This window comes from Vigna umbellata, chromosome 10, assembly GCF_029865625.1.
Source record: "Vigna umbellata cultivar VRB3 chromosome 10, Vumbellata_1.0, whole genome shotgun sequence".
NCBI classification, from domain to species: Eukaryota; Viridiplantae; Streptophyta; class Magnoliopsida; order Fabales; family Fabaceae; genus Vigna; species Vigna umbellata.
Genome location: NC_142174.1, coordinates 10270838 through 10409609, shown reverse-complemented (window position 1 = coordinate 10409609; position 138772 = coordinate 10270838). Strand labels below are relative to the sequence as shown.

At 33.7% G+C, this 138772-nt stretch overlaps 19 protein-coding genes, 2 non-coding genes and 4 pseudogenes across 37 annotated transcripts in view; 13 read left to right on the top strand and 12 right to left on the bottom strand.

Annotated features, from left to right (window-relative positions):
• LOC124843307 (esterase/lipase/thioesterase family protein) overlaps positions 1-11173 on the bottom strand; it is a 12789-nt gene extending 1616 nt beyond the window's left edge. Inside the window, exons 1-13 of the mRNA XM_047320020.2 lie at positions 11032-11173; positions 10741-10923; positions 10544-10628; positions 10377-10447; positions 9135-9249; positions 8979-9058; positions 7896-7980; positions 7726-7806; positions 6510-6604; positions 6304-6354; positions 5814-5894; positions 4622-4694; positions 4450-4527 (exon numbers count right to left, since the gene is read on the bottom strand). Of these exons, the coding sequence (XP_047175976.2) occupies positions 4450-4527; positions 4622-4694; positions 5814-5894; positions 6304-6354; positions 6510-6604; positions 7726-7806; positions 7896-7980; positions 8979-9058; positions 9135-9249; positions 10377-10447; positions 10544-10628; positions 10741-10859 (1014 nt within the window). The 5' untranslated portion in view covers positions 10860-10923; positions 11032-11173. The remainder of the gene's footprint in view (positions 1-4449; positions 4528-4621; positions 4695-5813; positions 5895-6303; positions 6355-6509; positions 6605-7725; positions 7807-7895; positions 7981-8978; positions 9059-9134; positions 9250-10376; positions 10448-10543; positions 10629-10740; positions 10924-11031) is intronic.
• A 2484-nt stretch (positions 11174-13657) lies between these two features.
• Positions 13658-22832, top strand: LOC124843277 (uncharacterized). Of its 2 annotated transcripts, none has more exons than XM_047319992.2 (8): positions 13658-14007; positions 14420-14754; positions 14919-14999; positions 17226-17411; positions 17504-17605; positions 17710-17781; positions 18799-18915; positions 21316-22832. In XM_047319992.2, exons 1-8 carry the CDS (start codon positions 13806-13808, stop codon positions 22588-22590), a joined length of 2370 nt encoding a protein of 789 aa, XP_047175948.1. In that variant the 5' UTR covers positions 13658-13805; the 3' UTR covers positions 22591-22832. The 2 variants fall into 2 exon arrangements, with proteins under 2 accessions (XP_047175948.1, XP_047175939.1); XM_047319983.2 differs by having other exon boundaries at positions 17710-17784.
• A 906-nt stretch (positions 22833-23738) lies between these two features.
• LOC124843293 (LYR family of Fe/S cluster biogenesis protein) lies at positions 23739-24616 on the bottom strand. The gene is made up of 2 exons (XM_047320002.2): positions 24398-24616; positions 23739-24187 (listed from the first exon to the last, which is right to left on the bottom strand). Exon 2 carries the CDS (start codon positions 24139-24141, stop codon positions 23830-23832), a length of 312 nt encoding a protein of 103 aa, XP_047175958.2. The 5' UTR covers positions 24142-24187; positions 24398-24616; the 3' UTR covers positions 23739-23829.
• A 747-nt stretch (positions 24617-25363) lies between these two features.
• Positions 25364-30485, bottom strand: EMB1270 (Pentatricopeptide repeat (PPR) superfamily protein). Its single transcript, XM_047319966.2, has 4 exons — positions 26760-30485; positions 26432-26632; positions 26267-26357; positions 25364-26081 (listed from the first exon to the last, which is right to left on the bottom strand). Exons 1-4 carry the CDS (start codon positions 30332-30334, stop codon positions 25494-25496), a joined length of 4455 nt encoding a protein of 1484 aa, XP_047175922.2. The 5' UTR covers positions 30335-30485; the 3' UTR covers positions 25364-25493.
• A 196-nt stretch (positions 30486-30681) lies between these two features.
• Positions 30682-33427, top strand: LOC124843251 (Tetratricopeptide repeat (TPR)-like superfamily protein). Its single transcript, XM_047319956.2, has one exon. It carries the CDS (start codon positions 30887-30889, stop codon positions 33188-33190), a length of 2304 nt encoding a protein of 767 aa, XP_047175912.1. The 5' UTR covers positions 30682-30886; the 3' UTR covers positions 33191-33427.
• A 629-nt stretch (positions 33428-34056) lies between these two features.
• Positions 34057-36524, bottom strand: LOC124843243 (PLAC8 family protein). Of its 5 annotated transcripts, none has more exons than XM_047319944.2 (4): positions 36404-36524; positions 35800-35987; positions 34720-34946; positions 34057-34491 (listed from the first exon to the last, which is right to left on the bottom strand). In XM_047319944.2, the coding sequence occupies exons 2-4, from the start codon at positions 35978-35980 to the stop codon at positions 34321-34323; spliced, it is 579 nt and encodes a 192-aa protein (XP_047175900.1). In that variant the 5' UTR covers positions 35981-35987; positions 36404-36524; the 3' UTR covers positions 34057-34320. The 5 variants fall into 5 exon arrangements, with proteins under 5 accessions (XP_047175900.1, XP_087956205.1, XP_087956208.1 ...); XM_088100079.1 differs by lacking the exon at positions 36404-36524 and adding an exon at positions 36253-36395; XM_088100082.1 differs by lacking the exon at positions 36404-36524 and adding an exon at positions 35052-35152 and having other exon boundaries at positions 35800-35940.
• Positions 36525-36946: 422 nt separating this feature from the next.
• On the top strand, positions 36947-39087 carry LOC124843233 (zinc finger matrin-type protein). Its single transcript, XM_047319932.2, has 5 exons — positions 36947-37441; positions 37519-37598; positions 38065-38140; positions 38497-38622; positions 38716-39087. Exons 1-5 carry the CDS (start codon positions 37124-37126, stop codon positions 38863-38865), a joined length of 750 nt encoding a protein of 249 aa, XP_047175888.1. The 5' UTR covers positions 36947-37123; the 3' UTR covers positions 38866-39087.
• Positions 39088-42419: 3332 nt separating this feature from the next.
• On the bottom strand, positions 42420-46289 carry LOC124843219 (late embryogenesis abundant protein At5g17165). 2 transcript variants are annotated; one of them, XM_047319913.2, is made up of 2 exons: positions 46091-46289; positions 42420-43020 (listed from the first exon to the last, which is right to left on the bottom strand). In XM_047319913.2, the coding sequence occupies exons 1-2, from the start codon at positions 46189-46191 to the stop codon at positions 42720-42722; spliced, it is 402 nt and encodes a 133-aa protein (XP_047175869.1). In that variant the 5' UTR covers positions 46192-46289; the 3' UTR covers positions 42420-42719. The 2 variants fall into 2 exon arrangements, with proteins under 2 accessions (XP_047175869.1, XP_047175876.1); XM_047319920.2 differs by having other exon boundaries at positions 42420-43017; positions 46091-46287.
• A 7553-nt stretch (positions 46290-53842) lies between these two features.
• On the top strand, positions 53843-55117 carry LOC124843064 (aspartic proteinase CDR1 pseudogene; annotated as a pseudogene).
• A 3716-nt stretch (positions 55118-58833) lies between these two features.
• Positions 58834-60298, top strand: LOC124843031 (aspartic proteinase CDR1 pseudogene; annotated as a pseudogene).
• A 1839-nt stretch (positions 60299-62137) lies between these two features.
• Positions 62138-64181, top strand: LOC124843055 (aspartic proteinase CDR1 pseudogene; annotated as a pseudogene).
• A 132-nt stretch (positions 64182-64313) lies between these two features.
• Positions 64314-67895, bottom strand: LOC124843216 (beta-1,3-n-acetylglucosaminyltransferase radical fringe protein, putative (DUF604)). 2 transcript variants are annotated; one of them, XM_088101111.1, is made up of 5 exons: positions 67758-67895; positions 67445-67595; positions 65408-66498; positions 64675-65226; positions 64314-64581 (listed from the first exon to the last, which is right to left on the bottom strand). In XM_088101111.1, the coding sequence occupies exons 3-5, from the start codon at positions 66389-66391 to the stop codon at positions 64480-64482; spliced, it is 1638 nt and encodes a 545-aa protein (XP_087957237.1). In that variant the 5' UTR covers positions 66392-66498; positions 67445-67595; positions 67758-67895; the 3' UTR covers positions 64314-64479. The 2 variants fall into 2 exon arrangements, with proteins under 2 accessions (XP_087957237.1, XP_047175857.1); XM_047319901.2 differs by lacking the exon at positions 67758-67895 and having other exon boundaries at positions 67445-67744.
• Positions 67896-69477: 1582 nt separating this feature from the next.
• On the bottom strand, positions 69478-71961 carry ENH1 (rubredoxin family protein). The gene is made up of 6 exons (XM_047319885.2): positions 71720-71961; positions 71264-71476; positions 71007-71173; positions 70615-70699; positions 70441-70509; positions 69478-69961 (listed from the first exon to the last, which is right to left on the bottom strand). Exons 1-6 carry the CDS (start codon positions 71840-71842, stop codon positions 69791-69793), a joined length of 828 nt encoding a protein of 275 aa, XP_047175841.1. The 5' UTR covers positions 71843-71961; the 3' UTR covers positions 69478-69790.
• A 385-nt stretch (positions 71962-72346) lies between these two features.
• LOC124843199 (protein RDM16) lies at positions 72347-77545 on the top strand. The gene is made up of 7 exons (XM_047319866.2): positions 72347-72525; positions 73520-74216; positions 74685-74966; positions 75113-75550; positions 75645-75839; positions 75938-76098; positions 76521-77545. The coding sequence occupies exons 2-7, from the start codon at positions 73584-73586 to the stop codon at positions 77401-77403; spliced, it is 2592 nt and encodes an 863-aa protein (XP_047175822.2). The 5' UTR covers positions 72347-72525; positions 73520-73583; the 3' UTR covers positions 77404-77545.
• Positions 77546-78060: 515 nt separating this feature from the next.
• On the top strand, positions 78061-79195 carry LOC124843189 (HVA22-like protein e). Its single transcript, XM_047319855.2, has 4 exons — positions 78061-78248; positions 78334-78360; positions 78426-78548; positions 78627-79195. Exons 1-4 carry the CDS (start codon positions 78202-78204, stop codon positions 78871-78873), a joined length of 444 nt encoding a protein of 147 aa, XP_047175811.1. The 5' UTR covers positions 78061-78201; the 3' UTR covers positions 78874-79195.
• A 1610-nt stretch (positions 79196-80805) lies between these two features.
• On the bottom strand, positions 80806-83538 carry LOC124843181 (cell division cycle 20.1, cofactor of APC complex-like). The gene is made up of 5 exons (XM_047319844.2): positions 83217-83538; positions 82666-82941; positions 82199-82468; positions 81543-82124; positions 80806-81449 (listed from the first exon to the last, which is right to left on the bottom strand). Exons 1-5 carry the CDS (start codon positions 83313-83315, stop codon positions 81306-81308), a joined length of 1371 nt encoding a protein of 456 aa, XP_047175800.1. The 5' UTR covers positions 83316-83538; the 3' UTR covers positions 80806-81305.
• Positions 83539-86209: 2671 nt separating this feature from the next.
• Positions 86210-89689, top strand: LOC124843171 (uncharacterized protein At1g51745-like). Its single transcript, XM_047319832.2, has 4 exons — positions 86210-86624; positions 86972-87165; positions 87529-87816; positions 88209-89689. The coding sequence occupies exons 1-4, from the start codon at positions 86443-86445 to the stop codon at positions 89426-89428; spliced, it is 1884 nt and encodes a 627-aa protein (XP_047175788.1). The 5' UTR covers positions 86210-86442; the 3' UTR covers positions 89429-89689.
• Positions 89690-91366: 1677 nt separating this feature from the next.
• LOC124843148 (P-loop containing nucleoside triphosphate hydrolases superfamily protein) lies at positions 91367-96690 on the top strand. 8 transcript variants are annotated; one of them, XR_015782604.1, is made up of 5 exons: positions 91367-91554; positions 91961-95374; positions 95790-95898; positions 96085-96167; positions 96313-96690. XR_015782604.1 is itself a non-coding variant. In XM_088100405.1 (3 exons), exon 2 carries the CDS (start codon positions 91970-91972, stop codon positions 95369-95371), a length of 3402 nt encoding a protein of 1133 aa, XP_087956531.1. In that variant the 5' UTR covers positions 91367-91554; positions 91961-91969; the 3' UTR covers positions 95372-95374; positions 96085-96690. The 8 variants fall into 8 exon arrangements, 1 of the variants encoding a protein (XP_087956531.1); XR_015782606.1 differs by having other exon boundaries at positions 96085-96206; XR_015782608.1 differs by lacking the exon at positions 95790-95898.
• Positions 96691-98213: 1523 nt separating this feature from the next.
• LOC148191872 (uncharacterized) lies at positions 98214-100151 on the top strand (annotated as a pseudogene).
• Positions 100152-101145: 994 nt separating this feature from the next.
• LOC124843022 (ribonuclease MRP protein subunit POP4) lies at positions 101146-108738 on the top strand. The gene is made up of 10 exons (XM_088100922.1): positions 101146-101305; positions 104850-105054; positions 105321-105356; positions 105509-105579; positions 105900-106165; positions 106380-106448; positions 106596-106654; positions 107528-107629; positions 108035-108158; positions 108290-108738. Exons 1-9 carry the CDS (start codon positions 101297-101299, stop codon positions 108130-108132), a joined length of 915 nt encoding a protein of 304 aa, XP_087957048.1. The 5' UTR covers positions 101146-101296; the 3' UTR covers positions 108133-108158; positions 108290-108738.
• Positions 108739-109002: 264 nt separating this feature from the next.
• On the bottom strand, positions 109003-120229 carry LOC124843011 (uncharacterized). 2 transcript variants are annotated; one of them, XM_088100919.1, is made up of 18 exons: positions 119802-120229; positions 118656-118714; positions 118443-118574; positions 117541-117681; positions 116994-117050; positions 116465-116559; positions 116023-116155; positions 115599-115772; positions 114837-115027; positions 114599-114665; positions 112312-112445; positions 111779-111845; positions 111614-111676; positions 111288-111529; positions 111078-111204; positions 110730-110822; positions 109721-109906; positions 109003-109510 (listed from the first exon to the last, which is right to left on the bottom strand). In XM_088100919.1, the coding sequence occupies exons 1-18, from the start codon at positions 120121-120123 to the stop codon at positions 109223-109225; spliced, it is 2571 nt and encodes an 856-aa protein (XP_087957045.1). In that variant the 5' UTR covers positions 120124-120229; the 3' UTR covers positions 109003-109222. The 2 variants fall into 2 exon arrangements, with proteins under 2 accessions (XP_087957045.1, XP_087957047.1); XM_088100921.1 differs by having other exon boundaries at positions 118443-118578; positions 119802-119883.
• Positions 120230-124077: 3848 nt separating this feature from the next.
• Positions 124078-126854, top strand: LOC148191871 (hypothetical protein At1g04090-like). Of its 2 annotated transcripts, none has more exons than XM_088099923.1 (2): positions 124078-124536; positions 124976-126854. In XM_088099923.1, the coding sequence occupies exons 1-2, from the start codon at positions 124323-124325 to the stop codon at positions 126556-126558; spliced, it is 1797 nt and encodes a 598-aa protein (XP_087956049.1). In that variant the 5' UTR covers positions 124078-124322; the 3' UTR covers positions 126559-126854. The 2 variants fall into 2 exon arrangements, with proteins under 2 accessions (XP_087956049.1, XP_087956048.1); XM_088099922.1 differs by having other exon boundaries at positions 124970-126854.
• A 90-nt stretch (positions 126855-126944) lies between these two features.
• TRNAT-AGU (transfer RNA threonine (anticodon AGU)) lies at positions 126945-127018 on the bottom strand. Its single transcript has one exon. It is a non-coding gene; the product is annotated as a tRNA-Thr (tRNA).
• A 102-nt stretch (positions 127019-127120) lies between these two features.
• Positions 127121-127194, bottom strand: TRNAT-AGU (transfer RNA threonine (anticodon AGU)). Its single transcript has one exon. It is a non-coding gene; the product is annotated as a tRNA-Thr (tRNA).
• Positions 127195-133037: 5843 nt separating this feature from the next.
• LOC148191868 (uncharacterized) lies at positions 133038-137531 on the bottom strand. The gene is made up of 7 exons (XM_088100462.1): positions 137258-137531; positions 137070-137160; positions 135237-135352; positions 135001-135060; positions 134851-134916; positions 133391-133587; positions 133038-133305 (listed from the first exon to the last, which is right to left on the bottom strand). The coding sequence occupies exons 1-6, from the start codon at positions 137312-137314 to the stop codon at positions 133396-133398; spliced, it is 582 nt and encodes a 193-aa protein (XP_087956588.1). The 5' UTR covers positions 137315-137531; the 3' UTR covers positions 133038-133305; positions 133391-133395.
• Positions 137532-138772: the final 1241 nt, after the last annotated feature.

Genomic DNA, 138772 nt, shown 5'->3' with positions numbered 1-138772 from the left:
GTACTTATGTAAAATGGATCAGATGAGGTTTCTTGAGGTAATCCTGCTGAATCTAGTTGTGGAGCTACTGAGGGAAACTGGTCAGTGACTGCTAGGATTTACTCAGCATATTATCCATAAGATGGCTCTTTTAGCTGAACTTGGGTATTTTAGGAGGAATCATGTGCACAACAAAATCATGAGTGTTAGGAACCCATGTATAGACTGAAAAGAACACAAAAATAGGAGAGCACTCTCTCCTCCAAGGGTTTCCCCTTCCCAAAAAGCTAAAACTCAATCTCCATAATTATCCAAAAGTTCCACTATTGTCAATGGTATCCGCTTCTCTTTTCTCCTCCCAATTGATTGAATTTTCTCCTCCATCTAAGGGTTTATTTGCTTTCTTGATGTCTTGGAGACTCTTGTTCTCAACATCCATACCCATCTTTACCACTTTCTTTCCTTTCATGATGTCTTGAAAAAACTCCTCACTCCTTCCCTTTCTTGCTCTGTAAACAGATTTCTCACTTCCTTTTGAGCCCCTTTCGTGATTCTTGGATTTCCGCATCATTTCTTTTATTTCTTGGATATCTTTTCTTATCTCTTAAATATTTCTTCTCCATTTGCTATCACCTTATTCTGTTCGTTGCCCCACCTCTCCAAAGTATTAACTCTTCCTTACATGCTTCCACCACTTTTTGATCCAGCAGGTCGGACAAAGTTGTTAGGAACCCAGAATTGAAAAGAGAAAGAAGAGTAATATTCTTTATTGTATAAACTGAAAAGAACACAAAAATAGGAGACCACTCTCTCCTCCAAAGGTTTCCCTTCACAAAGAGCTAAAGCTCAATCTACAAAATCATCCGAAAGTGTCCTACCATACCTGGACTCCTCACTCACCCTAACAACCTAACTCACAACTACTTCTTAATATGTTTCCTCCTATCATACACATTATAACCTATCATCGAGTGACTAACAAGTTGCTATTTCTTTGATCATTCAGTTGTCCTTGAGCCACCCTAAGACTGAATACTCATAAGAATCATACATCGAAGAAACAAAGATTGGGAGTTGAGGTTCATCCATACCCTCTAACAATGCATTCATTGCACATATCAATGGATATATCTTTGCTTTAGATTTCTGAAATTTCAATGGCCTATGTGCCCAATCTGACTCTTGTATCGACTTAGTTTTTAATTAATTTTCCCTCCAATATACCCCACCAGCCCACCTACCCGAATGAGTGCATGATTGAGTAAAAAGAAAATTAGCAAGAACACAACATATCTACAAGCATGACAAGACAAGTTTCTCTTGCTCAATAAAATAATATTTCTTTATTTTGTATTCTCTGGGACTTGTAATATGTAAGATTTAATACTTGTATTTTAAGGTACAATTAGTAAGAACAGGTTTAGATGGGCCTTTTCAAACCTAGTTAGTGATCATAATCAAGGCCAAAGAAGGTGTTAGATGTTAAGTTGTGTGTTTATGTTAATTGGGCTTAGCCCATTCTGTATTTAGGGTTTAACCCTTATCTTACATTATAAATAAACTACCCTATGTGTATGCTAAACACATAAGGGAGATTTCTCCTAATCTTCTTTATTATTTCACATGGTATCAGAGCTATGGTTAGAGCCTATCCTAGCATTATTGGTTGTTTGTTGGGCATATTGTTCCACCCATTATCGGGCCGCTATTGGACCACCTATTAATGTCTAATCTCACGCTCGAGATGTATATACCTCGGCGTGAGGGGGGTGTGTTGGAAGTCCTACATCGACTAGAGATAAGGCCAAATTAAAGTATATAAGTGGGTGCAGACCTCACCTTACAAGCCGGTTTCTTCTGTGTCACTTCCTAAATATGTGGGTGATGCCTTAACTCATCCTGGCTGGCGTCAAGCTATGCTGGATGAATTAAGTGCTTTACAGAAAAGTGGAACTTGGGAGCTTGTCCAATTACCATCTGGAAAGTCTGTTGTTGGTTGCAGGTGGGTGTATGCTGTCAAGGTTGGCCCTGATGGCACAATTGATCGTCTGAAAGCTCGACTGGTTGCCAAAGGCTACACACAGATTTTTGGTTTGGATTATGGTGATACTTTTTCTCCAGTGGCAAAAATGACCTCTGTTCGCCTATTCATTGCCATGGCCGCTCTTCGACAATGGCCTCTTTACCAACTTGATGTCAAAAATGCTTTCCTAAATGGTGATTTGCATGAAGAAATTTATATGGAGCAACCGCCTGGCTTTGTTGCTCAGGGGGAGTCATCTGGATTGGTATGTCGTCTTCGCAAATCCTTATATGGCCTAAAACAATCTCCTCGGACTTGGTTTGGTAAATTCAGTTGTGTTGTTCAACAATTTGGTATGTCTCGCAGTGAAGCGGATCATTCAGTGTTCTATCGTCACTCAAGTGCTGGATGTATTTACTTAATAGTGTATGTCGATGATATTGTTCTCACAGGAAGTGACTATCTCGGCATCTCTCAGATGAAACAACACCTTTGTCATCATTTTCAAACCAAAGATCTTGGCAAACTCAGGTACTTTTTGGGTATTGAAGTAGCACAATCCAATGATGGTATTGTCATATCTCAGAGGAAGTATGCATTAGACATCTTGGAGGAAACAGGGTTAATGAACTGTAAATCTGTTGAGACACCTATGGATCCTAACATCAAACTCCTACCAAATCAGGGGGAGCCTTTCTCAGATCCTGAACGGTACAGAAGATTAGTTGGTAAACTAAACTATCTTACTGTTACTCGTCCTGACATTTCCTTCGCAGTTAGTGTGGTGAGTCAATTTCTAAACTCCCCATGTGAAGACCATTGGGATGCAGTTGTTCGCATACTGAAGTATATTAAAAGATCACCTGGAAAAGGTTTGCTATATGGCCCTAACAACGATACAAAAATCGTTTGCTATTCAGATGCTGATTGGGCTGGTTCCCCTTCTGATAGGAGGTCTACTTCTGGATATTGTGTCTCTATTAGTGGCAACCTGATATCTTGGAAAAGTAAGAAGCAAAGTGTTGTGGCAAGGTCCAGCGCAGAAGCAGAATATAGAGCTATGGCATCTGCTACTTGCGAGCTTGTGTGGCTTAAACAATTACTTAGTGAATTGAAATTTGGAGATGTCACTCGCATGACACTTATATGTGATAATCAAGCTGCTCTCCATATTAGCTCTAACCCTGTCTTCCATGAGAGAACCAAGCACATTGAAGTTGATTGTCATTTTATTAGAGAAAAAATCATATCCGGAGATATCAAGACTGAGTTCGTTAACTCGAGCAACCAGTTGGCAGACATATTCACCAAGTCCTTACGAGGACCAAGAATTGACTATCTTTGTAACAAGCTTGGAACATATGATTTATATGCTCCAGCTTGAGGGGGAGTGTTAGATGTTAAGTTGTGTGTTTATGTTAATTGGGCTTAGCCCATTCTGTATTTAGGGTTTAACCCTTATCTTACATTATAAATAAACTACCCTATGTGTATGCTAAACACATAAGGGAGATTTCTCCTAATCTTCTCTATTATTTCACAGAAGGCTCAACAAAAGCATGTTCCAAAGAGGTATGGCAAACAATGGAAGAGCCTCTCTATTTCCGGCCAACTCCCAAGATTGCCTTTGATTTTATTTTCAAAATTTTAATTTCAAAGCTCCCTCCCATTTTCTATTTGAATTTCGACCTGGGTTAAGCTTTCGCCTAGAAGCTACTTTTTTCATTTCATTAGACGACAATTAGGATGAGAATTTAGAATGGTATTAGGAAATAAATAGCCCCTTACTCCTATTGTAATCACTTTAGAATTTGAGAATTTGAGCTATGAGAACACTTGTGAGAGATTACTTACTTAGGATCTTATTGGATTCCTAGGAGACAAGTGGCGGTTCTTTCTTGGTCTTATCATAAAAATGAAGTTCTCTCCATCTTCAAGTGACACTCTTCTTCCATCTCTACAAGTCTCTCCATCCTTTTTTGTTTCTTTGCTTGCTGTCTTGTTTCAATTCTAGCTCATGTTCTTGTCTACTTCTGCAGTTCTTCTTCCTATTTCAATTCAGTTCTCGTGTTATGTTGTTTGTTTAAATCTGAATTAGATGTATCTTGTTTTTTTAAAATTCCTCTTGCTGTTAGGATCCTTGATTCACACCATCTAGTGCCATATAAATGCACTTAAGAAATTAATGATGACATTCAACTCAATCACTTGTTATTTCCAATTGCTTCATATGTTCATTGGTACCCAAATACATGATCTTTACCGTACCCCCAGCCTCTTGGGACCAAAAACCTCTACTTTCAACCAAGTTGAGGTTGACGCTCCCAACTGAAGTAGTCGTAATAAAAATAAAAGCATTCTTATTATAACGGAAAAACCCTCTCATAAATGTGACAGTAGTATCAGTACGATCAGGACAGTTGTAAAGAAATCACCAAGAGAAATACCTCAACTCCATTAGGGCCTATTCGGTTCCGAGAAATGAAGTTGACAATCAGAGTTGCAAATTCATCAGGTACATCTTCCTAAAAATATTGAGCCACAAGTTATTAAATTACAAATTGTAGGAGAAAACCAGAAACGACATAATGAATGCAGAAGGACACGGCAAGTACAAACCTGAATAGCGTGCCCTGTATGCCTTACAACTACCATTTGAAACTTCCCTTGCATCTGACCAATTGTAAGAGACCTGTCATAGGAATAATTCCGAGAAACTATCAGAACTCCACTTCAACAATTCTGTTTTCTCACAACTGAGAAAGAATACGAGAAACAGAATTACACAGTACGCAATGTTATTTGTTCGCGTAAAAAGTTCACATTAGTATCCCAAACATATATTATCACCCTCGTATTAAAATCATATAAATCCTTCTTATACATCTAAAATAAATATGTTGCAATCTACATAGTGGTGCATAAAAAGATGGCCTAAATTTAATTTCAAAAAACATAGATCATATTTACTCGTTGCCGTGAAGTTTAATACGAATCAGGATTGCGCCTATAAATGCCACCATTACATACTGTAACAACGTAACAAAAGAAAAAGGAACAATCATAGTGTGGGACACATTTTTCGATGGTACTAGTGAATGAAAAATAAAAGAGTCTTAAAAAATATTTAGACAACTAAAATTTACCTTATTATGAATTTCAGTTATATCTATTAATGAACCAACAACAGCAAAGTTTTACCCCACAAAGTGAGGTCAGCTACACAAGACACACAACTTCGTTCCACTCAGTTGAAGACCAAATCTATGGAGATTATTCACCGTGAGATCCCTCTTAACAACTCACCAGTGTTGTTCTTAGTTCCCCTCTCTCCCTTTTCTTAGAACAAAAAAACCATGAAATCTCCTCTCCTCACAATTGTTTTCAGTGACCATTGAACATGTTCATATCACAATAAGCAATTATAATGTTATATTTTCCCAATCAGTTTCCCACCAATATCTTCTCATATGGTAACCTTTCTTTGGAGACCACATATCCAACTTAACATTCTCATTCTTGCTACTCCCACATTTTCCCCCATTGTCTCTTAAATGTTCAACGTTCACTAACCTATAGTATAGTTAGAGATGTATAGCTATGACTGAAAGTGACTTAAAAATTGAGCTAATCTCAGATCATAACCTGCCATGCTACTTGGAACATGTAGTAGTAACACATAAAGTTGGAATAAGATTTGCATTCTATTTTTAGCATTGAAATTGGCTAGCTATAAAAGATGTTTTCACTGAAAACCAACAAATAAAGTTTATGGTATCACAAAAAGTTAAAATAATTCAAAAAGAGTAACCTGTCCAATCTATCTGTTCCTGCTAATAACAACAACTTTGGAACTGGACTTGACAAAAATTTATCGGAGAGTCCTTCATACCTGTAAGAAAAAATATTAACTGCTTAAAGGGATAGTAAGATACCACAAGAGTTACTTTCAATTTGATGAAAACTTAGCCTAGTTGGATTTGTTTAGAATCAAGCAATCATGCTCTGCATTCCAAGGAAGTATATCATCTAAAATTCTTCAAGCAAAAAATATGAAAAAAAATTGTGGAAGAAAGGAGTTAACGGTGATTGTTTTAACACATTCCTCTTTGCATAAAGACTCAACGAAAATCCAAACAACAATATATGAAGCAATTACCCAACAACAATCAAAAGTGAAGCCCCACACAATCCACCTCTTGCTTAGAAGTTAGAGAAGATAGAAAGTAATTGGTTTCATTCATATATACAATTTGCAACTGCTGTGAACATCTGGCATGAAAGTTAAGATAAAAACATACCAGCCTTTCCAATATTGTTCAGTCTTTTCCAGCTCAGTTCGGTAAAGATAACTGCGATATCACATCAGTGTCATACTAATCAAGCATAAAACTAAACAAAAGGACACGTGACCAGATGTTTAGAATGCATGGAACTCATAAACAACATTATATTTTGAATTATTCTATCAAAGTAATGGAAAGTTAAGAGAAGCATTACTACTCACCATTTCTTTGACTCGTTATATTTTAATGTGGAAGGGATGGATACACGAGCAGAATCAATATTTCTTAGAGACCCCGCCCTCACACTCCATTCAATCTGAACAGAAGCAATTTCAGCTCACATCAAAATTCACCAGAATAAATGAAGCAACAGTGAGCCTTCACTTAAACCTAGAGCTTATGCACGTTTGATAACACAGCCATATGGTATGACATGCAACAAATGCCTCCACATGAAAATCTCAATTGATGTTTTTGCACTTATAGCATGCCATTGGACGGTGAATGGCAGAGGCAAATCAATTAAATTAAAGTTTTAAATACAATTTTGATCCCTCTATTTTGTTCAAGTTGCAATTTAAGTCCTCCCATTTTTAAATAGATATTTAGTCCCCCTCCTTTTAAAAAATTAGACCAATCTTCAATTTTGTCTACATTTATTTTTTGTATTTCTTAATTTTAGTTAATTAAATATTTTTTCGGATCTTAAATGAATATGTTTAGGTCTAGGATTCAATCGGACCATAATAAAAGAAATCAAACGCAAACAAAATTCTGGATTGAACCAAAATTCTGGATTTCCTAAAATAGGACCAAATCTCAATTTTAAGATGGAAAACGGGAGAGGCTGAAAGTGTAGATTAAACAAAATATGGGGGCCAAAATTATATATAAGCTCAAAACAGAAATAAACCACTTGGTATGTACAAATATAATAATGTATGTTCGTAAATTTAAGCTATGGCTTATAACAGCCGAAAGGTACTCATTCTATGTTTGTATACATTTTCTTTCTCATTCAAGACCTCCCTCGATTAAATACTTTTGGTGTTCTTGGTTCTTGGATCCACACACCTTGTGCACTAACTAGGAACTTATCGTGCCATGAAGCTAGTAAATTAGTGCCTCAGTTTAGAGGTTGATAATTTGCACCAGTGCCTCTTATTCAAAAACAATGATTACGTTATAACTTTGTTAGCTATTTCAACGAAAAAATTCAGTTTAAAATAACAATTTCAAGTGCATTTCTAACCAGAACTCAATATTCAAGAGGATTATCATAAATTAGGATTGGGATGACATTCAAAAAAAAATTTAAAGACTGCTTTAATAATGACAATGAAAAGAAAGTAAAAAAGATCAAAATCAGAAACAGTAGACATAATAGAAAACACAACTTGAAACACAAATGAAAGAAGGTATAGAGACAGGGCTCACAGCTTTTTCAATGCTTGAAAAATGTTGCATCCTGTTTGATAGAATTTTCTGCATATGCATGAGTGAGGCCATGGCTGTTCCCTGAAATTGTTTAGACAATCAACATCTTTGTTCCAATGACGAAAAAAGTCATAACGAAATTTATGCGGCAATTAACCACAGAAAACAACCTCTACAACATCCACGACAACCAACCCAGCCAAGGTGGACAATGATCTTCTTGCAGCAACATGCACAGCAATTGATCCTCCCATGCTTCAATAGTGAAACAAATTTTGATCAATGACCGATAATAATAATAATAATAATATAAAACAAAGTTAAATGTAATTTATACAAGTGGAAAACTGGTCATGCTCAGTACACCAAATATATTCATAGGAATAAAATTCAGAGAAGAAAATAAGTGAAAAATAAAGGCAAGTGGTGCAGATACAGACAAAAACATAAAAAGAAACACAAATATCTGCAAAAGTAAATGCAAATGTCAAATTAAAGTGGTAATACAAAACAGTTATACAGAATATCCTTGTAGTCATGCCACATTACAGTCTTATAGCAAATGCATAATGCTTATGAGTTATGAAGCACAATACACAGTGATTGAAGTATGATAAATCTAGTCAGATGTAGTAAAGCTGTGGTGAAGAGGCAGGTAGCACATATCAGGGAAAAATGTTTTGACCATTGAGACTAATGGATTTCATGTATCAAACAAAGTACATAAGGTTCTTCTTTTATCAACTTAGTAGCATATGACTTGGTTTATTGAGAGCTTAAAAAATTACTTCAGATTGAAGTTATAGCTGTTTCATAATCCTATAATTTTTTAAGCATCAAACTTGCTTTTAAGTTGATGTTTCTTTTATAGAGTGTCCTTGGGTGTTTGGAGTTGAAATGAAGAAACAAAAGGAGAAGTGGAAACCAAAGTGCCCTTAAAAGACTCTGAACTTATAGAAGGAAAAAATACTTCAAACTAATAAAAGCTTAACAAGAGTTATATGATATTATCATCTAATGAAGGCAGTGAAAGAAGGGTAATCACGGTTGAATTATATAGATATATTTAAATATATTTTCTGGCACATTTAAGCTGGAAAAGAATCCAATATTACTTCCAGAGACTAAAGTGCTTAACCAAGATAAAAGTGTCAAAAAGTATAACATTATTAATTGATCTTTGACAATTGATTTCAGGTATGAAAGCCCCTATAACAAGAATCCAAGAAAATTAATTTAAGAAACAAAATCACCTGTGACCAACAAGAATCATTGCTGGAGGAGAGTTGCCATATAATTCCTTTATAATAGCAAATACATCATTGCACATAGTCTGCACAAGAAGATGATTACCTCTACAAGTACATGAGTTATAAGATATCCAATTTAGTTCATTTACTACTTTTTACCTCAACAGATAAGTCAAGATCATTTTCTGTTGATGATTTCCCATGACCTCTCAAGTCCATAGCTACTACCCTAGCTTTCTCCTTAATTTTACTTGCTGAGACAGCAAATGAAAGCCTGTGGAAATATAATGTGAAGACTTTCATCAGGTTGTATATTATGAATAATTTGAAAAAAAATGTTGATAAATGACATGTTTCTGAATTGTCATGTTCTAACATCTAGAACATTATTTCAAAATCCCTCTAATGATTTGACCAATAACTTTCTTCAGTCTCCCTCTACCTGCAACAATTTGACTATATTCTACTTGATTCACCCTTCTTACTTGTGCTCCGATGAGTCTTCTCTAAACATGCCCAAACCATCTAAGACAAGACATTACCTTCTCTACCATGGAGTTTATCCCTACTTTTTTCTCTAATGTTTGTATTAATAGCTCTATCCGGTATTGTGTGCTCCTTCATTCATAGGAACATTCTCAATTGTAAAACATTAAGCTTACTTTCTTGTTGCCTGTTTACCACCCAACACACAATCTTATAGCTGGCATGCAGGCCTTCTAACTGTGCAGTAAAATTTTACTCTAAGACTTTGTGCATAAAAAAGAGAAACACTTCTGAATATGAAAATAATTTATGTGCACACACTTGCATTTACATTCCTTCACTCTGTTTAGAGTCTGCTTATTCATATAAATAAATTACACCAATTAAACTATCAATGCCATAAATAAAAATCCTAACAGAATAATCAAAATTAAATTGATTGGTAATCAAAATTAATCTGATTGATTAATGCATTACACCAACTAACTATCAATGCCATAAATAAAAATCCTAACAGAATAATCAAAATTAATCTGATTGATTAATGCATTATACCAATTAACTATCAATGCCATAAATAAAAATCCTAACAGAACAATCAAAATTAAATTGATTGGTAATCAAAATTAATCTGATTGATAATCAGAATTAATCCACGTAGCTTCCTTATTTATCTTCCTATAACACATTGTGCGAGACTTAGACAATGTATTCTTCCAAAAACATTTAATTTTCCTACAAGATCAAGAAATTTAAAATATTAACCAAAAGTTAGCACACAGCACTACCAACTGTCTCAAGAGGAAATTTAGAGGTAGGCGACAGTAAATTCAACAATACTTCGTGGACCATTAATAATAACTATAAATTAAGAGAAGAAACAATGAATAAGACACACATTAGCACCAATCGTACCCGGAATAACCACCACCGTGTAAACAGAATACAACGGGTCCCTCTGTTCCTGCCGAGTAAACATGAAACACCTGAACAAATGGGGGAAAATGACAGAAGAAAATTCATATTATCGGGATTACAGAAAGCGGTCACAGAAAGAGCATGATTTAGATTCCCAGACTAACATCGTTCGATTCGGGAATGGCAACATCCTCTTCTTTATCAAAATACTGGGACCAATCTAGAGGCGCGTATTTTTCTGAAGAGCTCCTACAATAAACAATGGTTAAAACGATGGTGAACACCGCCGTTTACATGCAGATGCGGATAACGATCTGCTGATAAGTGAAGAGGTGAAAAGAAGAAGATCGCAGAAGCTTACTTAGTCGGTGGGCGATGAGGAACGGAAGAGAAAGCAGAATCGGGTTGAGTTTGCTGTTGTGAAGGCTCCTCCGTCGCATTTTCTGGAAGCGAAGCCATGTGAGAAGAAGAAGATTCCATAACTCTCCGTCTTCCTATGTCGATCTCCAATGTTCAATCACACTTTTGCAGAATCAGACCAGAACTGAATTATAAATAAAAATTTAAATCTGAAATCAATAAACATTTTCATAAAAAAAAATCTAAAGAACAAGAAAACAAAACACATTAACGAGGATTGGTCGGAGAATACACTCGATGAGCAAGAAAGCGACACAGTTTTTTTCGAACCGCAGTACACTTCTTGTATGAAATATGATGCTTCAGTTCTTGGATGATGACGCCTTGTGATAAAACTCTTGCATCGTATTAAAGAAAATGAATACAACTCAACCATCTATAATGAGTTCTAACACAATTCCAAACACTCTTTTAAACCTGCTTAATTTTGATTATGGGTAATAAAATATTAAATTTTAATTAAAAAACCTAAAATTGAAAATACGTCGGTCTGAAATTAAAAATACCAATACCGTGTTTTTGTCTTTGGAGCATTACAGGGAAGTATAATAATATTATTAAAATTATACTTTTATTTTTAAATATAAAATAGTTCAGGAAAAATTACATAAAAAAGTAAATATATTAGGTTTTTTTAGGTGTAGAAAAATTATTTGGTGTACATGTATTGTCTATGACTATATATTGAGTTTTTCTTTTTCTTGTACAGGTTTTTATTTTTAGTTTTACCTTTAAATACTTTAATTTAAAATTCATTATATTTATAAATTAAAATAATTATTTTATCGTTTTATTTTTAAAATCATTATTTAAATTTAATTATTTTTTTATTAAATAAATTATCTATAATTAGAAAGGAGGACACACGTATGTTTCCACTAATTTTTTCTAATAAAAATACATCTGATTATATATGCCTAGTGATTTTACGCATTAAGGTCACTTTATCGTAAATTTTTTTAGAGTCAGATTTTCTCATTTCAGAGATTTAATTCATGAGTTTACGTAGTAAGTAGGATTAAACTAAAAAAAATGGTTGCAGTTGAAATCAAGACTGAACATTTGACAAAAACACATGGGTGAGGAAAAATGCATAATTTATAGGTTTATGTTTTTAAAACATAACGAAAAAAACATGGATGAGGAAAATATACATAATTTATGGGTTTATGTTTTTACCCAATTCTATTCTCTCAAAATTAAAAATTCTCAAAACGGATTATTTTTTAATTTTAAAATATACATATTGAATTAAGTTTTTGTGTTCTTTTTTTATATTTTATTGTTGTTTATAATAATCTTTTAGAGATTTCATATATACTATAAATAAAAAAAATTTATATAATATAAAAAGGTATAAATCTTATTTTATAAATTATTTAGATTTAAAAAACAATCCTTAAGTATTAGTAGTTAAGTACTAAGACCGTGGGTTAGACTTTATCTTAACCATATTTTTCTGTTAAGTCTATCCTGTCATTTATTATCTAATCATTATACTTATTAATATTTAATTTTATACTTAAAATGTCGGTTTAAGTGAGGTTTTGAGATCTTAAATTGATTATAAATGTGAATTTATAGTGTATAAAAGAATACAAATGTCGATTTACAAATTGATAGTGTGATATTACTTAAAATCAAAATTTTTTAACATCATTACTTTGTATTTATATTTAATATACGCATTAATATGATATTTGATTTTTAAAATTAATGTTTAAAAATAATATTTTATATGTATATACTGTCACGTGTTATGCGTATTACATGTATATTAATATATGATTTATTTCTCATGATCATTTTAGTGATTTGAAATTTAATTATAGTCTTCATATTAGACAATAGTAAATTAAAAAAAAAAACTACAATTTTGTATGATATTTTTAATATAAAGCGAGCGTCTAATTTATCTTCGTAAAATTTACTAATAAAGTGAATTTGAATTGAATTATAGTTCATCGATGAAGTTATGATAAATGTATGGAAAGTAACCATGTTTTGAGTAAGTTGGTGGAAATTAAAACTTAGTTCATCATGTGCATACAAAAACAAAATGATTTAATATAGCATATTTTGATAATTTCATTAAAAAAAATTACAACTATATTACTAGTTTCTATAAACTAACACTTTTATAACTAATTTTGGTTGAAGGTGATTCAGTTTTTATGATACCAACTTGCATGATTAATGGATAATTATGATAATATTTGTGTTGTGGATGAATATTTTTTTGTTGAAAAAATTTATGGTGATGTATTAATATAATATAATGTCATTTCCTTATGGATTTTTGATATGATGTTGGATGTTGGATGTGTACCTCTGATAATGTGAAGTTAGTGAACTTCAAGATATAGTGTTGGGCACCATCTTAAGACCACCAAATGATCACTACAAATTTTACATTTCAAATTATATACTACAAAATATAATTTCTATCATGTATTACATTTTTTTATTTTAAATTATCTGTTTTGGAATACAAATTTTGATTCAAACTATACATTACAAAACATAAAAAAATTAAAATTTTGTATTATGTAATCCAAAAGCTGTTCGAATTGTATAATCTAAAATTCACACATAAATGAGAAACTCACAAAAAAAAAAAAATCAATGCATAAACACAACCACCAGCAATCACCTCCCACAAACCACCACCACAAACTTCAAAACACTTATTCTCTAAATTTATTTTCAGAAGGATAATATTAGTATTTTGAAGAGCACGGGGTGCAGGAAGAATTTGCCATCAGGAAGAAAGAGCCCATTAACAGTAGTAAAAGCCCAACGGCCCGCGAGAGACAGGTAGGTACCAGTTGTACTAAAAGCCTAGGGTGTGACTGGCATGGGTGCGTAGGTCGTAACCCTAAAATCAGAACCAGCGAGTGGCAGTGACACAATAAATATCCATTCGTCTCGAACCACCTCATTTCCCTCCACCCCTTTCTCTCCTTCACCACACACTCCTGCTCGCACGTTTATCTTTCACAGCTCATGGCGGAGGAAGAAGTTGCGGCACCTGCTGGCAGCCCCGTTCCCTCTGATCACAAGCGGAAACTCGAAGATCTGCAGCCCGAAACCACCGAATCTAATGCCAATTCAAACTCCAATGTCGACGGCGAAACGGCCGATACGGCAGTTCCCGCAGAGACCGAGAACAAGCGTCCTCGCCTCGACGACCAGCGGGACGTCCCCGGTACTGTAATCGTCAATTTGCTTTCCAATTCAATTAATTCAATTATTCGGGTCCTGCAATGGCCGTAATAGTTTTTTCCATTCATTATAATATTGTTAGTAAAATAATCCTTGAGGATGATATTAGGTCTGAAAGAGAAAGAAAGAGGAGAAATGATTTATATTTAATGATACTGTGATAAATGCTAGCGCCACAGCCGTTGAATTGCATTATCGGCTTAATTTACTGGGTATCATGGAATTACGTGGGTTACACTCTCTTCAGTGAATCTCACCCGCATTTTGTGATTCTGAATACATTCCAGCGTGTAATAGGGCGTGGTTTAGAAAGAGTGTGTTTCTAGCATTCCTTATTGTTCTTTTCTTGCGAGGACCTATTTGTGTAAATCTTACTCCGGTTTTGGTGTCAACAGCTAATACAAATGGGCATCAAGATGAGCAAGAGGCTGATCAAGAGAAAGAAACCGAAGAAAGATCGGCTTTGGAGGATGTCACTCCTGAGCCTGATCAAACTACTACCAAAGATCCTACTGAGGCAATTGTTGTTGAACAAAAATCTGGTGAGAATAGCGAGCTAGATGATGCCAGAGAACCTCCTGTTGAGAACGCTGGACATGAAAGTGCCGAGGAGCCTTCTAAAGAAACTCAACAAGCGTCTAAGGACGCAACTGAACCAGATACTTCTGGAGACAAGCAGCTCAGTACTGTTGAAACCGCTTTGCATAGTGTGGAAGTTCCGTATGATAAGGTGTTGATTATGTATCCGAGATTTTGATGTTATATTAAGTTTGTTCGTGAAAAATATTTTATTTTGGATTCTTGTATAATTGAACACCATAGTTGTTCTTATCTATTTGTATTTTGCTTTAAAATATTATTTATCTTCTATGAATTTCTTGTACCTGATTTCAGCAAGATGCTTCTTTTGAACATAAGCAATCCGCATCCGAGGCTGAGATAACAACGCGGAGAATTGAGGTTCCTAACAACAAGGTATTTCGATTCTCTTGGATGCATGTTATGGGGCTCAATTATATTACATGTTTGTATCAGTGTTGGATTTCGTGGGTTTGTAGTTTTGAAGCACACAATGCAATTGAAAAATTTCCTCTCTGTCATGGTTTGTAGTTTTGCTTATTCTTTGTATATTGCAATTAACAATTCTGTTGCGTATGTGTTTGCATCTTGTATGGGATCTATTGTGTTGTTAGAATTGGGACTCAGTTTGAAAATATTAGTCAAAAATATACATCTGTGTTTGTGCACTAACATTGATTTTTGTTGGAGTTGAAGTGGTCATGTTTGTGTTTGTCTGAGTCTGTTTTTACTCACGAATTGCCAATGACAACGGACATGATTGGTTTGCGACTACAGAGGAAACGGGGGAATCATAGGGTGGATTGAGTTGAGCTGGTTTAAAGGTTGAGTTAGGTCTAATCCATATCTGTGATTTTATCAGGCCTCAACTCTATCTATCATTTTTTGGCTATTGTCGATGCCTATTTGACAAAATTTCATACTTCAGTTTTTGTGTTTTGGGAATGCGGAATGTCTTATTATCCCACAAGTCATGTCGTTTAAAAATAATGCTAGAAGACTCCTTATAAGATTTTTGCAATCCTCCCCACCCAAGCTAACTTTTGGAGTTAATTGAGGCCAATCCATTTGTAATACACATTATATTATGAAAAACTCACTTGCTTAGTTTATTTATATGACTTTTAACATTTTAATGCTCACAATATTGGATGTTTTGGTTTTAGTTCCTATTTAATTTTTTGTTTATTTTTCCTCTTTTTTATTTTTCTTTCTTTGCTTTTAGTTCCTGCCTTTAGCTTTATTCGTAAATTTAGTGGTGATGACATCACATGGCATGTCAACAAAATAGCCGACTCAGCAATGGTAACATTATCAAAAAGAGTCTTGTTTACATATAATATCATCAAGGACTAAAATGTGGTACATTTATAGGGACTAAAATAAAAAAAAAAGTACGTTATTTAATATATTTTTAGGAACTAAATTTAAATAATAAAATATTTACTGGGACTTAATATAGAAATATGGTATTTATAAGGACTAAATCAAAACTAATTTATTTACAAGGGAGTTATATAATAAGGGACATATTTACTAATTCTTTCGTCATATTCAACAACCATAATGTTTATTAACATATGCAATTCACATTAGTAAACTAAATATAATAATTCTTCCACTTAAAAGTGGATAAATTTTTTTATTGTATTGCTGCTTCTTCCTGGTTTTTTATTTTGGGATGACGATCTATGCATCCATGCCAGTCACACCCTTTGCCTTACTACTACAAGTATCTACCTCTGCATCATGGGTACGGGCTTCTGCTATTGTCAATGTGGTCTAAGAGAATGCAACTAGTCATTATACATTAGTCATCATGGGACCAGTCATTACTGAAATTTTACGGTAGTTGTTATGATTTGTTATTTTCATTCCTGAAGATCAGAAACCCTAAATATCTTAGCTTGAAAAAAATGATCATGAAGATCCCACATACCTCTGAAGCTTGATCGATCCAGAGAATGGATTGCAGAATAGAATCATCAATGGGTCTATGAATCCAATCGAGTACAATATTGTTGCATCACTCCCATGCTGTATCTGTTGGTGACGGAGGAAGAATGCTGCCGTCTACAAACTTCAATTTATTTTTGGAGAGGAGAGCACGCTGCAAGGCTAATGCCTGTGAGGGTGACTGTTGGCATGAAGAATCAAAGAATTTGAGGGATTGGTGAGGTAATCACCATAAATTGAGCCCTGGTTAGCCCTGGTGATATAAGAAGGGATAAAAATAATTCGTATCAGTGGTTTGGCCACCAGAGTTTCTTAAGGATCTTTGATACCATCTCAGAATGAATATCTTGTTGATTTCATCATTCTCCCTCAATACAGTAAAGGCCATGGACATTTATACAACGATGAAGGAATCATCTGTACATAACAAACTTGACACGAGTTATACTATGCATAAAACTATACAGGAATGAAATATAGCAACTTGTACTGAACCAATCAAGAGTGATTATTCTTTTTAAATTTGTACATTTTGCTTTTAGGTACCAATAATGAAGTTAATTGCATGCATATTTGTTACATTTTCTCTTGAAGCTGTCTTATTTTCTAATTAATTGAACATCTGTCTTGGATTTGTTTTTTAATGATTTATTTTTTTATGCACAGGTTGGTGTACTTATTGGGAAGGCTGGGGATACTATACGATACCTACAGTATAATTCAGGTGCAAAGATTCAGATCACGAGGGATGCTGATGCTGATCCCCACTGTGCTTCAAGGTCTGTGGAATTGATAGGAAGTTTGGAAAGTATTGAGAAGGCAGAAAAACTAATGAATGCCGTGATTGCAGAGGTTTGATATCATATCCGTTCTTCATCTTGCTCTTGTTTGTCTACTTTTTTCTTGTCTTTATGCTTATGCTTGTTTCATTTCATATTTGGCAGGCTGATGCTGGGGGATCTCCTTCTCTTGTAGCACGGGGCCTCTCCCCTGCTCAAGCTACTGTTGGATCTGAACAAATTCAGATACAAGTTCCAAATGAAAAGGTGATAGACTTACACTATCTCTAAATTCGTTTTATTAGAAAAAATCATTATTCGTGCTTTTTATTATTGTATGTAACCTTGAGTGATGTGTTTCTTTTATACAGGTTGGATTAATCATTGGGAGAGGTGGAGAAACAATTAAAAGCCTGCAGACCAAATCCGGGGCACGGATCCAGGTAGTTGTTATCGTTAACCTCGAACCTTTTTGTATTAAATCTGTGTAGTCAAGATTGAACCTAAATTGGAATTAAACTGCTAATAATGAGCTGTATATCAATGCTTAAAAATTTAACTGTAATGACAATAATTTGATTTTGAAATGCATGGCATAGCATAATATAATGGAGTGCTTCCTGATTTGTCATGTTTATTGAAATCATTCTGATTTTAGAGATACATCTTGTAAATTGATGAATAGATCTATGAAAAGTGAATTGTTGCATATTTTATTTTAAAGAAACCAGTGGTGACCAACCCATTGTCGAACCAATGTGTAAGAGCTCTCGAGTTAAGCGAAAGTGCTCCTTACCACACATGTAATAATTTTAAATTTAATTATGCAGTGCTAGTGTATTTCTGAGTTATATGAAAGTTTTGTACTTGACTTAAATTTTAGTTTTTCCTGCCAAGATCGTTGCCTGAACATTCATCTTTAATATAAAGGAATGTGTTGCCTAAATGTCATGTGTATTAAGTTTATTTTAGGCTTGGAGACGTAAAAATATTCTATTGAACGATGTTTGTTGTTACTGACTTGTGTGTTTAGCTGAACACTTAATTTGAGTGTTAATTATAAATGTCTTTGATCTTGAAATAATACTTTCTTATTCTTATCTTTTAGTCTTCATGTATATGTATAATGAATTATTTAACTTGAAATTGAAATCTTTGGTATATTGATCACCCTGCTGTCCTAGCTGTTTCTGGGTGTGGCTGTTCTGTACTTATGGGATTGATAACTGCAGGATAAGCAGTTCTGCCATGCTGATTAATTGTGATTTCTGTCGAGTTTGACACCATTTGAGACTCATACACTTTTTCGAGATTTAGTTTCTTAGAATCGGTTCATTTTATAATTATTTGTTACTATTGTCGCCTCCAACAAGAGTGTTTTGCAATTTTATAATCTCTTCATTCTCCTTTTTTGAATTTAGCTTGTGAATTTTGATTAAATTCATTTTTTCATGTTTTAGTTGATACCTCAACATCTTCCAGAAGGGGATGATTCTAAAGAAAGAACTGTTCAAGTTACTGGTGATAAGAGGCAAATTGAAATTGCACAAGAATTGATAAAAGAAGTCATGAATCAGGTTTGTTTGACTATACATGGCTTATGCTGCAGAAGTTTACAATTTTAATATTCGGAAATTATTGGTGCTTGTTTATCTTAGTATAGTTTTTACGTTAGTGATCATTATTCTGCATTGGTGTTGATTTATTGACAAATTTTATATATGGTGATTTTATGTTAATATCCATGTGTTGAATTTGGCTGAACAAATTGCAGTAATTTTTAAAGAATTGTGTGGGTGGTATGGTTATTGTGTAATCTGCGTCCATAACCATGTTTGTGCCAACTTCTATTTATTCTTTTTTTTGAATTGGAAAGTTTATATATATTTTGCTTTTTTGTTATTGGGGGGTAATGCCACCAAATATTGCTTGTTAATTTTGGATGGACTAATGTTGAATTTCCCATTGTGATCACGAGTTTTATAGTTTTATTTATTGCTTCATTAGAATTTTTATGCAGAATGAAACTAATAAATACTAAATGTGATTAGTTGTATATAGCTAACCTTTGTAAATCGGAATCTAGACATTTTCCATGTAGTGTGCATGTATAGAATACAGATCTAGACAAAATCCTCATATATCTGTGCTTGTTTTATTTGGGTTTGATTGCTACCCTACAATTGTATTGTGAAAGCAATAGAAATCTTGATTGTGTTCAAGGAAGTATCCCATGTATTCAATGCCTGTATGAACCATTTATGGAAGTATTGTATCTATTGCTGCCATAGAAGTGAGATTGATCACCTGAAACCGTGTTCGTGAGTTTGGAAAATGATCAATTATCCATGCCAAGGTCAATTAAATCTTCTTAGAAGATCGTATATGTAAACCAAGATGTCAGTTGCAATGATTTATTTTTCTTGAAGGTGCCAATTTCGAATTGGTTGGCTTTAAAAATGCAGATTTGGCTATTGTCTTTTCCCTGGGGTCAGCATTGCTTTCTTGATGTAGCGTAGACAACATATTCACTTTCATCCACTGAAGAGAGGTGGCTGGCATTAAAACCTCAGATTGCAGGATGTTTAATGGTTGGTAAGATTGCTTCAAGACTTAAAAATCATGATTCAGTAAGAATATGTTGTGCTGGCCTTGGTGCTCAAATAGAGCTGCTGTATGATTTGCATGAGACCTTTTGGAAGGAAAGTCATACCTGGTGAAGTAATGGAGTCTGATGATTTTAACTATGTTGGGGCTGTGTTTCTTTATCTAGTTCTATACTCAAATATTTAATAAGCAATTCATGTCATATGGTGTGTATTGAGGTTGGGGGTGTTAACGTAAATCATATGACCTGGTGTCAATCCCAGTATATCGTGTTCATTAACATGCTGTCTATCATATATTGAACCTAATGATAGTGTGGTTTAAAGTACTAGCATAGCATTTTGTTAGATGAGTGTTACATTGGTGTTGTGAGTACAGAAGAGCAAGGAAACCTAGTTGATCAATGTTTGTTGATGAAAGCATGGATTTGAATATTGAAAACTGTGCTTTTTGTGAATCTTCATAACATAGTGGAAGTCTATTGTGTTCGGTCCTCAGCATACAAACATGCATTTTCATTGCCTTTTGCCTGTAAATTATCTTAACCTTTCATCACCGATTAGTGTTTATGGGCAACATTGACATATTCAATATATTTATTGGTCCCTTTAATAACAACGTAGTATTTATTGTTTTTATATTTCACCGTAATCTTTTAAGCATTTTTATACGTTTGTTAAGAGATGTTAAACTTCAACGTGCCATCTATGATTGGCTAGTCGTTGAATTGATAGATTGAATTTAACTCAGAGCATTATGAGTTTTTCTTTGTCAATGTCCGTCTCCTTCCTTTTCCCTACCTTGTTTGCTGAGGTGAGTTTTTTTAATACCCGTGATAGCATTTGTTGTGACTTTATTTGTATATTGTATAGTTGATTACCTACTGTAGTCAAGAATATGATGATTGACATATTACGTATATACATTATATTTACATCTGCTGCATACTATGGTTAATTCCCATCCAGATTTGGTCATTTATTTAGCACATGATTATATGACATGCTATGGATATTACATTATATTTATAACCTGCTACGTACTATTCTGTTGGTTCCCATGCAGTTTCAGTTATATCCCTGTCAAATTCTGATGACTTGGTCTGCGTACCATTTATATAATTATGCAATAATGTAGATGTAACTCCATCAACTTTATGACCAAATCATTTTGAATTTTCTTACTATAACTTTTTTTGGTTGGGTGGGTAGCACATCCATTATCATTTAATTTGACTACTCATGAATTTTAAATGATTTCTCAAAATATGGGTGTTGAAAGCTGCTTTTGGTTTAACTCTGCGTACGATATTGTTCTGATTAAGAGAATTTTCGTGTTTACTTACTTCATGTCGTGTTTTGGTTGAATAGCCCATCAGGCCATCATCTGGTGGCTTCGGCCAGCAGGCCTATCGCCCACCACGTGGATCTGGTGGCCCACCCCAATGGGGTCAGAGGGGTTCTCATTTTGGCCACCCCTCAGCATATGATTACCAGCATCGTGGGCCATATCCTTCTCATAATCAACCGTATGCCCCTTCATATGGAAATTATCCTCAACATATGGCTCCAAGAAGCGGCTACGGCTCTGGTTGGGAACAAAGGCCTCACCACAGCTTTCAAGCTCCACCCCCACACAATGGTGGTTATGAGTATTATGGAGGACAAGGGGGTCATTTATCTGATGCTCCACCATCCACACAGCTTCCCAGTTCAGCCCCACCACATGGTACTGGTCCTTCCCCTCTACCGTCCATGGGCCCAGCCCCGACTCAGGTGAATTACAACTATGGACAGCCACAAGGTCAGGATTATGGTCATCAAGCTGCTTATTCACAGGCAGGACTTCCTCAACAAGGTTATGGACAGGGATACGAGGAGTCGAAGTATGAAAATCGTGCTCCTAATCAACATCCGTATGCAGGACATGTAAACTCTCAAACTACCTACCCTCAGACTGGTGCTCAGCCGAATTACCCTGCACCTCAGCAGTATGGCAAGCCTCCGCTATATGGCATGCCATCACAAGGACAGCCACAACAACCATATGGTCATCCTAGAGCTACTCAACCAGGCGAAATGCCGTATCAGGGTTCTGCTCCTGCCCAGTCATATGGCACGAATGTGCCTACACAACAGCCATACCCATATGCTGTATCCGGGCCATCACAAACAGCATATCCTGGATATGGGTCTGCACCAGCTGCAGATGGCTACAGTCATCCGCAACCTGCATCCGGTGCACCTTATACCCAGCCACAACCCAGTTATGGTCAGCCAGCTGCCCAACCTGCTGCCAGTTATGCACAGGTTGGTCCCACTGGTTATGCATCATACCCATCTTCACAGCCTGGTTACCCTGACCAACAGGCTGCCAACAATGCAGTTTATGGCTACCAAGCACCCCAAGACGCTGGTTATAGCAGTGGTGCTGCACCAGCGTATAGTACAGCCCAACCAAGTGGGCAACCAGGTTATGGTCAACCCACTCAAACTCAAACTGGTTATGAACAATCCAACACACAATCGGCAGGTTATGGGGCTGTACCAGCAACTGCTCCGGCTGCGTATGGCAAGACATTGTCACCACAGCCTGCTGCTTATCCCCAATATGACTCCACCCAGGTTTATGGTGCTCCCCGATGATGTTTTCTATTAACAACCAAATTCTAGTATTAGCATGTTCTAATTTTATGGCTCCTGTTGGTGTATCCTGCTCTCGAATTGCCTGTAATATGTACTGTTTTACATTATGAACGTGGAACATGAAAATGTAATTTTAATAGGCCCGAGTGCTCTGATGTTACAAATTCTTGAAAATCCATGTTGCCTACGGCTGTTGTTTCTTCCAAGAATTTATAAGAAAATTAATCGAGATTGTTGCATCACTCGTGTTTGTGTTTTTGCTGAATACATTTAACGCGCGGCAGACTCCGTAGTACTTCAGTGCTTCCCGCCGAATATTCGCCTGTTAATTTCATGACTCCTGTGCCGACATGGTTTTGAATTTCATAAATTAGCGTGCGTTATTAGTTAAATTAAGCATAATTTTTGGTTAAAAGGGGTTGAAGAATTCATTAACTTGCACCATCTCCTTTACCCTTAGTAATATGCTACCATTAATAACATCATAACATGTTAGACGAGATGTTGATCGCGTCAAATATCTAAGTAGATTAGGTTCGGTACTAGACATTTATTTGTAGAATTATTTTGAAATTACAATCTTTAACAAAGTTGATTCAAAATAAAATGTGCGTGTAGTGTCATGTCATTTTCCGTTTAGAAAATTAATTTGGATACATAATGCTATTTTAAAACTAGTAATCAAAATTGAGTTTTGGACATGAAATCAATAATTAACACGGACTACTTTTTTAATCTTTTTTTAGTTCTTATTTTTTATATTTTGATTGAGTTGATCGTACGCGTAGGGGATGAACAAGACAAAGTGATTTCTATTATTGACGACCAACAAAATTTAAAACTTATGTTTGAATGAATAAAAAAACTTATAAATGTAGCTTCAATGAAACTTAAGTCTAAAACATGAAATAATGTTTTCAACACAATTTAATTATTTTCTACAGAAAAATAACAGTTCACCAATCTTAGACTCCGGCTGTTGACACAACTTAATTATTTTAACACGTACTATTAAAATAAGTATACTTTGCATTATTTGATTGAAATTTTGAATTTCTTGAATGTTCATGATATGAACCTGTCTACTCGAGCAATGAAAAAACAGTTTGGCAGGCTTAGCAATCAAGCATTTGTTAATGAACGATAGATGAGAAAAATGATCCAAGCATAAATGAATTCGTTGGGTTCCTTGTAGGCAATTATAGACCTCTAAATGTAATGGTAAAAACACAATAATTTTTAACCCTTATTACTTGAATGGCCATTGGAATCAGTTTGGGAGAAATGAAGTTGCAATGAAGATAAGCCAGTGATACCAGGGTTCCTCAGTTGTTCAAGCTGTTTGTTGCCACGGCGAAGCAAGTACTCAATGTAAAGAAAGTTTTTCCGATCTACACTCTTTGCATTACGCCGAAACTCTTGCGATACAATTGATTCTATCTTGCGCCGCTCTTCCTCCGATTTGGAACGTGCTGCACGCAGAAACCCTCTGAAAAGACTAAGCACTTGTTTCTGCATCCCAGAAAGCCTTTGCACTTTGGAGCTTCCCATCGCATCTTGTTTTCTCAAAAAATATACAAGTTTTCTGGGCTAGATTCTGCACATGAAGAACAACGATGCTGGTGAGTTCGTTCGTTCCTTCACACTTTATTACATCAGATTAGAACGTTATGGAAACGATAAGCAATATGAAAATCTCAATCCTTTGGAATATCAGAATCAGCAACCTAAAAACCCTACTAAGGATTCAAATCCATGTTGGGCATTTTATCAAATAGTTCGTAAGCAAATATCCGAAACCAATTACCTCAAACTCGAGCAGGAAAAACAATTATCCGAAACAAATTTGTTCAGATCGAAATTTAAGCGGTGCAATCAAACCCATCTGTCGTCGATGTTCTGTCTTGGAAAGAGGAAGTTTGGTAAGGTTGTTCTGATCTAACTATTATTCGAAGTTCAGAATCCATTAGGATGATTAGAGTGCAACTGAAACCTAAAAACCTACTTCACGTTCTCTAAGACATTATTTTCAATATTCACTTTATTTTTTGTTGATAAAATTTATTTAAAACTATCAAGATTTAAAAGCTTATTAATAAAAATAAATTTTATCATTATTTTTTAATTCCAATAAATTTCAGCTTACTATTAGAGAGTATATTTTCACACACTTTATTGATAAACTCCTTTCTTCTTTTAATGAAAGAAAAATATTATTTTACATGCATAAATTTTTTAATTTACACCATCTTTCTTATTTTCTATTTTTATTTTTTTTAAAAATATAAAAATTTACATTTTTATAAACATTTTACCTAAGAATTTGAAAAGCTTCGACCACACTATTGTGAGAATCTTTTAAATCAACCTAAACCAATAACTTGTCTTTTTTTATCATTTTGATTTGTCTATATTTATTTCTCAACCAACATCAAGCATAACTCACCGAATTTTGAATTTACTTCTTTTATATATATACATATTATTTTTTTCCCATTTCTGTGAATTTAGAATTCTTATAAAAATATAAATTACCGTTTTATTCATTGTAAAATATTTTCTATTTTAATTTTAAAAAAAATTGAATTCATTATCCTTCGTTTCTTCATATGTAGTAAATTTATTTAGAGATGTCATATCTTTACATCCATTCAATAAAGAATCTACATAAAGTAAAATAAAATTCGTCTTCTTTCAAGAATTAAAAATATATTTAAGTCTTTTCTTCTTCTTATTATTATTATTATTATTTATTAGGATATAAGGCTGAGAATGATAAGAATTGAGTCTGGAAATAACACTTAACTTTTTTTTTTTTTTGTGAACAGTTCATGTTTGTGTAAGGCAGAGTGTTGTTATCTGTACAACGTAAGCTTGCAAAATGCAGAGTTTGTGGCATTACATTATGACAGTCGTTCGGTACCAATTGGTTTGAAAGTCCTCTGTTTCCCAATTGCATTTGGAATGGATGCTTCCCGAAAATATTTCCTTCTTTTAAGGCTTCTGATCTTCATGATCCTCTTCAGCCGTCTGGGGTCAACAATTTTCTTTCTTTTTTCCAATTTCTCTTTCCTTCCTTCAGTATAAGCTTCAATGGTCTTACTTCTCTGATCATCAGGTAACAAAGCCAGTTTTGAAAATTTCTTCGGACTCACTATTTCCAGTTTCTCAGTAATTTCCTTGAATGCTGGAACAAGGCCTCGTCTTATCAAGCATCCTTCAATAAGCCGCGTTGAATTTGACTTTGGGAGATTTGGGGCATCTTTTAACTCCAGATCCAAGCAAAATGGTGACTCTTTTAACCACATTCTGAGGGAGTGAGCCTTTGCTACAAGGACACCTTGTCGTGTTTTGCAAGGAAGGAATGGCGATCCCATTTCCCAAAGGTATGCCTTCATTGTGCTATCAAGGGATACCATGTTATACTCTGCTGTTCCTGTTATAAGTACTACTGATTTTGGTGACTCTGGATAGCCCTGCAAGGACGCATCCTGCATTGAAACCAACATTCCAATGTTAAGGTCAAACAGAGAAGCTAGAGAGATGAAGCGAAGCTGAAAGCTTAGAATTTGGTAAGTAAGAATTATCAGCATGAAGATAATATGTAGTCTTGAACCTTAGAAGTGAACGACCATAAGCAATTTTGAAAGCAATGAAAAGGGGAAAGAGAAGTCACCTGCATGTGGTCAAGCCATAACGTAAGACCAACCAGAGCTGAACCAGCAGATAGTTTTCTAAAATCAGCTCCCCAATCCTTATCAGCAACTCTGCAATTGATTGATACAAGCAATAAGGAACAGCAGCTAAGAATTATGCAGAAGTACCTATAATAAATACCTACCTAAAAATATCATGGCGGTAAATGCTTCTCTTGATGGCCAATTGGAAAATCCAAGATGCAGTGGCTCGTAGTTCAAATGCCCACAAGAGATCCAGCAATGCATTGACAAGGTTAAAGGCTGCATTATCTTCCACAGGTTCTAGTCTCTCCAGACACTGGTCAACTTCTGAAACTAGTGACTCTGATCTTTCTTTAAGAAGCCTATAGAACAATTAGTATATATTATTAACTGGACAAATATAAAAGTAATCTGTGCTTGCTTGATGACAATAAAAACTGATCTTTAGCTTAAAAGGATAGAATAATAATTTAATGAACTAATCATTACCTGATTGGTAGATCAAATCCAGAACCTTGGAGTGCATTTAAAAGAATAATGGCTTCATCTGCTCCCTCAGACAAGCTTGCAGCTCTGATAAAGCATGTCCATATTCGATGATCTGGTTCTATGCCTGCATCTTTCATCTCTGTGAGTTTTTCAATTCCAGCACTTAAATTCCCTTTTTTGAGATATGCATCAACAACAGAACTATAAGGTAGAGTATCCAGAACCACTCCAGTTGTTTTCAAGTTTTTAAGAACATTCTCAGCTTCCTCAGGCTGCCCAGATTCACCGTAAGAAACCATAAGCAGATGCATAGTGGAAGTCGTGGGCTCTATCCCTGATTCTTTCATCATGGCCAGTAGATTTTCAGCTTTTAGATGATCACCAGAAGTTCTATACATTTTCATCATTAAATGATAAAAAGCACGGTCCAGTTTATAACCATCTGATCTAAGCTCTTCAAAAAGTTCCTCTGCCTGTTCATACATGCGTTGCTTACCGAATGCAGTGATCAGGCTTCTGTATGTGTCCAGCTTAGGTTCCAGACCAAGGCTTCTCATCTTATTCATCAATGATAAACCTTCTTCTGGTCTACAGTCTCTGCAGTACATTATAATTAATGTATTGTAAGTTTCTTGATCTGGTTTAAGATCAGCATCTTTAATCTTCTGGTAAATGGCACCCATGCTTTTAAAATCATTAATACCTAAATACAATTTAAGTACGGAATTGCAAATTTGAAGATCAGGCTTAAAACCTGCCTCTTCCATCTCACATAACATGGTTTCTACATCCCATACTCTTTTGCATTTGCACAGCAATGTAAGCATTATTCTATAGAGATGCATGGTAGGAAAATAACCAGCAGCTTTCATCCCATTGTATATTTTCTGTACCTCAAATACGCTTCCTGCCTTAGCAAATGCTTCAAGTGTCAAAAGAATAGAACTTTTACTAATCTTTAATCCCATGTCTTGCAATTCCTGGATTACCACATAAAGCTCATTCAGTCTCCCATCAACAATTAAAGCCTGTAATAGACCATTTACAGAATCTACAGTCGGAGAAGGCCCATCTCTCATCATTGTGTTAAAAATAGCTCTAGCTCTTTCGTAACAACCACTGAATGCATAAGCATGTATTAGAGCATTCCATACTTTCCTATCCACTTTTGAACATCTTTGCTTGAGACCCCCTACCAAGCTTTCTGCTTTTTGCCATATCTTTAACTTCCCATACGTTTCAACGATATCAATGTAAACAGATACATTATTATCAAGTATAATACCGTTTTTCTCTGCATGATACAACAATTGGTGGGCTGTCTCAGGTAAACCCATTCTACAGTAGACAGACACCATGACTTGATACAGACGTTCAGATGGCTCAACACCATTGAATCTCATGTCAGAGAAAACCTGAGAAGCTACGTCAAAGAGTTCATTCTGTATAGATTCCTGAATAAGAGATTCATACACGGTATAACTTCTAAATGAACCAAGTCCTCCTCTACTTCTGTACTCCTCCAAAGCTGCATCTAACTTTTTAGCCTTGCAAAGTATAACGATGAGTGCTTCTGTGATCATTTGAATATCATCTGGAGCACGTTCTCTCAAGAATTCAAGAAGTTCACACGCTTCTGAATATCTAGCAGATGAGCTATACGAACTCATGATAGACAAAAATATTTCATGATCCAATTCAAAGCCATTGCTGATGGCAACTCTCAACATTTTAGCAGCATGATCATAACAGCCCCCTTTAACAAGTACAGATGAAATAATTTGTGGATTCATACCTCTCAGTTTTTCCATATCTTCAATAATTCTGTCAACAACACCCCACATGTTTTCCTTCGCAAGTGCATGCGCCATGACCTCATAGAGACCATTATCTGGCGTGAAACCTTCGCGAATCATTTCATGATACAGTCCCATAGCCTTTTTCATCTCATTGAATCTCAGAAAGAAATCCAACATAACTGAGTAAGCTAGATTATCAGCTTTGATCCCTGACCTACGCATACAATTGAATGTCTCTTCAGCCTCTTCTCGCCTCCCAGCCTTGGTATAAGCACAAATCAAAGCACTATACGTGTGCAAAGTAGGCTTAACCCCCGCATCCAGCATTTCAGACATCACATTCGCAGCTTCCTCGACCTTACTTGCTTTCCCAAGTGAATCTATCAGAACAGTATACGTAACCGCATCAGGATTCCTACCAAAAGACTTCATGTCTCTATAAAGCTGGATTGCTTGATCATGCCGGCCTTGCTTCCCATACATGTGTATGATAGTATTGTATGTCATCTCGTCCTTGCCAAAACCCTTGTTCACCATCTCTTCACAAATTTCTCTCACCTTTTCTATATTCCCTTCTCTGGAAAAAGCATACAACAAAGAATTATAAGTCACAGCATCTGGGAGAAATCCTTTAGACTCTAATTCTTTAAACAGCTCCTCAGCTTTCCTGGGACGCCCGCATCTACCACACACCGAAATCATAGCATTGTAAGTCCACAGGTCAGGTTGACACCTGTGAGACTCCATATCGCTGAAAACTGCCATCGCTTCCTCCAAATTAGATTCCCTTGAACAAGCACTTATGAGGGTATTGTATGTTATTATATCAGGCGTAATCCCGGACCTCCTCACTTCATTCAAAAGTTGAAGAGCCAAATTAGGCTCCATTGCACCACTCTTCATCCTTGCATTGATCAGAGTATTGAAACTCACAAGATCAGGCACACATCCTCTCTCACGCATTAAATCAAGCAGCTCCTTTACCTTATCGAAGCGACCACTGCGCGCATACACACCCATCATAGCATTGTACACTTGAACCGTGTCCCCTACACTTGACTCGGCCCTGGTGAAGATTTCAACAGCAAGTGCTTCTTGATTGGCCTTTCCCAACACACCCAAAATGGTTGCAACCATTCTCGCATTGGGAGCATACCAGTGCCGTAAATTCAAGCACTCGTAGAGTTCAAGCGCGCGTTGCCAGTTCTGCTGACCCACCCACTTCACCACGAAGCAGAAATCGGTTGGTGTCATCTGAACTCTACGTTCTTCCAACACACCCGCCACAAACTCCTCCGACTTCAACGCCAGAATCGTGTCTGTTAAGTACTTCACTCTTTCCCTCCAATTTTTGTCCCTTTTCAGCGCCAACTTGTTCATCTTTTTCACCCTCGTCCTGCTGCGTCTCCCCAAGGCTTCTTGGGCCTCGTCGTTGTTCACAACAATGCGACCCTGTTTTGGGGGTTCCTCTGGGGTGTCGAAAGGTTGAGTTTTGGCGGGGAAAATATCGTCTTGGGGTAACTGGGTGTGCGTGGAAGAATAGGTTTCGGAAAGTTTGAGGTGGGGCCATCTGATTGAAGGAGAAGCTCTGGCGTAGACGAACTTGACGGTCTTCTCGGCGTTGGGTTCTGACGAGGAATCGGTTTCAGTGTCACGGGAAGCAGTAGAACGTGAAGAAGAGGAAGGAAGTGCAGCAGGTCTGGGCGGAGGGTTCGAATGTGGTCGTGGAATTGAGGGAAAACTTAGAACTTGAGAACCTGAGACTGAGACAGACATGTTTGCTCAGTTCAGGTGTGTCCGTTGCAAGAGCAACTTGCTCAGGTCATTTATGAGGCACTGAGCATTCCTTCGGGTTTGGCAAAATGCAACATTTATGGTTTGAATTGTTATGGAAAATGCGAAAGGTTGGAGAATAGCAGAAAATGTGTAGAAGCACTGAATCACAGTTTTAGAACCACTTCTTCACTGTTTGTTATCCAGGAATAAGATATTTTGATATCTGTCAAGGTTGGTTTAACAAAAAGGTTAGACATTTACTTTATGACAAACTAAAATTTAAATCTCCTTTAGAAAAGGTGTTTCACATGTTTAGTATTTGGCATTTAAAAATATGTATAGATTACAACAATTAATCAAATAAAAAATATAAATATTAGGAAATAATGTTCATTACTACTTATTTATTGAATTTTGGAACTGTTATCATATCCAATAAATTGAAGAAGATAAGTTCTAACAAAACAAAATTGGTTAATGAAATAAATGAAATTGATTTGAATTCACCAAAAAGATTTTTGGTAAAACACAAACAATGCAAAACTAGGCACGATGGTTCTTGTTGGTGCCAACCACCTCTCTGCATTGATGTTATGCTCCAGAAAGCTCGTGCGTTATGTGTTTTTCAAACGTTGTCTGTTGCGGAATCTTTGTACTTCAAATGTAGAACCAGAAACCTTACCCACTAAAATTGATGCAAAGATACATGCTCTTTCTACACAAGGCAACATTGAAGAAGCTCTTTCACTTCTTTACACACACTGTTCTCTGTCCCTTCAAACCTATGCCTCTCTGTTCCATGCTTGTGCTCAGAAAAAGTGCCTCCAACATGGCATGGCTCTGCACCATTACATGCTGCAGAAAGACCCCGCATTTCAAAATGACCTTTTTCTCACCAATCACATCCTAAACATGTACTGCAAGTGTGGCCACTTATCCTATGCCCGCTACGTGTTTGACCAAATGTCACGCAGAAACATTGTTTCTTGGACTGTTCTCATTTCGGGGTATGGCCAATCTGGCCTAATCAGAGAGTGTTTCTTTCTCTTCTCTGACTTGCTGGCTCGCTTTCGCCCCAACGAATTTGCTTTTGCAAGTTTGCTTAGCGCCTGTGAGGAGCGTGACATTGAATGTGGCACACAGGTACATGCAGTTGCTTTGAAAATTTCTTTGGATGCCAATGTATATGTTGCAAATGCTCTTATTGCAATGTATAGCAAGCACTCTGGCTCCCCCGGAGGTTATGATGGGAGAGCGGACGATGCGTGGACCATGTTCAAGTCAATGGAATTCCGAAATCTTATATCTTGGAATTCAATGATTGCAGGTTTTCAACTTCGTGGACTTGGGGACAAAGCCATTCGCCTGTTTACACACATGTACAGCAGTGGAATTGGGTTTGATCGTGCCACGCTGCTTAGCGTCTTTTCTTCACTGAATCAATGTAGTGCTGTTCACGACATTAACGTGAATCTCAGGAAATGTTTTCAATTGCACTGTCTGACTGTTAAAAGCGGTCTTATTACAGAAGTTGAAGTGATAACTGCATTGATAAAATCCTACGCAAATCTTGGAGGACCCATTTCTGACTGTTATAGGATCTTCCATGATACAAGTAGCCAACTGGATATTGTGTCTTGGACTGCACTTATTTCTGTGTTCGCAGAACGGGATCCTGAGCAGGCTTTCCTCCTTTTCTGTCAGCTTCATCGTCAAAATTATTTTCCAGACTGGTATACATTCTCCATTGCCTTAAAAGCTTGTGCATATTTTGTTTCAGAAAAACATGCCATGGCTATTCACTCACAAATAATTAAAAAAGGATTTCAGGAAGATACTGTTCTTTGTAATGCCTTGATACATGCTTATTCGAGGTGTGGCTCGTTGGCTTTGTCTGAACAAGTATTTGATGAAATGGGCTACCGTGATTTGGTTTCTTGGAATTCAATGCTCAAGTCTTATGCCATACATGGGAAAGCTAGAGATGCACTGGAGCTCTTCCAGCAAATGGAAGTCTGTCCAGATTCAGCTACCTTCGTTGCCCTTCTCTCAGCTTGTAGTCATGTCGGACTGGTTGATGAAGGAGTGACATTGTTTAACTCCATGTCTGATGATCACTGTATTGCTCCTCAACTAGATCACTATTCCTGCATGATTGACCTTTATGGACGAGCTGGAAAGATAGTTGAGGCTGAGGAATTAATACGCAAAATACCAATGAAACCTGACTCTGTGATTTGGAGTTCATTACTTGGATCTTGCAGGAAGCATGGTGAGACTCGCTTAGCCAAATTAGCAGCTGATAAATTTAAAGAGTTAGAACCAAACAATTCAATGGGGTATGTACAAATGTCAAACGTATATTCCTCTGCCGGTAGTTTTACAGAAGCTAGTTTGATTAGGAAAGAAATGAGTAACTATAAAGTAAGAAAAGAACCAGGATTAAGTTGGGTTGAGATTGGCAAGCAGGTTCATGAATTTGGCTCTGGTGCTCAATACCATCCGCATAAAGGGGCCATATTAAGACAGCTTGAGATATTGTTTGGAAAATTGAAAGAGATGGGTTATGTGCCGGAGCTTAGCTTAGCCTTATATGACACCGAAGTGGAACACAAAGAAGACCAGTTACTTCATCACAGTGAGAAGATGGCATTGGTATTTGCCATAATGAACGAAGGAAGTTTGCCATGTGGTGGGAATGTCATTAAGATAATGAAGAATATTCGTATTTGTGTGGACTGCCACAACTTCATGAAATTAGCATCATCTCTATTTCAGAAGGAGATTGTTGTTAGAGATTCAAACCGCTTTCACCACTTCAAATATGCAACTTGTTCTTGCAACGACTATTGGTAAAATACGGCCTGCTTTTTCCCAATGACTGGTATAACTATTGGTAGCTCCCTACCTGAATTTTTCAGCTAGATCCAACTGTGCCTGAATGGTGGAACCTTTAGGTCTAGTTTCTTTAGTTGAGTAAGCACATCTAAAAACAGTTCTTCATTCCTCATATTTATCAGGACGTAATAATTACATAGGGTGATTGTTCTGAGTTTTTAACCGAATGATCTAATAAATATCTTATTAGAGTGATGTTTTGTTGTGTATTTATTACAACATTATGGATCTCAGCAGCATATGGGCAAAACGTGTCTATTTGCAGCATTATGATATTCAATTGTAAATATTGTAATAAATATAAAACAAATGTAAATTTTGTAAATTGCTAACATGCAGACTTCTTACGTGTTGTAAATTTCTGTGATATAACCATCCGTTTAACTTTATTCATTACTTTTTAATGATTGCTTGTTGAATCTTAATGGCTAGTGTGATGAGTACTGCGATCAAAATATAACTTTTATTTGAATGATCATACACACAATTTAGTGCGAGAAATAAAAACCAACGTACGTGAGAAAAAAGGAAATGTAGAAAAAAAATGTTGAAAATAAGGTAGAAAAATCAGTAAAAAAATATTCATGAGTAGAAAAATGTAAACAGACAAAAATTCATTATAATGGATGGAAACATATAGTAAAAATGATTAAAAAGAAAAATAAAACATGTTAAATGAAAATATGGGAAAAAAAATCAATCAAGTGAGTGAGGAAATAGAAGTGAAACTCATTCAAAATGAGTGAAAAAATGAATATACAAATGAGCAAGGAAATGGACCGAAAAGGCATATGGAAAAGACGGGTGGAAAAAGCCATTTAACGGAAGGGAAAATAAACGCAAATAGATATAAAGCATTGCAAGTAAGAATGATCACAATATTGACAAATTAGCTCATGCCATGGTATATGTTGTTCTACTTGTCTTTCAAGGAGTAAAAAGGGTACATATGACACAAAAATTAAGGTAACTAAGAATCAAACGCACTCAATTTTTATGTACAAATGGCTATATGATATTCTTGTAGTTTTCTTCAAGAAGAGAATTAAGGTGGTAAAACTGAGAAAGCACGATAGTGTATAACTACATTATTGCATGGTATCAGGTTGCATTGTCTGGATTGGTGGAGCTGTAACTACAGCTAGCTTCAAGTTTGTTGATTGACTATCCCCAGATCTTTCACATATCTCACGATATTCTTGACAAATAGCACAGGGATGACAGCAAAAATGGGTAACAAAATCCCCACAGGGTGCTTCCTGCATAAGGCAAGAACATCGTTATAGCATAGAATCACCACTTCATTAGTTTTGAGACATCCAAATTTTCAATAACCAGTCTCTTCAAAAAGCAATAATGCAATAGCTAAATACAAAACTTTTATTCCAGGCATGAGGTTGCAGAGAATTGTCAAAAGTTTCAAAGCCTACAATAATGGGAAAAAATGTAATAAGAATTCATGTAAAGCATAGTTGTAATAGCATTACCGGCAAATTATACTTTGATCTTAAGGCCTTGCGATAGCCACAGGCATAACACGAAACAAGGCATCCCGGTAAACCCAAAAACAAGCCATCAGTTAATAAGCAGCAGGCTGTATTAACCACACTCCATAATATAAAGTGTGTAACACATGATCCCAGGAAAGTTCCAGAACCCAGAATTTCAGCATTCTTCCCAAAGAGAAAGCAAGGACAAAGACAACCTATACAACCTGCACAGGTGATAAATGTTTGCAGCCAATCAATTTAGATGATAAATAACATTATCACGAATGGACAAATCGAGAGTTTTGGCACTCAAATATAAATATTTCAACCTACAAGCTCTTCTTCACAACGAAAACTCCTTTCACCAATTCTAAAAGTTGGTGCATTTTGTTTAATCCTGTGGTTATCGTTGGTGTACATCAAATAACAACTGGTGTGAATTGAAAAAATGTTCATCAAAGAATTTTCCAGTCACCAACCAAAAATAAGTTCAATGAGTTAAAAGTTCATATAATTATAAGGTTTAATGTGGGCAAGATAACAAACACAATATAAAGGCTAACATTGTGCTACAAAAAAAAAATGAAGAGCTTTTCATCACGACCCTCATTGTTTCCCCTGCTGCTGTTCTTAATTTCTCAGTCGGTTGCTAGGATTTCATCGGCCTAATCCCTCAACCTCGTTAGAACCATCAGAAGCATCAACAATAGTATTAACCTTCTATCATTCACAATACAGTTATACAGTCATACAAAATAATCCTCTCAGGGTTTTGAAGAAAGAATACTATCCAGTTATACAGAAAATGATTTTATCACAGAATAAAGAGGAACATCATGCTATGTGCAAGTTTTACAGGAAGCAGCCTTATGTGGTATTAACTACACAACTCCAACTTATGACCTCTGGGTCACATAGTGACAATTCCATTTTAATTTTATCGTTAAGATACACAAAACACCGAATCAACACTAATATTTAGGATAAAAGGAACACGAACACAACCAAATTTCCTCAAAACATAGTCAAGAGGCACCTTTGTATTAAATGAGGTCACAGGGTAAGGAAGTAGCATACAACTCTGCGTATCATCGAAACAAGCACAGATTCCAGAAGACCACTGAGGCTGCATTTGGTTTGATCCATTGCTACCAGGATGTTGTTTATTACGCTGAAGCGGAGAGACATGAACTACCTCTGAATCTGACTGCCCCAAAGGTATGTAAGCAGGTGGCACATAACCGTGCTGGTTCTTCATATTGCTTCTACAAAAATCAACAAATCAATCAAATTTCCTCCAATAATTCTCTAAAAACGTTTTACAACATAACTTAGGTAAGACAACGTGAAACCGATAAACCCCAGCTCGATCGCATCCAACCTAGGACGAAAAACTCCAAAATTTGATTAAAAAAATGAAATTTAGCATCAACCCAGTTGAAATTCACATTATATTTGATAAAAGAATAAAAAAGGCGACCCGTTATATATCATGGCAGATTTATAGATATCATGGAAGATTTATAGCACCTCAGCAATGAACAAACACTGTAAGCTGAGCTTTCATCGTGATTTTAAGGCGAAAGCATAAAATTGGGCGAAATCAGATCTGACCCAAATGTTCCAGTTGGTAATCTAAAAAGGGGTGAATCGTTTACGAATAAAAAAGAAATAGGTCTACCTTGGAAGGTTGAGAAAGAGAAGCAATCGAGTAGAACTAAAATTGTGTGTTTTTCTTGCAGGGATGATAACACCCAAATCGTACTCACTTCAAGCTTTGAGTTTCTATTTTCAAGCTTTGCATTATACAACTTATAAAGGTTATATACAATTTATGTATTAAGATTAATTAATTGCATTTAATTAATCTTGTTACAGTCAAACGCTGTACTAATGGTAGTATTCACACATTTTTCATTATGATATTATGATATATAATATATTATATTGTTATGAAATAGTTGTTATAAATCTTTTTTATAATTTCAAATCTTTATTATTATTATTATTATTATTATTATTATTATTATTATAGTTGTAGTTACACGAACAATATATTAACAGGATTAATCATTCTTTAGAAAATTGAAATAAATTTAATTTAAATTTTGACAATCAATAAATTTTAGCGTCACGGCTATTTAAACATATTAAAATAAATTAATTTCAAATTGATTAAAAGAAATAGACACTAGTTCACTGATACAAAATCTTGATTTTTGGACATTGAACAAACAGTTGGTGAAGTTTAGTGAATTGCGCGACCAAACCAGAATGAGCGCACGCAGCATGTTGCAGTGCAGAGATTCTTTTATTTAGGGTTTTCGAATCCCTAGAAGGTTTTTTTTTTTTTTAATTCTTAGTTCTACCTACATCATCATCGTCATCATCATCCAACACCATGATTTCTTCCACCATTCTTCACTCATACCCCTCTTTCAAATTCCAATCTTTTCTCAAACACCCTTCTCATACAGATCCCCTCAAACCCTACCCTTCCATTTCCAATTTCAGGAACAGCAACCTCACCTGCAAGGCGCTCTTCACCGACGATGCCCCCTTTGCTGCCGCAATCGGCGCTTGCATGTTCACCTCTCTGCTGCTTCCCGTCGCCGCTTCCCCGGAAGATGACGAAGACGCCGACTCCGCCGTCACCACAACCGACGCAAGGCTCGTCGTCATGGGGATTCTAAGTTTCATCCCTTATTTCAATTGGCTCGTATGCACCCTTCTTTCCCAACTCTTTCATTTTTCGTTATAGGTGACACTGCCATCACAATCTTCAACTTTTTGCAGAGCTGGGTTTTCGCGTGGCTCGATACTGGCAAACGACGTTATGCTGTCTACGCACTTGTTTATATGGCTCCTTATCTCAGGTTCCTTTCTCGATTCACTCACACCACGAATTTGCCTTGTAACTAGTATTTCTTCTTTTTTTTCACACCACACTTCCTCTGTTCTTTACAATTGCTATATCAATGCTTATTAGAACATTGAACCATTTACTCTATGTTCCTGTGTGGATCGACTTCTCTCTTATTAAAGAAGTAAAATGAATTGAGTTTCTCTTTCAAATTTAAATTATCTTAAACACTTGTCTAGAAGCTCTCTTTTGTATCTTTTCGAACCATTGAGATGATAAATTGATTCGGCTTATGCAAGAAGTTAAATTCATTTTTATCTTGTTTTTTCCTCTTCTTATCCGAACAGGATATTTGTGTTATTCGCTTGATGCATGGCGAGAGAACAATTAGTATCCCCCAAGGAGCATTTGATTAGTAATGTTACTTCTATTCGAGGTTTTGTTTTACTTGAGAATGATATGATGTTGTGATTCATCAGGTCAAACCTATCACTTTCGCCTGAAGAAAGTTGGCTGCCTATTGCCAGCATTTTATTCTGCATCGTTCACATTCAGGTTCGAGCTCATCATGTTTTTCTTATATGTACATTTCCCATGCCTTGGAGCTTACTATTATTTTTTTTTAACCTTGATTATGCAAAAAATATGCCCAAGGCTAAAGCTTCCTGAGAGCTCAATGATTAGAGTCAAGGCTTTAAATTTCAGTTGCTATCTCATTGCAATCGTAGTTGCAACAATATGATCGAACAGCACAAAAACCTTGACATTTGATTTCACGACTGAAATTGTGGCCGCAAATCTGTTTTAGAACTTGACTAGACTTGAAAATATCCAATTTTAGTAGCCTGGCTTATACCAACCATGTTGTAGCTCATGTGGTTTTCATATTGATAGAATAGTTAACATTGCAGCTGGAAGCAAGCATTAGAAATGGAGATATTCAGGGGTTTCAACTATTCAGGAATGTCGCGGATCAGCTACCATCAAATAATAGGAAAAAAAGTCATGTGAATCAGCATCAAGAAATGACTGAGGAGGTGCTCTTTTCTGTGTTAACATAGTAACGTTTTGCAAATAAGTTGTGTATTTTTCTCTGACGTTGATTGCAATTGTTCTGAACTGTGATTAAGGGAAGCAAGAAAGGAAAGAAGAACCTGCCACATGCCCAAGAACGATCAAGGGATATTGGAGGTTGGGAAGATTCACATACGCCTTTGCAACCCCGTCAGCACTTGAATGAAGACTTGGACGATGATGTCAAAGAACGAAACAAGCACTGAACTTGGAAGATTCAATCAAGTCTCAAGCCCAATTCTGGCACCCCTGAGCTGTTTGTTTAGTTTTGAGGCGTTTCAATGAAACTAAAGCTTTGTCTTAATTGATGTTGCTCAGTTTTCATGTTGTCATCATGAGATGAATTCTTTTCATGGCTGGTTTTACTGGATGATATTGAAGGTGCCATATATAGACAGCAAGAATATTGTATACTTGTTCTTCTTCCACCTCACTTTTTCTACAAATTTTCCCTTTCTTGGTCTCATGAATCCGTTCATGTCCTTTACAGTTTACTTCTCTCTTTTTGTATCTTTTGATAAATGTATACACCCGGTGAGAGTATGAATAATTGAATACAGTTTTCTAGTATAAAAGGAGGACAGCAGGGTGATGAACATTTGAATTTATTGTGATGACTGCAGAATACTATGTTAGAGATAACTTGAGATATTATGCTTTGGAAAAGCCGTGTAGCTTTCTACTACTGCAATGCTATAGTTGCTGTTTCCATTGGATTGGATTTTGTATCGATTTGTCAGAGCACGAAAATCCTTTTGAAACTAAGTAGTTGATTTCATTTGGTTTAATATTTGGGTCAGATCAGATCTAAACTAAATAAATTTCAATTTTATTAAATCGGGCTACAGTTTCCGTCAGTTAAATTTCAATGACCCACTAGCTCAAGAGTTTACTAATAAGTATGAACATTGGAGGTGTAATGTGTTTGACTTTGGTTATTAGTTGTGTATATTATAATATTATTTTATTTTATTTACTGTTATATTTTTTAAAAATGAAAAAGAAAAAGAAAAATAGACTCGTGATGGGTTATGTGAATTTCCTAATTGATTGAGTTATTTTCAATTTTTGTTTCTTTTTCATTCCATCACATCCAACGTCCCACGAACCAGCGAAATTTTAGAAATATGTTTTCTAACACATTTATTTTTATCGTGTACTTTTATTGAATTTATAATATTTAGAGAGTTTTGCAATTTATTTAATTTACTGAGTTTTGGTTTTTAATTAATTTTAAACAATAAAAAAGAGTGTGTTGAGTTTTTAAGATAGTTTTAATAGTTGCTTTCATGATAAATAGTTATATTAATATTGTAAAATAGGCGTATTAAAAGTAGTGGAAATATTAAGTGAGATTAAAATTACATTACTTTAAAAAAAGTGTAAATTTATAGGGAGATTCAACACACACATACACATAGATCTCTACAGTGGTAAAATATTATCCACTTTGGGTCAAGTCTTCACGGATTTGTTTTTGGTACCATTCCAAAAGGCCTCTTAAGTATCTTATGTATATATAAATTCATATTCATCTCTTATTTTATTCTACGGAAGACTTTATTTGTACCAAACAAAATTGAATGTATATGTGAGAATAAGAAAATAAATTTTTAATAATTTTGATATCATTTTAAAAATTAGTCTGAATATAACTCTGGATAAAAAAACGGTTTAATAATAGAGATTTATTTAAAATAAATAAACATAGGATGTCCAATGGAAAATCACTTACTATAATTACCTATATGTATTGTTAATTTATATATATATATATATATATATATATATATATATATATATATAAAGGATGTATTTAATATTTCATCTCATAGCATTTAATTTACAGAATAGGAAATTGGTAATTAATTTGAATTTGGGTTGTGGTGTCAACTCGCATGACAGCACCATTAGTAGGAATTGATATACTAAATTGTTGATGACTAAGTGCTACTTCCCACACCAACCTTCAGAATTATATTTTTATATTAAGTTATGATATTTTTTTATAATATTTTGATACTATATGCATTATTTTCTCATTAAATTTAAATTAAGTCAGTACATGATAAATTAATAATAAATTTATAAAATAATGACGTGTTATATCAGAATATTATAAAAACATTTGTATAAAAATATTTTTTTCCTTTTGTTAAGACATACATGTCACTGAAACCCATCTCCATGGAACTTGGTCAACCTTTTTTTATAAAAGTATTTTAATAAATAAATATTTTTACAATATTCTATAGATAAATTTATAAATTAATTAAGAGTGTCTTGCTCAATACTTTGACGAAAACCAGAAGTAAATATATTTAACCAAACACTTAGTTGAATATATTCTTATTAAAGTTAGAAACATATTTTATAGATAAATTTATAAAAAACATTTTTCTAATAACTCCTAGTTATCTTAATTCACATTGAATGGGTAAAAAAGACTTTATGCTTCTCCTTTTTATGACTAAAAGTCTTAGGACTTTTATTATAGTGGCTAAATGAAGTTATAGGATTTAAGGTGAAAATGGAACCTAGGCCTGTTTATAGGCATTAATTATAATTATAGCAAGCATGCAGTTATCTTTACTATTGACTAGATTATATTAATAATGACTTTTGATGGATTAATTATAAAAAGTATATATTTATTAAGGTTAACAATTTAGTATCCTATTATTTTTAAGTTGTTCATATTCCACTACTTTAAATATTCTCAAATTGATTTCATTTTTATATAAGGAATGAACATAATATTTTTTTTCTTCATATTAATTACATATCATAATCTAAAATTAACTTTCTATAAAAGCAACCAGTGAGATAAATAAAAAATGACTTAATTTGAAAAAAAAATTATGCTTACTATAAAAAAAATGAGAGCATATAAAATAATAGGACAATTGAAAAGAAAATTGTATAAAAGTCAGAAAAAAAAATGCATATCAATAATCACACACATTTAACTAATTTCATTAAAATTTGCTAGTCCCTTGATATTTTTCTAAAATGTCAATGAAAAAATGTTGTAACTAAAAGTCAAAAGTCAAATATTAGTTAAAAAGTTGAACTATTTTAGAAGAAAATATAATCAAATAAAATAAAAAGTAGTTAAGACTTACTTAATTTTTAAATCTAAAAAAACGTATTTTTTTTGTTAATGAAAAATATTGGAGAGTAATAATAATATGTTCAATTTTTTTTAATCAACATTTTCTTATGAAGAGACCTATAATAAAAACTAATTTTAAGAACTTTTTCTATTCCAAATCAGCACGTAAAAAAAATACTTTTCATGATTGTATTATTTATAATGCAGTGATATGACTTAAGAGTGTTTAGTCATGCACAATACACAGTCCTTATAAATTGAGATTAAAAGCATTTTAACTTTCCTTCTTAACTCCATTAATTGTAATGTTAGTCAAGAAAGTTACCATTACTCTAATTGAAAATGATAACCAACAAAAACAGATAACATTAACCTTTTTTGGTGTTTTAAATGATACTCACATTTTCAACAGAATCTTTTAATGCTTTCTCTTCAAAACCTTTAAGAGTTATTTTAACACAGTACATTAAAGCATAGATTATTACTTTAATAAACTAAATTTATCTTATATAATGTAATGATTTCATAAAATGTTATCTTTGATTTAAAAATTAACAACTTTTGTTAGGCCGAAACATACATTAAAGTAAAAAACGAAAACGATGGTGATAGATATTTAGTCGGAGTGTCATGAAAACAAAAAAGAGAACATAACACCATAGATTTATGAGTAAAAGCATAGGCATAAGTCTGATATTCAAAGTAGTATGAAAACAGAAAGAAGAGACATACATGATTATGCTAGATAGAAGGTAGTCGGTAAATTTACAAAAACAAGCTAAATGGAGTAACGAACCCACACACCAGGCTCACTCACTCACTCACCGACACAAACTTTCACTTATTCACTAACAGTGACAAGTGTTGTTTGTCTGTCTTTTATTTATTCTGTAATATTAATAATATAATGTCTTAACCAAAGGGTTCGTTGAGTGCAGTTGGTGATCAAGGAAGACTGTGAGGCTTCTCCAAATCCTCCAGGCTCGTGGGGCGGAACCAGGCCTTCTCCTCCAGCACATCAGAGTGAAAGGAGCTTTCTCCGCCGCCAGTGGAGGAGGTCGGAGGAGAAGCAAGGTGGTCGCCGGGAGGCCCAAATACACCAGTCTGTGGGTGTGGGGCCCAGTACTTGCCGGACTGAGTGGCGTGGATCACATCGTCTGGAACAGGTCCAGACTGGATCTGATCATCAGGGTTCTTGTCGTACACCGAACTAGTGCTGTATGCTGCCCCTCCACTTGCTTTTCTGCTTCAAATTAACCATTTTTAGATCATAGTTAGAATCAAATAAGTTTTAAATAGTCCCAATTACTTTTAGATAACTTTCTCTGTAATTATTTTTAAATAAAAATTAGTTTTACCCATCAAATAACAATAACATGCATTTCTAAAAATATATAATAAATATAAAACAACAATTTTGAAACAGAGTACTGTAATATATAACTCTGCGCACGTGGCACCAATGGTATGCACAAGATGGTTAGGTGTAAAAAAAAAGGGATAAGCACGTGATGGGTATATATGAGCCTATCTAGATTTGGACCACCAACCGACCCAATTAATTTAAGTATTCACAACGCATTTTCCACGCCTTCTTCTTCAAGGCCCATTCACCCACTCAAACAAAGCTTTCAACTTTATGATTTACTACCTAGATTAATCACAATACTTGTAATGTAATAAAACATGACTCATCAAATTTAAACAAAAATATTAATATAAATAATGATGATAAGTAAAATAAATATCATAAATTTTGCACGCTGGTAGGTAAATAAAGAAAATAAAATGGACGTTAAAAAAAAAAGCTTCAAATAACTGTAAGTTTGACACAAAAGGAAGTCATACTAACGAATGCATCATAACCATCACACATTTGAATGAATAGATTATTCAACCCCAAGTAATAACTAGGACAGGTTGACACAGACAAAAATGTCTTTTAGCAGGCACTACAATGGTATTATATCACCCAAAAAAAACATAAAATTAATGAAGCATGGAACTTGCGTACGTTGGAAACTACAGCTAAGATAGGTACTTTTAATGCCATTAATTCAATCCGGCACACGGGAAGGGTCACTTCACCTTAGCAAATAGTAGACATCACGCCGCTCTTACGGCTAATATTCAATAATTGCTTAATTACGAATTTGTGGTTAAACGAAACTAAAAAAAAAAAAAGGAAAAAACTCAACTATCTTTTAGATAGTGGTTGTATATCAGAATAAGTACCTAAGAGAGTGAATGTTGTCCGTTTAATTAAAAAACCAAACTTAAAGTATCACTTTTAGATAGTAAATATTGTCCATTTAATTAAAAAACCAAACATAAAAATTGAGCTCGTGTGGTAAAATATGTGTGCATAAATAAGGATGGCAGACTGGGCGAACATACCAACACCTAAGGTACAAATACAACAGACATTATTTAATGAAAAAGACCCCTGATAAGAAAGAAAATAAAAGTCACAAAAATATCAAACCATACAAGTGATAAAGACAAAAAAGTTTAGAACTATTTTTATTTTTTTTTTAGTCGAACGAATACAAAACTTTTAAGTGAGTATTTGTTTAAATAAAATACACATTACAAAGTTCCAATCAATTGAAAGTTACTCTCACTGTGTACTGAGATTCCAAAGCTCCGTTTAATTGGAAAGCCACACCCACTAAGAATTGACGTTCGGAGTGTAAAACAACAGGTTTTGCAATCTTAAGGGCATCCTGAAATATACAATAAGTAGTACGGATAGAACGGCCTTTACACTAAAGATAAAAAAGTTCCTGGCCAGATGGAAACAACCCAGGTCCCCCTTTCTAAATTTTCATCATCAATTAATAATAATTAAAAAATGGGCCCCACAAAGGCTAACCTTATCATCTTATCGTTATATATTTTCCAATTAAACTATGATAGACCAAAATAACTATCTGAGCAATAATTATCCTATTGATGACTTAGTTAGGATGAGCGCTTCATTAAACCAATTGCAAGTCAGTTCTTTTGAAAGCTAAAGGTAGATAATTTCTTGGTAACCACATGATTAACACAAGCTTCACCCAACCGGGTAGAGAAAAGTATGTTCATATTTCATACATTATAGATTTAATATAAAAAAGTCAAATATAATTGCAACAGAAATAATAATAATAATAATAATAATAATAATAATAATAATAATAATAATAATAATAATAATAATGAGAAAAATCGTTAGAGAAAATATTGAAAAGTGAAAAGAAGCAAGCAACTTGGTAGTTTCCCAGGGAACAAACACTCACGGAAAGGGACATGGTGGGTGGATTGAGGAGAGGATGAGTTGGAAAACAATTATCCTCATCCACTTTTCTTTGCTTTGTCTTTGGCCTCCATCTCCAACCAAGGACTTGATATTTTCCGTTGTCAAATCATACGTTTCGTACACACCCACAAAGATAAAAGATAATAGCGACCAAGGATGAAGATGCCTTTCACTTTTATTCGTTTTATATTATGCTCAATGCCACAGAAGGGGGAACTTGAAAAAAAAAATTACTAGTGACGGATCCTAATCCCATGTAACAAGGAGAAGGAAGATGGTTCATCTCAGTATAGGACAATCCAAGATGGAAGGAGATATAGACATTCCACTACAATAGAATAATAATAATAACAATAATAATATTATAATATGCAAATTGGAGCACACAACCCCAGAAGGCTAGATATGATGTCACCCAAAAAAGGTTGGGGAGGAAGTAGATAAGGAAGGGAAAAGATTACGAACGGAACAAAGAAAAAGTGGAAGCCGGTGATAGAGGAAAAGCAATTCTACAGATAGGGGTAAGGCAGTAACAGTTTCCAGACTCTTCTTTGCACGGTCGCCTACAAAAATCTTCCTCCAAAAGGGGGAAATTATATATACGGTTAATCGACAGATTTCCAGATTAATATACTAATAATTTTTGCCTCCACAAAAAGGCAGCATGAATATAATATATATATATATATATATATATATATATATATATATATATATATATATATATATATATATATATAAGAAAAAAAACATGGGAATATTAGAAAATGACACAGCGATCTTCAAAAGATTCACGGATTACTCAACACAATAAAGAGACTACTTAAATCAATAATCACAACAAACTCGACAGCATCCAGAACTCAGATCACAAAACTTGCTCACAGTCACGGATTTTGTGGTTTAATTTCTACTTAATCAAGTATCATATCATCGTCATCGTCATGATAATGAGAGCAATTAAGCATGGCAAGTAAGAAAAAAAAAACAGAGAAAGAGGAAAAAAAGGTACCTGGAAGTGGGAGGAGGTGAGGGGGATTTGGAGGTCCAGATCCTGTTGGCGACGCGCTTCCCCAAGGCGGTGATCCCTCGGCTACTCGAATTGGCGGCCATACAATGAGAAGAACAGAGAGAAAGAAAAAGAGAAAGAGAAGGGTGTGTGCAGTTGTAGCTTGAGCTTGGTTTGTATGTTTGATGTGGTGGTTGAGGATGCATATATTTATACACAAAATTAAATTAAATAATAATAATAATAAGGTAGACACAAACAACACAAGAAAGATGGTGCCAATGCCGCTTCAATTTTCGTACCTAACACGTACGCATAACGTAACAGTCTTCCTTAACCCCGTTCGTTCCTTTCCACGCCGTTACTATTTTAGATACCATCACACTTACTATTTTAAAAAAACATTATCAAAAGAATATATTATTATATGCTTTTCTCTCTTAAAATAATTAACCTCTAACTTTTATTTTTCTTAGGTTGTTTTTCGAAAAAATTATTATTTGAATTAAAAAATGTACACACACGTCATAGCATACTTGTCATAGCATACTTGTAATTATAAAGGTTAAATATGTTTTTAGTCCCTAAACTATTGGTCGTTTCTGGTTTTCGTCCCTCTTTCAAAATAAGGTACAATTTGGTACTCATTCTTTTCGAAACTTTCGTTTTAGTCTTCGAAAACTAAACACTGTTTAAAAATTTGGTCCTCATTTAGCAACAAATGAGGACTAAAACCAAAATTCCGAGGACTAAAACGAACGTTTCGAAAAGAATGAGAACCAAATTGTACCTTACTTTGAAAGAGGGACGAAAACCAGAAACGGCCAATAGTTTAGGGACTAAAAACATATTTAACCCTAATTATAATAATAATAATAATACTAGTACTTAACTCGACCACATCTTATTTTATTTCCTCTTCTGTACATGATGCATAGTTTTACACGAATAATTTAATTGTGGTGGCATGGCTGATTTAGTGACAAGATAAAATGAATTTATGATAAAAAATTTTTTTTTAATATTCACGAACGACCATAGTTTATATATTATTCGAAATTTGTTATGTAAAAAGCACACACATGAACATAAATCAAAACAGCAATCATTTAAGCATATATTTAAAATATTTCTATACATATAACAAATATGTGGATTTGTTGAAGTGACTCATACCATACATTCTCCTAATTCAGATTAAACTTATTATATTAACACATTAACAGTTAAATGTAACCATTTTGAGATGTAATCCTATTTCAACGTAACTATTCATTTCAAATATGGAAACTATCATGCCTAAATCTCAAATCGAAACAAATTTGGGACATTAATTTAGAAAAAAAGACAAAAGAATAATTCTAATTCTATAAATAAAGACAAAAATGTTACATTTAACACTAACATGTCACGGAAAATATTAAACACACAAAACGAATTAAAAATATTGACAATAAAAACAAAATTGAGTTATATATATATATATATATATATATATATATATATATATATATATATATATATATATAATTTTAAAATAAATATACCGAACCATAATTGAAACTAACCCTAATTAAGCAATTCAAGTGTGTTAAACTCTGAGTCAATTGTTATTGCATGTGTTAAATTCCATTTTTTTTTCCTTTTTTTTTATGGATCGTGCATGTGAATAATAACAAATTAAAATGTTCTTAATGCATGATAAAATAATACTTCCAGCTGTTAAAAATAAAATAACGCTTCCAAAAAAACACGTGACTATTTCATGAACTCATGAATAATTACTTGTAATTATTATATGGATATATATTTTTATGAAAAATAAAAGGAAACACCTATAATAATGCATTCCGATGAAAGTGGTGTCTTTGATTAAATTTAAGAGGATTTTAGTCAAATTATTTTAAAATTAAATAAATATAAATGTGTTGTGTTCCTCCTTTTTTTTAATTTAAATTATTACAAGTTTTAATTTCAAACTTAAAATACTTATAGAATTAATCAAACATTGTTTATTTGGTCAAACATTGTCAAAATACATATAAAATAAATTAACATAAATTGTTAAAAATAATTTACACATCTGCACGTTGCACTCGTGACATTTATTTTATTTGTTAAGTGGTTCAAAGAACTACTGTTGTTGCTCTTACAGTTATCATGTTTTATAAAAAGTATAATATTTCTAGATAGAAATTTACAACCATAAAATACCGAATTTTGAAAAATAACTCACGTGTTTGTAATTTCAATACGTAAAAAGGTACATATATTTTAATATTGAAAGCATCACACTCACCATAAATAGAAAATTCAAATTATATCTATAATTTCATCAGTGACATTGCTAACTCCAAATAGAGAAAAAAGATGTTAAAAGAATTGAGTGTTAAGCATGTTTTTAATGAGAAATTTAAATTTGTTGCTGTTGAAATCTTTGATATATTTTTGTTTTTAAAATTTAAGGATAAATGAATATAGTATTTTTTAATTTATATGTTTTATATTAACATTTAATGTGTTTATATTATTACGTGTTCTCGATCGTCTCTGTTTATTAGAAAATATATTTTAAAATTTTGAAAACTAAAATATAACAAAAAATTTCAAACAAAATCAGATTTCAATTTTATATCATGATTAAAAAATTACAAATATATTTAACAAAAAAAATTACACATCTTTTTAATAGTTCAACTTTCTTAACAGTATACAAATTAAATTAAAAATAATAAACAAATTAAATGAATATAATAATATATTTAAAAATAATTCAGACAAGACACTTGTGTAATTATATATATATATATATATATATATATATATATATATATATATATATATATATATATATATATATATATATATATATATGTGTGTGTGTGTGTGTGTGTGTAGACACTTACGTAATTTTTTCATTAAGTCTGTCAATGTATTTAAATTTTACAAATATAAATGAATTTGATGAATATTCTATTGTAAGATGAAATATTTTAATTTTTCTACTCACTGGAATAGTTTTCATAAGTGATCTTTTTAAAAAGAGCTTGTTATTTTGGTAATTAGAATTAACGTAGTCTCTTATGTTAAATTAATTATAATTCAGTTTAAAAGATAACCATATATCAATCTAATAAAATGTTTAATTATTAATTTGGTTTTTATAATTTTGTTTACTTAATAAAATTATGTATTATTTAAACATTGATAATTTAGTCTCGTTTATAAAAGTAGTATTAACATTGTTAAAAAATAATTAGGTGTGAGTTCAATAATTTTAAAAAATAAAAAAAGTGTAAGAAAAAGACAAAATAAACTAGTTACGAAATTAAATTTTAAGATATAAGCCTTATAAAATATCTTAAAATTATTAATAGAGACAAATATGAAAATGTGGATAAATATTATAATTGATATGGAGATAAAGATAAGGTAGATATGTAATTTATATTTCCATTCCCATATCCAATTATAAATATAAAATATTATCCATATTCATATATATATATATATATATATATATATATATATATATATATAGGGTTTGCTAACGCGCGTACGCCTGTTTTTCAGTTGGTACATTTTAGCAATGTGTACCGGATTTTAGTAGACAAAAATATCCTTATATATAATGGATTCTAAGTTTTAAGGTTAAGGGTATTTTAATAATTTTCATTCTCAAAACTAAAAAAAAAAAAAGAAACCCCCCAAACCCTTACTCACCTCTCTCATTCTTCTGAACCTTTTCTCTTTCATCTTTCTCACTCCAATCTTTTCTCTGCATCCGTACTATAGCCCCAATTGAAAAAATAAAAAACAATCTTATAAAAAAATGATTTTATAATGAGTTTTCATCTTATAATTTTTGTCTTATATAATTTTATCCAATTTTCACAAGCATAAAGGAAGGAATTGGTAATTGACCTGGAAAAAATCAGAAATACTCGTTGTTAAACAATTTCTTACAAAAAATGATTTTATAATGAGTTTTTATTTTATAATTTTTGTCTTTATCTAATTTTATCTAATTTTCACAAGCATAATGACATCAAAGGAATTGGTAATTGGCCTGAAAAAAATCAGAAACACTCGTTCTTAAACAATTTCTTACAAAAAAATGACTTTATAATGAGTTTTCATTTTATAATTTTTGTCGTATATAATTTTATCTAACTTTCACAAGCATAATGACATCCAAAAGAATTGGTAATTGGCCTGGAGGGTTTTTTTTAGAGATGTTGATTCAACATATGCAGATGATGAAATTAGAGAGGTTAGTGAAGATGGTGAAATTGAAGAGATCTTGAATGAACATTTACCTGAAGGTGAATATGTCAATGACTCAACTCTTTACAAAGGCAAGTGTTTCTGCTTTTTTTCAATTGGGGTTACACTCGGGATGACAGAGAAAAGATTGGAGTGAGAAAGATGAAAGAGAAAGGGTTCAGAGGAATGAGAGAGGTAAGTAAGGGTTTGGGGTTTTTTTTTTTTAGTTTTGAGAATGAAAATTATTAAAATACCCTTAACCTTAAAACTTAGAATCCAATATATATAAGGATATTTTTGTCTACTAAAACCCGGTACACATTGCTAAAACGTACCAACTGAAAAACAGGCGTACGCGCGTTAGCAAACCCCATATATATATATATATATATATACACTAATTAATATACGAAAAATATTTGGATATATTTATCATAAAGGTGTAATTAATTTTTTATTGTGTTTTCCCTACCTTCAAAAATCATGTTTCATGTCTCTCTTTAATTTTTTTATTTTTATCTAATCTACTAACGAATTGCATTCGCACTGAAATTTAATCCTTATTTATTTTTTTGGCGGTGAGTCTTACTTTTCCAGCTTCAATGAATACAATTAAATCCTAAAAGTAATTATAAGAATAATTTTCTCTTTTAATATTTCTTTCTTATTCATAACTTGTCAATGAATTATTTATTTATTTTATCATGTAAGAAAAATCATGTATAAATTACATGTTATAACTATTATATTGAAAGTATCATTGAAATGATTTGAATATTATTAAAAGTATAAATTAAAATTTCCACATAGAGTAAAATTAATAAAATTAAATAAGTAGAAGGAAAAGAAAAACTTACAAATACTAATTAATATATGATATAAAAAATAGTATCAATTATTTTATAAAGACAATTTATATATCTCAGATATCATAGAGTTGTGATGAATCTCTTCAACATATACTAATGAAATTTTTTAACAAACACAAGATATATAAAATCCGATTTTAATTAAAATGTGATAGTGGTAAATTAACAAATTATAATTAAATTAGGAATTATCATGCAATTAATAACTGCTCACTCTTATAATAAATACTTTAAAATTTATATTTAAGATGATTTTCATCTAATTAATTTTGTAAACTCAATATGTAAAATTAAAATCACAAAATGCGTAAATTATAGTTCAAGTGATATTTCTTTTAATCAAAATCTATGAATGTTAAGTTTTTATTGATTATTGATGTTATATGTTTTATTTTAAGAAAATAATTTGGCCAACTAAATTAATTAAATTTAACTATAATGTCAAGTGAATTACTTTTTACTATCATACGCGCAGTATTGTTAGAAAAGGATAACGCGTATCAGACACGGACGTTGAAAGGAATAATGGAATATCCTTTCGCATTTCTTTCCTCAATAATATAATATTAGTATTATTTGTTTTAAACTTTATAAAAAAATTCCAATACAATTTTGTAATTAAAATTAAATTTACAAAATTTTAATGTAGATCTAACGTGTGTTTGATTCGTGTTTTTTTGACACGTGTAAGGGTAAATGGTACGTGTGAGAGACAGAACGGCCGTTGAACATTCATTCCCAAACGGAATCAAAGAAAACAAAAGCACGTTTGGCGAATTTGTACTCCGTGAATTGGTTATGGGCTAACCAAACAAAGTGCATAAATGTCAGACACTACCATTATTCAGAATTTATTGAATAATACTTTAGAAAAATCTATATAATTATCTCTTATAGAGTAATTAAAAAATTTGTTTAATCAATTTGTAACACTTATTAAAGTATTAACTTTTGTGTTTCTTAATTAATCTTGTTATCAAAATTTTAAGCAACGTTTTAGAAGAACGATAACGCAATTTTTAAAAAGCGCAATGAAAAGTGCGTTTGCACCAAACAGACCATCATTTTTCATTTTCAGCGTTGAGGCTAAACAAATTGAGAAAGTCAGTTTTGCATTAATATCTTTGAACAAATAAAAGTCAAAATGAAAAATAAAATGTAAGATGTAAGTCCCTTTCTTCATGACCCCATCTCCTTATTCCATATATTGTGATTTGTGAGTTAAATGCAAAAATATTATTAATTGATTCAAAATATTTGAAAGGAATTAATTATTAAGACTTGTTTGGAATTCAAAGAGGATAATAGAAAGTGACACAAAATTCTTTGTTTTTCCATTTTGCTAATTCAAATTATTTTTCATAGGGTATTGTTTTTTATTATTATATTATTAATGAATATAGGAGAATGTGCTACCTTCACAACTTGAATTTCCAACTACCAACTACCAACCAAGGAGTTCGAGAAGCCATAAAACAAAAATAAAAATTTGGACATTTGTTTTTCCTATTTAAAATGAAAAATTCCTCCAATTTTTTTTATATTTAAATTAAATATTTTGAAATGTATTCTTACATCCTTAAAATACTAATTAAACCAAAAAAAAATGACACAGACATTTAATTTTTCATAATAACTTAAAACACGACAAAGTCAACCTATTTGAACACAAGTATGAAGAGGAGAATTAAAGCTTTTACTGTGCACTCTCTCAAAATTTCAAAATGATCTTTATACTATCCTAAAATTCTCTGAAAAGAGATTTTCTATAATTGAAGTAGTGCAGGTAGTAATTATGGGTACAAGAAGCAATAACCAGAAAGAAATCCAATGTACTTAATTGGAATGAAGCCTAAAAGGAGTATTTAGGTTTTTGTACTAGGCAAATTTAAACAAAAAAAATTATGGATCTAAACAAAAAATTTTGAAATTATGGATCTAGGTAAGTCGTGAGGACTTTAGACAACTTCAAATGAAGAAATCGTGTCCTCCTGCATGATTTTACTTTGACACATGAGTCAGAGGTGAAGTCGTACACTCCTAAAATAGTTTCAGGTCTTGGTAATCGATTAACCAGCCTTGTAATAGATTATAAAAGGTTGAACTCGTGCAGAGGAAACACAACTTCACCTGTAATAGGTAAAACATCTCTAGTAATCGATTACAGACATGTGGTAATAGATAACCAAAGGTTTTAGTATTAAAAAAAAGAAATTTTTTTATTTTGTAAACTATATTTGTTAATTATTAGTAATTATTAAAATTTCCATGTAAATTATTACCATTTAAATTAACATTTCTATTATTACATTGTTACCATTTAAATTAACATTATTAAAGTTTTCATTTCAATTGTTACCATTTAAATTGTTAATTATATACAAATTAACATTTGTATTATTAATTATACATTTATAATTTTATTACCTTAAATACTAATCCAACAGTAGAATGAATAACATTAATGAATAATCAACCTATCATAGCTTCTATTAGGTCATCAACACTAGCTAAGGCACAGATACACCTAACCAACAATAAACATAGACCAACTAACACCTCTATAAATTAAGTACCAATCCTTCACAAAAATTCTTCATCACAATCCTCTCTTGTTTCTTAATTGTCTCATCACACACACATTCTAATGACTTCTTTTCATTCCTTCTTCATAGTTATAATCATTTCCCATGTATTTATTCCTCTATATTTCTCACCCATCCATGGCAACACCGATGTGGGATTCAGCATTAACCTCATTCGAAAAACCTCTCCCCAACGTGTAAGAGGTTTATCAACCATGTCAGAAACTCCACAATCTCCAGTGGGTGCTTACCTTGGTCACTATCTCATGGAGCTCTCTATTGGAACACCACCATTCAAAATCTATGGCATTGCAGACACGGGCAGTGATCTCATATGGACCCAATGTGTGCCATGCAACAACTGCTACAAGCAACTTAACCCCATGTTTGATCCTATAAAATCATCCTCCTACAGCAACATATCATGCCACTCAAACTCGTGTCATAAACTCGACACAGGCGTGTGTTCTCCTCAGAAGCAATGCAACTACACCTATGCCTACGCATCTGCCTCCATAACACAAGGAGTTTTGGCACAGGAAACAGTCACACTCACCTCAACCACAGGGACAAGCGTTCTCCTTAAAGATGTCGTGTTTGGTTGTGGACACGACAACAAAGGTAGTTTCAACGACCATGAGATGGGTATCATAGGCCTGGGAGGAGGGCCAGTGTCGTTCATTTCTCAAATGGGTCGTTCCTTTGGAGGCAAAAGGTTTTCACAGTGCTTGGTCCCTTTCCACACTGATGTGAATGTTCATAGCATAATGAGTTTCGGCAAAGGGAGTAAGGTATCAGGAGAAGGAGTGGTTTCAACACCTTTGGTTGCAAAGGATGATAAAACACCGTATTTTGTGACCTTACTAGGTATCAGTGTGGGAGAAACGTATTTGCACTATAATGGTTCTTCAGGAAATGTCGAAAAAGGTAACATGTTTCTTGATTCAGGAACACCTCCAACTATCTTTCCAACACAGTTGTATGATCGAGTGGTGGCTGAAGTGAAGAACCAGGCTGCGATGGAACCTACCGTGGATGATCCTGATTTGGGTTCGCAACTTTGCTATCGAACAAAGAATAATCTTCCTGGTCCTATGCTAACTGTTCATTTTGAAGGTGCAAATGTAACGTTGGAACCAATTCAAACCTTAATTTCACCAAAAGATGGTGTTTTCTGCTTGGGGTTCACCAACACCAGTAGTGATGTGGGGATTTATGGTAACTTTGCTCAATCAAATTACTTGATTGGGTTTGATCTAGAAGCACAAGTGGTCTCTTTCAAGCCAACAGATTGTACCAAAAACACTTGAATAATCAGTATGGATTTTACTTAAAGTTATGTTTTTCCAAAGTTTTAAGATATGTATTTGCTCTCCTGTAGCTAAAAAAGACGATTACAAGTTAATAATTATTTTTAACAATTTTTTATAAATTATGTGCCATTATTTGATTCACAATGTTTAAAACAGACCAATTACGAATAGTTATATTAGTTATTATAAAAGTATTGTCAAAAAAAATTGTTAAAAAAATATTTTTGAAAAAACAAAATAAAAAAAAAAAACCTGTTTTGTTTAATCAGAAAGTAAGCATTTCAAAGGAATGTATTAAAGATCAAAATTTTGTGAATGATTTCATTTGAAAATATTGTAAATGCAAATTTTGTTTGTGATTTTTATTTCCTAGTTCCTTAATGGAACTCCTGTTGGAGAGTGGTTTTCTAATACCTCTTTGACCATGAAACTCATTATGAGTTATTATTTATAATATTTAGATATTTTTAATATAATTGTATACTCTATTTGAACCTTACTTTTTGAGGAATTCTTTTAATTATAACTCATGCAAACACATGTCTATAGTCATATATGTGTATTCAATTTTTTAAAGATAAAAAAAAATAATGTTTATCAATATTGTTGAAGAAATAAATAGTTTTATAATTTTATCATACATAGTTAATTAATATTTAAAAAATAGTTATAAAATTTAAAGAATAATATTATTTATATTAATAATGGTAAAATTGATAATGAAAATATAACTTATCTAACACATTTTATAAAGTCAAAATAAATATCTAATTAATAAAAAAAAATCTAACTTAAAAGAAAAAAAAAAACATAATCAAAACATAAACTTGTACATGTGTGAAGAAATAACTTGTTAATTATCCTCTTATTTCAATCATTTCATTGGTTGATATACATGAAAGATGATTGAATATCTAAATAATGATATATAATATAGAATTGATCAAATATACAATTCATGCATAAGTTATAAATATTTACATACCGTATTGTTTAGTTTTGGATGATATATATGTCATAACGATAGTTTCATCTAATGTATGAAGTAGTATCACATTCAAAGGAATTACTATGCATGTTACATTGAAATGATAGAAGAAAATATTAAAAAAAATTGTATTTTTTATTCTATTTAATTCTCAATTTTTGTTTGATTTGAAGAACTTTTATTTTACTAAAATAATTTTCGTTGACTTCTAATAATTCAACGAGTTTGATATTTGGAAAATTTTTCTTAGATGTTCAAGATATTTTTTTATCGCCAGTATATATTTTTTTCTTTGTATGATTTCGTTGTATGACATATCAAATTGTTTCTAAAATACACATTTGTCCATTTTTGTTTCCTTTTAATATTTTTATTTATTATTTATTTATCATATAATTTTTTTTATTTTTTATATATTTTTATTTTAATTTTTAATTCATTATTATAATTATAATCTTAGCACCGTAATTGTATAAAAGCATTTTAGTTATTATAATATAATAATTCAATATTATTATCATGAATTTTATTTATCACCATCTAAAGTAGAATAAAGTTCAAAAAGACAAAAAAAAAATTATGCTTTGTATTGATAATGTGATTTTGTTAAAGTGATGTATTATAATTTTTATTAGCATATAAAAAAATATTTCATTAAAATTGAGAAAAAAAATAAAAATAACTTTAAAATATATTCTAAACCTAAATACTTATTTTTTTATAATTTTTTAAAATATCTTTTAATTTTATTAACTTTGATAAAAAAATATTTTCTATTTTATATTAAGAATCATATAATTCGGAATGCATTTTTAATTTTTACATTTCAAACTGTTGGATCCAAATATAAAATTTTGTATTTCGAATTATATAATCTGAAAAAATAAAGTATTCCAAATTATATATGTTTGATAAGCAAAGAAAATGAAAAGTGCAGTAGGGAGTTATGCTTGGATTAGGAAAGGGGCTATGCAAGAAGAGAGGGAGAGATTTAAAGAAAATGCAGTTGCACTCTATGGACCGGATGGACATAAAAGCATAGTGAGTCAACCGGTCGGACGGTAACATGTAGAGACGATTAGCGAAATTGCGTAATCGTATTTATGTAAGGTTTAAGGTAAGAAGGAATTAGAGTGTTTGGATTCGGATTGGGTAGTGATTAAGGTTTAGACAAAAACTATAAATACGGGTTAGAAGTTGGAGATAGGGAATGGACATTTTATTGTGCATTTATTGCTGATTTAAACCTACTGAACGAACTATCTACTGACTTAAGTATCAGAGGACCTTTAGTAGATGCACCTTCCAACGGAAGAGTGAAGAAGGAGATCCAGGAACAAGACCGAACGACAAAGAAGAGCAAATCGTGAAAGTGTTAGAAGCGACTCGACCTCATAACTGAAACAACGGACATTTTGAGAAACTTAACTCAATGTGTCTATTCATATTTTTTTCATCTTTTCCATTGAGATTTCCAACATTTTCTTTCATTTTTTGTGAAGAAAGTGAGAAGAAGAAAAGATAAAAAGAAGGAGGAGAGAGGTGTACCTGGAGGAGGAAGATTGAAATAATATAGGAGCAAAATGGTCTTTTATGTTAGACGTATGGAGGTGCAGGAAGAAAATATGGATGTACAATAATAAATTTCTCTGATAAAATTTTAGAAGCCCAATAAAAGCACACTGGACTGTCTTATGGGGTGTCATGACATGGGTGACATTCAGGACCACATAGAAAATGTTTCCCTACAAACTTTTCTATCGACACAAAATATTGTATATGATAAAATTATCTCTCTTTTTACAAAACACCCAAATCCTTAGTAAAGAATAAAACTTACATAGAATTAAGATAAACTCAATTTTTTTAAAATACAAAATTATTATAAAATAAAAAAATAAACTTCTATCATCTAATTATATATTTTAGGATATATATATATATATATATATATATATATATATATATATATATATATATATATATATATTATGTAACAGTATAATATTCACATTAATAAGCAATTGATTTGAGTTATCTGAATTTTATCTTCTTAAAAATTAGTCATTTTCAAAGTATTAAATGTAGAATTAAATAATAATTTTGCTTATGTATTTGTATTAATTAGTGTTATTATTGTTTACATTCAATGTCATAAATTATTCAATAAATTTAAAATTTATTGAATAAACCCAACTTCGAAATTTTTAAAGCTAATAAATATAAAAGTTAATGTCATGGATGAAAACAGTAACTATACTTTCTAAAATGTTGTTTTATTTGACTGTTATTTTTCAAAATTTTAATATCACCAATTTTCTAACCATTACAACTTCTCTTGAGCTTTTAGCACTACACACAACCTAAACATTCATAACCGAACACCTTCATAACCGAACACCTGTACAAAAATATATAGGTATATATATGAAAAATATATTTTTAATACAATAATATATGTAATAGTTTATGATTGATCTGTTTCAAATATACAAACTAAAAAAATAGTGAGATATAATATGTTGTCAAAAAATGGTTAAAAATAATTGTTAAAATATTATAGTCATATAATATATATATATATATATATATATATATATATATATATATATATATATATATATTTATTTATTTATTGACACACAAAAATTATTCTTATGATCGTACCATTATTCCCTCTATAAATACAAAAGTTTATTATACTTTGTGAATAATAACTCTAATAATGGCTTCTTATTATCTGAAATCATTTGATCGATTCCTTGTAGCCATCATCATTTCTGTGGTGTTTCTTCTTTTCTCAGCCATCCATGGAAACACAGACGAAGGATTCAGCATTAACCTCATTCGAAGAACCTCTCCCAAAGCCTTATTCCGTCAACGGCTGAGAGGTTTCTCAGCCATGTCAACAACACAAGCCCCAGTGAGTGCATACCTTGGTGAGCATCTCATGGAACTCTCCATCGGAACTCCACCGTTCAAAATCTACGGCATTGCAGACACGGGCAGCGATCTCACGTGGACACAATGCGTCCCATGCAAGAGCTGCTACAAGCAACTAAACCCCATGTTTGATCCCATAAAATCATCCTCGTACAAAAACATATCATGCGACTCAAACTTGTGTCATCTACTCGACACGGGTGTCTGTTCTCCTGAGAAGCAATGCAACTACACCTACGCCTACGGAGATGGTTCCTCGACACAAGGAGTTTTGGCACAAGAAACAGTGACGTTCACTTCAACCACAGGAGCAAGCGTTCCCCTTAAGGGCATCGTGTTTGGTTGTGGACACAACGACTCAAAACAAGGTTTCAACGACCATGAGATGGGTCTGATAGGCCTAGGAGGAGGCCCAGCATCATTGATTTCTCAAATGGGTTCATCCTTTGGAGCCAAAATGTTTTCACAGTGCTTGGTGCCTTTCCAAACTGATGTGAGTGTTTCTAGCAGAATGAGTTTTGGCAGAGGGAGTAAGGTATCTGGGAGTGGTGTTGTTTCGACACCTTTGGTTACAAAGGAAGACAAAACACCTTATTTTGTGACCTTACTAGGTATCAGTGTCGGAAACAGGTATTTGCACTATGATGGTTCTTCAGAAAATGTCGAAAAAGGTAACATGTTTCTTGATTCTGGAACACCTCCGACTATCTTACCGACACAGTTATATGATCGTGTGGTGGCTGAAGTGAAGAACCAGGTTGCCATGAAACCTGTCGTGGATGATCCTGATTTGGGTACCCTACTTTGCTATCGAACAAAGAATAATCTTCCTGGTCCTATGCTAACTGCTCATTTTGAAGGTGCTGATGTAAAACTGGAAACATTTCAAACCTTCGTTTCACCAAAAGATTCTGTTTTCTGCTTGGGGTTCGCCAACAGCAGTAGTAATGTGGGAATTTATGGTAACTTTATTCAGTCGAATTATCTGATTGGGTTTGATCTAGAAGCAAAAGTTGTCTCTTTCAAGCCAACAGATTGTACCAAGAACTCGTAGAATCTTCAAAGGTTTCAGTTTGCTTCTTGTTCTTAGGCAAATTACAGAAAAGAAAAGAAACTTGTGCTTGTTTTTGTAGGACACGAAATTGTCGATCAAACAAGTATATTCAAGATTGAAGCTTGAAGCTTGCCTTTTAGAAATAAAATTGGATTGTTATTTTCTATCTCAGAAAGATAATGAAAAATGATCCTTTTACATATGATTTTCTTACATTCATATCATATTATCATTTCATACTTTTTTCTTTTTGAAAAACTATAAAAGTTGACTCTTTTATAATTATTTTATTGTTTGTATCAAATAAATAAAATATATCTCATCCTATACCATGGTTAAAGATAAACTCTTGTTGACCAGAAACTTTTCTATAGTATCTTTAAAAATGAAATTCGTTGAGTTATTATTTATTATAAAGTTTTTAATATTGATAAATTTTATTTAATAGTCTATCTTTTAAGAAGCTTTAGTTTTTTGCATTATAAATTATGCATTTGGTTAAAAAATTTACAAGTTTCAATGAAAATGTTTAAGAAGAAAATATTATTTGTAGCTGCTTCTTATACTTAATTTGTTTTAATAGCTAAGGTGAATTAGTTTTAAAACTGATTGAAAAAATTTGTGAGATATGAATGAAAAAAAAAAATACGAGAAGAAAATTGCAAAGCTAAGAGGAAGAAAAACTGTTTTATATGCTTCTTCATGATCTGAATTTTTTATTTTTCTATGTAATATGATTTTTTATTTTTATAAATGTCATGTCAATGAGAAGGACTAATAATTATATATTTCCATCTCTTTTATTTTGTTGAGTTATATATATATATATATATATATATATATATATATATATATATAATTTATCAATTAGGAAAATAGAAAAAAAATATTAAATTGCAATATATATCATTGCCGATACACATATTTAAGGAGTGTTATTTATAAATAGGAATTGAATACACTTTATTATTGTTATTTAATTTGAGCAATTAATTTGAAATTAAAAGGTTCAGAATAAGTCATCTCATCCCTACTAAAAAACTAAATATAAAACAGAATAATATTCATTATAATTAATATAAAGATATAATTACTTTTTACAATAAGCGATAATTAATTATAACATTAAAGTTAATTAAAGACTCAATAAATATTTTTCTTCCTAAAATTAAATACTACACTATATGAAGTTAAAATTCTTTTGATTCATTGAAATCAAAATTAAATTGTGCGTAACAATAAGAAACCGTGATTTTCACTATTTATCATTTTTAGTGGGATATTGTAAGCTTTACTGTTTTAGTAAAAAAAATAGACTTACATTTTTTAATTGTTTATAAATATGAAAAAAAGTTATATACTTTTCACGATATGAGTTTGTTTGTCCCACCAAAAGATGGAGTATTTTGCTTTGCCTGCAACTAGTGATGAATTTTATATATTTGGCAGTTTTGCTCAATCAATCGTTTTGATTGGCTTTAGGGTTTAGGTTTAAATCAAATTATATTATCTTGTAATATTAATTAATTAATAAATCAAATATTTTGAGTTAAATACTTGTTTATTTGAATTTTTTTTTCCATAAATTAATTAAATATATATATATATATATATATATATATATATATATTTTTTTTTTTCAATGTATACGTATAAATAATATATTTATGCATATATTATACATATTTTAACATAATTCATTAAAATCAATCCATTGAAATACATATGCATGTGAAGACAATTGAATTATATCAATATTTTGTTGAATTTTATCTCTTTACATTAAATCAAATAATTTATACCTTAGTGGCTCACGGACCATAGCTACTCGTAAATCCTACATAAAGTTTGTCGTCAAACGTTAACCCATATTGTCTCGTGCATTTGTTTGGTACGCTGAACGTAACCAATTAGCTTAAAATCTTATATTGGAAGTGATTGTACAATCTTCATATGAATTTGTTTTTACTTCATTAATGTGAGAAGTCATTCGAAGTCGTCATTCATCCACAAAACTTACTCCCAGTAATATCTATTTTTACTTGTCAATTTTCATAATATCCAGGCAAATTTCCCCCAAATATGTCAAAAAAGCTACAGAAGTCACTCACATGTGGCTACTGTCTATTTCTTGTGACTAACCCCCACCAACTTCCACACTCACATGAATGTTACGCTTATATATATATATATGAAATGAATTCTCTACTTATAACATGATTTTGTCCCTTGCTAAAAACTTCATGGCCAACATTCTCTGCTTCCATCTTTGCTTTTTTGTACTGTATACATTCTTATGTCAAACATTAACAGGAGCTTACAAATCCGGGTTCAGTGTTCAACTAATCCGCCACAACACACCAAATTCTCCCTCCTACAAATCAGATGAACTTCATATGCATAGACTTGGCTCATTTTACCAAGTTCCCAAGAAATCATACGCCCCAAATGGTCCCTTCACTAGAGTCACATCCAACAATGGTGACTATCTCATGAAGCTCACATTGGGAACACCACCGGTGGATGTATATGGTTTGGTTGATACAGGCAGCGACCTCGTGTGGGCACAATGTACACCTTGCCAAGGTTGTTATAAGCAAAAAAGCCCAATGTTTGAACCTCTAAGATCCAAAACATACACCCCTGTTCCATGCAATTCAGAAGAGTGTAATTCACTCTTTGGTGATTCGTGCTCTCCTCAAAAACTGTGTGCATATAGTTATGCTTATGCTGATTCTTCAGTAACAAAAGGGGTGCTTGCAAGGGAAACTATCACATTCAGTTCCACCGATGAAGAATCAGTTGTTGTTGGAGACATTATATTTGGGTGTGGACACAGTAATTCTGGAATTTTCAATGAAAACGACATGGGGATCATTGGTCTTGGTGGGGGACCTTTGTCACTTGTTTCACAAATTGGTAGCCTTTATGGAAGTAGAAGGTTTTCTCAGTGCCTGGTTCCTTTTCATGCAGACCCTCAGACTTCAGGTACCATTAGTTTTGGTGATGCCAGTGATGTTTCTGGTGAAGGAGTAGTCACAACTCCTTTGGTATATGAGGAAGGTCAATCTTCTTATCTGGTCACACTAGAAGGCATAAGCGTTGGAGACACATTTGTGCCTTTTAATTCCTCAGAAATGCTTGCCAAGGGAAATATAATGATTGATTCAGGTACACCAGCAACATATTTACCACAAGAACTTTATGACCGTTTAGTGGAGGAATTGAAGGTGCAGAGTAGACTGTTACCCATTGCTGATGACCCAGACTTGGACACACAACTTTGCTATAGAAGTGAGACAAACTTAGAAGGACCACCCTTGATAGCTCATTTTGAAGGGGCAGATGTGCCATTGATGCCAATACAAACCTTCATCGCACCAAAGGATGGAGTATTTTGCTTTGCAATGGCTGGCACTACTGACGGAGAATATATATTTGGCAATTTTGCTCAATCAAACATTCTGATTGGATTTTATTTAGACAAAAAGTTAGTTTCTTTTAAGCCAACTGATTGCGCCAATAAGTAGACCATCATCTTCTTGTAACTCAGACATCTATCTATGATTTAAGCTTAGATCAAGAACATATATGAGATGTAACATCATTAGTTAGAATATTAGTATGCGTGTAATATTGAATCTGCAATGTTATGTACTGTTTTCTTTCAATATTTTTTTTTTCCTTTAGTAAAAGTATAACCCCTCAGAAGAATAAGTTTAAAAAAGACTAAGCAGACTGACGTAGTGGTCAAGCATTTGAACACATATTCCACCTAATTCATTTGCTTGGTTAGCCAAGTATCAATATGAAACTTACTGGTTAAGGGAGTCTTTTATATGTGTGGCTTTCATACAAGCAAGCAAGAATAATCAAACAAAATTGACTCTCCACATAATTACCCTTAATATTTTGATATATAAGGATGATCAACATTAAAAATTTGTTAGTGATCACATACTTCAAAGAATCACGTACCTTTTTTTTAGTGAATCCTGCTTATTCAAAAGTAATTTGATGGTATATACTTTTTGTTTTCATTTATCATGACAAGAAGAATTTCTACCTGCTTTTTTTTTGTATGTATGTATGTGTATATGGATTTATTAACATACATTCCTTATATTTTAGAAAATGTATTTTAACAAAGTTATAACTTCCATCTTAAAATACACTAGGTATCTACCTTGTTAAAAATACTATTTATAAAAAAAAAAACATATTGCATACTGTTAGGAATCTTTTCTCTACCATATGCAAGTTCAAGTGTCTACTTTGTAAAAAAAAGTTTAAGAAATCTCAATTCATGGGATTAAAAATGCCGCATGGAATCAGCTATTCGCTATGAAAGGCTAAATCATGTACAAACCATAATCAGTAGACAGAAGTAAAAGTTCCCTTCCCACACTCTCCAACTGAGATTTGGAGTATTTCTTTGTCAGCTTGGCTTTGCCGGCAACAGAGACGTCGTGGAACCTAAGACAAGAAAAAAGTGGAATCAAGAAATGACATTAATATTGAAAACCGGTAATATCATCATATAGAATGCTTAAGTGCTATGTAACACACCAGATGCCAATTCTTGCTCAAAGGTTGCACAGCTACCTGGATCTCTCCCACATTGCGCATAGGAGGAAAGTGAGGAAAGCATAAAATTCTCTTTTTGAAATCATCTTTATCTCTACCCCGAACATATGAACCCCAAGAAGCATTACCCTCTCTTCTAGTATCTTTCAAGAAGAAAGAAGTAGAACCTTTACAAAGAGAATTGTACGGTTCCCTAGCATCAAAATCAAATTCATTCGCTTCACTATTACCATTCCAAGCAGAGTAAGTTCTCTCCGAGCGCTCCAGTTCACGGGGAGAAACAATGTTAGGCAGCACTTGAACAACATAACCAAGTGACACCGAAAATGTCAGATGTTGTGCATGATCGTAACATATGGAACGCTGCAAAAAGCTTTTGGGATTGGTTTTCATGGCTTTTGTAAAAAGTTTCAGGCTGTCTAAAGAGCTCAGGCCCGGATAAAAGGGATTTACAGCTTCAACATGATGAATTGACACAAATGGTGCTATTGGGTGAGACGATAGAAGACCATGAGCGTTGCCTTTTATATCCCACTGAAATAAATAAAAAATCAATCCTGATCATTACGAATTCCAATGAAAAAAAATGGCTGGATGATACTTATACTGTACATCAGAAAATTTACCTTTCTCTTAGAATGGAAAGAAACTATAAATTAAAAGCAATAAAAGATGTGACCAAAATAAAATGTAGTAAAATGGATTAACAGAATACCTGGTGAAAACCGCGCTCCCATGTCAGTGGAATGCCAAGTTCAGATATACAGGCATGCAGTCGATCATCACTACCATAAAGCTTTGGATACCTCTCAATGCATTCGTCAAGCATCTCAGAAAGTGCCATTGCAAGTGGCTGACTTATAGCAATCCCACCACCACCAAAGGCCATTGAGTGACTGAAATAGGAATTTGCTGAATGGCTCTCCGAGGGACTACCTATATAAATCATTTCAGAAGAATTGTACTTGCTGAGGACATCAACTAGGTTATTCACATTGAAGATGGTATCATCATCACAGAGGACAAACCAGCGCACATCAGAGAGACTGAGGCGAAAACTCTCTTTGACAATGCGAGAAATCCGAAGGCCAGAAGGGTGGCCGGTGGGATTAGTATAGCGAAAATATGAGATGTCTTCAGAAATCATGATAGGAGGCAATAAATCATCTCCAGGTTCTTCAAGCACCTGTTCATCTAACCACACATGGCCACGCATGTCATTAGGACGCCACCACAGTTTGACATATTCCTTCCTTCGTTTCCAAAGTTGAGATGATCCTGCTATGCCAAAAACAATATGTTTAAGTGACAAGCCTTCCTGTTCAGCAATACTGCTACCATTATGAAGATGATCTTTCATGGTTCCAAATTGGAGAGCAGGAGGGGGTGTAACTTTCGCATGGAAATGAGAAACACACTTCTTCCAATTGAAAAAGTGGGGTCTACTTTCCCGATCCTTTAAACTGTGAAAGCAACATGTAGTTGCATCAAAGAACACAAGGGAAAGCCAAGCAGTAGTAGATATGAGAAGCGCTGCAATGGCTATGGCCAAGGTTCCAATGCGGCTTTGGCGCCACTGACTGCTTCTGGGTGGACTGATAGGCAAAGGACATAAATGGGAATTCTTGTCAAAGTCATGGTAGGATGATACAATGGTCTTCAAAGTTTGAGTCATCATCACCATCATTCCAATTTGCATGTCTGGCTCTCACTACCAGGAGAGAGACATTGTGAAAAGGCCAAAGGAAAACTACATAGAAGTATTTCAGCTCAGCAGCACACGCCGAAACCAAAACTTGTAACACCCTACAAAAAGAGAAAATAAACAGGAAAATGTTCCAATTAAGTGCATCATTAAGGCTCTATTTGTTTCTGTCAAAAATGGCAATTTTAGAATTTTTTTTTCCAGAAAAAGAAATTACATCTCGAACCAAACTTGTTACACCCTACAGAACAATTTAGGATTCATTTGTTTGGGTGGAAAATTATAATTTTTTAGAAGATTTTCTAGGAAATGAAACCTTTTTTAATTTCAGTTCACCCTCCTCACCCCTCCCAAAAAAATATGTATAGATCAAATGTGCTTCCATTAACACAAGAATCCACGTCCACATCAGGCACAAAGCATGTAACCCCAAATAATTACTCTAGGCCATTAATAAAGACAGATGTAACTAGATGATCCTAAAGTTGAATTGTTACATGGATATGCCCATTAAGAAAAATTATTAAATGGTATTGCACTATTTTAAAACAAGCTAAAAATATGGAAAGTAAGTGTTGAAACAGGCTTTGTAAGCAGATCCGGAGATCAAGCATAATAACATCACCGAGTAGTTATACAGTCATTGATTATTTTCATATAGAATAGCACGTGACCTAGTTAACTCGCCTCGAGCATCGCTTCGCAATCAAAAGGTAAAGGGCAAGGGGACAATCTATTTTGGGCTATGCTTACTCCCTTAGTTTTCATGATCACGGTATCAATATTGCTGTTTATTTTATACTATTCATATATACATTTTAGCTTAATACTTACGAGCTGCCATCAACCTGTTCCTAAGCAGAAAGCCAGTAGAGCGTAATGAAGGTACAGAAAGAGACAGAATCCCCAAGACAACACGGGGTTTTCACATTGGGGAATTTCTTCAAACAGGTAAGGAGCAGCAAAACAAGGACATAAAGTTTTAAAAAAAGCAAAAAAGCCAAAAAGTTTTTTTTTTTCAAAGAAATTGCAAAAGCGAGCCATTACCTCACTGAGAAACTGTGGAGTGTGGGGGTTCCTGTTCCTGCTCCTGGTGGGTTTCAGAAATGGTGGAAGTGCAGTGATGGTGGTGAAAACTTGGAAACAGTTAAGTAACAATTTGATTTGCTACATTTGCATGCCTCAACTCTTCATCTTCCTGTGATTTTAGAAACGGAGATCGGATTCAGAAGATGTAACCACCAAATAAATGCCAAAATGAATAATTGAAGTATTATGCTCCAAAGTTTTTGAACTCTAAGGAAATGTCAAGCATAATCATCGCCAACACGTTCACTTTAATTTGAAAATTTTCAAATACCTTTGCCTATTCATGTGCATTGATGGCTAGGGATTCTTTTTTTTTTATTCAAATATATGATTTCTGTTATTACTTGTTCCATTTTACCTGGTGTTATTTTGAAATGTCACAGACACTCCTTAAAATATTATAACATACGTAATCCTCGGATAAAAATAAAATACTACTATTTTTTCATAAAAAATAATTTTCAACTAAGAGTATATGTTTTTGTGTCACCATCACATGGAAATCAAATGAATGATATTTTCTTTGAAAAGTGATAGCATGGTATAAGTTTGGTTTTCATATTTAGAAAGTTAAATTATTTCTCATGTCTTTTTTTTTCTCATAATCTCAAATAAGTTATTTATTTATTTTTTTTTTCAATTGAATCCTATTTTTTTAAAAATTGATATGAAGTTGTTTTTGAAAATAAATATTGCTTGATTAAGAATGCAATTAATCAAGATATTTTCAAAGTAAAAATGAAAAAAGAAGTTTTTCACTCAATCCGAAACAATCTATTTTTTCTCTTAAAGAATATGTCACTCAGTTTTGGCACAAGAGAGTAGAACACTGTCATCATAAGGGTTGTTGATGTTCCCAAGCTTAGTCATAAAATCTCAAATTGCAAAGTGTGTCAATTTAAAGATAATGATATTTTAACAATATTTTTTTGACAACATTTTAACATCATTTACGTGTCATTCCGTGATTGGTACATGTGGATGATATTAAAATGTTGTAAAAAAAATGTTCTTAAGCAGCTCATCTATCCATCGCAAAACACCTTCTTTAAAGAGTAATCTCTATTTTATTACCTTTATTGATGACTTCACTAAGGCTTTGTTTACTTGAATGAATTTGGGAGAGGATTTGAAGATACATTTTTTTGTTGTTTATTTGAGTGGATTTGGAGCTAGGTGAGAGTGAATTTGGAAGTAAATTTTTTTAATCTGTATCAATCAAATCCTACACTAATTCTCACAAACTTTGCTTCCAAATCCACTTTCACTTACTTCCAAATTCACTCAAATAAACAACAAATAATTTATCTTCAAATCCTCTCAAATCCACTCAATCACTCTCCTCCAAATCCATTCAAGTAAATAAAGGGTAAATGTGCTGGATTTTTTTCTTGAAGTAAAAATGAAATTATGAGATTCTCATATAAGTTGATTTTATATATGAGAATACAAGCATATGGCTAAAATGAAGATAGTATAGCCGAGATGCTGTGTGACCTTATCAATACGTAATAATGAATGATACAAGACCCTAATTACATCTAGGATACAAATCACCAAACATTAAGTCCACTGATTTGCAAAAAAGCTGCAATTAATGGTGTAAATTCAAAGTGGATGTTACTATTTTGATCGAATTCTATAGAATTCTTGAACTTACTACACATTAAATTTCTGAAACAATATGAGCTACCACTTACAGTAATGAATTTCTGAAAGCGTGGATGACAAGAGTATTGTGTCCGAATCGAAGACAATATTTGATTTCCTGATTTTTTATAACTTTGTCTATATTTTTTTTATAATATTTCTTATATTACTATGAAGAAACTGGTTTTATTTTTCTACCGTGGTTATGGATTTTTTTTTTAATAGATTCATAATCTATTTGTTAGTTTATGTATTATTTACTATTTTCCCTTTAAGAACAACTAGAAGCTCTGTAAGAATTGCCAACAACATTGGAAAATGTATTAACAGCATTCATTACATTGAGATGATAACAATGATTTCATATCTCACAAGAAGATTGGAAAATGTATTAAGAGCATTCATTACATTGAGATGATAACAATTATTTCATATATTACTAGAAGAAATGACCATGTATATTATCAATGTAGCTCATCAAATTGGTAAAGGCCCCTCAAAAAAAAAAAAACAAAGTATTTTGAAACTCATTAGAAACTTCATTCAACTTTGACATGAATATCCAAGGAGTTTCAATGACACAAGCTCCAATAATGGAAAGCTTGGGAAAATAGAAAATGAAGAAAACAAAGAAATACGTGATGGAATAAAGTGTTACTGAAGACCATAAAGAAGCAAAGCTCCTACAGCACCTACACCAGCCACAAGTCCAACAATAACTCCAATAGGAGGCAAGCCTCCACCAATAGCTCTCCCAGTGTTAACATCATATCTAGCAAACCTCTTCTTTGGTGCTTGACACTGAGGACATCCATATGTGTCCGGCTGCACAAGATAAAATAACATGAGAATAACAAATGCACTCTACAAATTAAGATCGATTTAAATCTAACTTAATCTTACAAAACTGACTTATAATCGTTTATATATCTTAATGTAATTTTATCTCTAAGAGATCTCCATCCATGTTGATTATAATTTGATTTCAACAAATATCATTGAATCAAATATCATTCATTGACTATCATGAAATCACTCAGTATAATACCACATAAGAAAGTTGCTAATGCTGAGACCAATATTACATAAATAAGAGTTAAGTCTGTCCCATTAGATGATGCTAACCACATAGATCATGGGGCATTGTTGAGTTCGGTCAAAAACCGAATTATGAGGAATATTGACCATAACGAAATCCCTTTTAACAACCACCATGAAAATTGCTGATATCAATACCATAATAAATTACATAGAACGGAGGGAGGAAGAGCTTAGAAACAAAGTTTTATGTGTGCTGTACTTACCTGCTCATCAAAAGGTTTCTGTAAGGTGTATATGTATCCACAATCAAGGCAAATGTGTGTAGCTCTCGCCTGCATGCAAGTTCACTTGATCAACAATTGAATGTAATCATCTTTAGCCTAGACAACATTTAATTAGGAGGAAGAACAAGAATGTCGCTTCAAACTGATTCTTGCCTTTTGAGCATCAGTCAGTTTTCTTCCAAAGCGAGGAGGAGCAGGTCGCTTTGTGAGCTTTTTTACATCTACCTCGGCACCACCTCTTAAGAACAAAACATGGAGAATTTAAGATGTTAAGTCATTGCAGCTGTTAGGTAAATGGTAGAATAAAAAACATGACATGATCACATGAAGATTCTGCAATATGCATCTTATGTCTATCATGGAAACAAACAGATGAACTCAAGTGCCATGATAATTTTCATTGAGTCACATACTGAACTTGTGTAGCCTTTCTTCAGTTTTCGTTACCATTTGATCCGGGTGTTGGCTCCTCATGGTAGCAGAAAATTTACTAGAGAACTAATGCAAATAAGAAGAATAAATGGAACAAAGGTGGACAATGGAACCTGCTGACAACAAAGTAGACAGAATCAGGCTTTGCTTGGATTGCGGTTTTAGTAAATCCAAGCTTATCTGCAGGCCACAATTCATCTCCAAAGAAACTGCTAGTGTAAAGAACTTGGTCCCCTGACTTTAGCCCTGCTTTTGCTGCATTCCCACCACCATCAACAGCCTATAGAAGACAAGCAGCATCCATGAACAAATTCTCATTCACAAATTGGAATCATTCCATTATCATTGTGAAAGGGAGCAAGATACTAACAGTGATGACAACACCCCCACCAGACTTTTGGCCCAAGGTGAGGCCTAGAGGCTTGTCAACCTCCGCCTCAATTGTCTTTGAAGCCCCAGCAGTTTTTGCTGCGATCTCAAGTCTCCTCCCACTGATCGAGGAACCATTCTTTTTCTCACCAAGGAAGGATTCTGAAACACCCCTTTTGGCTTCATGAAGTGAGAGACCTTGTAACGATGTTTTCTGCAGATACAGGAGCAAAATGATTTCAATTTGTTATTCTGCAAGGTAGAAGTGTTTGTACTACCACATATCCATGATTCTGACCATTTTCCACACAACAAGTTTTTGAGATTATCAATTTACAAAATATAGTTAAGTACACTCAATTGCTCGTGCTGTGCGGAAATTGGTATGAGACCATTGTAATTTTGAATCATGTAATAATTTATGGTAAGAAAAAAGAAAAAGTAGCAGTAGCAGTACCTGGCATTGAGGAGGAGCGAGTGTCTTGGAGTGTGTGAGGTGAGAGTTTTTTGAGGAGGGACTCCTCCTGGTGGTGAAGGTGGCTGAGAATGAAGTGGAGGAACCGGCAACCACCGCTGACATGTTTCCGGTGAGATGTGTGGATAGGAATTCACCACCAAACAAACACACACGTTTGCTCTGAACAATAAAAATGTATAGATGAAAAAGTTTCTCCTTTTCTTTTTATTTTCTTATGGTGTTCAAGGAGTTTTGGTTTTATTTTATTCTGAGAATAGATAATACTTAACTGGTGGTGGAAATGAAGACACCAGACAACCTCAGTGTATGGTCTCAAGCCATCCTAGGACTGTAAAGTGTTGATGCTAACTGTGTATTCAAGGCCTCTTGTATTGTCTTACTTCCTCTGGGAATAGTAATCTTATCCAACAAAATCACACATATTTTTCTGTACCAAAAGAAAATATATTTTTTCTGTATAAAAAAAAAACAGACAGCTATGTAAAAAACAAATCTTTATCACAAAAAGAAAATTAAAATTGAATGGGTTTTTTAGTAAATAGGAGGAGAATAGACCCTTTTCGGCAAATACTTAAAAGGCAAGAACTTTGAAGTAAAACCCTAGATCTGTTGGTTGTTCATTGCTTTGCCTTAGAGTGGTACCATGAGTGAGAAGTTGTAGCAAGGGAAGAAGAAGGAAGCGGGGAAAAACATAGCGCACCAAATTGACGCTCTTAGGTTTGGACCCGAATGGGTTAAGAGTAACTTTGTGGCTTTCACAATCAATTCAATCTGCCCACGAATCTGTAAACACTTTCTCTCAACTTCCTGTGCTACTTTTATTTTTTTTAATTATTTCACTGTAAGATATTTTAAATTTGCCGTCGAGAATCTTGATGGGCAGAACATCAGCATATGTAGTTATTTTCCCTTTTCGTTAGGACCGGTTTTTGTGGAAAAGAAAACAGACGAACTAGCTTTTGTGATTTGGAAGAAATTAAAACTTGATCGTGATGAAACTGATTGTTTTGTTCAAGTTGTTTTGGTGTCAAATTCCGGTCTGTCTTCCGGTCCATCCTTTAAATATTTGGCTTTAATCTGTGTTTTTAAGGCAAGAAGTGCAAATGTAGTGATGAAAAGGCAACGTATGATCAATTTTGTCTGAACTGTTTTTCGCAGAAGATGGACCTTGACAAGTAAATAAGATTTCGTTATTATACTCCCCTCTGTATTTCGAATGATCTGGGTTCCTCTAACTGTTTTGAAACTAGCTTATACTCCAAGTCGGTGGCATTGGTGCATGGGTTCTCCTTCATATATGGGCTAGTATTTGGTAGTATTTCTGAACCTAGCTACATTTGGGTGATAAAAATTTGAGGAACATGCATTGATATACATAGGATATAGGACAATCTCACATGGGTATATGTACTAAAAACATTTACTATTGATATGAAAGGGCTATTAACTTGTAAGTATGAGTAGTTCTGGTTCACACCTTTTTGTGGTTAAGTTGGCAGTACTTGTGTTCCAAATCTTCTGTTCTGTTCTGGTTCATTTTGATGTCTCTGACTTGTTTAGGTATAATTGCAAAAGAAATCTGATTACTATTAGGAGTTTCATCAAAGTATGTATAACTGACAAGAGTTCACTGAAGTACACGATGTTGAAAATTTGTTAGTTCTAGGAGAATACCATCTATTTGCTTCCTTATTATTTCATTTGATTTAAATTTAAACTTTAAAATAACATGATTTGGTTTTGAAGAGGAACATTAATTCGTATTTAATATTTTTCAAGGTGAGGAGCTAAGGTGAAGTGATCCCCAAATTACAAAGCTTTGAAGTTTCTCCCAAATCCTATAATGGACAATAGAGTCAAACCTGAAAAGAGAAGCAAAGATCGGCACCTGGAACGTGATGACAAATACCATCGTGTTTCCAAAGACCACCACAATCATCATTCAGATACAAAACACAAGCATGACCACAAATCCAGGGATAAGGATAGAGATAGAACTTATGACAGAGATGGAAGCAAGGACAGGGGTAGAACTTATGATAGAGAAGGAAGCAAGGATAGAGATAGGACTTATGACAGAGAAGGAAGCAGGGATAGGGATAGGGCTCATGACAGTGAAGGAAGCAAGGATAGGGACAAAGCTTACGAAAGAGAGAGTGGCAAAGATAGGTCAAAGGTGAAGCGTGATGATGGTAGGGAAGATTTGGTGGAGTCACGATACTCCTCACATTCTCATAAGCGGAAAGAGAGGGAGCACAGCGAAGACAAAGACTGTGAGGATAAGAAAATTAGGGTTTCTGACGATAGGAAGGAAGAGAAGAGGGAACGGAGGAAATTTGGGGATAAAGTCAAGAAGGAGGAAGAAAAAGATGGTGATAATAATATTAGAGGCATTCATGAGGGAGAGGTTAAGGAGGAAGACACTGAAGGTGCCCATGGCTCAGCTTCTTCCAAAGACACTGTATTTGTCCAAAACGTGAGTTTCTTTCTTTCTGTTAATGTTTTTCTTTTAACATTTTGATGATGCTCAGCATTTGTTTTAACTTTTCTTGGTTATAATTGAATTATAGTATGTGTGCTTTCATAGTCTTCCCAGTACAGAGGGCCGGTTTAGACATCATGTCAAATTGTAGGCTTTATTTCCAGTTATTGGCTTCCTGCTTCGTGAACTAGAATTGGGTTGCCAATTTACTTGAGACTATGAAATGAATCCTGTAGTCCATCTATCAATATTTATATGTAGTTTGATTAAACCTTATTGATAATTTGGTTTGCAAAAGAGATGGTTTGTGATCTTATGCTTCCAGCATTGTGATTTTTGTTTGTGTTCAGCTTATACATGCTCACTTCTCTCAGTTCTGTTTCCTAGTTTCTTCTATTTTATTGTTTCTCTTGGAATACCTGAAGAGGGACATTCACTAACATTTTATCCTTGCTCTTTCAGGGTGCCTTGGGATCAGTTGCTGTGGCGCCCATGAGTGTGCTTGAGACATCTTTGGCTCCTCCTCCTCCATTTCCTATCAAGGTATCTTTGAATTCTACCACAAATGAAAATAAGGGCGTTAGTATTACCAGGTCTCATGAGGTTACTGGAAAATCTAGTACAGATGGGTCATCTTCAACTGCTGGAAAAGCTGGAAGCCTGTCGATTGATGCTTTAGCTAAGGCTAAGAAAGCTTTACAAATGCAGAAAGAGTTGTCAGAAAAGCTGAAGAAAATTCCTCAGGTAAATTGATCGTTATTTCTATGAATAAGTACTTACTGTCAGCTGGACATATCTCTTAAATAGCTGACTGATGATACTGATTTCATTTTTTTTTCTAACTCTTCATATTCCTCTGAATGCATTAATTGCTGCTTTTGGCTACGTAGTTGAATAAGAATTCTACCCAAAATTCACATGGAAGCTCAAACTTGGGTTCAAACAGTCAATCTGCCTCTGCAGTCGTGCCAAAAGGTTCCAGCTCAGCTTCTTTTGGCCATGTTGCAAATATGTCAATTTTCCCCCCTGCTGCTTCTGCTAATTCTCCAGCAAGTGGCACTAGTGCTGCTGGTATTGCAAATGCAACTCTTCCCAATTTGGAAGCTGTCAGGCGGGCTCAAGAGCTTGCTGCTAGGATGGGATTTCGTCAAGATCCACAATTTGCTCCTCTGATAAATATGTTTCCTGGTCAGATGGTAACAGATGTTGCCATTCTGCAAAAACCAACAAAGGCCCCTGTTCTTCGACTTGATGCTCAGGGGCGGGAAATAGATGAAAATGGAAATGTTATTAATGTGACCAAGCCCACCAACCTTAGCACATTAAAGGTGTGCTGCTTTCTTATTTGTCTCTTTTTATTAGTTTTCTCTTTTCTGTTTGGGATTCCTTTCTAAGGCTGGAATCTTTGTCTGAACATTACAGGTCAACATTAACAAACAAAAGAAGGATGCATTTGAAATACTACAACCTGTATTGGATGTTGATCCCGAATCAAATCCTTATTTTGATGCAAGTATGGGTATCAACAAAACAAAGATCCTGCGACCCAAGAGGATGAATTTCCAGTTTGTGGAGGAAGGAAAATGGTCAAGAGATGCTGAAACAATAAAATTGAAGGTATACCCTTCTCCCATTTTCTAGTACATTTACCTTTAACGTAGTTCTTTTCAATTGCCTTTTGTGTTATCTGTTATTTTTATTTTTGACTCTTGCAGAGTAAATTTGGAGAAGCTCAAGCAAAAGAGCACAAGGCCAAACAAGCACAGTTGGCAAAGGCAAAGGCTGCTCCTGATATAAATCCCAACTTAATAGAAATAACAGAGAGAATTGTAATTAAAGAAAAACCCAAGGACCAAATTCCAGACATCGAGTGGTGGTAAGCTTATGCTTAACTGAACTACTGCTATCTATATATGTCTTTGTTAAAGTGTACCGATTATTTAAGGGTGTTATTCAAAAAGTCGCTAATTTTGCAGTCAAAATTTAGCATGTACACTACATATGCCTGTTTCAGTACTTATCACCTTATGTTCTTCTGTTTTTGTTATTTATAAAGATAGTTATAGTCACATCAGAAATGATACACATATCATTTATAGTTATAGTTATAAGTATGCTTTATAGGACTGCTAAGTACTAGTTGAATATAAAATATGAAAATACCATTTATAGTTGGTATAGTGTACCTATTTGTGATTCTATTATTGCCTTTCTTGGGGGTTCTTTTTTACTCCGTTCCATTGTACCTCTGGGGGTTGTATGTAAACATTTATTCAGTTAACTATTTGAATTTATCAGGGACGTGCCTCTTGTGCATTCTGGAAATTATGGAGACATTGATACTGGAACCATAGGTGAGGATAAGCTGAAAATAGAAAATATCACTTTCCTTGTGCATCATCCTCGTCCTATTGAACCACCTGCTGAGCCCGCTCCTCCACCACCTCAACCGCTCAAACTAACTAAGCAAGAGCAGAAGAAACTCCGGACACAAAGGAGAATAGCCAAGGAGAAAGATCGGCAAGAGATGATCAGACAGGGTGTCATAGAACCACCAAAACCAAAGGTCAAGATTAGCAATTTAATGAAAGTACTTGGCTCTGAAGCAACTCAAGATCCTACTCGGCTAGAAAAAGAGGTACGCAGCGCAGCTGCTGAGCGTGAGCAAGCTCACATAGATAGGAATATTGCACGCAAGCTTACTCCGGCCGAGCTCCGGGAAAAGAAGCAGAGAAAGCTGTTTGATGACCCAAATACAGTGGAGACAATTGTCTCTCTCTACAGAATAAATGACCTCTCAAATCCAAAGGCCCGCTTCAGAGTCGATGTTAATGCTCAAGAGAACCGTTTGAGTGGGCGTGCTGTGATTTGCGATGGTATCAGTGTTGTTGTTGTTGAAGGTGGAAGCAAGTCGATTAAGAGGTATGGGAAACTTATGCTTAGACGCATTAATTGGAGTGATTTTTCAAAAGAGAAAGAAGAAGATGAAGATTCAGATGATGAAAAGCCTGCCAATAAGTGTGTTCTTGTGTGGCAAGGAAGTGTTGCAAAACCCAACTTCAATAGGTTCACTGTTCATGACTGCATCACTGAAGCAGCTGCCCGAAAAGTTTTTGTGGATGCCGGTGTTCCCCATTATTGGGACCAAGCCGTCAACTACGTAGAAGATGAAGCCCTTTGATTTTGTCGTCTAATGTTTTTGTTCTGTCATTGGCCTTCCTTGACTGAAATCCTGTAACAGTTTTACAGTTTGTGTCATGCAGTGTATGGTGTATGCGAAACACAATATTTGGTTAAAATTTTGGCCTTTTGGGTTTTCACTACCATGTTTCCTCTAACCAAAAGAAAGAGTATTGAATCTATATGAGACAGAAAATCTTAAAAAAAACAAAAATCATATTCTTTAATAAAAATTAAATTTCATCTTTAAAATACTACATAAATATTGTAACAAAGGAAGAAAGTTTAGATCCTACATTCATCTTTGTCGGGCAGTGCGACTGACATTCGATTCAATCATAATAATTAGTAAAATATTTGTAAACTTTAGGAGTAACAAAAATAAACCAACACAAAGCACGTGGCAGGTGCGTGCAACTCCTTCATCCACGGTTTCTCCACCGTCATCTAAACCTCAACAACACAATCTAGGATTCCGGAGAAGCGTGCAGTGGACACGTGTCACTAAGTAGCATGCGTTAAAAAGCGCGCGCACGTGGCTTGTGCTTTGGACAAAGAACCTTCGCAAAAATTTAGGCCATTTATACCATTGGCTTAGATGAAATGTTTTCCATCTGGACGGTGGAAGATTAAGCATGACACGTTTAAGGCAGAACCCTATACTTGCCCCCCCTTCTCTCTCTTCATCATCATCATCATCACCATTTTATAATCCTTCCTCTCTCGCCCTTTTCTCCCATATCTCAAACCTATTCTACACTCACAATCTCACGTCAAAACCATACCCAAATACCAAAACATGGGAAAGTTGTGGACTTTGATCAGCCAGCTTCATTCTATTGCTGGGTATGCATTACGTTGTTCTTGCTATATATATTCATTTGCCTTGTATATCTTAACCATTATTCATAGCTTTTTGTGTTCTTTTCAGGCCGGTCGTGACCTTGTTATACCCTTTGTAAGTATATCAATACCAATTCAGTGATAACTTTCCTTTGTTTATAAAATTCTGGTAATTGTTAGGTATGCATCGGTGGTGGCAATAGAGAGCCAGTCCAAGTTGGATGACGAACAATGGCTAGCGTATTGGATCATCTATTCGTTCCTGAGCCTTGCTGAAATGGTTTTTCAACCTGTGTTGGCGTGGTGAGTTTAAGCTTAGTTAAGGAAAATGAAAATGTGTTTGTATGTTGTTGACCATGGTTTGGAATATGAGATTTGCAGGATACCGATTTGGTACGATGTGAAGCTATTGACGGCTGCATGGCTGGTGTTGCCACAGTTCGAAGGAGCTTCGTACTTGTATGAAAGGTTCGTGAGAGAGCATATAAGGAAATACGTAACGGAGAGGGAACATCTGCAATACCACCCTCAACAAAGTAAAAGGTCAGCCAACGAAAACAAGACAAAGAAGAAATTCGTGGAATTCGTCACGCCCAAGAAACAGGAGGATCATCAGGAAGCGTACTAAGTTGCGAAAAGGACGCTGCTTAGAAAACTGTGTTGGGTTTTTCAGCTGATTTCAATCAACTTTCCTTTCAATTTGGCTACTTGCGTTTTATTCATGTTAATTGTGTATGTATGTCTATATATATATATATGTGGACTCTTGCTGTATCATGATCATGATCATCGTATCTCATATTGTACGTGTGTGTAAAGTGATCTCTTTCTTGAGTCTTGTTGCAGATGCATGGTATGTTTACCTTTAGCTGAGACAGTTTCTGAGCTATGGTATAAGTGAAGAATTTTGCTCGTGTTCTTGTTTGAGAATAAAGTAAAATTCAAAAAGATATGTCACGTAATCTAGATTTCAAATTGTTGATCTTTAAAAGGCTTTATATAATAATAAACTAACAATTAAACATTAAAAGTTAAAAATATCAATATTATTCATATGAGAATTACTAAAGGCTACATATCAACAATGAAAAATAACAAAACTAAATAAATAAATATAAGATAACAACAATTAAAAATAAAGAAACATAATTATAAGATTAAGGAAACAAAAAATTAAAAGTAAAAATAATGATGAAATAGAACATTAAATATAGTAAGGTATTTGATATCATAATAAATATTGTAAATGTAAATTAGGTAGAAATTAATTTCATCACTTGTAGTGTTTTGTTTTCTTTATTTGGTAGAAATTAATTTTATAATTTTATAATTTTATAATTATATAATTGTATAATTTAATACTAAAAATCCTAAAACTTAAAATCCCATAAATCATAACTGTAAACTCTAACTCCTAACTCTTACACCTATAAACCCTAAAGCCCACGTCCTTGACAAACTATTTAGGTCAATTATCACAACCTTGTTTAACTAGTAAAAGAAAACTAAAAAAAAGTAGAATAAGCAAAGTTAAAAAAAAAATTAACATGGATAAAAAACGTTAAGTTTAATATTATGTAGTAAGTCAGTCCTACACCTTCAAAACAGAACCAAAGTTAAAAAGTAAAATTAATAACTGGTTAGCAAATTGGTAAAAAAAAAAATTAATGAAAGAACTTATCAGTAAAAATCAGCAAATCAAATAAGTTACTATAGGGACAGCAGCAAAATGATTAGAATCATAAATAAGAGCCAATTCCGTAAAATCACCAATATTTAGAAAAATCACAAACATTATCACCGTACTGGAATTAGTATTAACACAATTCAAACCATAATCTGGATCAGCAAAATGGATATATATAGGGACGACAACAAACAACAAATAAACACTAAACCTGAAATAAAAACTAAGTAGACTAGATTAGCATCTATATACTAAACTACTAAAGTTGGACTAACTAAGAATTCAGAAGGAAAAGCATACATAAGCAAATGGATCCGTTGAAATAAATAGAGCCACACAAAACATCTCCAATATAACAGGGATGCTTTACCTGAACCAACCACAATATAGTTGGTGAAGTAATTTGTGCTTCAGATATTAGAAGTTCATTCATCAATTCGAATTGTGAATATTGAAATGCTGGGACAGAGGACTAAGTGAATGGAATCATGACATACATTATACATTTTGAACTAAATGATCTCAAGTATCCATTTTTCTTAAGTTGTGATACAAAAATTTGATGGGTGTACATGTCCAGTGATTACTTTATTCGCTAAAGACATAAGATTATTTGAAATTATTCTAAAGACATCTTCATAAAATTCAAACAAGGTCTGACCTCTCCAATAACTGCAACAGAGGAACCCTGAGAGACTCTTAACACCAAACTTGTTAAGTACATGCATATTAGATAAAAATAAGCCCTTGTACAGAGAGAATGGCTGTTTGTTCACTTTGATCACATCAGAAGACATAAAAAAATTGCAATTTAACTCAAATTACAAAAATTTTAAAAACACAGAATTCAAACAAAAAGTATCTAAAACTTGATTATATTGATTTATAAAATTACAGTGTAGATTCCCTTCACTGCCCTCCGAGAATTATAAATTACAGCTATATTATATTATATTAAATTTTTATAAAAGTTTTGCCTATGCTCACTATTTATAAAAGCTATTTATATTTCTTATCCTGAGTTTACACAATATAACAAAAAAAAAACTATGAAACAACAAGAAGAACGATTTACGTGGTTCGTCACATATGTTTGTGACTACATCCACGGGAAAAGTAGTGTTTGTTCCACTGATTGTATGTTACAATAATGTACATGTGGAAACCCCAAAAACTCACCTCTCTTAATTATTGTCTCTCCCCTACTGTAATTGCCTTACTTGACACTGTTTATTCCCTCCCTTATTTGAGATTAGACTGGATACAACAAACTATTCCAGATGCCAGCCAGCAATTACGTAAAAAAATTGAGGGGTATGTACATAAGTGCAATTAATTCCGTCAGGTGGGTGGGAACAATTACATATCCTTGCTTATCGTATACGATTCACATTTGAAAATGGCTCAGCTCTGGCTTTGGGTGCAGCCTTAGATGCTGCTTCTGGTGCTCCAAACACATTCCAGAATCTCAATGTTTCATCAGCAGCTGCTGATGCTACTGTGCAACCATCTGGACTCTGATATTTGACGAAATAACAGTAATTAGCAATAGCCTCAAAAACAATCTCATCAGATTTGTGCTCAACAAAACCAAAAATAAATCAATTTACCTGGGCCATGAAAAGAACTCTGGAAGTATGACCAGTGAGCTCAGCCATCTTGACCATTGAGGGGTATTTCCAAAGCGTTAACTGATTCTGGGTGAAACCATGGGAGCTGAGTAACTCCCTCTCGTTCTTGTTCCACAGCAGGGAGCATACCTGAGACCCAGTGTCAATTGAGTTCAAGCATGCACCTGTGTGGGTATTCCAAAACTTGATGCACCGATCACCACTGCCTCCACCTGTAGCTAACAGATTCCCTTGGAATGGACACCAAGCAAGGGCTTTTACAGCAGATGTATGATCGTCAAGCCTGTGAAGCCACTGTGTTGTGGAATTAGAAGATGCAGTGGCTCTATCCCAGATGTAAAGTAGATTATCATTCCCCCCGCTGGCTAATTGTGAACCTGAAGCTGACCACTTCAACCCACAAACCTCTTGCTCATGTCCGCTGTAGGTTTCAACAATATGTGATCTGATTCTTACATCATTGTTGATAATTCTACCATCCATCCCTCCAGTTGTGAGTACGTGATTATTCCATGCCAAAGATCCAACTCTTTGTCTGTGTCCACCTCTCAAAGTTCTCAACTGCAAAAATGAATAACACTGTTAGTAAAGTGTAAATGAACAGTTTATTATGGAGCTTTTATAAACCGATATACCTGTCTATTTGAAGTTGTATCCCATAGTTGCACTTCAGAGTTGTTCAAACCAACTGCAATATGCCGCCCATCCGGAGCCCAGCTAACAGACGTTACTGGGCCGTCTTCGTCCTCAACTGTAACAAGTTCCGAAGTAGAACCAGTTGTTGCATCCCACAAGTATACTGTGCTTCCAAGTGCTATGGCAAGAACATTGCCGCTTCCCCAGTCCAGCAAATTAAGATAATAGTCATCAACAAGATCCGGAGCATCCAAAGTTCTCTCAGAAGTCTGATGGTGATCATCAAATTTTAAAATTAGCAAAAACTTTGAAATAAAATCTCACATGCATCTAATTAATTAATGGTTTTCCACATAGTTAATAAACAAGGGTCCACAACTTGAGATTATAACTCGACTTGGATCAAAATCCTTGCTTAACAAACTGAGGAATGAATAAAATTAAATTGAGGAATTTAGTACTGAACCTGAGGAATAAATCTCCGAGGCTTGATTGATCTATTATTATCCTGGGTAAGATTGGATAGCTCGTGGGGAATTAAATCAACTGGTGCAGGTGGCTTGTTCTTGAAGGCGAGAATTCGCGTCCGGTTCATGTTTAAAGATTCTGCAAGCTGCTTCCTGTAGGCTTCTCGAGATGGAGAACTCCCAACTGGATTTTCCTTACCTTTATTCCCGTCTGTAAGCATATAGTGAGCATAATCAAAGTCCATTGCCGACCGATTTGGTATGAATCTGTCCAACTGATGATCATAACAAAAACACGATCAAAACATTGGTTTCTTTCATAAACAAATTCAAAGTAAGATATAAAGATTTATCATCTTTAGTTTTGAAACCCATTCAAAAACTTTTAAAAAATTAAACTAATTTCAAGTTTTCTGTGCCACTTCTACAAAATTAGAACTTCTAATGACTTAGATTCAAAACCCTAATCCAAAATGTTCTCTCCCCCACAATCATGCAAACTATACACAAATTACAATCAGGGAGAAAATTCAAGCAATAATTTCTTTACATTTTCTTTGGAACTCTTTCTTTGAATAAACTGTTCTTGAAGAGGATAGCGTGATCGTGTCTTGAGGGTTCCAGAAGAACTCAAAGATCCTGCATCCATGGTTAGGAGAAGAAAACAAGAACAAAAACGGAAAAGAATAGGAAACAATATAAAGAATAACACAAATTAAAAGAAAATAAAACACAAGGCAAAATCCTGCAGAAACAGATTATTGGTCAAAGCAAAATCAGATAGCAGTGATTAGTAACAAAATGACAGAGAGAGCCGGAGTTCCAGTGCTGGAAAATGAACAGAGAGAAAGAAAGAGATTGGAATGAAGATTTATTTGAAGTGAGATTGTATTTATAGTAGAAATGCTGGCTGAAAGATGAAAATTAGGGTTTCAGAGACCAGGCAGCAACGGCTATTTTTATTTGTTTTTGGAAACAACCGTTATAAAGTGTATTGACCAAATTGTCCTTTATTGGCGAAAATAACTAGGTTAGAATTGAAAAATTAAAATAATACCTATAAACGTTTACAAAATATCAATAATCATAATACATAAATATAATACTATAAATAAATATTTTACTCAAACTTAATAGTAATTATATTATTTATTTCTTAATCAATATATTAAATATAAAAAATACTCAATAATATTTATAATTTTTAATTTTTAATCAATATATTAAATAAATAATAATAAAAAAACATATTCGTGTTTATAATTAATATCCCAAACTTTAATAGTATTAACATTATTATGAAAATTATCACATGTTTAATAAACTAAAACAATTAAAAAAAATACATAAGTCAGATTATTAACGTTATTCAAATATAATCCTAACAGTCAAATATATACAAGATAGAGAAATTCAATCATTTTTTACATTTAAGAATTAAAGTTCAAAATATATATATATATATATATATATATATATATATATATATATATATATATATATATATATATATATATATATAACCAACTGAAATAAAGTCTTAATCTAAGTTTCTACTTTATCTTTGTCTTCTAATACCAAATTCAAAAAAAGTTACATCATAAAAATATCAGTGTAAATAAAAGAAAAAATAAACACAAAACGCAAATAAATTGGTAATTAATTTTAAGCAAATAATACACATAATTATTTACATACATCAAATTATAATTAATCATCATTAACTAACAAATTCACAAACTTTCAATAATTTATTCTAGACTTGATCGTTTGGATACAAATATTAATATCGAACTCTAGGGATTTTACACTTAGAGGTGGGAAACAACTCATTCACACAAACTACCACATTGAGGTTAATTTGTCAAATATCTATGATCAATAAATAACCATAAGACTAAAGACTTTTTGCTATTTTCCATGACATAATCATCCTTTTCTACTTGAGACGAGAAGTTATTAAGAGTGTTAGAATGACCTGCATCATATATCAATACATACACTGTACAAAATCATCTTAAGTATTTCTCTTTGAAACCCTTATAACATCATATACAATTCCTCACTCACAAACCCATCTCGTATCAAACTTAAATCAAATCCATGTGTATCATTCATTGAACATACACAAAATTTTCAATATAGACAAGGTAAAATCCATACAACATATTTTAAACAAACATAAGTCAAAGATTATAGAAAATCATCATGCTATCAGAACAATGGTCGCTTAGTGACCAATATCCCTCACCCAACGAATTATTGGAAAAAACATATCCAGACCTGTAAGGAAAAGTAGTGCCCAGTGCTCTAGTCCATTGCTCAATGCTTAATAGTCAGAGAGTTCACTGACTCTGTGATGCTTAGCACCCAAGGTGACACTTAGGGTCTTGGAGCCTAATGGCTCTCGAGTTTGACAACACTCAACACCACACATGGTAGCTCAACATTATACTAGAAGATACAAATTGAGAGACTTAATCTAGATGCACTCAATACCTATCCATATAATCAAACTAGTATAATTGACATAGTAATTAATTTGAAAATAGGTTTATAACTCATATTGAATACCGATTTGCTCAATTGTCCAAGAATTTAGTTCACATACCACAATCGAGATTTTAGTGAACTAAGTAGCTAACAAAGTCCTAAATGACATGAACACAAGTTTCAAACACGAGATTCCCTCGTAGAATAACTCCTTTGAAATTTCATTTGTCAAAACCCCCATTTTTGACTAAAAAAACCAACCATTACTCTAGTCTATTGTCAAAAGTTCAGCAGTTAATTGATTTACCAAAACATCAACTCATCATCCACGTATCATTAAGAATCAAACACAATTAAGCAAACATTTCACACAAGAATTCTTCATATCAACCACCAATTTAAATGTCACATAATTACACTACCATAGAATTCAAAAATATGTCCATAACTGATTTCATACAATTCTACCATACTCATTCATAAAATTCAAAATTGATTTTCCTAACTAATTTCATACAACTCTACCATATCAATTTAGATTATCAAACTACTTAAAGCTTTAAAACAAATATTTAACAGTTAAAATATAGTTATCGTTATGTTATATTTTATTAAAATAAAATATATAAATTAAATAATTACATTATAATTAACATTTTATAATGTAATATTAATACTAATTTTTTAAAGTCCAATTAATTATTATTTAGTAAAAACACAATCTATAATTATATAATTCACTTGCCAATTTTAAACACTCAAGTAAAAACAATTATGTTTAAAGTTTTTAAATGTTAATTTATTATTTTTTAATATTTTACATTAACACTAACAAAATACCTGTTTTAATTAATTAAGAATTGAAAAACTTATTTTACTTATCTAAATTCACATGAAAGTATGGTCACGCGGCTTATTTGTCAAAATTCAAAAAACATTGCACCAGCACTATCCACACGTCATTATGTGGCTAACCAAATCCTATAATGAAAACCAAATGCTTCTAGAAGATTCAAACATTTGTTTGGGCGTGGAATTTTAATTAATCAAAGTCAAAATTGAAAACCCTAAAAAAGAAATTTCCCAAATCTGATTGGAATCCTGTGCCCTAACTAACATCGCACTTATCGGACTATCACTCACGACGGTTCCGGAGTCCTCCGTTCATCGTGTCTCTTCGCCGGCGGCCGAGCCTCCGCATTGAGTCTTATCGAGAGCGAAAGAAAAAGAGAGAAAAACTGGGGAAGCGAAAGAAAGCGAAAGGTAAAGGGAGAGTTCGAGTGATGGAGAGTTCGGGGTTGGGTGCTGTGGATTGCGACGTTGGATCGATTGTGTGGGTTAGAAGAAGGAACGGTTCGTGGTGGCCGGGTCAAATACTGGGTCCCGATCACCTTTCTGCTTCTCATCTCACATCGCCTCGTTCAGGAACTCCGGTTAAGCTTCTCGGAAGGGAAGATGCTAGCGTGTAATAGTCTTTTTCATTTTGTCATGTTGTTACATTATTATTTATTGAAATTCGATAGTTTATATCTGGTTTCATTTTGCTCCATGCTTTTGTTGATTATGGTGCTGCTTAGTTTAGTTTATACATTGACAATTAAGTCAATATCGGTTGAGTAAAACTGTTCTGCCGAAGTATATCTGATTGTGAGGATAGATGTGCATGTACTATGCTTGTTGACTGGTTTGAATGAGTGAGAAAGTTATCCAGACATGTTCTCGTGGCATCTGATGTGCTTGTGTCAATTGTCATTGGTATTTTCAATTTATTTTTCTGATTTTTCTTCTGTGGGTTGGTGTTGTTTTAAACAGAGATTGGTACAATTTGGAGAAATCCAAGCGCGTGAAGACATTCCGGTGCGGTGAATTTGATGGATGTATTGAAAGGGCAGAGTCTGCCCAGGGTATGCCCTTAAAGAAAAGAGAGAAATATGCTCGCAGAGAAGATGCTATTCTTCATGCTCTTGAACTCGAGAGGCAAATGTTAAAGAAACAAGAAAAAATAGGTGTTGCTTCTCATCTTACTAGACTGCATTTAGATTATATGATATACTGTTAAGAAAGGCATAGTCATGTATCCATAATCAGTAACATTAAGAAATGAGAATGAAAAAACAAAGTCACATGCTACATTCTATGAAGAGGATTGAGCTCAAAATTTCCTTTGAGAGGTCGGCTCTCATCCTCTGATAATATAATGTTGATTGTAAACTAATAGCTGATTATAGTACCCTGGCGCTAACCAGTGATGGGGCTTTGCATAGGAAGTTCAGTTCAAGCCAATGGTAAAACTATCTAGATAAAATAAAAAGTAGATGTTGGGTGGAGCGAGATATATGTAATATAAGTGGGTAATGATTTGTTTTCAGGACTGGAGCAAGTAGGTGTAGCACACCGATCAAAGAGGAGCAAGTTTGTTTATTTTCCTACCGAATCTAGTGATTCTCTGGATTACAAGGAGATTCCTGCCAATGTTGCAATGTCAACTTCCCAACTTGGAGGGGATTATGCTTATTGCAGTTCTTTGGCTGATGAGAGTGAATCTGCTTTTATGGATGTTGTTGAATCTGATTCTTTTGAAACTGGTTCTGCTAATGCTGATTCAGATTCCTCTGAAATGGAACTTGACAAAGACGACGAGATGATTACACTTTCAGGTATGTTTAGATAGCTCCATCCCCTTCAAGTTAACCAACCGGTGAAGATGCTCTGTTTGGCAAATTTCTATTCTCTTCCATTCTTAAATCAAGAAAAAAAGGATTATAGATAGAGACACTAAGTATGGAGCTGGAAGAAGACCATAAAGAAATATAATACAAACACATTAGCTCAATCAAGCAATCCATTCCTTAAATAAACTGACATTATTTATTGTGGAATATGCATTAAAGCTAACCTTAGTATACATGTCAGAGTGGAAGTCAACATGGTTTCTGTTTTGTTGTGGCACTACCTGCCTTTTTCACACACACACAAACACACAGAGAGGATAACTTGTTTGCGTTGTTTCAAATATTCTTTCACTCTTCTGATATTATTGTAACCACAGAAACTTTTCATGACACTGAAGAACAAGAAAGCACTAGTAGTGAGGAACTTGACGAGATGACAATTTCTCGCAACATTCCTCACAACTATCCTCGTGAGCATATATCAGGTAATGAAGCAGTATCCAAATGGAAATTAAAAGGAAAAAGGAATAATCGTAATCTTGTGAAGAGGCCTGTTGGTGCTCCTGATGGGAGAGGTGTTGTTTTTTACGGAGCAGACGTTGAAGGACCGAAAAGTCGTTTAAATCACAGGAGATTGGATCGGAGTTTGCATTATTATGTGAATGATATTAGTGATGTTTTTGATGACCCAGAACAGAAGTTTGGGTTTGAAGATGAAGATTCTCCAACTTCCAAAGTTCTAGGAAAAGGTAAAAATAAAATTGGTCATGGTGTTGAATGGGATGAATGGGCTTGGGAAGATCAGACTGCTCTTAAAGGATATTGGGAAAGTAAAGGGTTTGGTCCATTAAATGGTGATCGTTATAATTTTGATGGAAGGAGGTCAATGCTGGTTGATGTAGACTTGAAGGTTCAAGCAAGCTATAGGAAAGCGCCTGTCCCCATTGTTTCTATCACAAGTGAGCTAGATGGGAAGTCAATAATAGGGCACCCAATCCAAATTGAGGCCCTTAAGGATGGTTCATCGGATAGTCTTTTTTCTGTAATTGATGACTTTAGTAGCGAGGGGATTGGCTTTGAGGGAAGTAGTGTACTCCCACCCGCTTGGAGAACTGCAAGGAGAACAGCAAATTTTCGTGTTCCTCGCCCCCATGTATTGTCATCTAATGATGTTGAGAGGGATGCAGATTTTTCCATAGATCAAGAAAGAAGTGTTGAATATAAGAAATTAAATGATGGAAGTTCCAGTCATAAGGCAAACCTTTCCGGGAAGAGTGGCCTCAACGGTCCTGCACTCTCGGTAGATAAGAAGTCCACAAAAAAGATGCCAAAGAAAGTGAGCTTGTCATCATCAAGTCAGAAAACTAGAACTCTGTCCTCATTATCTATTGAAAGTAATCTTGGTAAGAATCAATTACATGATAGAAGTTTTTATCAAACAAATAGGTTGATTAAACCAGAGGTCCCTGAGCTCACTACTGTCGCTTGCATACCAGTCAAATTAGTATTTAGTAGATTACTTGAGACTATTAATAGGCCACCTTTAAAATCAGCTAGTAATGCGGCTTTGTCAAATACTGGCGTGGAGAGAAAATAATAGGTCACATGTACATTGTTTATATATGAGAACAATAATTTTAGCTGTGGCGCAGCACTTCTTTGGGTATGTCTTCTTTCTAACAAAAGAGAAATCTGTTGAAATTTATTGTTAGCTTTTTTTGATGAATTTGTAGTATAGACCCCAATTCATCATGTAACTAGATAAAAAATATAGGGTGCTTGAACCATTGTATTTTATGTATATCTGTTTTCTCTACCCTAACATTACATTTGGAAACAGTATTTTTTGTCTACTAAACCTTCACTAAAAGTTGCTATATAGGTTTTTCTATGACTTTGATCGAGTTAGTTCAGGTTTTCTCACCTCACTTTTGCATGTATATTGCAGACACTTATTGTATGGTTAGATAGAGTTTTATATGATTACTTCTAACAGAGAAAAGTATGGAAAAAGGTTAACTGTTTAATAAATTAAAATTAGTTTTTACATAAATTAAAAATATAGTTTTAGAACAGCTGTATAATTTTTTCTTACAAATTAATTTATACAAAAATTAGTTTTAATACGTGAGGAAGTTAATTTTTTTAATGGAGAAATTTGTTCAATATCAAAATTGAATAATATAGGGAAATGTAGTGATGCAATACACAATTTTTTTTACAATATAGGGAAATTTGTCTAGAAGCAAAAACTGAATAAGATTTCATAGTACAGAAAATTAATTAGATTTGGAGATAAAATGTTGCTACTGATATTGTTCACTTGGAATAAAATCAATTTGCTCTAGAAACTGTTGCCAAATCTTATAAGCGTGTAAATTTTAAGTATACTTCGAAGCTCTATTCCTAAAAATTTAGTTTTTAAGGGTTGCCTTAATTTAAAAAACATTGTTTTTTATTTAATTATCAGTTCTAAAGTTCAAGATAACATTAATTTTTGTCATTTATAATTTTACTCTTTATCTAACTTTAATTAGTTATTTAATTAATTTACATACATACATTATTGGGATATAAAAGTAAAAGATCTTATAAATATTTTAATAAAATCAATGAAAAATTATTATTGTATTTATTGTATACTCAGACAAAAATGCAGTCAGTATATGTAAATTTGTTGCGATTGAAATTAATTTAAATACACATCCAAATTAATTGTATACCAATTGTGCCAAAATTAATTATATTCTGCTTTGAAACAAATGGGATCTTAAATTTGAACTGCCATCCTTTTCTTTGCCATTCAAAATCAAAGGGTACAGTATCATCATGGGATGATACACAATTCCCATTAAAAATATGAAACAAATTCATTTTACACTTTGAGAATTACTCTTTGCATTGATAATTATTCAAAAATGTTTTTTCAATCAATGAATTTTTAGTCAACTACATAATAATTCATCTGAATACATTTATATAATTGGTTCTGAATAATTTAAAATATCCCTGTTAAATTTCTCTTACTGATGTCATTTAAAAATTTGATATTTCTAAATAAATACTTTTTTCATACAAACGTAAATATGAAAACTAAATCTAAATGTATAAAGAACGTACACACGTCATATTCATATATTAACTGTTTGGTCTTTATTCTTTTCGAAATATTCATTTTAGTCCTCAGAATTTTGGTTTTAGTCTTCATTTATTGCTAAACGAGGATCAAATTTGTAAACAATATTTAGTTTTCGAGGACTAAAACGAACGTTTCGAAAAGAATGAGGACTAAATTACTTTAAAACAGGAACAAAAACCAGAAACGGCGGACTAAAAACATATTTAATCCAATTTTTTATTTTTGAAGATTACTATCGAGAAAAAGAAAATTAAAACGTGTATAGTTTTATATTCTGTGCCACGAATATACATAATAAGTTATATTGACCAATAAAAAAAAACGAGTATTTATACTTAAAAACATTTATAAAATATATATTTTGGAAATATTTAGTTGTATTAGCTGCAAAAATGAATTTTGTTTCTGAGATGTTGTTATATTGTTTGTCATTTGTATTGCGACACTGAAGACAGTTCCGTTTTTGGTCTGCTTGTTGCCGCAGCGAGGGAGTGCCCTGCCCTAGTTCTCGAGCTTGCCTTCTAAGCGACCGAGAAATCCATTTGTTTCTCTCTGCTGTTCCGATTTTGAAACTGGGTCGGAAGGTTCGCACTTCTCTCTATCTTTTGAATACTATGTTTTTTGTTTCTCGTGCTCTGTTGATTTGCATTTCGATTGAAATTCGTTTTAGCGTTCTGCTGTGCTCGATTCTATCGTGTGAATTCGAATCCCTAGTTTGCGGTTCAAAAATCTTGATATGCTCTGTTTCCGCTTGATGCCATACCGTGTTTTTCCAATTCCTGATTTGCATTGATGCGACGAAATATTCTCTATGTATATGCTTTTCCTTTCTTGTGAGTTTTGTTGCTGTGCTAATTGCTTTGAAACACTCTGTCCTTACATTTGAGTATGTGTCAGCGTGCTTCCTGAACGGATTTCTCTCCTAGGGTTTAGGAATACTGCGTGTTTGTTTTATGTTACCATTACTGACGTATAGGTGTGGATTTATAGGAGGAAGCAATGGATGAGGGAAAGCATAAATCGAGGAAAGAAATTCACGAGTTGAAGGATGGAGATTCTAAGAGGAGTCACCGCGACCGTGACCGTGACCGTGATAGAACTGGAGAAAGGGGTAAGGATAAAAACGATGGGAGGCACAGGGATAGGGAGAAGAGAGATCGTGAGTCCCGAAGACATGAAAGAGAGAGGAGTACTGATTCTGAAGACAAGCATGATAGAGACAGGGAGAAACGAAAAGATAAAGATAAGGATGTGGATAGGGAAAGAGGTCGAGAGAAGAAAAGGGAAAGGGACAGGGACAGGGATGACAGGGAGAGGACAGACAGAGTAAGGGAAAAGGAGAAAGAGAGGGAAAAAAAAGAGGATAAGGAGAGGATCCGAGAGAGGGAAAGGGAAAGGAGGGATCATGAGAGAGAGAAAGAAAAGGAAAGAGAAAGGGTGAGGAGAGCACGAGAGAGGGAGAAGCGTAGAGAAGTTGATAGTGATTACAGTGATGGTGAATCTAGGGAGAGGGATAGAAAGCGGCACAAGAAAGAAGATGGTGATTACAAGAAGAGGGAGAGGGAAAGGAGTGTCAGCAAGCCAATCAGGCAATCCGAGGAACGTGAAGGGAGCCCAAGAAAAAAGAGTGTCGGAGATGATTCAGATACCAAAGATGGAGAGAAAAAACCTACCCGTGAAGAGGAGATGGAAAATGAACAAAAGAGGTTGGATGAAGAAATGGAAAAGCGGAGGAGGAGAGTTCAAGAGTGGCAAGAGCTAAGAAGGAAGAAAGAGGAAGCAGAAAGAGAAAAGCATGGCGAAGTAAGTACTAATGAACCTGAGTCTGGAAAGACCTGGACACTAGAAGGGGAATCCGATGATGAAGAAGGACCGGGTACTGAGAAGCATGATACAGGTATGGATGTAGATGAAGATGTCGAACCTGCTGATACGGAACCTAAAGATGTGATGGTGGTAGACACTGATAATGGGACAATTGCATCTGATCTACAGGAGGGAACTGTTGGTACACCTGAAGATGAGGAAATAGATCCATTGGATGCTTTCATGAATTCTATGGTTCTACCTGAAGTTGAAAAGCTGAACAATGCTGTGACATCAGTAGTTTCTGATAAAGCCATTGACATAAAAGCCAAAGATAAAGGGAATGAGCAAAGTCGAGGTGCACAGTCAAGGAAAGGTTCAAATAAGTCTATTGGCAGAATAATTCCTGGTGAAGAGTCTGACTCAGATTATGCTGATGATGAAGTTGAGAGGGATCCATTGGATGAAGATGATGACGAGTTCATGAAAAGAGTGAAGAAAACAAAAGCTGAGAAGCTTTCTTTAGTTGACCATTCAAAGATTGACTATGAACCATTCAAGAAAACTTTTTATATTGAGGTGAAGGAGATCTCGAAGATTACTCCAGAAGAAGCTGCAGCATACAGGAAGCAGTTGGAATTGAAGATACATGGAAAGGATGTGCCAAAGCCAATAAGATCATGGCACCAGACTGGCCTTGCTAGCAAAATTTTGGAGACAATAAAGAAGATGAACTTTGACAAGCCTATGCCTATTCAAGCTCAGGCACTCCCTGTAATCATGAGCGGTCGAGATTGCATAGGGATTGCTAAAACTGGGTCAGGCAAAACACTTGCATTTGTTCTGCCAATGCTGAGGCATATCAAGGATCAGCCACCAGTTGTTGCCGGAGATGGACCTATTGGGCTTATTATGGCCCCTACAAGGGAACTTGTTCAACAGATTCACAGTGATATAAAAAAATTTGCGAAGGTGCTAGGTCTCAGGTGTGTGCCTGTGTATGGAGGCTCTGGTGTTGCTCAACAAATTAGTGAGTTGAAACGAGGTGCTGAGATAGTTGTTTGTACGCCAGGTAGGATGATTGACATATTATGCACCAGTAGTGGAAAAATAACTAACTTGCGTAGAGTCACTTATCTGGTCATGGATGAGGCTGATCGAATGTTCGACATGGGCTTTGAACCTCAAATTACACGAATTGTTCAGAATATTCGTCCAGATCGTCAAACAGTTCTTTTCTCTGCTACATTCCCCCGTCAGGTTGAAATTCTGGCTCGTAAGGTTTTGAATAAACCTGTTGAAATACAAGTTGGCGGGAGGAGTGTAGTGAACAAAGACATATTACAGTTAGTTGAGGTGAGACCAGATAATGAAAGGTTCCTTAGACTCTTAGAATTATTAGGGGAATGGTACGAGAAAGGGAAGATCCTGATATTTGTTCACTCCCAGGAGAAATGTGATAGTCTGTTCAAGGATCTGCTCAGGCATGGTTATCCATGCCTTTCTCTTCATGGGGCTAAGGACCAGACAGACCGAGAATCCACAATATCTGACTTTAAAAGCAATGTCTGCAATTTGTTGGTTGCAACAAGTATTGCTGCCAGGGGATTAGATGTTAAGGAGCTAGAATTGGTGATCAATTTTGATGTTCCTAACCACTATGAAGATTATGTACACCGTGTTGGGCGCACTGGACGAGCTGGCCGCAAGGGTTGTGCCATTACATTTATATCTGAGGAAGAGGCAAGATATGCACCTGATCTGTTGAAAGCCTTGGAATTATCTGAGCAGACTGTTCCCAATGATCTGAAAACTCTTGCTGATAGCTTTATGGTAAAGGTGAACCAAGGACTGGAGCAAGCCCATGGGACTGGTTATGGAGGAAGTGGCTTTAAATTTAATGAAGAGGAAGATGAGGTAAGGAGAGCAGCAAAGAAAGCACAAGCCAAGGAATATGGGTTTGAAGAAGACAAGTCAGATTCTGAAGATGAAGATGAAGGTATTCGGAAGGCAGGAGGTGATATCTCACAGCATCCTGCTCTTGCACAGATTCTTGCCGCCACTAAAGTTAATGCTCCTGCATTGCCTACTCCCATCTCTGCTGCTCAGCTGATTTCGAATGGTGGACTACCTGTTTCTTTTCCGTCTGTTCTTGGTCTCCAGACCCCAACAGTCTTGCCTGGGACTGGGCTACCCCTTGCTGCAAATGATGGGGCAGCTCGAGCAGCACTAGCTGCGATGAACCTGCATCGCAACATAGAAAAAATACAGTCAGAAGCATTACCGGAGCATTATGAGGCTGAGTTGGAAATAAATGATTTCCCCCAGAATGCTCGCTGGAAAGTTACTCATAAGGAAACATTAGGTCCCATATCTGATTGGACAGGAGCTGCCATTACCACCAGGGGGCAGTTCTTCCCACCTGGAAAGATCCCAGGACCTGGAGAACGCAAACTCTACTTGTTCATTGAAGGTCCTACTGAGCAGTCTGTTAAGACAGCTAAAGCACAATTGAAACGTGTTTTGGAAGACATCACAAATCAGGCTTTGCAACTTCCAGGTGGAAATCAACCGGGCAAATACTCTGTTGTGTAAAGGGTAAGATCCCATTCTAACTCGATCCTAGTTTTACTAGTTTTTTTTATAATAGCTGTTTTATTTATAGGCTCTATGTGTGGTACATAACCTATGAAGGATGTCCATCTTTGAAATTATTGTTTTATATGTGATCTGTTTTATTTTTTATTATTAGCCAGTAGGTGTATAATTACCCCTGGTTGGATGATTTGATTATATTTAAGTGGTTTTCTCCTATCTCCTCTTTGGGTAGACATTCCTTTGGTTCAGAACTGATATAGGTACTGTTTCTCCGGGTTTAAATTGGAAAACAAACTTGATTTATTTTATAATCAGATATGTCTTAGCAATCTGGTGATATTTTGTTTAGTGATGCTTTTGTTTAGTTATTATTTTTTAAAAGGTTCTGCTACCTAAGTAAATCTACTTTTGGTAGTCAACGTGAAGGCGTAGTGGGACTCTGTTAAACACTCTTGTGTCGCGCCCCCAATCTGGGATGAGTTGCACCTATTGTCTGCCTTTCTTGTCCATTCGTTGTCATCCAGGTATGGATATTATTGTAGAAAGTCTGAGCCGTCGTTTATTTTCCCCTCCGTGTGTTTGCATGCTTGAAACTTCAATAATTTTTTTTTTCGTATCAGCTAATGTCAAGCGAGATTATTTATTTATTTATTTTTATTTTAATTGTGCAAAATGTTTTTTCTTTTGATTATTGTTCCATGTTGGTGCAGGTGGTCTTTGAACCTATGCTTGCATGTTCGCTATTGTTCCATCTATCGCGCATGCACCGTGACTGACTAAAGAGCTGATCGTGGTGCGACTTTTATTTTATCTTGGTTCTGTTTGATTTGAGGCAACCATTCTCTAAACCCAGATTTTTTTTCTTTTTCTGTTATCTCATGTACCAGTTGTAGAATTGATGATGCTTATTTGTCTGATCATACACATGTATCTTTCAGGTTTTGATTCGGTGTCCTTTTGTAAGGGAAACAGGATTAGATGGAGAGTCAGTTATTAATTCATTTGCCTTACCATCACTGTATTTCAGCACACGTACCATCATAGAATTTATATCTTTCTAGCTAGTTCACTATATATGCTACATAACACCCATAAAATCTTTGGAATTGCATTGCTCGTGAAACTCATCAATTCTATTTTCTATTGTAATTATTGGGAATAGGCTTCCTCAAAAGAGCATTTTCAGGAATTATTGACGGAAAACTCCCCATTATTGAATTACTGTACATATCTATACTCTGGAACAATATGTACTCGCGGCACGGTTCTGATTGGAGTGATTTTTATTTTTGGAAGTGTAGTGTTTTTAAAAGACATTCGATCTTGTTATTCCTTTATACATTTGTATAAACTCAGGATTGTTTTTTCTTTTTAACTTATAACTGTTAGATTGATATGAAAGTGACTACATATTTTAATACTTCGACATGATATTTATTTTTAGAAACTTTTATTTTATTTTTCGGTATCTTTCTCTTGCTCTAAACAATTTTACTTTCACTTCTGTTACTTCTTAAATTTGCTGATTTCAACTCTTTCAAATTTATTTTTAAATCCAAACACAAGTTTGATGTGACCTAAATATGAATTTATTGACTTTATTATGCTATTAATTTTAATTTTCAATACAGAAATAGTATAGGAAAACATTTTCATTAAAAAATATAGTATAGATTAATTATTAATGAAAGGATGTATTAACTTCTTAGACTCTCCATTCAGAGTTTCTAGTTCTTTTCAAATACTGAGTCGCCTAGTTAAACAAAATCTTTATTTTGTTTGATTTATGTTCGTTTCTATGTAATAAACAAGAGACTAATTTGTTGATAAAGCAAAGTAAATTTAATTAACATTTAATAATAATACATTTAAAAATTGAAAATCTAATAGCGTAATTTAAACCACTCAAAGGCAAGGGTTATTTACATTTTAACTCTCGCTTTTTTAAATATCTTTTGAGATTATTTTTTTTCAAATCAAGATATTCAATAAATTGTATTTATTTTACAATGAGTTCATAAAAAATAATTTAATAATTAAATACAAATTAATATTTCTTTGAACTTTGCGAGTGTTTTTTTTTCAAAAATAAAGAAATCCGAGGAAGTAAATGTTATTTACTAACACATTTATTTCACCAATAAGTATAAAAACATCTGTATTCCTAAAGTGAATTAGATTTATTTAATATTTGTATCTTTTTATTTATTTATTAATCCATGCTTATATTTAAATTAAAATACTAATTGTAGGGTATAAGGAGCGGTTGAGTGGTCATTATCTAGTTTAATCTAAAATAATACCGAAATATTAAAAAATATTAATTAAAAATATTTTATTAAAGACATTATAAACTGTTTATAGATGATCGAATGTAAAGATAAGTTTGTTTTTATTCTATTGGACCTATTTTATTGGACCTATGCTAAGTGTGAAATAACTTATAAGTAGAATGTTAAGTTCAAAAAGATAAGTAAGCTTTACTATATTTCAAATACTAAATTGTATTAAGTCTAACTTAAGTATCAGTATCTTTTAAAAGAAAATACATCTCTGAGTCCTACACATATCCATACAAAAACACTAATAATTAACTTTTTTAAATGTGTTTTAATACAGTTTAGCCAAACATATTTTAATTAAATTTCTTATGATTGATTGACTATTAATAAAATAGTTATAGTCAGATAAAACGACGCAATTAAAAAAAAACAAAATTTTAAAAATCTTAATTGAAAAAGATACAGTGTATAATTTAGTGAAATAATTAAGTAAATTAAGGAGGTAATTAAATTTGATCCTAGATGAGTGAAGAATAGAATAATTGCATATTTAAAAAGATTTTGTGTGAGAGGAAAGAAAGTAGAACAAGAGAAGAAGGCGTTTAGCAGAAAAAGGATGGCAATGGAGTCGGAGCAAAGCAAAGCAGGAACAGAGATGCTCCTTCTTCCCCATTCTTCATCTCCTCTCCAACCCAACAATGCTGCAAAGCCAAAGCCAAAGCGTTTCGTGAAAAATCAAATTCCAGATTCAATCCTCAACGACCCGCTTCTCAACGCCGCCATCTCCGTCCTCCCCTCCAACTACAACTTCGAGATTCACAAGTCCGTTTGGCGCGTGCTCTCCACGGGCGCCAAGCGCGTCGCCCTCCAGTTTCCCGAGGGCCTCCTTATGTACTCTCTTTCCGTCTCTGACATCTTCACCACCTTTGCCGCCGTCACCCATTGCTACATCCTCGGCGACGTAACCTACGGCGCCTGCTGCGTCGACGACTTCTCCGCCGCCGCCCTCGGTGCCGACCTCCTCATCCACTACGGACACAGCTGCCTCGTCCCCATCGACGCCACTACGATCCCCTGCCTCTACGTTTTCGTCGACATCAAAATCGACGTCCCCCACTTCGTCGACACCGTCAGGTTGAACCTTGAATCCCGTCCCCAAACACTCGTTGTCGCTGGGACAATTCAATTCGCCTCAGCGATTCGCGCTGCGAAGCCCCAATTGGAGGAGTTAGGGTTTAGGGTTTTGGTTCCTCAGTCGAAGCCGCTTTCCGCGGGTGAGGTTCTGGGTTGCACGGCGCCCAGGGTCTCGGCGAATTCGCTTGGTTGTGGCGTTGGTGAAAGCGTTTTGGTGTTTGTGGCGGATGGAAGGTTTCATTTGGAGGCGTTCATGATTGCGAATCCGGGGATTAGGGCATTCAGGTATGACCCTTACATGGGGAAGTTGTTTCTGGAGGAATACGATCACGTGGGTATGAAGCGGTCGAGGAAAAATGCGATTTTGAAAGCGAGGGAGGCTCGGAATTGGGGTGTGGTTTTGGGGACTCTTGGGAGACAAGGGAATCCGAGGATTTTGGAGAGGTTGGAGAAGAAGATGAAGGAGAGAGGGTTGGATTACACTGTGGTTTTGATGTCGGAGTTAAGTCCTGGGAGGGTTGCACTGTTTGAGGATTCTGTTAACGCCTGGATTCAGATTGCGTGTCCGAGGTTGTCCATTGACTGGGGTGAGGCGTTTGTGAAACCGGTGCTTACTTCGTTTGAGGCAGAGGTTGCTCTGGGAGTGATACCTGGGTGGTGGGAGAAGAATGAAGTTTGTGAAGATGGTGTGGGTTGTTGTAAGAGGAGTGGTGCTTGCTGTGAGGGGGATGCAAAGGGAGGGGAAGATTTTGGTGGAGATTATCCAATGGATTACTATGCCCAAGATGGTGGCGAGTGGAATTCATCTTATGTGAAGAAGTCTACTCGTCCTGCCAGGAGAGTTTCAGTCTCCTCTGATGCTGGTGCTGCCATTTCGCAACAGTCCAACGTTTTCAAAACACAGTTAGGACTGTGAGTATGTCAAGGTTTCTGCAGTTTTTCTGACACGACAAAGCAAGCAAAACTACGGCAGCATTGACTTTGTTTGATCACATTTTCTTGGAATATCAAAGATGCAGCGACAACCACAATTTAGAACTTTGGTTATAACAATTTGCTTTGAAAGGGTAGCGTCAATATGGTCTATTGTTTTCTTTTGTTTTTAGCTTTGTCTTATTTAGGATAAATTTTGTTGGATGAATGTTTGGAGGAGGAGAAGAAAACATGCTGCAGTTCTTTGGTTTGATATGAGACTGAAGAGGATAGAATGTGATAAGCGCAGAGTCTTAAAGAGGATAGAAAACATGCTTCATTTTTTGAACTTTTTTGCAGTACACGGGAGGTGAAAGCATGGTTTTTGCTTCAGGTGATTATTTTGTACATAGCAAATCATACTAACAGTGGTTAAGTTGGGGATATCAGATATCAGTCTCTAATGACATATTTTGCAACTTTTTAGGGCATTTTTTACTCTATCTGCCCTGGATTTTAAGTTTCAATTCATGTTTAGGCCTAAGAGCGTTTGCTTGCACAAGGATGCCCTGTGTTATGGGGTATAATAGAGACAATGGCGTATATTTATGCTTGAGTGATTTTGATTAATTTTAGCCTTCTAATTTTACCACTAAAAACTCTTGAATTTGACCGATTATAATTGAGGTGAAAGTCGAAAAGGGCTAGCAGGGGTGATAAACTTTTCCTGATCTAAGCTAAATGTATACACTAACATTCTTAGGGCTTAAAAACTCAAAAGGGAATAAAGTTACAATCTTTAAAACTAAGAACTCCCTTACCATTTTTACCATACAACCATTTTTTTTTCTTGAAAACTTAGTGAAACTTTTAGTATTTGATTGACTAAATCTCTGAAATACAAATTATTTCTATAAGCGAAAATAAATAAGAAAAAGAGAGAAAATATAATTAAAATATTAAGTTCCTATTGGTGATTGAAAGGATAAAAATTAATTTGATAGGATCACCTACTGATGATACTTTCCTACCAAATTGGAATGAATGAGATAGAAGTTGTCTCTACCTCTCATCTTAAAAAAAATTATAGTAAATTTTTGTAAAACAACAAATGATTTTAATATTAGTTTAAAACATGATTTATATTTTTAATTAATATCGAAATATTTTTTTGATTGTGATTTTCATTGGACCCTATTTTTTGTTTTAAATAAATAAAAAGGAAATTTCCTTTTTTTTTTCTTTTTATATTTCTTTTCAAACTTATATCTTATTCATCTTATATTTTTTCTGCTTTTATCTTTTTATTTATTTTTCACTATTTTATTTCGATCCGTCCAAACAAAAGCGTACCTGACTGGGTAATATTATATTTTTATTGTTATATTGAAAGAACCAACCCGTTTTCCCCGCGTCATTATATTTTTATTTCTATATATATATATAGATATAAAAGAAAAACGTTTTACAAGTTAATGCGCTGCACGAAGAGTTCTCCGCGGCGGTTCTGAGAAGCGGGGTTTCTCTTTCAATCTGATCGATTTTTCGCAGCGAAGAAGCTCTTTTAGTCGATTTGAATTTCTTGAAACCTTCTATGTTTCCGGTATGCATTCGAAGCTTTCATGATTTACATGATTTCCATTCGAATCCTCCATGGCTTATTTCTCTCATTGCTACTACTTTTAGTCATAGTTTTATAATACTTCCAGAAAACTTCAAAATATCACCGATTATTTCATGCTATATCTACGGCTTCATGTTTTTAATTGATTAATGGCAAATGCCTTTGTTCTGTTTGACAAATTGCCCGAAAAATAAACAATTGAATTAAATTTGTCGATTTCTTTAATTATCACTTTTTATTGTGCTATATTGCTTCTGAATGAAATGGTTTAGACTGCGTGCAGCGCCGTTCAGCAAACTCATCTCACTATTTTTCTTGCCAGGATATTTTGTGAAGATATTCAAAGATTTTTTCAGTTTTTAATCTCATAAAGATATTCAAAGATTTTTTCAGTTTGTAATCTTCAGTTTTGATTTATTGAAGATTATTTTTGAGACTTCTATAAAAAATGTTTACATTTGCTGTTATCGAAAACGAGATTATCTCATAAAGATATTCTAATAATGATATTCAAAGATTATTTCAGTTTTTAATCTTTTTCATTCGTTTATTGAAAGATTATTTAAAGATAATTTGAGTTTATTTTATTCCTCTGTATATTTTCTTTATTAAAATAAATTTAAGTAGATTTTTTTATGACATGTGATGTTAACATTGTGATAATATATGTTTATGATTTGGTTATTATTGTAATTAATTTGATTATTTTATTGTGGGATATGAATTCCGGTTGTTTAACCTGAAATGTTGTGTTGTGGTTTTTCCTATGATATCATACTTGTACTGTAGATGATTTGTAGATAAGATTAGATTTGAGTAGTTGATTAGAGTTGGGATGTTATGTTTGAAGATTTATTATATATTTTCTATTATTTAAAAGTTTTTTGGTATTTTTATGTAAGAATTTTCAGACAATATTTATGGTTATGTTTAATCTCTGACAATTTTAATCTAATAAAGTTTATTATCTTTCACAAACCTTTTATAAAAAGGTTTTGAAAAAATTGCACCGTGTGACATAAAAAAAAAATCAAGATGTTACATTTGGCATGAGAGTCAGATTTTCGAAAATCTGCTGGAGCTTGATGTTATTATGTTATGGATTTATTTTTGCATGATTTGATTTTTTTTTATTTTTAAAATTTTTCTATTTGTGTTATCCAATTGATATACTACGTTAAATCATATAAAAGTTGATTTGGAAATTAGTTAGTAGTTACAAATTCGGGGTTTGTATTTTATTCTGGTTGTACAGTATCGAATTATTATTATGTTTATGTTGTTGCTTTTATGTGCTACATGGTTGCTATATCTTTTACTATCACTTTAGTTTTTATTTCATGCTATTCAATTGTTTTTTTTATGTGCAACATATTGTTTCTCTTAATGATTATACAATGCATTATTTTTAGTATCAAATTATTGTACTTATACATTATGTATGTTCTTTTATAAATATTGGACGAAAATTTTTGAAGTTTAAAAGAATATAAGATTCGAGAAAAATGAAACAACTTTAAACAATTATTTTTATATAATAAAAATAATAGTAATAAAATAAAACAATTTTTGTATGGGTTTGGTATGTTAAGTGTATTATTTTAGTGAATAAAATTAATTATCATTATATTATAGTTACTTATAAGTTCCATGTTTATATATTATATTATATGTTAGGTGTTAATGTGATACAATTCAAATGCTAATTGGACATGTTTTGTTAAACGGTTTCGGTTGCTTTTTTTTTTATGGATTGTTGGAGATGCTTGTTAAACTCTAGAGGAAACTCATCCGAATTTATATTTTAAGATATGTCTTCCGAGTTAATTCATAAAGTAAACTCGTTTTTTTACGTAAACTCGTAAAATCGATTGTGAAATCAGTAGTATAATGTAAAATCACGAGTTTATATCGATTTTGTGAACTTAAAATGAAAACAAATTAAGAAAAAACGAGGTTGTTTGGAGTTAGAATTTCATGATCTGATTGTCACTATCTCTCACGTTTGTCTTTCGCCATGGTCATTGTCATTACTTTTATGTTTTATAATATTTATTTTCATAAACAATATATCTATAAATTTTATTTATTTAAAGTTTTATAATTTTATAGACGGTAGATATTATTTATATAATATTTTTTATCTGAAATAAACTCTTAATCTACCCACTTTCACGAGTTTCCATAAAGTTTCGAGATTGATAACGAGGGTCATGGTTTGGGGTTTAATTCATTGTTTTGCTTGGTAAGTGAGGGCCACGGATGAGTAGGTAAAGTAGATAGATTTGTAATACAGAGAAGGGAGTCTTCGTGTGAATATTGGTAGCAAAGAGTTGGTTTTTAAACCAGAACAGAAAACAGAAGGCATATATCTCCAAGGGTTTAAAGAAACCGATTGGGGTCGAAGGGATATAAAAAATTATCTCTTAGGATTTGTTCTAAAAAAAAGTATAAATAAATAGAAGGTTGAAACAAGGGAGGAGGAGGTGGAGCACCGAGAGAGAAAGCTGAAAAGAAGGGAGCTGCTACAATTACCACTGGGAGGAGGAGAAACCAACCAACACCGCTAGGAGTCAAAGGGAAACTCTGGAGGGTCTCTGGAAAGCAAGGTAAGGGGAGTAGCTAAGAAAATATCATGTGTGGATAGGGTTTGTGAATGTTGATATGTTGCATGAACTTGGTATTGTGATAAACATTTTCTTTTGCTTGTGAAACCGGTATAGAGTGAACCGATATTCTTTGTGGTAGTCTGGGTTTTAATCTTTTGCTAGCAGTAGGGCTGGACGTGTAGTGTATATATATTAATATATAGGTGTGTTACATTATGGAGTTATGTGAGGATATAGTGAAGAGATGAGAGGGTGTGAAGGAGTAAAACCGTGAGCGTCTCGGTGAACACAAAATGAGTAGGGTGTGTTTAAGTCTTGGTGGAATAGTGTGCTTTGGGGTATAAGGAGGTGGTGCAGATTCCATGGTCTTGGGTGGAATGAGAAGAGGAAAGAATTAGTAGAGAAGATAGAGTTTGTTGGTGTTGAGAGGAGTAGCGTGAGTTCTTGGGCGAGTAAGCCTAAGTATGGGTAGGAAAAGTGTTTCCACGGGTCATGGGGCTTGTTTCATGCAACTTGTGAGGAGAGAGGGATGTGAAGTTCCTTGCAGGGTTTATTATGTTTTGAATTTTGTTCGACACGTGTCCGTGTCCGTACTGCGGTCGGAGACAGGAAGCGCGATCCCACTGCCGTGTCGGAGCTTCACACGCTACGGCGGAAGACCACAACAAAAAAAGCTTTATTTAATATTTTTTAAATTTAAGAAAATTATTCTTTTTGGAACTTTAGATTTTATTCTGCATGTGTGTTTTTTCTCAGAAATTTTATGGCAGCCTAAGAATCTTCTTTATTCTGCAATTGTTTTCCATTTTCATGTTTGAGAAGAACATATCAATTTGATGATACTTTTGCGCTATTATATTTTGACCGTTTGTCACCTTTTCTCTCTTCTTTTTTATCATATTGTGCCTGGGTAGGTGTCCATGGCTACAGATTCAAGGAAACGCACATTGGAGGCTTTGGAGAGAAGAATAGCTTTTGCTAAGGCTGAGGTTCTTCAAATAGAAAAGAAAAACAAAAAGAATATAAATGAAAATGGCGAACCACGTATTCCTACGGATTCTACTTCTAAAGATCATTCCCCGCATTTGTTGCATTCATCATCAGTCACACCCAAGAAAGGTAATTCATCTTTCAATGTTGTTGATTGTTCTTATTTCCTTCTTTCTTCACTGCTGGTAGTAAGTTAATACATTGTAGGATGTTTCACTTGCACATTTTTTTCTTTAGTTGTATCATAAGAACTTGTTATCTACGTTAGGAAGTATTTTGTCTTGTGTCTTGGTTTTTGTAGTTAATCTGTGAATTCTGCTTTATGATACTGATGCGAATATCTGTAAATATCTTGTTTGACATTTATCTGATAATTTCCATTTCTCCCCTTTTAGGAAATTTTACCTTTTCTGGTCATACCAATTCACAAGGTACTAGAAACTCAATGTCATACTACCCTTTGATATCTAAGTTCTTTCTTTTATATTTTCATCCTTTTGATTTTGAGGGTTTTATGCGAAGTATATTTTAAACTTATCACTTCAATATATATGGACAAAATGATGTTACTAATTATTTGCAGAAATTGAAGATGGTCCCGTATATGCCCAACTTTCTTTGCCTGTAAATGCCAATCTGCTCACAAATAGTGAGGTAATTCCTTGCTTGGAACTAATGTCCTGGCTGAGAATATTAAAAGAAATCTAATAAAAGCATTTGCTGATAAAATTTTCCATTATAAATCTGTAATAATTAATCTCCTCTAATGGCTTAACTCTTAAAACAAACACGGATGCATGGAATAATTCCACAGATCTTAAAAGCCACCTTTTAACCAATTAACTGTGTGTGCTCCCAATCTAACCAAAATGTGGAAGTTTCTTATCTTCCAGTTTGAAAGATGCAGTTTTTTCCATTAGCAATGATAAATTGGTGGAAATTTGTATTTGTCACCATTGACATATATTTTGCAGTTTTCCACCGAAAGAAGAGGTTCGATTGATGGCATATTGCATGAGCTTCTTCAGAAGGGAGATGCTGCACAAAAGTACATGCAAGGATCTAGAAACATGAAAATTGACAACTGGATCCTTCTTGATAATTTTGTACAAGGACGGGTGCTTTCTTCTGGCTCTCAAACTAGAGCTTTGCAAATCCATTCAAAACGCTCTAAGAAACACATGTCTATGAGACAGCATAAAAAGTGTGGATCATTATATCTTCCTCAAGAGTTCCAAAAGTAAGTTAAAAAGACACTTCCTGACAATATGTTGATCCTTAATGTTAATTTTAACTGCTGCAATTGTTAATGTATATTGTTGTGAGGAATCTTTATTTCAGCACCAGCTTTTGTTTGGGAAGTTTAGCTTTATGCTATGTACAAATAATGTTTTGTACAAGTTTATTGGTCACACTTATTTCTTTTGTTCCCTAATAGTTTACTCTGCTTGCAGATTCGATATTTTCAAGCCAATGCATGAAATGTGGAAAGATTATATAATGCTGCTTCTTAAATCAACTGGGTACATCTTATGTTTAATTTTTGTCGAGTTGAAAATAATCTGTTTCTTGTCTTCAGATACTCTAGCAACGGGGGAGGGTAATTCAAGATAATTTATGCTGCTTTCCTCTTGAGGCTTTTATGACTATTAACTTGTTTAATATTGCAGGAAGAATCAACTGACTCAATGTCTCCTAGGTGCAGATCTACATGGTGCTTTCATTTTAGGTTTGAGCACATTCTTTTTTACTTTCTAATGAGTTAAAAACACCTACGATAATCTTATAAAAAAAAAGAAAAAGTTGCATAACTAGACAATCATTGACCTATAAGGACAATTATTTTCTATTTTTTCTCTCTCAAAAGATGAAAATGTTCTAATATGTAATTCTTTTATGTACGTTAAAAGTGTGTTAAAATTGCTGTTACCTCTGTACTAGAATTGAAAAAGCTTATTTTGACTAGTAGACACAAAGCCCATCTTACAATCTGCTTGTGAGGTTAAGTGTATGCGTACACATATGTATGTATATGTATATATAATAATTTGTCATCTTTACTCAATGTGAATCTTCAATAATATTTTTTAAGCATGGAAGTAGAAATTTGCTGATGATTTGATAACAATTCGTTAAAAGGTTACACAGTAGGATCAACAGACCTCACTAAAATTGGGCTATGATATTTTGTTTGAAAATGGAATTTAAATCTATTTCAACATTACAAAACTGACTTGTAAGCTTAGATTTTTGTTTATTTATATATTATAATTTGATCATATTTCTAATTGATTTGAGATCTTTTATATGATCATTTTTTAAATTATGGCAATGAGTTCAATAGGGGAGTAACCTGCCCGGTTGGTTCAAGGTGCAAACCAAGTGTTTGCTTCTCTTGTTCAAGAAACATTCCTTCATCAGTGCTCTTCCTTGCCTTTGAAATCCCCTCTTTCCTGCATAACCCTTTTCACCGTCCATTAGAAGAAAAAAGAGTTGGGCTTCTGATGTGTCAATATGAAAAAATTAGTTGTTTTAGCCTCTATCTCCTATATAATCATCTGCATGTTATCACTGACTATACCTAGTCCATCCGTTTTTGCAGTTGTGGAGTGTAAAATAACTTATTTTACTGGAATTCACGGCATCATGATTCGTGAAACTGCAGAAGCTTTTGGGATAATTACTGAAGATGATAAATTTCGAGGTAATAGAGACTGGCGTTGCATTATCAAATTTGTTATTCCTGTAAAAGCTTGTATGAAGTTATACGGTTTTCTAGATTTTTAGACCGAACATATTTTCCTAATTCCTAGCCGCAACTTAAAATTGTGGGCGTATCTGAACAATTATGCAATTCATGCACAAGTTACCACTTTCACTAGGAAAATTAAATAGGTTTTGACTTACTATCACCGGTACTTTCTCGTTCTGAGAATTCCTTAATCCTTATTTTAGGTTCATCAGTATCCCTTTCAATATTGTGAATTAGTTTTTACGAACTAGGAACCTTAAACATAACAAATTCTGGGATTTTTTGGTGAAGTTGAAGTTATTATTCATTTCAAACTTGTGATGACCAAATTCTTACTATCTATTTGGTATCACGCAGTTGTTCCCAAAAAGGGTTCTGTATTTGTATTCCAAGTTGATTGCTGGAAAGTCACTCTGCATGGAGATAAACTTGGTTCAAGAAAGGTCGGATTGTGATATTGGTGATGATCCTTCGACTGTAGGTAACAACATCTTGGCCCTTTTCTATCGGGTTTTGATGACGGTACTTCATCTTTTTGAGTGAACCTTGTTACTGTCATCTTGTGTTTTTCTTGCTATTCTGTGTATTTTATAATGTTTTTCTTACTTTAAGACAGAATATCCGTAAACCCCTGTGCATTTTGAAAGTCTTGAGCTATGGAATGCTGATTGGATTGTGGCAGTGGAGAAGTTGGAGATTGCTTAAGGGTTAGTTGCTGGAAAGAAGGTGAATGACAGTGACTTTGACTTATTAGTGGACACATGCTAGTCTTTCTGTGCTGGTTTGAACTTTCTCGTCTTAATAAGTCGTTGTAGATTTTGGTCCTGCTAGTTACAAGATTGCCGGTTTTTGTCTGCAATTGGACTCTCCATTTCTTTCTTAATTACAAAATGGAGAGGAATTCTGAGGAGGAAGAAGTATGTTTAGCCGTCACTCAACAAAAATTAATTAAATTATATTGAATTATACGAACTAGAACATTCTTTTGTGAATTTATATTGAATGGATCCAATTGTAATTTAGTCAAATATTTATTATAACATTGTAGTGTATGGCAGGCATGTTCAAATTCGTTTAGACTAGCTGCTTATAACGAACCTTGTTTTAAGGCTGTCAAGTAAATGTTGCATGCAACTGTAATTATTATTAGTAATAAAAAATCACAACCTTTTCCCTGGCATTGCCCATCTTTACCAAAGATTTTTGGCACAATCACTGTAGCTTCATACAATTTTAAAATGCTGTGGTTTATTGCTTAGTTCCCAGTACCGTGAATAACCATATTTCCAAAAATAGGAATAACCACATATACAACCAAAATAATAAAAAAAAAAATGTAATTGTATGATAGCACATGTGGTTATCAAACATATTCTTGGAATCTAGTCTAAAGCACCACATTTGAATTTTTAAGAGTTATTCCACCGACAAATCCCATATCCCCAAATAAAATAAAATGAGAAAATAAAAATTATTTCTATCCCATCCACTTTAAACACACTCGACCCATAAAGAATTATTTACATTTTTCAAAGAAAGAATAATTTAAATTCTTACTTCAACTACATCTCCATCTTTGAGTTTTGTGTTGGGCAGTACTAACTGTCCATTAATCAAAACCAGCTTTCCTTCCAAACCAACTCTTTGAGCAGCATCAGTAGCAGTGCTTCCAGCTTTTAACCTCAAAATTTCACCATGAGGCCAACAAATAATTACCACTTCCCCAAGAGAACCGTGAAGATCATAAAACTTTGAGTCGTATTTTGTTTGCTTGACACTTACTTCAGAGCGCAATTGCTCTTCCCAGGAAAGCATTGTTCTCAAAAGCTTCACCTAAAGGATGAATTACATACACAATCACCGAAACATTCATTTACATTCACAAATCTACTGGAATGAATAGCAGGGTGAAAATAAAATATTAACTTTTAAAGAAAATAATTGCATTTATATAATTTGATTGGCAATGAAAACAAAGGAAAGCAAACAAAAGAAATCTCCATTTGCACAATGTGTAAGAGAGGTAAGATGGTTGCCAAATACCTTGTTATTGATGCCGGCTTCAGCAGAAGTTGATGCAACCAAGTCAAATTTTGAGTGAGATGTTATCCAGTTAACTTGTCTGCCCTCAAACACGGCCGCCACAACAGCCCAATATTCAGATTCTTCTTGCTCAGTAAAATTGATAACTTGGATGAAAGTTGGGAGTAGTCTCCCAAATTGGTCTTGCTGCGAATGATGCAAATAATAATATAAAATTCTTCAGTACAACAGTCTGAGTTTGCAAACCCACTGTAGTTCTAAGAAAATCAGTAATGAAAGAAATCAACATTACTTAAATATATTGTTTTTTCTACATCTTCAATATTAAAAAGTTTTACATTCTCATGCAATGATGTGCAACAACTTAACTAAATCAGTTTCATCACAAATGCAAACTAAATTCTAAATTATGATCAAAATTTTCAAAACAATTATTTTATCCATCACGTGGCATTCGAAACATCAGAGACTAAATAACATATTTATGTTTAACACTAGAAATACGATATAGAATGACATAAATGATGAAAAATTAAAAAATGTGACCGATTAATATGGATACAGAGAAATAACAAGATATAATCAGAACGGTAACTCTATTATTTATGTTCCGGAATACAATGCTAGTTGTATAATTCATTTGATTTTAATATTTTTCTTCACTACATGAGGACATAATTTTCCGAAAAGTATCCGTTCCTTATGTTTTATCGAGCATTTAGTCAACACAGGAGAATGAACTCTAACACAAATTTGCTGGATGACTGAGCACCTTCAAATATTGACTCCGCAAAAGGCTGCCCAAAATGACTATAATTTCTCTATAGTAATTTCGACACCACAGATATATTTACAGCTCATGTTGGAGATTATGGACTATAACACGGCCAGTACGCAAAGGATGGGTTTTCATATCCAAAACAATTTTGGTGTCTGTCACTGTGTCAATTGCTGATAAACCAAAATAAAATAAATTGTAGTGTTCATTTATACTCTTAGAAAAACATACCTTATGATACATTCCATCTCGACATAGTATGTACTTCTCTAGACAAGTACACCAATCCCCATGTCCTGGTTCAAACCACCATTCATCAGATACCTGAAGCATATCAATAGTAAGCAAGTTGACCCAGGTAATTTAAAACTAAAAATACTATAAAAATGACAAAATTACACAACAGCAGGATCTGGTCATGGAGGGAGCAATACAGCATGTAGTAAGCCAGTCAATAAGCTTAACTGTCACATATAGTGATCCATCTTCTCAGAAGCTGTTACTAGTCAATGCGTCCTTTCGATAAACTATTTATCATGAGCCATTGCTTAATTAAAAATGTTAATTTAAGTATCAAACCTTTTTAAATAGTCGTGCATAGGCTTCCCATCGCTTGACATGGAAAGATCTTCTGTCGGCAACTGCTTCAGAAGCAGCTAGTCCAAAGCTCACAGCAACAAGTAATTCTCTTTCATCATTTTCTACACTGAAGAGATAATGAACACGAGTGACTAACAGTATGGATAGCTTTTTATAATTTAACATCCGTTTGAAATGAAAGTTATGCACCTGATGATAACAGCAGCAAGTAAGTGACTTCCTTCTACTCTGAGGACTGGATGTCCAGCCTTAAATGACTTATATTTACTTAATAAAATATCTGCAGAATTTCCTCCCTCTAAATCTTTGGAGAAATAAGAGGATGCTTCTGTTTCAGGTTCATCCATTCTGTCTATGGACAAAAATGGATTTCCGGTTTCCTTGTAAAGCCAATGTGCGGCAAGTCCATGTTCAGCACACTCATGCATCCTCTATCATGCAACATGATAAATTAAAATATGAAGAACTAAAATACAAACAAGTAACTCTACAGCATATGTGAAATAATTTAGCACCTGTGTTCTTATTTGTACTTCTAAAGGTGAGCTGTCAGGACCTTGAACTGCAGTGTGCAATGACTGCAATATTAACAGGTTAATACAATCACGAGCACAATTCTCACGACTAAAAGAAAAACATCATTCGGTTTAGTTAATGAAAAATTAACATGAAAGCCTAACCTGATAGCCACTAGGCTTTGGATTAATAATGTAGTCATCAAATTCACCATCTAATGGAGTCCAAAGCCTGTATAATAAAAGATAAAATATACACATCAGTTAGAGCCATTTTCAAGGGACAATGGGGTTGATGGATTAAAAAAGATCCATAAGATTTATACTTCTAACCTTCTACTCTTAAGAACAAAGACAATAAGCACACAAGTTCATACCCACCTCACAGATAGTCCAAAATAACTGAAAAGGAAAAAATGATGGAAATGTAGAAGAGATTAATTTAGTTGATGTGTTTTTCATGGTTTTATCTCTAGGAGAATATTTTATCCTCCTCTGCTTCTTTGCTGCATTATTACTTCTATTATGGATTTCTTTCCTAGTTAAACAAAAAATATACATATAAAAAACCTACCAATATGTTGCATGTAAAGAAGGTCAAAATTAACTTTATGCCTATCTTTATACAGTGATTGCATTTAACGACTTATGTATAGGTTGTTAAATTAAAATAGTATGATATTCGATCATTTTCTTACCTGTGTACAATGTCAAGAAGACTATAGCAACATTGAACTGCAGAACCATGTAAAGTCCCATTCTTGTCTCCCACAACTACTCTTAATGCACGTGCATCATATACCTTATCAATACTTGTATCCTTTCGTTTCATCTACACAAGACACAATACAATCATGACTTTTACCATTCAATTAGTTATTACCCAATCTCAACAAAATTTAAGATCACTAGTGCAATCATTGCACATTAGGAAAGCAAAACATTTAACGCTTGTGGCATACTATAAAAGGAATGACGACGAATGTATTAGTATTAAAATAAAATGAATATTGAAACTCAGCATTAGAAACCTCACCAAAGAAAATGTGATTCAATGTTTTACTCACACTCACCAAAGCAGGAAAAAAAAAAAGAAGACAAACATCAAAAACCTAGATGGTAGTTTGTGGGGACATTTTGAAGTAGGGATATCCATGTGAACACTGCTGAAAAAAATGCTAATAAATCCACGGTCCTTCCAACAATAATTCTTGCTCACAAGATGTGGTTAGCCAGAGAATAAACTAAGTCCACAAAGATTTACAGCAACAAAAATTCGAAGGAAACCTTAGTACTCATGGCAAACTTTTTCATTAACAAGGTTTCATTATTCACTAGCATCTTGCTCCGTTCAAATTATCTTAACTATTAAACTATACAAAAGAGAGAGACATTGTGCTGAGACCATGTGTTTCTAAAACAACATGGATGCTTTATTTATATTGAGAAAATGGAATCTATACAATAAATAGAGAAGATTTGATATCCTCTAATAATAAAGATATGATATAGAAATGAAAAACATTCCTAATATTAATATACATATATAATTCAGATATTCTTGCAACAGAGAAAGTGTCATAATAATCTTGACTATAAATTTGTATGTATCCTTCAACAAGCAAGCAAGCTTTATAACAATCATGTTTTAAGAGTGTACAACCATTGACACCCTAGAATTGATTTGTCAGCTGGAAGAAAAATCAACTCCCAAGTATTACTACTTTGAAGGGTACATCGCTTCTCACTAGTCTAGGAGAGATAAAGCTTCACCTGAAGACCTAGGAATAGGAACACAAAATAACAAGCACAAACAAATATAATGTATGGTGGAAAGTTGATGATATAGTGGGGAAGAGGGATACATGTAGAACGTGTATCTTTTTGAATAGCAATAGGTCAGTCATTTTTAGAAGAGACCGAACTTGGTACAGAAGAAAGATAAGGCATAACCTCCACTATATCATTCACCATCAAAGAGGGTCTTACACTGCAATTTCAATAGACTGTGAACAACTTTAATATACCTGAAAAGGTGCTGGAGAAGCATCCCAAGTTATGGTAGAGTCATATAGTGGTAATGAAGGAAGATTGATAGCGGTGGTAAAGTGACTACATACGTCATCTTTAGAAGGAACAAGTGTATAGTAAAAAACTAAAAAGAAAGTTTATCTCGACCACATGTGAGGTTACGTAAAAAAACATGTGGTACTAAAAACATGTGGAGGAAGATGGTATAGAGGGGAATGAAATAGAGTGGTGTATAATCCTATTAATGAGATAACATACTATAAGGATAACATCCCTCCAAACACGGTGAGGAAAATGATTATGAAGAAATGTTCAAATAGTTTCTAAAAGATGTTTGTTTTTGGGTCGGCTGCTCTATTTTGTTGAGGGGTATGAGAATAAGAAATTTGATAAAGAATGCCATTTGATCTCATGAACTATTGGAATTGGTGAGACAAATTCTCACTCTTCAAAAAACATGTACAAATATACCAAATTGTGTTTTTGATTTCATTAAAACGGTTTTGAAATAACACTTTTGATTTTTGATTGATTCTGCATTAACTAAATAAGTACATCAAGAATAATCATTAATAAAGATAACAGAATATTTAAAACTGGAAGGATTCCAAATATCAAAGTGAACTAAAGAAAAAGGAGATGAAACATTTTTATTAAGATTATCAAGAAAAGACTGTAAATGTGTTTTTCTGACTGACATGATTCACAATTCAAACTAGACAAAATTTCCTCTAATAATAAAGATATGGTATGCTAATAAATAAAAATGTTCTTAATAATACATACATAATCCATATATTCTTGGTTATATAAGACACGCTCCTTGTTTCTACAATTATAACGCTAACCATACATATGATGCCACAATTCTATACCATTGCACACTGGGTATAGCAAAAATACATATGGACTTGTATTTTTTATTTCAAAGGTAAAACATGAATTTGTCAATACCTTGCTGTATAAACTATACAGGCTTTTTAACCGGCTGGATAAGGTGATTTCCATTCCCGGAACATAACTGCAAATACAGACAGAATTCTTTAAGGACTATAAAATCGTTTATACCATGGAACAGTAGTCACCAATAGATAGTGTTTCATAAAACACAAAAATATGGTTCACCATTCTTTTGCCATGTACGATATTAAAATGTAAAAGTGGTAAATAACAATGGTAAACAAGAACATACGAAGCTGATATAATCATTTCTCGCTCAAGTGCTTCCTCACAAATTACCAATGATGCCAAAGCTAACCCAGCATCTTGTACAACCTTTGGTTTTGTGCATGTCCCAAGATTACTCCCAATACTATTGAGATAGTTAGCCCTTTTTCTCCTATCCAACAATATATCAAATGGTACTACAGCTTCCAAAAGATCCTGAAAAGTAAAATTAAAAACAAAGTGATGCAATTACCATAAAAATAAAGCGATGCAATTCACTTCATATAGCCACCGTACAGTTATCTTCAGGAATTTTATGTAACTATAGTATACTTTGAATAAAATATATTCTATAATAAGGACCAAAAGAAAGCTTTACAGGCTTCTTCTAACTTGAAATATACTCTTTTCATTGAGCTACATACGGGGTGTTAAGAACAACTGAAGGTAACAATACTTCATAGTTCACATGCTTTTCAGCCTCACTTCCTCTCCTCATTCATTTTTCTCTATAATAATAGTAGAAAACAATTGGAACTTGTAAAATAACAGAAATATATATAAGCAAACAGTATAATCATTGAATTATTTTTACTCCTTCATATTTCATGGCCAAGACAAAACTACCATTTTTGTGTAGATTGTTACAGTGGCAATAAGCACCAGCACAACCAGAAAGCAACCACAAAGGAAAGCATACACCAAAATTTAGTCAAATCTCATGATCATACATACAATACAAACAAGTAGAATGAAGCGATCAACCCTTGCACTTAAAAACTATTACCTTCATACTCACATCCCCATTGAATGTCAAGGATCCGTTGTAGAAAGAAGTTGAATTGTTCTCATTCAAATGTATCAAATTGCCTTTTACAGAGAATTTTCTCAGGTTTCCTGTTCTGCTAGTAGGACTCCACATGGAAGCCAGATCAGCTCGCATCTTTTGAAATATTTGAGGCTGGTATCGAGGAACAAATACAAACATAGGCATGCCAATGTCAATAAATTATAATAGGAAACTAGTCTTGATAATGCTAATATTTTGTTGTTTACCTTAAAACTTGAGTTTGGGTTCAATATAATCATATAAAACAGGTTTATAAGGTAAAAGTTATTCCTCACTCATGTGTGTCTAAGGTTCTTACAACATTACATTAATATAATTGAGCACTCTCAAAGCAAAAGAAACATATTTACTAATAGAAGACCTGTAGAACAGCAAAGCATAGATCTTCCAGTTCAGCTTTCAAGGCCCACAGACCCAATCTTGAAGCAAGTGAACACCAAATGATTAAGGTCTCCTCAGCAACAGCTTGAGCTTTTTGCAATGGTAGAGCATGACTGCAAAGAGAGATAGTGTCACACAATAAAAATGGCCTATGAAACATAACTTATAATCCTTTTAGCAAAAAAAGTCAAAAGGCCCCATGTGGCTTAAGTTTGCTGGTTGAAAATAACTACTATCGCAAGGAAGTAAAAACTCACTACTAAAAACCATGAAGAATTGAGAAGGCTATAGTACTAAAATAAATTTTATTTCATCTTCAAATAACAATAGATCTGAAATAAAGGGCCAGAAAAGGGAAAATAAAAAAGACCAACAATAATTGAGTATAAAAGAAAAGAAGTTAAGAAGCCCAGAATAAGTACATTGTTCTCATGTTGTGAAGGCGATCTGCAAGCTTGATGAGCACAACACGTGGATCATCAACCATTCCCAAAAGCATTACTCGTAAATTACTTGCCTAACAGATTTTGAATAACATATCAGAAAAGTATGCTGCTAATTCCACCACCCACTACCACGTTTTACAAATTTCAGAATGCATATAGTTTCAGTATTGTCTTGACCAACTACCAAATGCATTATATTGATAGATACAAAAGATTGTTGTATTGACCTGTATTTTGGAAGCTTAGTATCGTAAAGTGAAACGGATTGTGCACAAAATTGGCCAACCTCAAGCTTCTATAGGAATAAGTATTAAATATATATTCTAAAGAAAGATGATGATATGATACATTTTTCTCTTCACAATTAATCCTTGTATTGTTTAAAAACCATCTCAGGCATCCATTGTTTTCAGTATATTTTGATATTGATGATTAACATGATAGCAAAGTAAACTTGAAAGTCTCAGGGGCTAATTGATGCACACGTCAAAGGTAGATTATGTACCTCTTCTTGGCCAAGCACACCCTGGTTTACACTTACCCTCCTATGTCTGCGTAATAGCTGCAAAAGATAATGCAGTTATTCCTTATGGTAATAAAGGAAAACAGAAACAGTCTCCAGATTTGTTAGGAGAATTGAGCTTCTAATCCACAAATACAATGAAATAGAAGAATATGCCACTAAACTCTTTCGGTATTGCACCATACATCTGCATTAGTTGTGAGATAGGTGTTAGAGATTAAGATTTCTAAAAACTTGAGATATTGGGTGCATTGAAAATGGTTTACAGTTTCATAGTAACTTGCAATGAAATTTGTTTTGATTACGAAAAATGGAGCAGCTGATAGAGACATTAATACAATGTCCAAGACCAATACGAGACAAAAGCTTTAGAATAAGTTTGTCAGATGAATGCATAAGAAGACTTCTATATCTATATTTCAATCAAGTTGTGTACAATTGAATTCTAAAATCTAGCTAGATAACTATTATGTGCCTTCCACCTCCTTCAAGATACAAAACAATTAAAAAAAGACATTCTTTATGGTACCTGATTAATATAGCTTAGCCTTGAAACACTAGCTACCAACTTGACCACATCATCCCCAAACTCTGCCTGAATGTCCTGCAGACTTTGGCTAGTGTCATCAACCACATCATGTAAAATCCCAGCCACGACAGTGTCAACAGCCTGAAATAGAGTATTACTATCTCAAACAAAGGAACAATTGAATAGAAACATGTTTTCGACCTGCACTGCATTAAGCTGAAAAAATGTAAACGATAACAGTAACATAAATGTTAATGCAGTTCAAAAGTAGTAAAGATTCAGTTTAGCTGTCTCAGTGATATCATAGGCTAAATCTGATAAAAAGAAAATCAATATTTTCAAGTAGCTTTTCAAACAATCAAGAAATTGAGATGTGCAGGAAACATATGGGAGCTTCAGTGGAAGCCACAGATGTTTAAAAATAATTCCCCAGAAAAAATTATATCATTCATTATCCATAGTTTAAATATCAATACTAAAAATTATGGATAAATAAGATAAATGATATTGATATGTATCAGTGTAATTAATAATACTTCGTGAACTTTAGTGTTCCACTAATATGTTTCTTCAGAATTGTTGTAACGTCATAAAAGAAGACCATCCACAGTATGTTCATTGAAATTTATGGTGTATTAAAAAATATATATGTTCTAATTAATGAGAATGTCATTATATGCTTGGTTAAATGATGATGGCATCATGATCAAATTTATCAAATTATAGTTGGATGTGCCAATTTAGTTGTTCCATAATGGTATGGGTTCTCCTGTATACGTTGATGATGAAGGGGCATTGAGGAGGAAAGGAAGTCAGCCAATGCATTCTTTGTTTTCCAGAAAGTAAAATAAATACCATAACAAATCTAGTCACTAGTACTAGCTGTTCATTGGAGTTCATACTCGTTTACCACTTGATGGAACCAATGCAGCCAAAATTCTTCCTGTGTGGATACAATGTGTTAAATAAGGGTCTCCCGTCTTCCGCATTTGTCCACGATGTGCTTTTCTTGCAAATGCTATAGCCTTCTGTACCTGCCTTCACACATAAGGTGTTTTAATGATGTAACGAGATAACATATAAGTCATAATACAACCCCAATGCAGATAGTAAACCTTTGCATCGTTAAATATTGGGAAACCAGTAACATCTACTCCATCCAGCGTCACTGTACCTGCATGTTACAAATTTAGGTAATAAGAAACCTTGTGAATAGACCAACCCTATCATGTGGTATGAATTGCATTAGAGGTATGAATTGCATATCTCAGCACTATCTAGTGACATGCCTTGATGCTCCCCCTCAAGCATTTCAGTTATGATATGACACTTAAAAAAATACATAAGATGCATAAATGTAGACTACATATGTAGAAATATAATAAAAAATCATAAAACATAATAAATATATAATTGTAATTTCAAATTAATAATATGATTCCCATACATTAGTAATGTGGAGATGCCATGTTGAGTAGGAATAAGGCAAGATTATAATATATAAACATGTCAATCTTCCTTACAAGATTTCATGAAGTTGAGTTAGACAAACTCACTTACTAAAATATGGTATCAAAGTCATTCGGATTCTATGCTAGTCAAGGTTTTTCAGACTATTACGCTACCATAATTAGGCTCCTAGTGTAATAGAGTATTGTATTATAGATTTCACATTTTGACTAAAATTAAAGCTATATTATAACATATAAGTGAGGTACAACTTGATTTTGTGAGATTGAATTATTTTTAAATTCAATTACTAAAAACTAATTACATTATAATTGTAACTCTTTGCCCTCATAAATCACTTCATAATTTCTAGAAAACTATTGATCTTATTCCTTTCTTAAACTTCAACCACGAAGGGGATTAGTTTCCGTTTTTGGTTCATCCGAGAACAGTGCTTCTATATTTCTATCATATACATGTTTCTGTGTCTCGAATGTAATCTGTGATACTATATTTTCATAACCTGTTTAAAGATTTGGATGTTTGAAGTACTGTCAGAATTGAATACACGAAGCAAATATAAGTATCCGCTCACGTGCTTCATATGATACTATCTACAGCAAAATTCTTCAATCCGCAAATTCGTGAAATTAAACAATCATAAGCGCTAAAGCGACTCTTTAATTTTGCATCAGAAATCATGTCAGCATATTAGCACCTATCATATTCAAACGCAATTGTGCAGGAGAATTTAAAAATAAAATAAAGAGAGGAAAGCAGCAGCAGAAAAGAAGAATAAGAAGATGCGCAACCTGGTTGCTCCTGCAGTTTTGGCCATAGGAAATCGACCTTAGTGGAAAGACAAGCGCCAGAGGCAATTGCCACGGCGGTGACCGCAACCTGTGTGATGGCTGAAGAAACGGCGCTATGGACGGAGGCAGCTTTGGCAGCGGCGGCGATTACGTTATCGGAAGTAAGAACAGGAGAGAGAGACGTCGGAACAGCGATTTGGTCAAGCAAACATCGAAATCTGGAACGGTGAGGTTTGAAGGATCGGAATCTGCGAAGAAACGGAGATTGGTTCTGAGCTGCTAACATTTTGGAGCGTTGGCATGAGAGCACGCTCATGCTCATAGTTGTTTAATAGTGAACTAAATAGTGATGATGGAAGAGACGGTTATTTTACCGGGAAAATGGTGCGAGAGAGAAAATGAGTGGTTGAAAAGGGGAAAAGGGAATCTATGGCTGACGGTTGCTGATTTTCTCATTGAAATCTCGTTTTGTATTTTAGTGCAACGCATCTCTTCTTCACCACTTGGTTTACAACAGTTCGTATTCCAGAGGATAAACTAGCGAGTGCCAATGACCATCCTAAAACAAATTTATTTTATTTTAATTTTATTGGATTAATATATTTAATTTAATTTTAAAAATAGAAAATAAGTAAAGAAGATAATCACTGTAGTTTTACAGTGTGCTTTTTTTTTACATCATTGTCATATTGATTATTAGTAATAAATTTTCACTAATTACATAAAATTAATATATTTATTATACAATATAATATGTAATTAAATAACATTATATTCTAAATTTTAATTATGATATCTTTCTTCTTTTTTTCTATAAGATAATACTTCCAAGTAAAATCTATCAAACCGTGTTAATAACACAGTTAAAGAAAATAATAAATTAAACATAACACTATTGTAATTAGTTAAATTTTTATGCAAAACTCTCTCTCTCTCTCTATATATATATATATAATGTAGAATTTTTAGTTTAATAACGTTCTTTGAATTAATTTTGTCATGAATAAATGTAGTTAAAAAATTACATTAAAGACTTGTTAATATAACAAATAACATTCTTGGGTGTAAGTCCATTTCCTACAGTTGACTTATTCATTAACTTATATTAACATATTTTTAATTAAAAGTGTTGTGAAAATAGGTTGTAATCCACTAATTAATTTGGCCCACCACTTATTTGAGGTGGATTGAGTTAGAAAAATGTGTAATTTTTTTTATATGAGTTAGTTTTCTATCTGGTTCACTTTACCTTGATTGAACTCGTGGTGAACCTGGCTTACCAACTCACCTAATTTAATTTAATTATTTATTATTTTATTTTGAATATTATTAGTTAATATTTTTTTATTATATTGTTGGAAAAAAAATGTTTGAAGAGAAAAAAATATTATATATTCAAGACTTTAATACTATAGATGAACAAGTGATACAAAAATTATCAATATTAAAAACTTATTTGTTCGCTTTTAGTGTTTGTTTTTTTATTACACTTGGATTGTATGATATTTTTATTTTATTTTGAATTGCCTTTAAAATTTAACATAATTTTAGAGTGAAAATTATTTAAATTTAAATTTAAAAGAATTGTAATTTTTTTATTTAAAAAAACTTATAATTAAGTGAGTCAGTGAATTAACCCGTTTAACCCACCAACTCGTGGTGGACGGGTCGAGTCGGATTACCCTTTTGACAGCTCTAATTTTTATTTATAAAAACCACATTTATTTGTTAATAAATTTTAAGATAAAAATATTAAATGAGTAAACATATTCTACAAATTATATATATATATATATATATATATATATATATATATATATATATATATATATATATATATTTAAATTGTTATTTTATTTCTTATAATTTTATATGTTCATTGACTTATTTTCTATTTGTTTTATAATTTAAATAATTCTATCATATTTAAATGTTTATAATATCATTTAAATATTTACAATATCAATATAAGCAATTATGTATGATTAACTTACAATACCTAAGGTAGAAACATACTCATTAATTTTTTTAATAATTTTTACTATTTTATCTTTTTAACTTATTAACTTTTATCAAGCATTGAATTTCATTCATTTTAAATTATTTTTATTTAATTTTTTTATGAATAAATAAATATGATTTTTATGATTAAACGAATTAATTATTTGCTCAAATGACAACCGACATTACCATGTATGTGAATGTTCATGCCGACGTGATATACGATCATGTTAACACATGGATGCGTAACGTCATTTATTACATCAACAAGTTTTAATAATATCGTTTAATCATAAGACTAAATTTATTTATTAATAAAATATACTGATAAAAATAATTTAAAATTTGATATAGATTTCACATCAAAATTTAAAAAATTAGAAACATTGATAACTCTTTAATAATGGATAAATTTATGATGCAATTCACAAAATTAAAATAATGTAGTTAAAATAGTTTATATATTAATTTGTAGATGTTTTTTTATTATTTCTTTGAGCTTTTTTTTTTAATTTATGAATTAATCACTCTCATGTTTTATATATATATATATATATATATATATATATATATATATATATATATATATATATTTTAATAGTTTTTTCGGAAAAGACCTCTGGAGTAATCGTTATTCATGAAAATTATTTTAAATAAAGTGATTTGGGAGGATATTGATTTTTAAAATATCCTGAAAATAAATTTTAAGCGAATGGTAGTATGAAAAAAGAAATTTAGTATTTTTTATTTATCGTACGTTTTCATAATATATATATATGTATATATATATATATATATATATATATATATATATATATAATATTTTCCCTAAATCTGTAAAACTACAAATTAGTTTGTAAACATTATAATTTAATAACAAATTTAACAGTCCATAATTTAATTTTAAATTAATTTTTAATAAAAATAATTGTACAAAACTTGACAATTCAACTTAAAAGAAAGAAAAACTAAATATCTAAAGATATTGTACTATTTTAAACAAAAAAATTTAACAAGTATGCATGTATATATATATGTTCGTGTGTCTGAATGTGATGGAAAAAAGTAGTGTATCAGCATTTAGCCATGTATGAGCTTAGAATGTGGAAGAAAACAAGCCACGTGACCGTCTTTTTCGATACAACTCGAGAGGGTTCATTTAGTGTTTATTATATTTAAAAATTCAATTTAAATACGTCTTATTTTACAAGAACCGACTGATGATGATATAAATATTTCATATTATTATTTAATTAAATTATTATACTGGAAAACTATTTACTCAAGAAACAAGGTATGAGTAATTGGTAAGTTAAACATTGTTTACAGTAACAATACGTTAAATACTTTTTAAATTATACAAAATTTAATTTTTATATAAATGTTTATTAAATTTATATTTTTATTAAATATTTTTCATCATTTTAAAAATATTTCTAAATATATTATTAGATTTATATTTTTTTTTTATAAATATAAAAACATTAGAATTAATTTAAAAATAATAAATGATTTAAAATATATCATTATTATTATATATTTGTATTTTATATGTAGAATACTTCATTAATTAGAGCTGTGTATTGTATGCACGTGTTAATAATAGTCTTTAACCGTGTTAGCTCTTATTTTTATCCCTGTATTATCGGGGAATGTTTCTGTTATCTCCTAAATCTTAAAGAATAATTAAACGTAAACTATTTTAGCAAGTTAATTAGTTTTCTTCATATTTGATTTATTATATTATTATGTTTAATAGTTAGTTTGAATTTTTTTGCCAACATAACATATTTTGTTTTTTTTATTTTCCAAAGTAACACACAATTAATATTTATCGAATAGTATGATTTTTGAACATGTCAAAATTTGATTTTCAGCTTAAATTTTCGTTAATTTAATTGAATTGTATTTCAGAATTCAAATTTTGAAATGAGCTTTTATGATTTTAGTCAACAAATATTCTGAAATTTGGTTTTCGAACAGTCTGTCGAGTTCTCACTTAATCTAAAATCACAAAAAACCAAATCAAAATTCAGTTGTCTAAAAAATTAAATCTAAACTTGACTGTCCATAAACTAAATTTCAAAATATATCTCGATTAAAATTACAAAAACTCATTTCAAAATTTGACTTTCTAAAACTCAAATTTTCAATTATAACTCGATTAAATTCAAGAAAATTCAAATAATTCAAATAAGAATTTGGTTAGTTAAAGAAAATGTTGTATTATTTAAGATACGTATAATTCAACGGAAGGAAAGACACGTATACTGGAATTTGGGACAAAAGAAAACAGGAAAAAGGTTGGAGAATGAAAGATGGCGAAGAGAAGAATCAATGATTAAGAAAAAAATAACACGCAAGATGGTATGAGTGACTGGGAACATGTTCTTCTTTCTCTGCATATTCTGTGGAAGAGAGAGAGAGAGAGAGAGAGTGGCAGAGAGGGTGTCCCACAAATTGATCTTCCTCTTCAAGGAAAATGACTGATCAAAACCCTGACTTTTTAAGCAATTGATAATGATGGATTCTGCGGGATCTAATCTGAACATGAATACAAAGCAGCGATTGTTGAGGTTTTTGTTCTATTTGGTGTATCTGTTTCAGCAACTGTTGCATCTCCTTCAAATGTTTCTCTTCAAATTCAACTGCTTTCGGAGACGAATGAACAACACTCTCATCACTCTCCCCCAAGCCTTTTCACTTTCCTCTCCGCTTCCCCAATGGCCTCAAGGTTATTATTCCCCAACGCACCCTTCATTAATTTTTAACTCTAAACTTGTTATTTCATATATTTTCATTCATATGTTTTTAGTTATACCATTTATATATATATATATATATATATATATATATATATATATATATATATATATATATATATATATATATATATATTTTTTTTTTTTTATGAAATTGAGTGCCTATGATATATTTTGGAGTCAAAACTTGGATGAAGTTTGTAAAGTGATTTCAGTGTTGTACTATGAACTTTTTCATGGACTATGTGATAAACTTCTATTCTAATTAGAGAATAATACATAAAAGAAGGCACTGTATAATATATGTATGTAAATAAAAACTATACAAAGATAAGATTTGTCATGTTTTAGTTACTTGTGTCTCTCGATCAGTGATTAATCCGTGCTGTGATTTTGTGTATCTAGTCACAGGACAAGATTTTGCTTCTGGGATTGTAAACCTTGGTGAAATAGAAGTGCGCAAGGTTACTACGTTTGAGTTTGTTTGGAACAGCAACATGGGAAAGCCTGTTGCATTCTATAAGCCTGTGGGAATACCAGATGGGTTCCATATCCTTGGTCATTATTGTCAGCCAAGCGACAAGCCGTTATGGGGTTTTGTGCTTGTTGTTAGGGAAGTGGAAACTGGCTCATCTGAAAGAAGCAACCGTGACAAGTTCCCAGCTTTGAAGAATCCCCTTGATTATATGTTGGTATGGTGTTCCAGTGCAGGAAGAAGGGAATTGACAATAGGTTCTGCATACTTTTGGATGCCTCAGCCTCCTGAAGGTTACTGTGCCCTTGGCTACTTGGTTACTAACAGGCCTGACAAACCCAATTTGGATGAAATGATTTGTGTTCGTGCTGACCTTACTAGTAGGTGTCAACCTTACAGGCTGTTGCTTGATGCTACTTCTGTGAATCCTGAGTTTCCATTTCAGGTGTGGAGTCTAAGACCTTGTGAGCGTGGCATGCTGGGAAAAGGAGTTTCAGTGGGGACTTTTTTCTGCACAAGTTGTTGGAACAAGGGAGAAGAGCTACCTATTGTGTGCTTAAAGAACTTGAATCCTATGCTACCTGCAATGCCACGCCTCCACCAAATACATGCACTTATACAGCACTATGGTCCTACTGTTTTCTTTCATCCTGAGGAAGTTTACTTGCCTTCTTCTGTTGATTGGTTTTTCAATAACGGAGCCTTGTTGTACAGAAAGGGCGTGTGTACAGGAGAGGCCATTGATGCAGCTGGCTCAAATTTACCAGGTGGGGGAACAAATGATGGGGAGTTTTGGATAGATTTGCCGAGTGATGATAGAAGGGAATTTGTCAAACATGGGGACTTGAATAGTGCTAAGCTTTATGTTCATGTGAAGCCTGCTCTTGGTGGAACTTTTACTGATATTGCTATGTGGGTGTTTTGCCCTTTCAATGGACCCTCCACTCTGAAAATTGGAATGACAAGTAGGGCTTTTAGCAGGGTTGGAGAGCATGTTTGTGACTGGGAGCATTTTACACTTCGTATATGCAACTTCTCTGGAGAGTTGTGGAGTATATATTTCTCACAGCACAGTGGTGGCATATGGGTGGATGCCTATGAACTGGAGTACATTAATGGCAATAAAGCTATTGTCTACGCATCAAAAAATGGACATGCAAGTTACCCCCACCCTGGAACATATATCCAAGGGTCTTCAAAATTAGGGGTTGGTATTAGGAATGACGCTGCTCGTAGTAATTTGTACGTGGATTCCAGTGTTCAGTACGAGATTGTTGCAGCTGAGTATCTAGGAGATGCTGTCACAGAGCCTCAGTGGTTGCAGTTTATGAGACAGTGGGGTCCTAAAATTGTTTATGATTCAAAAACTGAGTTAGATAAGATGATAAACACCCTTCCTGGGAGGCTACGAAATCCATTTGGTTATCTGATTAGAAAGCTTCCAGTGGAGCTGTATGGTCAGGAAGGTCCTACAGGGCCAAAGGAGAAAAATAACTGGATAGGAGATGAAAGATGGTGAACTTATACGAAGCTCAATATATACATGAAACCAATTGGTCACATCGGCTAAGTTATTTTTTTCTGGGCCAGAATGTTGTAACTATATGTTGTTGTACATTCATATATATAGTGAGAGAGGTTATATACTTGTGCTATAGTTTTGGGAGGAACTTCTGTTATTATTATTGGATTTGGAGAGGATAGAAAGTTGAAAATTAGGATTTCTTGTCTGGGCTTGTGTTTTATGAGAGTTGTACTGAAAATGTCTGATATCCTCCGGTGATATGTTTATCAATACCAAAAAATTGTTTGGCATGACTGTGGATGATTCAATGAAAATTACTTGTGTTTCGTTCATGCCAAATAAAAATGGATAAATAAATAATTAAGTCCAACGGTGAGAAATGCTCTCGTTGAGAGTCGAACTCAAGACCTCCCGCTTACTAAACGGGTGCTCTAACCAACTGAGCTACGAGAGCTTCATGAAATCATTTGAATTACCTTAAATTATAACGTAAACAATTGAGTTATTATAACGTAAACAATTGAGTTATATGACTAAAAGTATTTTAGTCCAAAATTGCTCTCGTTGAGAGTCGAACTCAAGACCTCCCGCTTACTAAACGGGTGCTCTAACCAACTGAGCTACGAGAGCTGTTCATTTTTCAAAGTAAACAACATTAATTATATAAAATAACATTTTTGAAAGTTGATTTTTTATAATCAATCTTTGTTCAATTTAAGGACAATATTGTTTAGGTATTTGTTAACTGTTAGTCGTATCTAACTTTGGCCTTCGACAATTATCCTATAATTATGATACATAAAATTCACTATTTCTAAATTATTTTGAATTTGATTTGAACAAATGATTATAAAAAAAATTCATTATTTCTGAATTTTATCTCTTGTTAACACTGATTATATCATTAAATCCGTCTTTTCTCCATTTTCAAGGCATTTAACCCACCAAAGAAGGAAATATTTGGCATCAATAAAAATGTGTTCCATCTAATTAGAGAACGAAAGTATAGGTTTATTTTATAGAGATATAAAGACAAAATATTCTCGTTTTTATTACATGTCTTTATTTGAAACCTTTATATATGTTAGGATATTTATCCTATTTTATCATCATTATAGTGTGTCAAGGGTTATCTTATTTATCATGATTATATTGTGTCTAGGATTACCCTATTTATCATGATTATATTGTGTCTAGGGTTACCCTATTTATCATGTATTTGTGTATCAATTTATTCTTATAAATAGAAGATTGTGAGAGGGATCAATTAAGCCCTCAAGAATTATTTCTTTTCAATCTTAAGTTGGTATCAGAGCGGGTCGATCCCGCTCTGGTTTCTGTCTCGTAATATATATCTGTCCGGCGCCACAGTTCTTCGTCGCCCGCCGCTGCCCGCCGCTGCCCGCCGCTGCCCGCCGCCGGCCACCGTCGCCGCCGCCGGCCACTGTCGCTGCCGCCGGCCACCGTCCGGCCACCGTCGCCGCCGGCCACCGTCGTCCGTCGCCGGCCGCCGTTCACCGCCCGCCGATGCCGGCCACCGGTCGTCCATCACTGTCACAGTTTCCTTCGTCTAAACCCTTAGGGTTTTCTTGTTCCTCGCTAGTACTATTTGTCTTCTTCAGAGATGGCGTCTGGCAGTACTCTTTCCTTCTCTGGAAGTCCATCAATTACCTCCGAGAAGCTAAATGGAAAAAATTATCTATCATGGTCTGCTGCGGTTGAAATGTGGTTCCTCGGCCAAGGGCATTATGACCACCTTGAGCGAGATGGAAGCCATGTGCCTATTGAAAAAGCTGCTCAGTGGAAACAAGCAGATTTCCAGTTGTGTACCCTGTTATGGCAATCAGTGGAACCCAAACTTCTTGTATCTTTGAGGGCTTTCAAAACTTGTCACTCCTTTTGGAAGAAAGCCCAAAACATTTATGCCAACGATATTCAACGTCTCTATGACACTACGAACAAGCTTGCATCTCTTAAAATGGCTGACCATGATATGGTGTCCTTCATGGCTGAAGCCCAATCTGCTGTCGAAGAACTTAGGATGTTTTTGGAAGTAGATCCATTAGAGGATATTAAAAAGAAACTAGACAAATTTTACATGGTGCTGATCCTTCGTGCCCTACATCCCGATTTTGATCATCTCAGAGATCAACTTCTAACTAGTCATGAGGTCCCCTCTATGGAAACATTGACCACTCGCCTTCTACGTGTCCCGGTATCTCAAACTCAAGAAGCGCATGAACTAGTGGAACCATCTGTCATGGTTGCCACACGAGGAAGAGGAAGACGTGGCACTAGAGGAGGAGGACGAGGAGGTCGGGGACGTACTCAATGCACATATTGTAAAAAGATGGGTCATACTCAAGAGAATTGCTACTCCTTACATGGTTTCCCTTCCAAAACCGCCAATATTTCGAAGACTGAAACTTCCACTTCGAAAACTGAAACCTCCACTTCTATGTTTTCTGAGGATGAATATCAAGAGTATTTAAGGTTAAAGTCTAACAGCTTGGCACAACCATCTCAATCTCCCAATACATCAACCGCCTGCGTTTCTCAATCTATGGAATGTCAAAATTCATGGGTAATTGACTCAGGTGCTTCTGATCACATTTCTGGTAATAGCTCTTTGTTCTCATCTATTTCCTTTCGAGAAAAACCTCATTTCATAACCCTTGCAAATGGATCTAAAACTTCTTCCAAAGGAGTCGGTCATGTTTCTTTGTCTCCCTCCCTCAATCTCAACTCAGTCCTTTTTGTCCCTAATTGTCCTTTTAATTTAATTTTCTTAAGCCAGTTGACTAAAATGTTAAATTGTTCAATAACCTTTGATCATAAATCTTTTGTTATACAGGAGCGTGGTTCGGGGAGACAGATTGGAGAAGGATATGAAGCTGGCGGATTATACCATTTTGGATCTCGTCCAAGGGTGTCTTGTGTTGCTGCTCCTAATCCTAAAGTGCTACATGATCGACTTGGTCATCCTCATTTGTCCAAATTAAAAAAGATGTGTCCTGAACTTAGTAGTCTCCAAACCTTAGAATGTGAGTCATGTCAATTAGGAAAACATGTTAGATCTTCCTTTCCTAAAAGGTCTCAATCAATATGTAATTCTAGTTTTTCCATCATCCATTCTGATATATGGGGACCTAGTCGTATCTCCTCCTTTGGTTTTAGATATTTTGTTACCTTTATTGATGAATATTCAAGATGTACTTGGGTTTATCTTATGAAAAATCGTTCTGAATTGTTAGCTATCTTTACATCCTTTTTGAATGAAATCAAGAATCAATTTGGTCAAGTAATCAAAATATTAAGAACTGATAATGCAAAAGAGTATTTCTCATCCTCCTTTTCTGCCATCTTGAGTTCCCATGGTATCTTACATCAGTCTACTTGTCCTCATACACCACAACAAAATGGTATAGCAGAACGAAAAAATAGACACTTGGTTGAAACTGCTCGTACCCTTTTGCTTGGTGCCCATATTCCTGTCCATCACTGGGGATGCCATCTTAACTGCATGTTATCTTATTAATAGGATGCCCTCCTCCTCTCTTGATAATAAAGTCCCTTTCTCCATTTTGTTTCCTAATGATCCTCTCTTTCATACATCTCCCCGAGTGTTTGGCTGTGTATGTTTTGTTCATGACATGTCTCCAGGTCTAGACAAACTCTCCGCTCGCGCTCTCAAATGTGTCTTCTTAGGCTATTCTCGACTTCAAAAAGGATATCGGTGTTACTCTCCTGAAACTAAGAAGTATTACATGTCTGCCAATGTCACATTCTTTGAACAGACTCCTTACTTCTCTCCATCTGTTCAGGATGTTTCTATCCTCCAGCAAGTCCTTCCTATTCCAATGGCTGAGTCGAATAGCTCCACTGTCTCTGTCATTCCAAGTCTTGATCACAATCCTTCTACACCTGTTTCTCCATATACTGAGATCATCCCACACAGGGCCTCAATGGATAGTCCACCTCCCCAAGACAATGGTGAATCTCCTACTTCAGATTCTTCTCCCTCGTCACCTCCTCCCACGCCTCCTGGTGCAAATGATTCAGCATGGCCTATTGCCCTCAGAAAAGGTACTCGTTCCACTCGGAACCCTCATCCCATTTATAATTTTCTAAGCTATCATCGATTGTCGCCCTCCTATTTTTCTCTTTTATCCTCAGTGTCCTCTGTTGTTATACCCAAGAATGTGAAAGAAGCACTTGATCATCCTGGATGGCGACAAGCTATGATTGCAGAAATGCAGGCTCTTGACCACAGTAATACTTGGGAGCTGGTGCCCCTTCCCCCAGGAAAAAAGGCGGTTGGTTGTCGATGGGTGTATGCAGTTAAAGTTGGCCCTGATGGTGAAATTGATCGGCTCAAAGCGCGGCTTGTTGCAAAAGGTTACACTCAGGTTTATGGTCTTGATTATTGTGACACTTTCTCTCCTGTTGCCAAGATGACTACTATTCGTCTCTTCTTTGCCATGGCAGCCATTCGTCACTGGCCACTTCATCAATTGGATATCAAGAATGCCTTCCTACATGGTGATCTTGAGGAAGAAGTTTATATGGAGCAACCTCCTGGGTTTGTTGCTCAGGGGGAGTCTGGTATGGTATGCAAATTGCATCGATCTCTATATGGCCTCAAGCAATCCCCACGTGCTTGGTTTGGAAAGTTTAGCTCCATTGTTCAAAAATTTGGGCTAAAACGCAGTGAAGCAGACCATTCAGTTTTTTATTGTCATTCTTCTCTCGGGAAATGTGTTTACTTAATAGTATATGTTGATGATATTGTCATTACAGGAAATGATGCTGTTGGAATATCTCAACTAAAAGAGTACTTGTGTAGACATTTTCAAACCAAGGATCTTGGAAGTCTCAAATACTTCTTAGGCATTGAAGTAGCACAATCAAAAGATGGAGTTGTAATCTCCCAAAGGAAGTATGCTCTTGATATATTACAAGAAACAGGCATGATTGATTGTAGACCGGTAGACAGTCCCATGGACCCAAACCAGAAATTAAGGACAGAAGAAGGTGAATTATTCTCCGATCCAGAGAGGTATAGGAGGCTGGTTGGCAAACTGATTTATCTCACTATTACAAGGCCAGATCTATCCTTTGCAGTTGGAGTGGTTAGTCAGTTCATGCAGGCTCCATGTGTTGACCATTGGAATGCTCTCATTCGCATTCTAAGGTATGTAAAGAAGGCTCCCGGGCAAGGATTGTTATATGAAGATAAAGGAAGCATTCATGTATCTGGGTATTGTGATGCAGATTGGGCAGGTTCACCTATTGATAGACGGTCTACAACAGGATATTGTGTTTTTCTGGGAGGAAACATTATTTCATGGAAAAGTAAGAAACAGAATGTAGTAGCTCGATCAACCGCAGAAGCCGAGTATAGGGCAATGGCATCATTAACATGTGAACTTATATGGGTGAAACAATTCCTTCAAGAGCTTAAATTTTGTGACATCCATACTATGAAGATGTATTGCGACAATCAAGCTGCTCTCCACATTGCATCAAATCCAGTGTTTCACGAGAGGACTAAACATATAGAAATTGATTGTCATTTTGTTCGTGAAAAGTTGTTGACCAAAGAAATATGTACTGAGTTTATTGGGTCAAACGATCAACTCGCAGATGTATTGACTAAGTCATTAAGGGGTCCTCGGATTGAGTTTATTTGTTCCAAGCTTGGTACATACAATTTGTATGCTCCAGCTTGAGGGGGAGTGTTAGGATATTTATCCTATTTTATCATCATTATAGTGTGTCAAGGGTTACCCTATTTATCATGATTATATTGTGTCTAGGATTACCCTATTTATCATGATTATATTGTGTCTAGGGTTACCCTATTTATCATGTATTTGTGTATCAATTTATTCTTATAAATAGAAGATTGTGAGAGGGATCAATTAAGCCCTCAAGAATTATTTCTTTTCAATCTTAAGTATATATTCTTATATACATATATTCTCTTTAACTTTCTACACAGTCAAGCAATTTTCATCTTTATGAAGCAAACTACAAAAAATGATCTTAATTTCTAATCTTTTATTTATTTTTCTTTATTTTCTTGATAAAGCTAAAAAAACTTTCCTAATAATTATCATTTAGAAGTCAAGTTCGACATGGCTTCAATTAGTCATAAAAAATTGCAAAATCAGTACAAGTATTATATCTTAACCTTTCAAAAGCAGAACAATCTGAAGCAGACCATGAAACTAATGTTTTACAATCTCAGTAAATATTTGCATAAGAACGTAAATGGTAGGAAAATCGAATAAATTTCACAAGCTTAATATTTTAGATCATCTGTTGATATTTTAACTAATCCTTGATTTATTAGGGATGAAGATTTAACTCACTTCAGAGAATCCAAATCTTAATATGTCAATGACAACAGTTTTCAGCCACACAACAAAGGGAAAAAAAGGGAAGGATTAGTGTAAATCATGCGAAAATGAACCAAAAGATACATGTCCACCACAAACAGGGACATCTATATGACAATAGAATTCGTGAGATTCAAATTAGTTTTCATTCGACAGGCTCAAACTTCTATACACTGTGCAAAGTCTTCTCTAAGCACCTTCAAAGTCAAAGCATCTATCTCCTTCATCATGAATAGATAGAGTAACCTAATTCAGCCCAAAAAATTTGATTACTTTTTTACAACATTCTTGAATGAAACTGACCCTACATGTTGCTCGATGGCAAAGGCTAATATACCTGCAGTATGCAATACCCATGATGATGGAATGGTAAAAAGGAAGGTAACTTATTTATGAACATTGAACAGATAGATAGTTCAAACCTAGATTAGAAGGACGAGGCTCCTATTGAAGAGAACCCAGCAGCTTTTCTTTCCTTCAGAGTTGAAGCCAACCAGTCCAGGCCTTCATAAAGGCCATCTCCTTTAAGTGCACATGTGCCTTGTATGTGCCATTTTCTATTCTTTAGATCAAAGAGACCTAGGCCTTCACATACTTCCATTGGCGTCATAGCTCCTCTCTACAAAAGGGAAAAAAATTATTAAGGCAAAACTCACTGTTTGAGCAGAATACTTTGTTCAAGAATAGAAGTCTGCTATTTTACAGGATATCAAAGATTAATAATTTTATATAGCATATAATAACCACAGAGAACAAAACAATTCCAACATTTCAGCTTTCCCACCTTCTAGGTCTAGATTTCTAGCAAAAACATTTTATCAATACCACAAGTTAATTTCAGCCATCAACTTGGTACATATCTAGCAAGATATTTTCAACCCGTTTATACCCCATCAAACAATCAATCTGAGCAAGGTTAAACACAATCCTGAAATTGGCACGAATTGCAGCATTATCCCCTCCTAATAGCGGAAGAAGTAAAAACAGATATTACTCCACATAATATAGCAAAAAGATGAGTTGAATTTTAGACCAAGATGAAACTACAGTTGTTAGTGATTTTTTTATGGCCGGGCAGGCTATCTGGCGTATGGATAGCTCTAAGACCAAACGCTATACTTCTGGTTATCTTTAGAGCTGTTGTATTATGTGTCTACCTGATCCAGTTCTAAATTTAATCACGAGGAACAGGACCAGCAGGGACCATACTTCTAACCATCTTCGCAAAAAGGCCCTAATATCCCACCCCAAAAGTTATATGAGCACAAACGACTTACATGCTCTTATTTGAGGAGGAGTGTTATAAGTACAAAAATAAGGCACATATATTTCTAATCAGGAATATATAAATTATATATGAATTATTAGGAACAGTTTTACTTATTCCCGTATCATATCCTTATTAATAGAGGATGTTAAATTTCCTCTATCTATTGTACTAATTTCATTTTCTCAATATAAATAAGACACTTGTACTGCCTCAAAACCATATCGTTTCAATTTAATGTCTCTCTATATCCTAAAGTTTAACACCCGAAAAGCTTTATTATGTTCACCTAGTGGGATAGGACTTTTTTGTTGTTGTTATTGCTGTTCTACACAAGATTTAAGATAGCAGTAATAACATTTCAGAAACTTCCTAACTAATATCATGTGATTGTAATTGTTTCAATGAATTGATTAATGCAAAACTTAACAGAAATATGTATCAGTACATTTTAAACAAACTAAAATAGTAGAAATTCTGATATCCCCTTGGTGTATTCAGTAAACAATGTCAACCAATTACAAGTTTTCGCCACTGTACGATCTCCAGTCATAGAGATAACCTTAATGTCAGGACGTGCAACTAAAAACAAGTAAAAGGGTAGCAAAGAAATACCAGGTCCTGCTTGTTGGCAAACACCAAGATGACACTATTGAGCATAAATGGGTCATTTATGATTGTCTGCAAGTAATCCATGAATCAATTCAAAGTTTGATCAGAATGACATACGAAGACACTTATGAAAGTGAAATTTCACTTTATCACCTGAAATTCCTGCTTTGCTCTATCAATTCTCTCACGGTCCAGACTATCAACAACATAGATCTGTATACATGAATACATCAACAAAAGTATCAACCTTGCCACCATATGCCCATATAAACCTTTCTTTCCAGACTTACTGGAATGATTAATGATGTTGAAAGAAGGAATTTTTCACAAAACAACCAGCTTAACATAACTCTACTTTCACTGAGATAAGCATGAAAATTAATCCTCACCAGGCCATCTGTGTTGTTAAAATAGTGCCTCCAAAGCGGCCTTAGTTTCTCTTGTCCCCCAACATCCCAAACTGTGAAAATAACATTCTTATACTGAACTTTCTCCACATTGAAACCTGCAAGACAATATAAATTATAAACCTAGAAAAACAATATATAGACCTATTTGCTAGCTGCAATTAAACAAGCCATGTCAATACCATACAGACATTTAGCAACTGTCACTAACAAACTATCAAACATGTCAATCTTCAGAGTTTGACAAAAACTATTAGTATGCAACTATTGGAATCATGAACCACTAGAGCTAGAAAATTTATACAAAGTAAATATTGAGCAGAGACAGAAGGAAGGTTAGAAGAGTGATCGTTGACAATAACTGCCAGAGTATGTCAACTCTTCATACCTGCAATTTAAATCAAATTTGTTGGAAAGTTGCATTAAATTATAACCTCTAGCCTACGGTAGTTGAAGCCTGTTTGGGGGTTGTCTTAAATAAAATTTAAAGGGTGAATATAACTAAAATAGAATATGGAAGTAGGGTACTAACCTTGTAAGATGTTTAGTAGGGTTAAGTTAGACTCTAAATTTAATGTCTAAGTAAATTTTTTGGACAACTTCAAGAGAACAGAGAAGGGCTTTTTCAAGTTTAGTGGAGCAATCGAAGATCCCAAATCCAGTGTTATGAAAACCAGTCTAGTTATTGACCCGGTTGAGATACTAGGTTAATGGTCGGACCTTTGGGTCACTTGATTAACTCGATTGACCCAATCTACAATAAAAAATAAAAAATAAAAAATATAATATACATGTCTAACATAATTTGACAAATCCTACCCGCATTTAAATTTTTATTATAATAAAGTATTAATGCATTAAATGACGAATAAAGGTCAAGATAATGTGATCTCATAGTTTAAATTTCAAAATATCATCATAGTAAAGTAATTATCCAAAATAAAGTTCTTAATAATAACATAAATCCATAAATAAAAGTAAACAACAGAACTCCATAAATAAGTTTAAAGGGCAATTACATACATACACTCACACATATATAGCAAAAAATAAAATAAAATAAAAGGATAAACTTGGACCAGGTCACCAGGTTTAGCAATCAAATAGAATTTACATTAGCTCTCAGCGGAGACGTGAGTCTGCTGCTTCAATCAAAGGAAGAATCAGATCTTCAGAAAGATTACATATTGCAGATAATTTTGCCCCATATTAAAACTATCCACTCTTATTAATTAATCAGCAAAATCCTTTTTATTTCATGTATTTTTTTTTCATTTTAAGGATATCGGCAATAGAATATTTTCATTGACAGCACTTTTATAATCACGCTGTCATTGATGAAAAATAAGTTTATTGTTTCAATCTCAACCAATACTTGCAAAACTAACTCCTAACAAAATATTAAAGTGCACAGCAATGTGTGAGTTTTACCGTGTCTGAAAAGAAAAAACCACAGCAATTTATTTCCAGCTCTAACTTTTGTTCCACTAAATTAATTGAAAATCCAAACATGGTTCCATGCACTTCACTTGTACCCATTGCCAGTAGATATTATTTCCTGACAATCAAGAGGGGAAATCCTCTTTTATCGCAACAAACTTATTCTTACAAAACGTGGCTTTATTGTTAAAAAGTTTCGCCAGTCAATACAAAGTCAAGGGAGCAAATATACAACTGTGCTAAAACTCAAATTTACGCAATCAAAGCACAAAAACAAAGCAGATAACCAAGCAAGAAAGATTTAAGGAAGAACAAATATGCGTTAGGATCTAACAAATAAAAAATTATAAAATTAGACCTAATCAATCCACCTACCAATTGTAGGAACAGTGGATAAAACTTCTCCAATGTGAAGCTTGTAAAGTATGGTTGTTTTGCCAGCAGCATCAAGACCGAGCATCACAACCTGAACAACCAGATCATCGAAACAACAAATAATTGAGTTCAGAAATTAACATCTAACAAACACAAAAGAATAAACAAGTAGGGTTGTTAGAAATTACCCTCATGTCGGTGTTGCCGAAGAAGGTGTCGAAGAGCTTCCGAAAAGCTTGACCCATGCCGGTGCTTGTATGTGAGTATCTATCAGATTGCGAAAGCTACGAGATTTCAATTTGGGTTTTGATCGATTTTGCAAATTGAGCTGAGAATGAAAGAGAGTTTCTGTCAACTTTGAACAATCAAACCAATTTTTCTGCCTTTGGCTTTTTCCTTCCTTCCAAGAATTTTCTCCCAATGTAAGCTCCAACTAACAACCCAAACTCATTTTGAATTGGCATTGAAATTGAAATTGAAATTGAAATTTGAAACAAAACAATGCACCACACTATTTTGTTTATATTTTAAAGTAAAAAATATTTTCATGAATTGTAATAAGTTAATAACATTCATTATTAATTTATACATATATATATATATATATATATATATATATATATATATACAAAAAGTTTTTTTTATTGAGTTGTTACATGTATACTTACTTTTAGTGTTCTTATGGTATACTTGTGTTATAATATCAAGCAATATTATGGTAATTTATTCTATAATAAAAATAATAACATAAAAATAAAGTACAAAAAATTAAATATCATGTTTAAAATTAATATTATTTTTTAATAATGGGTTGAATATGTTTTTGATCCCTTAACTTTCAGTGAAAATTTTAGAAATGTGTGAATTTAGTCCTTTTAACCAAATTTTGTTAACTTTATTTGATGTTTCGAACGCATTTCTCAGTTAACATTGAAGCAAAAACGCGTCAAACGGTATAAACAACTCAAATACTATCATGAAACACACTTGAAATATCAAATAAACCTAACAAAATTTAGTTAAAAGGATTAAATTCACACATTTCTAAAGTTTGGGGATTAAATTAGGTCAAAGTTTTGAAGAGACTAATTACAATTTTCACTAAAAGTTAAGGGACCAAAAACATATTTAACCCTTTAATAATTGAATTTTACGGATATACTCGTTAATCTAGCTCCCTTGCATGATTGATTCATATGAGTTAGAACTACAAAAATCTATAATATAGGATCAAGATATCTACAAAATCCTATGACCTAACTCATGATGTTTTTTAGAAGTAATAACTTGTCTAAGTTTTTCTCTTCTAATTTTTTTGTAGTAGTTTAATTTTCTTTTATTAATATACACTTTTAAACCTTATTAACAAAGTTCAATTTCATTGTTTGTTTTCAAATGCTTCAATTATTCTTTACCATTCAATATAAACTAAAATTGCTAAGTAAAACATTTTCTAAAATTTAAATAGTTGACTGTTAAAAACCACTACGCTTATTATTAATTTTAAAACACTAATAAAATTTCAATTGAAAAAAGAAGCTTAATTGCAGGTAATAATGTAATATTCCTATTATGATAATAACTAGAGGAATTTTAGATATACAAATTTAATTTTAAATATTGCATGCTGAAGTTGACGGAAAATATGAAGGGATTATTGTTATTGTTTAAGTTGATGGAAAATACTGATAAAATTTTCTTAT

What these genes read in the sequence shown, in the direction of transcription:
- LOC124843277 (XM_047319983.2), top strand. Translation starts at nt 13,806, where the DNA reads ATGGCGGAGGAAGAAGTTGCGGCACCTGCTGGCAGCCCCGTTCCCTCT. An exon ending in TTGAGGTTCCTAACAACAAG is followed by an intron (nt 15,000 to 17,225) that starts GTATTTCGATTC and finishes TTTTATGCACAG; the next exon opens with GTTGGTGTACTTATTGGGAA. An exon ending in CCGGGGCACGGATCCAGGTA is followed by an intron (nt 17,785 to 18,798) that starts GTTGTTATCGTT and finishes TTCATGTTTTAG; the next exon opens with TTGATACCTCAACATCTTCC.
- LOC124843293 (XM_047320002.2), bottom strand. Translation starts at nt 24,141, where the DNA reads ATGGGAAGCTCCAAAGTGCAAAGGCTTTCTGGGATGCAGAAACAAGTG.
- EMB1270 (XM_047319966.2), bottom strand. Translation starts at nt 30,334, where the DNA reads ATGTCTGTCTCAGTCTCAGGTTCTCAAGTTCTAAGTTTTCCCTCAATT. An exon ending in GGATTTGATCTACCAATCAG is followed by an intron (nt 26,633 to 26,759) that starts GTAATGATTAGT and finishes ATTGTTCTATAG; the next exon opens with GCTTCTTAAAGAAAGATCAG. An exon ending in TACCGCCATGATATTTTTAG is followed by an intron (nt 26,358 to 26,431) that starts GTAGGTATTTAT and finishes AATCAATTGCAG; the next exon opens with AGTTGCTGATAAGGATTGGG.
- LOC124843251 (XM_047319956.2), top strand. Translation starts at nt 30,887, where the DNA reads ATGGTTCTTGTTGGTGCCAACCACCTCTCTGCATTGATGTTATGCTCC.
- LOC124843243 (XM_047319944.2), bottom strand. Translation starts at nt 35,980, where the DNA reads ATGAAGAACCAGCACGGTTATGTGCCACCTGCTTACATACCTTTGGGG. An exon ending in TTTCGATGATACGCAGAGTT is followed by an intron (nt 34,947 to 35,799) that starts GTATGCTACTTC and finishes TCACCTGTGCAG; the next exon opens with GTTGTATAGGTTGTCTTTGT. An exon ending in GATCAAAGTATAATTTGCCG is followed by an intron (nt 34,492 to 34,719) that starts GTAATGCTATTA and finishes TGCCTTATGCAG; the next exon opens with GAAGCACCCTGTGGGGATTT.
- LOC124843233 (XM_047319932.2), top strand. Translation starts at nt 37,124, where the DNA reads ATGATTTCTTCCACCATTCTTCACTCATACCCCTCTTTCAAATTCCAA. An exon ending in TATATGGCTCCTTATCTCAG is followed by an intron (nt 37,599 to 38,064) that starts GTTCCTTTCTCG and finishes GTGATTCATCAG; the next exon opens with GTCAAACCTATCACTTTCGC. An exon ending in TCTGCATCGTTCACATTCAG is followed by an intron (nt 38,141 to 38,496) that starts GTTCGAGCTCAT and finishes TTAACATTGCAG; the next exon opens with CTGGAAGCAAGCATTAGAAA.
- LOC124843219 (XM_047319913.2), bottom strand. Translation starts at nt 46,191, where the DNA reads ATGGCCGCCAATTCGAGTAGCCGAGGGATCACCGCCTTGGGGAAGCGC. An exon ending in TCACCTCCTCCCACTTCCAG is followed by an intron (nt 43,021 to 46,090) that starts GTACCTTTTTTT and finishes GTTAATTTGAAG; the next exon opens with CAGAAAAGCAAGTGGAGGGG.
- LOC124843216 (XM_088101111.1), bottom strand. Translation starts at nt 66,391, where the DNA reads ATGCAAATTGGAATGATGGTGATGATGACTCAAACTTTGAAGACCATT. An exon ending in GGGAGCGCGGTTTTCACCAG is followed by an intron (nt 65,227 to 65,407) that starts GTATTCTGTTAA and finishes TATTTATTTCAG; the next exon opens with TGGGATATAAAAGGCAACGC. An exon ending in TGAGCAAGAATTGGCATCTG is followed by an intron (nt 64,582 to 64,674) that starts GTGTGTTACATA and finishes TTCTTGTCTTAG; the next exon opens with GTTCCACGACGTCTCTGTTG.
- ENH1 (XM_047319885.2), bottom strand. Translation starts at nt 71,842, where the DNA reads ATGTCAGCGGTGGTTGCCGGTTCCTCCACTTCATTCTCAGCCACCTTC. An exon ending in GTGGGGGTGTTGTCATCACT is followed by an intron (nt 71,174 to 71,263) that starts GTTAGTATCTTG and finishes TGTCTTCTATAG; the next exon opens with GCTGTTGATGGTGGTGGGAA. An exon ending in GTCTACTTTGTTGTCAGCAG is followed by an intron (nt 70,700 to 71,006) that starts GTTCCATTGTCC and finishes TTTGTTCTTAAG; the next exon opens with AGGTGGTGCCGAGGTAGATG.
- LOC124843199 (XM_047319866.2), top strand. Translation starts at nt 73,584, where the DNA reads ATGGACAATAGAGTCAAACCTGAAAAGAGAAGCAAAGATCGGCACCTG. An exon ending in ACACTGTATTTGTCCAAAAC is followed by an intron (nt 74,217 to 74,684) that starts GTGAGTTTCTTT and finishes TTGCTCTTTCAG; the next exon opens with GGTGCCTTGGGATCAGTTGC. An exon ending in ATTCCAGACATCGAGTGGTG is followed by an intron (nt 76,099 to 76,520) that starts GTAAGCTTATGC and finishes TGAATTTATCAG; the next exon opens with GGACGTGCCTCTTGTGCATT.
- LOC124843189 (XM_047319855.2), top strand. Translation starts at nt 78,202, where the DNA reads ATGGGAAAGTTGTGGACTTTGATCAGCCAGCTTCATTCTATTGCTGG. An exon ending in CAGCTTCATTCTATTGCTGG is followed by an intron (nt 78,249 to 78,333) that starts GTATGCATTACG and finishes TGTTCTTTTCAG; the next exon opens with GCCGGTCGTGACCTTGTTAT. An exon ending in TTTCAACCTGTGTTGGCGTG is followed by an intron (nt 78,549 to 78,626) that starts GTGAGTTTAAGC and finishes TGAGATTTGCAG; the next exon opens with GATACCGATTTGGTACGATG.
- LOC124843181 (XM_047319844.2), bottom strand. Translation starts at nt 83,315, where the DNA reads ATGGATGCAGGATCTTTGAGTTCTTCTGGAACCCTCAAGACACGATCA. An exon ending in GAAAGAGTTCCAAAGAAAAT is followed by an intron (nt 82,942 to 83,216) that starts GTAAAGAAATTA and finishes TATGATCATCAG; the next exon opens with TTGGACAGATTCATACCAAA. An exon ending in CTCGGAGATTTATTCCTCAG is followed by an intron (nt 82,469 to 82,665) that starts GTTCAGTACTAA and finishes GATCACCATCAG; the next exon opens with ACTTCTGAGAGAACTTTGGA.
- LOC124843171 (XM_047319832.2), top strand. Translation starts at nt 86,443, where the DNA reads ATGGAGAGTTCGGGGTTGGGTGCTGTGGATTGCGACGTTGGATCGATT. An exon ending in GGAAGGGAAGATGCTAGCGT is followed by an intron (nt 86,625 to 86,971) that starts GTAATAGTCTTT and finishes TGTTTTAAACAG; the next exon opens with AGATTGGTACAATTTGGAGA. An exon ending in AAAGAAACAAGAAAAAATAG is followed by an intron (nt 87,166 to 87,528) that starts GTGTTGCTTCTC and finishes ATTTGTTTTCAG; the next exon opens with GACTGGAGCAAGTAGGTGTA.
- LOC124843148 (XM_088100405.1), top strand. Translation starts at nt 91,970, where the DNA reads ATGGATGAGGGAAAGCATAAATCGAGGAAAGAAATTCACGAGTTGAAG.
- LOC124843022 (XM_088100922.1), top strand. An exon ending in TGGTCATACCAATTCACAAG is followed by an intron (nt 105,357 to 105,508) that starts GTACTAGAAACT and finishes AATTATTTGCAG; the next exon opens with AAATTGAAGATGGTCCCGTA. An exon ending in ACATGGTGCTTTCATTTTAG is followed by an intron (nt 106,655 to 107,527) that starts GTTTGAGCACAT and finishes CCGTTTTTGCAG; the next exon opens with TTGTGGAGTGTAAAATAACT.
- LOC124843011 (XM_088100919.1), bottom strand. Translation starts at nt 120,123, where the DNA reads ATGAGCATGAGCGTGCTCTCATGCCAACGCTCCAAAATGTTAGCAGCT. An exon ending in CTTGCTGCTGTTATCATCAG is followed by an intron (nt 111,205 to 111,287) that starts GTGCATAACTTT and finishes TTATCTCTTCAG; the next exon opens with TGTAGAAAATGATGAAAGAG. An exon ending in ATGCACGACTATTTAAAAAG is followed by an intron (nt 110,823 to 111,077) that starts GTTTGATACTTA and finishes GATATGCTTCAG; the next exon opens with GTATCTGATGAATGGTGGTT.
- LOC148191871 (XM_088099922.1), top strand. Translation starts at nt 124,323, where the DNA reads ATGATGGATTCTGCGGGATCTAATCTGAACATGAATACAAAGCAGCGA. An exon ending in GCTTCCCCAATGGCCTCAAG is followed by an intron (nt 124,537 to 124,969) that starts GTTATTATTCCC and finishes TTGTGTATCTAG; the next exon opens with TCACAGGACAAGATTTTGCT.
- LOC148191868 (XM_088100462.1), bottom strand. Translation starts at nt 137,314, where the DNA reads ATGGGTCAAGCTTTTCGGAAGCTCTTCGACACCTTCTTCGGCAACACC. An exon ending in GAGCAAAGCAGGAATTTCAG is followed by an intron (nt 134,917 to 135,000) that starts GTGATAAAGTGA and finishes GATTACTTGCAG; the next exon opens with ACAATCATAAATGACCCATT. An exon ending in TTGCCAACAAGCAGGACCTG is followed by an intron (nt 133,588 to 134,850) that starts GTATTTCTTTGC and finishes TCCCTTTTGTAG; the next exon opens with AGAGGAGCTATGACGCCAAT.